Consider the following 141,249-nt stretch of genomic DNA (forward strand, 5'->3'; position numbering starts at 1 on the left):
GAGGGGCGGCACTTCAGAGGCTCCGGGACCCCATGGCACCAGTCTCCCCGGTCCCCCAGACAGACTGGGAGCATCTGGGCTCTGTCAGCGCCTCTGGCCCCTGCAGACTCCGATCTATATGACGGGAGAGAGGAGTGCATTGGATCGGGGCGAGGGAAAACATGAGCCAGATTCCTCTGCCTTGTGCAAAAGATATGTTGTGCCAGTAAGCATGTAATGTGTGTGTGGCTGTATTAAAGGGATATTTTAGGATTTTTCAAGTGAGCTTCTGCTAAAAGGTTATGAGCTGCTAAAATCCTAACTGCACTAGTTAACCACTGGTCTCTTCATTTAGTAAAAATCCATATTAGTTTGACCTGCAGGCTGAAGCGAGAGACAGCAAGACCTGAGTGGATTTCTACCATCCTGAAACAACTCCGGATTTAAAGTACACTTAGCACTTTATGCAAGCACTAGTTTATAAACCTGGAGAAAATCATCATTTTTGCATTTGGTGGCTATTTACACAGAAGCTGATGATTATTTACACAGTAAATGGAGGTAATAACAATATTATAATGTTTTTCCTTTTTACAACACTTTTAGATCAGGCAGTTACTCTGACCGATAATGACAAGAATTGGGGCAAGCAAATGCCCTAATATTGCCATATTTTTTCATATAAGCTGTTTTAAGCAACAATCAGTGTTTGTAAATGTTTCAGAATCCTGTTTCTGTGCTAGCAGCAGTGGAAAACAGGGGTTAGCCACGTTCACAGCAGGATTTACTAACACCACCTGGCAATAGTAAAAGCCGGCAGTGTTTAAGAACTGACTTAGAAATAGTGTTTAAGGATTCAGTTGAAAATATTGCATTGACCTACTTAAACAAATGATTGGAGGATATCAAATCAACATCAGTAAGATCAGAGGAAGCAAGCTCATGTTATTCCATTGCTGTTATTCCAATGTTGAACTTCACTTTTTTACTTTATTTTGGCAGTTGAAAAACTAACTCTGGAGTTTTAAGTATGGCTATCATAAGACTTTGATTGATTAATGGCTTCTATAAGCTCGCCCCTAGCTCCTGATTAAAGCGGTTCTTTCCTCTGGTCCAGCTCCAAGTGGTGCTATAAAGAACCAGTTTTGGGGTGTCCGAGTCGGAACTTGTGGTGATGGAAACACAAAGAACTAGCAAGATCACTGGTGGTGCACCGCCTTTTACCTCAGTTTTTTGTGTAACTAAGCATTGGTGACTTGGCAAATAAGCCCCTAATGCAAACGGGATGACATCTGAAACATTCAGGGTTGTCCACAACCCCAGAGCCTACTCATAAACCTGCATTTAGATAAACCCCATGATGGGTTTTTTTTTCTGATTCTAGTCATTTTAAAACAAGAAGACCACTTTCTTGTTGGCCTCTCTCAGTTTTGCTGTTAGCTTCAGCGTTTGGGTCCAGCTAATCTGGATTTACACAAGACGCAAAGACAGTTATCTACTGCAGGTAAGATATTAACCACTTATAACCTCTTAACAGTATCTTACGTGAAATATCCCTTTAAGGCCCTGATAGCAGTTCATACGATTAATTTTCTATGGTGTGAAATTGAGGTTATAGATTGGCGCCTAATACTTAAAAAGGCCTGTTTATTAATGTCCAATTAAGAATTAATTAAAAGCATGGTTCTAAATACAAAGCTGATTCTGAGCAAAAACATCAACATGCGTCTGATGGAAATCACTCCAGAGTTCCCTTATGAAAGAGAGTAATGATTTGATAACTCCAAAGCTCTGCCACATGGAAACTGATACACTCGCTCGCCAGCACTAATTAATCCATACAATAAATTTGGAATATAAATGGTGGTCCCATTTTAACAAGGTCGTTTTTGAGTTTTCACTTTTACTGGGGAGTAAAAGAAAAAAGGAGAAAAAACAACCCCTATCAATGTGTTTCGCTTATTATGATTGACGATTGATGATTAAGTCCTCCAGCTGACACACACCGCCAAAGCCGGTGAGTTGGAATTAGATGTGACACATACACAGTTCTGCGTGTTAGGTAATTCGTTGACGAGGGGCCAAATTCATTTATGGAACAGCGGTATTGGCAGGCGTGGACACTCACTGCAAAAACAACGATAATCACAGAGGTTTGGCGCGGCGTGACAAGGACTCTTCAGGGATAGGCCCTTACACGCTGCTTTGTTGGCCGTCCCTTCCTAAGATGGAGGGAAACATCCGCTGTTGGATCTTAAGATGGGAGTTGCACTGGACAGGTTTTTGTTAGGTGTGGCTAAATTCAATAAAACAGCTTGCACTGTATCTGGTATGTATAGAAATGTATAAAAAATGGATTTTGACTTCCTTTTTTTCAAAAATTGATGAAATAAAGGGTCTGATAAATGTACTGTAATGAAACATGAGGGGGACCCTGTTGCAAGTCATTTAATCTCTTTCCGCATTCTCCATTTTTTCTGCTAATGAGCCTTATTGACAATCAAACAGAAGCTGTCATCCCCCAGGATGCAACACTCCCAGCCCCTGCGTGTTTGTCATAGTGTCCTGGCAATCAGAGCTGCCTGCACGACCAGGCTGGCAGTTAGTGGTTCTCACAGCAGCGCTGCCTGAAAATGGCACACTTCCTGTAGAGCTGCAGCTGCCACCTCTGCTACTTCCATTACTTTCTATAGCATGCAGATGTTGTATCAACATTCCCTGCCAAGGGGACTGCAATAACTGTGAGATTCATGCCATGTTTCAGAGGCACGTCAATTTCTCAAGTGGCACAATTAAAGAGGGAAACACTGTAACAGGTTTTTCGCAGGCGCTGAAATCGGAAAAGGGTTTTTTCACTTTTTTTTCCAAAGGAGGGCTGTTTCATAAGGGTTCAGAAATCCACCCAATTTTTACTGCCCTCTTCCTGAGTTGAGCTTTTCTGTGAGCCTTTGTGCGGCAGACCTGTTGTGACCCACAGCGGATATGGAAATGGGGCTAAGGTTTTATGGGCCAAACGGATTGGACACACTCAAGCTCAGGGGGCATGAATATTGGATGTTATTTCTGCTCCCTTTTTATGTAATCCATTGCCAATACATTATTAATAGATGATATCATATCCAGAACTATACTGGACAAAGCACTACACAGGACTAGTATGAAAGGAGCTCTATATGCTGGAGACTGTGGCTGAAAATACAGTTCAAGTGATATTATTTTATCACTGCAGCCATGCATGCCTGTGCCAAGAAGTCCACACACTGTAATTTTTAGGCTAAGCGAAGTTCATATACAGCCCCATGCAAAAATAGTAATACTCCTGGGCTTTTTTACATTTTGTCATGTTACAACCATAAACTCCAATGTATTTTTTAATCTTATGTGATGGACCAGTACAAAGTTGTTTATAATAGAGAACTGGAAGGAAAATGATACATGCGTTTCTAATGGTTTTGTCAAATAAAAATATAAAAGGTGTTCAGATTACAGTCATTCCCATTTACTCTAACTCCCCTAAATAAAATCTTGTGCAAGCACCTGCCTTCAGATGTCACGTAATCTAGTAAACAGATTTACCTGTGTGGATTTTAAACCAGTATAAATTTATCAATTTCTGTGAAGGCCCCAGGGTCTGTTAGATAACATTTGAAAAAGTTGCAGAGAAGTTTAAAGAAGTGCTGGGTTAAAAAACATTTACCAAAGAACTGCGAATTTACCAAGACATGGGCATTTAGCAAAACTGACAGAAAACCTTTAATCAGACAAGCAGCCAAGAGGCCCAGCATAACCCTGGAGGAGCTGCAGAGATCCACAGCTCAGGTGGCAACTATTACTTGCACACTCAATAAATACCTCCTTTATGGCAAGATCGTTGAATTGTTCAAAGAAAGTTGCAAGAAGCTCCCTCTCCAGTTTGCCACAAGTCATGTTGGGGACACAGCCAACATGTGCAAGATGGTGGTCAGATAAAAATAAAATTGATTTTTTTAGAAAACAAGCAAAATGTTAAAACAAACACTGTGAAATAAAAATCTCCATGGTGAAACATAGTGCTGGCAGCATCATGCTGTAGGGATGTTTTATTCAGCAGTGACAGGGAAGCTGGTCGGAGCTGAGGGCAAGATTGATGCAGCTACATAAAGGGCGGTACTCGAAGTAAACATGTTCGAGGCCGCAAAACCCTTGAGACTGGGGTCGCAGTTCACCTTCCAGCAGAACAGTGACCATAAACAAAGAGACAGAGCTACTATGGAAAATTTTAGATCAAAATATATTCAGGTGTTGTCTAGACTAAAATCTGATTGCGAATCGGGGGCAATACAAATTTATGGTCATATATGGTCTCCATCCAATCGGACTGATCTTGAGCTAATTTTTAAAGATAAATATGTAAAACTTTCAGTCTCTGGATGTGCAAAGTTGGTAGAAACATACCTCAAATAACTTGCAGCTGTAATTGCAAAAAAAGGTGAAGTCAAAGTGGCTGAACACATATACATGTCATCCTTTCAGATTTGTATTTGTATTATCACATAAAATCCCAATAAAATACTTGGAAGTTAAGTTTCAGTGTTACCTTCTGTTACTTTACAAGATGTGCCAACGTTAAAGGGGTATTAACACGTTTGCAGGGCACTGTAGAGGAAAAATATGGTGAACACTATTTGCATCAAGGGCAAATCCTGTGTTTTTTTTATCTCGGTTTGAAATGCCCTGAAACATTAATGAAGTATCAAATGACATGTGAATACAAGTTTAATGGACGCTGAAGCACTGGGATATTTTGCTCCTGCTTCTTGACTGCAGCGAGTGAAGTGGAAATCTTTGCAAGGATCGAAAAGATTTCCACTTTTCACAAGTTTTCCTCACAAAGCGGCCTCCCGGTATACAGTAACAGGGGAGCAGTGTCTTATCTGATGTACAGAATCACAGACAGGAGGCTGCTCTAATGTAGTGCTGCTAAAAAAATGGAACAAAGAAGGGGGGTCATGTCTTATTTTGATTCAAATACTGAATTGTACAAAAAGGTCAGATTTACTTCATTTTTATGTTATGGTCTCGGCTCGTACAGTTTTTATGACTCTCTGAAGTGTTCTCCATCTCATGCATAAACTACAGGAGAGTTGCCACTTTTTATTTTTCTGCACTCAGCGGTAAAAACAAATCCCCTCTGTCAAAGAGCAAATCTTCAGAAAGTACTTCTCAGCACTACCCACCGTGTAGAGAAGATAAACCGTCGTCCACCTCTAAGTTTTATGACCTGTCTCGATATTGAGCAACATAATGCCCCTAAGCATGAATGCATACGCCTCTAAGTATACATCTTACATAGGGAGAAGATGCACAAGGTAATATATATTCTCTTTTTAAGGTCAGTTTGAATTGTTTTTTCTCATGGGAAAGCGCAGGTTGATAAAGAGCAAACAAAACCTCTTTTCTGAATGCTTGTCCTCCATGGCCTCAATGAAGGTTTCATTCCTTTATATTATCCAGCCCAATTCCCAGCATGCACGGACATTGTGGCGCTTTCAACTGGAGCTCTCCATTGACTGGCTCATTGTCCAGTCACTCTTTTGTGCGCGCTATCACCGGAGCACAATCTTTCACCTGAACAGCTCAGGAGCGCAGCCTGAATGTGGTCACATTAAAAAAACAAAGCAAAAAAAAAAACAAGTGAGTCACCCATGTAGATGCCAGGCTGCACAATTAACCCGACACTGATGAAGAAATATTTGAAACTTTAAAAACCTCCAGCGATGCTTCTTAATAACGTGGTCATTAGTCATGCTCAGGGTGCCTGCGTCACACAGAGATGTTCAATATTACAGCTTGGGCTTTTATTACTGAAACGACTTTTTCCCCGCTTTTTTTTAAAATATAACAATACGCGAGCAGATGTTTGAAGAGTGGCCCTCGGCAACACAAGGCTAGTTAAGATCGATATTGCTTTCAATATTTCTTTTCTTTGACAGATAACCAGTACTGAGGAAAGTCTTGATAAGAGTGGCAACATATGGATGCGGTAAGCCTTGCTTTCTTTTGATTGTGTGACCCCCTGACCCATGTCTCTGTTTGAGAGCAAGGCAGTCACATGGTACGGTGGGGGTCTGTCAGGCTCTAGTTATGGGGCATTATTGACCCAGGATTTATAAATATTTAATGCACACATTAAGATCATGGTGGAGGGTGGCCATTAGAGTCCTCCAATAAAAGAGGCTCTCACCATGATTGAATGGTGTGGCAGAGCTAGTGGCTGTTTGTTGGGTACAAAGAAACCTGCTGAGACTATATTTACTGTACCTCCAGCCTGCCTGGCAGGCTTCAGAGGTCTTAAAGCGCCCAGCAAAAGAGCTAACTTGCAATTTTTCATATATATTAGTTTTTTACCCTCTGATTTTAGTCTTTAAAGGAGATAGTTGGGGATTATTGAAGTGAGCTTCTGTTAAATTGTTACAAGTATTTGATTTCTAACCTGCAGTAGATAATTCTTGGCATTTTCATGTAGAATGAATCCAGATTGGTTGGTCCCAGAGGCTAAGGGGTAGTCCAAGAGTGGACTAAATTAGACTCCTACTGTCCAATGTCAAAAACATCATAGTGGTTTAGGCAAATTGCCATTTATCCTCATGTTTTTAATGGGTGGTTGTTTACAGTGAAGCTGATAATTATTTACACAGGAAACGTAGGTAGGAGGCAGTGAGCCACCAGTAAAACATGGACAGAGAACGAAACATGCAAGGCATTTTCAATCAGAGTAACTACCTGATAGAGATAAGGTAGGGTATGAATAAATAAAATAGAGTCAGTGTAAACTGTATAATATTTTTGCTTTTTAAACTATTTTGCTTACTTATGTCAGACAGTTACAGCAACACCTTATTCACAGGTGAGCAATTCATTCATTTCCCACTATGATTGTTGCTGAGGCCTGGAGGCAAAACCAAATTATTCCAAAAATATATTCGATAATAAATTTTAAATATGATTTTTATTGGCTGCTGGTAGCAGTAGTCATTGCAACAATAATAATAAAATACAAAACATAAAAATAAATTAAATAATGTTCAGGTAAATGGCTAGAGTATGTTGGCAGGTAGCTCCATTCCCTATGTGACTAATCTCCAGCTTCTCTATAAACAACCCTTCAATGCAATATTAACTGCCTAAAACAATTTAATAGACCTTTTCTTCAACAATCCTAAAATATACATTTAAGCGTTGTACAGCTTTTTGTTTTATTTCATTGATTAATATTGAGGGTTTTTAAATTTATTTTTGGTTTTTTACTTGCTTTTTACTGAAAAACAAAACAGAAGGATTTCTAATAGATCCCAACCTGTGTATCCGAAACAGATAATGCAACGTCAGGAAGATGGTGTGTGTGCCCATTGTTATCAGATGCACTGGGTTATCAGGGAAATTATTTGAAGCTTGCAGAAAATTAACATTGCTGTTTTCGGTGTATCTGTCCTTTGCACTATCAGCAGCTCCTGGAGAATCTCCTGCGCCGTAGACATCCTTGCATGCCGGCTGACATAATAAGCTGCTGATATGCTGATTGCCACTCGGGTTGCTGTCATTTAATTGTGCATTAAAGGCAGACGTGGCCTCGGACAATGGTGCCTTGATGAGAAATTGACATTTTGTGACCTGCGCTCCGCCAGCACTCAGGATGCAAGATAAGATGTTCAGTTGTTTTTAAGGAGAACCCCTGTTCTTGCCTCAAACACTTCTATCCTTCTGTTTGACCCATTTGATGACTATAGATTTCACAGAGCCCCCCTTTCAGCACTAAAACTATAAGAGGTTCAAAACGATACCAGCCCTTATAGACAAAGGATAACCTTGCTCTTTCAATGTATCGATTCTTTATTAACTAGGTGGCTTAATGCAATGAAATGAGGGATTTGAATGAGCCCCATTTGGGGTGCTTTGAATAAAAAACGCTTGCACTGTTTATAAATGACTACAATGAACCTTTGAAGCGCCACAGATGCAGGATGTGCTCATACAAAGACCAGTAGAAACAAAGTCAGAATGCTTTGTGGAAATAATATGAGGAAAGAGCAGTTTTCATCTTTTTTATAGATGTTACACTTCTTCCACAGGTTTCAAACAGTTATCTCCATGGCAATGTCTAAACACTACATCTTACAGATGAATCACAGGTTTGTCCTCAGACCCATCTTCTGTCTCATTTTGTTTGTTTGTTTCCTGATTGTCAGTTTGTCTGCCATCCAAACTGGGCTTAAAACTGAAGAAGTCCACAGTTGAGGAGCTATTGTGTTTTTTTTACTGAAAATTTTAATAAAACATCACTTAGTCATTTCTGTTTCCATTCCAAATGCTGACATTTTTAAATTTTCTTCCCTGTAAACACATGTAAGCTATGTGGCAGATTCTTAAGTGGTGAGTAAAAATGACTTCTATACATTCTACAAAACAGAAAAAATACAACCACAAATGGAGTGCTTTTTTTATCTCCAAGGTTGTCCCTCATGCACATTAGTCTCTATTGGATCTTAACAACTATCATATGGGTCACAAACAATTTATTTGACAATACAACCAACAAAGTTTTCTCCAAAATGGTCTGTATAGATAATTTAAAATCAATATAAAAATAAACAATGAAGTTTGACTTCCCTTTTAAAAAAAATGGACAGAGAGTCTTGACGGTGTAACACAAAAAATTGCGAGGATACACATGAAATATATGCACATTGCATTTCATCAAATACAAAAAAGAAAAACAAATGAAGGCAACAGTTCTTGGCTGAATTATCTGTGCTGCATCACTATATTAAGGGCATGACGATTAATACATACATAATGAAAAGCAATATACAAAATTTCAGAGATAAATACATTATTTATAGTTGATATGTTACAAAATTTCCTTCAGTGAGCGCAAGTGTGTATTTGAACAGAAATATGACAATGACCTACTATACTCCTACATTCTCAATGGATTTTAAATTTTTTTTTTACATTTTTTTGTTGATCTAAAAGAACATGAAAAAGACAGATGTATAAATATTTAGCACAAGTTTGGCAATATCACAATAGTCTACAATTTTTAACCACATATAAAACACATAAGGGAGTTGGAGCCAAAAGGAGACTGCTCCTCATCAACAAGAAACAGACTTCACAGTAGCCTAGGAATGCATCAATATACAGTGCTAGCAAAAAAGTTGAAAAAACATGGCAAAACACACTTGCTTAAAAGGAAGCTCTAGACGTGGAAGTACATCATATTCATCAACAGAGCAGTGTTTTATACACATCAGTGTGCTTGTTGACTGAGAGGATTTTTTTTTCACTTTTGAAGATGATTTCTAGCTACAATAAATTACAAAATTTAAGTTAAAATGCGGTAATGAAACATGATACAACATCACCCCACCACCCACCCCCCGCTGCAAACTGAAGAAATCCTGTTTTTCCTTCATATTTGTTGTACTTTTATGATCAGTTTTGCTAAATTAGATATTTCATATATTTTCCAGTTGAAATTCAAACTGTCTTGGCCCCTGTGTAGTTTTCTCACACATAAAAATACAAAAAGTCACATTATAAAGACGCACAACTGTTGTGAATCTATTAAAAGAGAGTTGAAACAAAAAAGAAAAACAAAATCTGGGGAAAACAAGTTTGTTGGCAAATGGGCTGTACATCAGTGTTTTTACTTTACAAACAGATGGTGAGTCCACAGAGTTTCTTCCAGTACTGAGAGTGGCTGTCCGAGGCTGAAGCTCAACTCGACAGGTATGCAAAATAAATCCTTCATCATCCTGCGTCCTCTCCAGAGGTTGATAAAATTGTGGGGTGGGGAGGGTAAAGAAAAATAAAATCCCACAGAAAAAAAAACAAAATATTGTTCTCGTTAAATCCCTTTTTTTGCAGGTTCTGAAAGTCATTGAAAAGGGAAAAAAAAAAAAATCTTTTTTCTTTGTTTTCTTTCTTCAGAATGAGCAGTTGACTATACATTACACCAGCGTTTTGCAGTGTGCTTGGGAACAAGGTTTAGGGAGAGAGGGAGTGTCCTGTGAAGTGGTAGTGTGTTGACTGGTGCTCGAGATGACAAAAGTGCATTTACATTGGAGGAACAACCAGGCCGGACATGGCTGGAGGAGGGGGGATAAAGAAAGAACAAGAGAGCAGATTAGTTGGTTTGACTACCGCAGACTTGGATTAATAAATCTCAAAAATTTATCAAAACTGAAAAATGATTGCATGCATGTGTGCAGTGTGTGTGTGCCAGTGCGTGCTTGTCTGATTCCAGCCACCTGATGATGCACAAGTGCGTGGATGTAAGCCTTTAAATGTGCCTGTTTACACATGTGCCTGCGAGTGTTTGCCGTGTCCGCCGGCCCTCGCTGCCGTACGTCCCCCTAACCTCCCTCCTGCTCTGACATTTCAGCCCTCAGCAAGCCGCTCCTGCTATGTGTGATATTTCTCCTGCCGTCAGGGTAATGGCAAACAGTGGCCCAGACTCCCAGGAGAGCAGGCTGTGGTGACGACGGAGCAACAACACAGTCACTTCCCACAATGCCACAACTCTGCTCAGTCTCCCACTTGGATTCATTTCTTTGACTTCCTTCTCTTTGCATCGTATTTTTTTGCCAAGACTCAAGTTATACCTTTGCGTCATTATCCAATAGAGATTAAGGAAAGATCAAAGGTAGCTCCCTGTTATTTCACCAAGACCATCTGCTTTGGATGTCATTAGCGACTGTACCTCACCCCGACAGTTTATATATTTAGTATTTTCACACGTTTTAACAATTAGGCAACTAGTGAAGTGCTGGGATGATATATTAGTATATTGCTCTCAGTATATTTGTAGAGTCATGGTTGAAATGCTTTTAAGTTTGCCAGCGCAGATGATGGCAAGGCATTGCTCATTAATTTCTGCACAACATGTATTAATAAGTATGAACGTGTAGCAAGATGAACTTTAATTTCCCACTTCATTAAGCCCAATGTTATTAATCTTGGGGCATGCGCTACTGCTAAGCTTGTTTTCAATGCAATCATGTTGGTCATGACACACGCACAAAACCTAATAAACATAATTACTAAAACAATTCGCTGAAGGTCTTGTCCTGCGACATCGGAGCGGATCATTTGTATGTAAGGGCAACGAGGATCTATGTATGCATAAATGTTTGCACAGACATTCAGACCTATGCTGTTCTGTTTGTGCTTGTAAGAATGTGTGTGTGTGTGTATGTATGTGTATGGGCATGCTCTCTCCAAGTGTGTGCGCCTGAATGTGAAGTGAAAGGTGTAAATTGGCCTGTCAAAATGCATATATTTGTAATGATTAATCCCTCACCAAACCGGACAGAGGCCTGAGCAGCGGTATCTGACCAGTAGTCCGTAGGGAAGGGATGAGGGGGTGAGGGGGGCTCACCTTGCAGTCCGTTGCCGTTGGCGCTGGTGCAGGAGGGGGGTGGGGAGGCCTGGGGTCGGACCACAGGGGCGAAGGCGCTCTTTTGTTTAACTGCGGAGATGACAGGGAGGGCAAGGGTAGGAGGGAGGACCAGAGTGAGAACGTGCTGTGAGTAGTGCTTGAGAGGGGGAGAGGGCAGTTAAGGTAAGACTGGGGTAGAGTTACTGCCAAGGGGGGGGACACATGATCAGTACTCACAGGCCCCTATGATCAACATTTTGTCCGGTTGAACAAATACAGGTGGCATATGGTGAAATAAACCTAATATTTCTACAATTCTAAGCCACACGTGTGTTCTCCAAAGTAGTGAAACTTAACAAGCTTTTGTAAATAAACACATATTTTCACCATCAATACTCTCACAACCAACAGAAATGCTTTGTAGAGGTGCAAATGAATGCAGGAGCTGGAATTAAATATTGGCAGCAGCTTAGTGCTACTACAGCGTGCAAGAGTGGCAAGCTACTCACTTCCGTATGGGGAGTTGGCGGAGGATCCGTTGAGGAACCCCGGGGAGCTCGGCACTCCCAGGTTCATACCGGCGTTGCCGTAGCCATTCATGCTGTTGCTGACTGTGTTGTAGCTTGACTGCTGTGGGGTGCTGCTGGAGATGTAGCCCCTGGGGGACACGCTGCTGGTGTTCCGGCTATAGCCAACTGGATAACACAAATGGAAAAAGCACAAGGACATTCATTTCTTTCTTTCTGGGCCATTGTTCTCTGATTGACAGTAAATGGCAGTGGAAATTAACTGGTGCAGTCAAAGATGTTTATTAGAGATGTTACAGAGAAACTAGGAGGTGACTGAAATCTGGAAATCTGTTTTTTAGGCTGATAACTTAAAAATCTGATGTTTCTCCAATCAGCTCTGTTACCTAAGTGCTAATAAGTGGCGCTGACTAATTCTCAGGGTAGTCTGTTACTGAGAGAAGAAAGTAAGCTATTTTTTTAGTATCAATTAGATGTTTGAGAATAATGTTGGAGGTAGCACAAAGATGAAGGAAGCTGTTTGAAAGGAATCGTTTCTATAATTTGTCAAAGCATGTCTAATGTATCATGATGGTTTTTAACAAAAACCGTCCTGTTATCTTTCTAGAGATTACATATATAACATTCAGTAAGCCTGGCTACTAGACAGATGTACTGAGAAATCTGCTGATGACAGGAATCAGATGAGTTTCAGCTTGATTGGCCATTCAGAAACTCAAAAGTCAGATCTACTTTTTTGTTTCAACGAAAAAGAAGCCCAAAGAAGTAAGAAGGTATTTACAAGAAAACTATTTTCCCAAAATTCTGACACATATCTGTGTTTTTGTCAGTCTGCAAGAAAGAACGAGATTTTTAGGAGCTACCAGGGACTCTGAATGTTAAGCAAAGTTGTGTTGTTTAATCCTTTTAAGCTTTCAGTCTCTTATGGAGCATGCTTGATTTGGAAATGTTGGGTACATTCTCTTTGGGGAATACATACAGAGATGGCAGGTTTATATTAATGCTAATCAGGCTGATAGCTAATATAAGATGCTAAAGACAGTTTAACAGGTAAACTGTATAATTTGTTTATTTTTTTATTTATTTTAATAGCTGTAAAACTCCTCTCTCTCACACAGGGCATGACATAACCTCTGCTCTAAATATCAATAATTATTGATCATTCACAGCAAGAAAGCTAGACGTAAGTATTTTGGATGCTATTCATGATCTGTATTACATTAATGATGTCTAAATTGTATATCTATATAATAGTACAAAATCATAATTGCCTAAAATCGGTTTTGGCAGGCCAAAGCCTTATAAAAGGCAGAATCAGCCACAAAATTCAAATTGGTGCATCTCTAATCTCTTTATCAGGACCTAGTTAAAGACCCATAATTAAAAAAAATAAAATAAAAGATGGCTCATGGACTCTATTAATACCCTTGTTGTATTATGCCAGTTTTTATTAGTTATTTTTATTTAAAGCCCACAAAAGGAGAACATATTTGCCATATTCTTGTAAATCCCTGGGTATTCCCCTAAGAAGCACCTGCAATCCTTCTGCAACCCGCTTTTGAGCACCTCTAAGTTATGGAGCTAACCCCCTAAATCACACACCTTGGTCATTCCCTTGTGACTCGGACACGTTGACTGCTAGTTGGCTGCTGAAGGAGTTGACTCCCATCATGCCGTGGGAGGCTGTGTTGGCGAGAGAGGGAATCTGGTTGTGGTTGCGGGGAACGCTGTATAGGGCTTCTGCGATGTCAGCTGCCCTCTTCAGAATGATCTCCTGAGAGGCAAAAAGAAGACAAAGGGTTTTTTTTATGCATAATACATGGCAGTCGAGTTAACTCGCAGCACTATATTCTTTCAGATATAGTGCTGAATATAGGCCTTAATTAAGTCATCAAAAATTCTTTATGTGTAAATCAGACATGCTGAGAGTATTTTTGAAGTACCTGATTGTTATGGGGCATTCCATACAAGGCTTCAACGAGATCAGCTGCCCTCTTCAGTAACACCTCCTGATTAGGGAAACAGGGAAAGCAAATAAATGTAACTTCCACGACAGATTTTTTTAGCCCGAGGCGTATGTCCGACCAAAAAGAAGACCCTGCTTTTGGAAAAACCTTGCAGTGTTGAATATGATTATACTGACAACAAGTTATTTCAGTCTCAACAATCCAGTGCTATGTGTTTTATTCCTTTAATTACCATGCAAGATGTTTGTTGAAGCACCCGACTCCTTATTGGAAGATAATGCCAGCATTCATTGGGCTCAAATAGTGAGAAAGTACTTCAATGAGCGTCAGAACCTTGCTTTTCTCTCCACAATCTTCAGACATTAGATCCTCCAACAATGTTTGATGAACTTGAGAACATGTTACAAAGCAGTCTAACCATCACATCAATACCGATCTTGGACAAAAACAGAAAATGGAGGAAAATATGGATGGAAAATATTGCTCATTGTCATCATTTCAAAACACCAAAAAATCAAATATATCATTTGTCGTCAAAGGTAATCCAACAAAATATAAACTAAAATTATTTGTGTTATTACTTTTTAGGGGGTATGGGGGAGTGTGTCGACAGCCTACATGAAGGTAATAGGTGTGACACACAAAGAGGTGCACAATAGGGTTAAAAAGTGCTGTGAAATTTTTACGTAAATAAGAGCCACCTAGATTTAAGATGCACCAAGGTAAATTTATACAGGACTACCATTTTGCTCCTTCCAACCGTGCAGAGCAGTGAATAATGTTCCCTATCTTAATTAAACTGGCATAGTCCTTTAAAAACAACACCTCACCCCTGATTCCGGGCTTCACGTTTGCTCCGGAGTTCAGTGCAGAGTCCCCTCTCTTCAGAACAATAAAGTGAATTAGCTCTGGGTTAATCTAGTTCTGTTGTAATGACATTAAGGAATTTTTCAATTAACCTCTTTGACTGGCTGTTGCAAAGGACTTCACAAATGACTTCCCATCCAGCAAGAGCTGGGTGCTTGTGCCTTGGGGACACGGATGCTCGGGATGTGGTCTTATCCATGTCTGCATGCTTGCCCCCGCTTGACAATGCGGATTAGCTGTGTTGCTTTGGCTCTTAACAGTGAAAATGAGTTGGCCCCAGATCCTGTCCCCCCCCCAACTACACACACACACACACACACTATTTTGGGCTTTTAGCTAGGTGGGGTTTAGCCCGTTTGTGTGTCTTTATCGGCTCTTTGAATTCAGCACTTACAATTAAATCCCTCTCCAGAAACTGGGCTGCTCTCTTTGTTTTCCATAATACAGAAGGCAGTTTACTCTGTGAAAACCCTCTCTTCCTCTTAAGGGTGCATTTAATCTGACAAAGTCAAGTTGCAGTCATGGCTGTTGTGTGTGTGTGTTTTTAAAATGCTCTCTTGTTGTCACCTGCTGTAGAGCAGAGATTTGTCGACTGTGCTGTTAGAACTCTGGTTAAAAGCAATGCAAATCTGTCACTAGAAACATCTCAGATGGTGCTTGTTTTCTTCCCACATTCACTGTGTTTTCTTTTGCAGGCCTCAGTAATTTGTCTGAAGTGTTCCATCACTTGGCAATGGCAATGTGGGATTAAGACGGCAGCTGCCGTAAATGAATGTAAACACAGCCTTCGCGCCTTCAAACAGCGGCCTCCAAGACTTGGCCTGCATCTCCGAGGCACAGCGTATGCAGTGTGTAAGCAGCGTGTGTAAGGGGGCCCCCTTTCATCCTAAGGAGCATATCTAGCCACCGTCCTTGATTTATCAAGATGAATCGCTGTAGGAGCCACTTGCAACGTATGCCATGCTCTCTTATAGAAACATATCGCTTAATCCACCCCAAGTTACCGGATGGGTGGCTCTTAGAATGGGCATTTACCTCTGAAATTGGTGTGTATGCTCAACGTTGCATGCATCTAGTTTGCATACAAATAAAGAATTATGGTTGTCGTGAAGCAGGTAGACTAAATGAGAGGACCAGCTGTCTTGATGTGTTCTCATCAGGCAGAACAGATTTCTCTCTCTCTTGCTGAGTGAGATAAAGTGGTTTTCTTTCTTTTTGTCTGCAGTTAATAATTACCAATAATCTATTCTATCATATTTCAAGATCTCCTACATGGCTCTCAATTTTAAACAACAATTAAAGCAATTAAGACTGTCGCGTTTGGAAGCCATGTTTCATTCTCTGTGAAACGTCCTCTCCCTCCTTGTCCATATGGTACTTTGTAGCAGTGACATAAGGACAGCTTGGAAAAAGGAGGAGAGAAAACGATATTGCCTCTCATCCTTAATCTGTCGTTTACCGCGTGGTGTCTTAACTAACCAAGCTGACTCGCAGGGGCTATGCTTAAGTGGCAACCTAGTCATATTGGTGGATGATGAGAAGTGCTGCACCTAATCAAGGAAGGAAGTTTGTTTTCTTCTGACGAGATGCCTTCATGCGCATCAGCTCATGCTGTGAATACGATTAGCACGGAATAGCGTTCTGAGGGCATTTCCATGTAAATCTCAAACGCTGCTCTGGCATAAGTGTAATTGGCTTTCTTGTCATGGAGACATATCTGAACACACCATGTTAAATTGAAACAATTAACGGCTTCAAATGATTTCTGCTGTTCTGTGACAAATGCGTGACTGATTTCTGCTATTGTTTGGGATTGTTCTGCATAAAAGGTCTCATGCTCCGCTAAAAACGCTCCGATGACTGATCACCTAAGATTTAAAAGCTGCTCCGTGATATTGCCGAGGCATAAAACTGAGCGGAAGAAATCCAAAATGACGCCTATAAAAAAATGAAAAAATCTAACAATAAGGAGCCTTCAAACACTAGATTAACATGGATGTTGTATTTATATTATCACAGTTAATAAAAGAGGGCCTAGGTTATGTAGCTTGGAGTGCTAATGCCATTATAAAACTGTAAGGCAATTACTCTGTTAGCTCTAGCCTGAGGTAATGAATGCATTTAGAAGCATAGGGCCATTAGATGAAGGTACTTCAAAGAGCACAGGAAGAGAGATTCATTTAAATACATGGGTAATTGCTTGACATGAACACATTTGTAATATTTTCTCCTTGTGGATTACACAAAGAATTGGAAAAGAATGGGCTTATGCTCATTTTGGGGGTGAACGAAAAGAATCCAAAGCAATCAGCTTAATAATAAAACAATATTGAGTTTCCACTTTTAATTTTATAATGAATCTAATTTGTTGCAGAGGAGAGAAATTGAGTGTGATATAATGTGATATGCAGTCTATTTGTCCATTACTGCCAGAGGGCACAAAATGGTATTATAAATTGTCTTTTTTATATTATGAATAGAAAATTGTTTTATAACAAGATCTTAAAAAGGAGGGTGAATTCCAAAGTCTCTCTTCACTTAACGCCATGCCCGCAAACCAATCTCCTTTCTCATCACTTGACTGCTCACACTTATTACTTTCATATTCACCCTGGACTTTGCATTGAATTTTTATATCTCCACTCCTCCCACAGGGTCAGGCTGTCATCTGCGATGTTGTCTTAGAATTACGAGGTAAACTTCAATCAGAGGCAGCTTCCCCCCTTTTTTTCTCTGTGTAGCAACAATATTAGCGTGCATCCCTTGCTATCCATGAGCACTCCCATATTGGCTTTCTGTCTCCTTACAATTACCACGTGTCTTACTGGTCCCAGGGAGAAGGCTGGTGGAAATCAATAGCGCAGTAATATTATCAACTGGAGGGTGAAGTCATGGGAGGGAGTGAACGGAGGAGGGGGGGTTGGATAGAGGTGGTGAGTGGGCTTGGTGTCGATTTGCCTTTCTGCTAATGCACACTGTGCTGTCCTCCAGTTTTATCTTCTTTTTATAGAGTCTCCCTGCCTCACCTGCACCCTGTAATGGCTGTTCTCTATATGCCGTCTCTACTCTCATTCCGAATGTGCGCGGGAGCCTCGGCCCGCCGCGGGCTTGTTTTATTGGGAATGTGCTTTTGACCCCGAGAGCTGACCCTCAGATGGCAAGCTTAACAATGACGAATCACTTCGTGGGATCATTTACATGCCCCCTGAACCCCATATTTGGGTCCATTAGAGAGCAAATCAAATATTTATGTTGTTTATTGGGAGTGCAGGGTTTCATCTCACTTGCTGATTGTTTCATGCAAAGGCCGGGAGACCGTGCTATATTAAGTATACGCTCACCCAGGAAACTAATCTCGGTCTCAGTATCAAAATCTGTCCCACAACCAGCCATGCTTTATATTCAAGGTTTCTCTGTAGTAAAGGCATGGTACCACTGGTAACATTGTCTCTGGTTGCAGAAAAGATGTGGACTTGGTTTATATACAGTCGTTCTCAAACGTGTACACAGCCCTGTTAAAATGCCAGGTTATTGTGATGTAAACAAAAATGTGACCATAAGAAACTTTATCCACATAAATGTGTTTATTTTGCAGAATTCAAATAAAAAACAAAGAAATCTGTTTTCAAATGAATGAAAGTGCAATAACCTGGTTGCCTAGGTGTTTACACCCTTTAACTAATACTTGATTGAAATGCCTTTTGATTTCATTTCTACTTTAGTTTTACTTGTTTGGCATCTAACATCTGAATAACTGAAAATAAAGTTCTGCTGCCCTAGTAGGATTTTTATAACACTTCAGCAATTGCATCTGCAGAGAAGTTAAGGATCTAACTGTATAAAATTATTAGATAAGAAAAGAGTACAGAAAATGCATAATGAATGTACCATAGCAAAAGGAAGACTGTGTTCAATATTTGGAACAGCAATGAAGAAGTCCAAGCACCAGCTGTCTTATGTTGTCTTCACAGTGAAACATGGTGGTGTCAGTATCATGATCTGGGATTTCTTTATTCAGTTGGAACTTGAATGTTTTTCCAAAGTGTATGGAAATATTCCAAATACTAGTCAGTTGTGATCTAAAATCCTCAGCTGTCTGCTAAAGACCTCAAGGTCAAGAGGGATTTTATCTTTCAGCATTACTCGGAGTCCAAGCAGACATCCAATTTATAAAACAATAGTTTTGTAATAGAAGGATTAAAGCCAATATCCAAAACCAAATCTGACAAAAAATCTGTGGGGTCATCTAAAGAGGGCTGTAAACATTTTCATGATATTTTAAGATGTGGCATGCTAATAGACTAACTGAAGACTAAATGTTAAAACTGAATAAAAAGATGTTTCTACCAAGTATTTGTTTGAATGTGTCCACACTTATGCATTCAGGTTAATGCAGCATTTTTAATTTTCAGATTTCCACTACAATTTCACTCCAAACCAATTTCTGTCCAGGAGATCTTTCATTTATTATGTGGAAAAAGGTTTTGAAATTATTTTTCACGGTTTCATTTTAACAGGGGGTGTACACTTTTGAGAGCCCCTGTAAAACTCAGTCATACAAGCAGAGATGGAGACGCGGATATGAAAGGTAAGTGAACTTCACCTTTTGGTCAACGTTTACACCTGAAATTAGAGTAACATTTCATGTTGAGGTGTTGCCTCCTGTCTCCACAGGGACCAGGTCTAATTGAAACACTTCATATACTGAGTCAAAGACTAGCTGTGAAGTTCCATTTCTCCAGGTTGCCTTGGTCAAACATCTATAGCTAGCACACACTGTTCTTTATTAAATTGTCTGTTGGACATTAATAATATTGTTGTGTTGCTTGCTGGGATGTAATAGATAAGGTCTTTAAAGGTTTTACAGTATTATTAAAACTCTGAGGTGGCCCCCACTTTACGGTGTGCCGAGAGGTCCTGAATTGACTAATCAGTCATATTATTACTTTTGACACATCTGGATTGTTGGTCATCAAAATGGTTACTGGCAGGGTGGCAATTAGAGAAAACACATATTCTATCAGTGGGAAACTGAGAGTGGAAGAATCAAAGAGAAGTGAGAAAATAAAGGATTCAAAAAGACTACGCAGGAGAGGCTTTATTAAACAAAGACTTGTACATCTCAGTTTTTATGCTCAGTTCTTTCTCTCACTTTGGCCTATTAATGTGTCATGCCAAACTGACATAACTTTAAACTTAAAGATAAAAAAAAAAAAAACATTTAAAAGGCCAAAGCACAATAACATGCAGTCTTTGTCTATTAGCCGCCGTAAGACGAGGGGGTTTACGGCACAGGGTTCTGTAAACAAAAGATTAAACCAAATCGAGCTGCAGAAAATGAAAGGAAAACATGAGTGGAGTAATGAGGGTGCAGGCGTCGTTTCTGACCAGATTACCATCTCCACAGACTACTGGAGAGGAAAACGCCTGATTGAGCCATTTTACCACACAGAGAGTTTACGCCTCTCTCCGCACACAGAAAACCAATACCATTACCGTGCTGGTTAGTGGATAAGCCACATATGTGGAGCAAAGCTGTTAGTGCTTATGGTTATAGTGATGGGGATGTTATTTAGTTTATTTGTCATTACATGGGTAGTTCAGGATTTTTGAAGTAATATTCCGGTAAAATAATATAAGCAGTTAATATCTAGTTTCAATTAAATAATTCTCCTGCCATCGTCATTTATATGTTATGTATAAATCCAGATTAGTTGACCCTGGATGTTGAAGCTAACGGCCAAGAATAAAGTTGACTTGTGAAGTTGACCTGTGAACTTTTGTCATGTTTTGTCATGTTTGCAGTGGACACAGAAGACATTTTTCCAGGAAATTGAGGTAAAAGGTGGCGGCCACCAATAATCTTCTTATGTAAAACGTACTGAGAATGGAATACATAGAGCTTTTCTGGTCTAAGTAACTACCTAATATAAAAGTAAAGTGGTTTAAAATGCAAAAATATTTTATAGTTAGAAGTAAACGCTATTTTATTGATTTTGTACATTGCCTTCTTTTTGTCTTACACAGTTATTCAACCTGAAACACATTCTCTGTACATGTTTCATGGAGGAAGTTTACTGGTGGTGCACCGCCTCCTACCTTCTTTCCCTGCATAAATATCTGCCATTGCAAACATGATGACAGTTTAAAGTATGTCGGCACAATATGTCAGAAATGTTTAAGCGTTGCAATACCAGTGTGCAATATCAATACTAAAACTGCACACAGCAATAAAATGATTTTACTATATAACATCCATGCTATGGATGCCAGGATACAATATATTTGGTGATGGTTTTGTTGAAAATATTCTGGAAGTGCACCAAAATATTCTGCTAATATTATTAGAAAACTGTATTGCCATGCAGCATGGTTATTCAAGAGCCGATACAGCAGCTTTAGTCAAATGATTTAAAACAACATGTTGGTGAAATAAAAATAATGTATTAAATTTTTTTACAATATCCGTGTAGGCTACTCATTCTTTTGGTTTTGTTTGTGAACCCAAAGACCAAAGACATTAACATTGAATACTTATTTCAAGTTGTTATTGTGACTTTCACCAACATGGGCTGCATGGGAATGTGCTGTTGCCTCACAGAGGGTCTTGGGTTGGAGTCCTGGATGGGGCGTTTCTGCATGGAGTTTACATGTTCTCGCAGTGCATGCGTGGGTTCTGTCCAGGCTAGTGTTGCTTACTTCCACAGTACTCTAAATTACCCTCTGATGCTATTGTGTGCCTCCATGGTTGTTTGTCCCACATGTCTCTTTTTGTGCTTCAAGTGACTGGTGACCTATCTAGACTGTACCTTGCCTTTTGCCCAATGATGGACACTAGTCCACCAACAAGCTGACAAGGACAAGCAGGTATATACAATGGATGATGGCCCCTGGCGAGCCATTTGCTTCACCCTCAACGACCAACTAATCTGAAGTTATAGCAAATGAAAACGCGATGAGAGTTATCTACTCCAGTCAGGATATTAACTATTCCTTTAAAACCTGAAGAGCTCTGTGCCATTACTGCTCTACATTTCTCTGCTTGGTACAGACAATGCACTGACCTTTGGTAACCTCTCGGGATCGCCGGGGTGTCTGGGGATGACCTTCTGCAGCCTCTGGAAGCCGTAGTCGATGGTGGGCTCGTTCAGGGCTGGAAGACAGAGAAGGAAAGATAAAACTTAGACCAATTTAAGGGCTAATTTTGCCAGGGATATGAGGAACCTAATTGAACATTTGTGAGGGTTTACAGTACAGAAATAATTTCCTGAATGCCTAATTTCAAAGAAACCTCAAGGGTGATTCAATGTTTTATGAAACATTATCAGCTCTGGTGAGGGGGATGGAAACAGGTTCCTTTTGACACGTGTGTCACCAAGTGCTATTTCATTAGCAGCCATGATGACCTACATCAGTCTAAGAATCCTTCAGAGGGACCCTCCCCCTTTTTATCTGTTTGGGAATATTGACTACATCAAACTACATAGCGGGGGTCTTTTAATCTAACAGAGCTTTAATAATCTGTGAAAGGCTGTCCACACATTGATCTAGTGTAAGTTGCTGTCATTTCACCCCTCTGCACCAACTGTACTGCAACGCCGGGCCTGTGAAATACGGCGGCAGATCCCATGGAGCCATTAATCTCTCCCACCCCTCAAATAGTAATCTGGGGCATGAGGCATATTGGGCAATGAATCAGAGGCACAAAGTAAATGAATCATAACCCAGACTTTGGTGAGAGCCGGGCGTTTTATGTCTGACAGTCCTAATGGGTAATTGAAGGTTTCCCTACAGCTCCGCCTGATTCTAAACAATCATGTGTACACTCATAGAGAGGCCAAGGGGAGGAGGGCTAGGAAGGAGGAGAGCAGTGTAAAAGGGGAAGAAATGGCTTAATAGAGAACATCACTTCTCAATGTAGATATCATTTTCGGGAGAGTAACTCCACCGAGCAAGGCGCTTCATAAATCAATGGCTTTCTATGGAGACTAATAAGAGCTGCCTGCCTCTATTCATTGTTCAGCCTGTAATTTGGCCCATCACTCATTACTCAGCATGTAATTTCAGCATTAACACCACACAGCTCGCTGAACCTGCTGAATGTATAAGCAAGTGAATTCAGCCCCAAAGACAATTACACAGAAAAACACACACACAGAGGATTATTTCTATTCTCACTGGGTCATTGTACTGACTTCTATTTATTTGAGTAACTCCATTTGTACCCAACTCTGTCCATCACCAGTACTGGGCTAACATCTTAACCTGACTCTAACCCAAAAATTATGTTCTGCATTAAGCCTGGGTTTTGGTCCATACAAAGTCTACTGGTCTTAAGAGGTTGGGGGATTTGGCAGGAAAAGGCTCCTAAACAGACAAGAAAAAACAAGTACACTCAAAGACAAGCTAAGAGTCAGGGCTGGTGACACAAAAGCTATGGACTAAGGACTCCCATTTCCTTGGGTTACCCCTACCACTACTCACGCCTTTATCTCTTTGCACTTAATTATGGTTGTGGGTAAAGTTTACCACTGCAAACAAGGACACTTATTCAAGAAGCTGATCCCACATCACTTCTTACCAATTCTTTGTATGTACACTTATGTGACCTAATATGCATATATGTGGCCTGTAAACAGTAATCAGTTCTACAGCAGACATTATTTTTATGCAATATTTCTTACGGAAAAATACTTAAAATATTATATTTAGTGTATACAGTAGTTTGTAAATAGTAGAGATTAGATTAAGTATAATAATATCTAAATACTTTTAGTACACTGATGATTAGTCCATTGTTTTCTTTGTAACAAGTTTTGTTAAACCTTGTTTTTGCTTCTGAAGAAAATGATTTCAAGGGGGACATGTTGGTATGCATCAAACTATACAATATATTTGTTGTGATGGTAAAATATTTACAATTTTAAGATAATTCTACAGTGATTCTAAACATATATTGGCGGACCACTTAAAACTAGACAAGATGGGGGTTGTTGTGCCATTAAAATATGTTAACCCGGAAAATATTTAGATTACATTTTTTACCCCTTTGCTATAAACTGTGCCTCTGCTTTTAAGGGCAATGAAGGCAGTCCACTTTACCCTCGCTATACAACACAGAATCAAGGACACTCGGCTCCTTAGAAACGCAGGGTTGATAGCTTAGATTAAGGGTTATGGCTTGAAATGAGTCTCAGGACTATAACTATGCCACCTTTTGATTTGGACACTAATTTGTTATTCATTCAAACTTGTTCTTACAATTGAACACGTGCACCAGTTGTGCTAAACACTGAATACAGTAATTGCTAGCTCGAGCATGGTCAAACAGAGCAATTATGTACTCAAGCATGGACAATGTGAGGGCTCTAATCGATAGCAAGGATCTAGCTTACAAATACAGTGGTATTGAACACAATAGTAGAGACACACCTGAATAAACCCCACGCCACAGCTACGTACACTGCTAGAAATCTGATTTGACGTGTCATCATGTGTCTCAAAACAACAATAGTCTGCTTTGGAATGTAGGGGGGAAAGGCATCTTCTCCTTAATAAAGGATTGATCTGCCATATTGATCGTACATGACAAGGCTGTAGCAAGGAATTTGCCCCCTTTTCTTTTGTTATTTCCAGTCCCCTCCTTATCTTACGCACTCTGGCAGACCCATGCATGCGTGTATGTATGCACACACAACTGTGTGAGCGCCCATGCCCTGCCTGGAAAACGCGCATGTGCTCGGTGGCCCTGCCAGACCCCGCTGCTCAGTGTGATGTAAATTGTGTATGTGTAAAAAGCACTCCATAATCAGGCCATCCATCATCAGAGGCTGTCAGTGGGCTCTCTCCGGGTGATACATCACGCTCTCCTGTCCTCTGCCTCAGCTGGGGCCTGCACAACCCGCCAGGCATGCTGGGAACTCTGCCGGACAGATGTACAGTACAGAACGAGAGTGGTGGACATTTTGACATGTCTTTCCAATGATAATGATGCCCTACTGTAAATGTCGGGCGTAAGAATTACAATGAATGTGGTTTGGAAGGCTCAGTTTGTATCAGGTTCTGGTGACAGGCCAAAAAGTATATATTAAAACTTGTCTCAGTTAGTGTCAGAACTCAGTGCAGTCCCAGTTCCAGCACATGGCATGATCTCCCCATGCCGGCATGTCGCCATCTCATCTATCATGGAGATGATCTTTGTAACAACCCCGGCGTAATGAAATTGGTGACACAGACCGCCATCTGCTATTGATTTCATGCAAATGCTTTTGACAGCTGATGGAGACTTGCATTAGTGCTAAACGGTGCTGTCAGTTGATGAGTTGACAGTTTTGTAGTCATAGCGTGTAACACTGGCGCAGACAGGCACAGACAATGTCAATAATCTTGTAAGAGCTGCTGATGATATATACTGAGCACTTATATTCAATCTGGACAATAAATGTGCAGTTGTTGCACTGCTCTGCACATTTTTTCCTCCATGCAAAGATTTCCTTTCAACCGCTGAGCTTTTACAAGAATCATTGGGACCACTCTCCTTATGTTTTCTTGCATTGACAGGCCTGTTTCCACATTTTTACCCTCTTCACCTCCAGGTCTTTCTCCAATCCTTGACACCTTGTCATGTTCTTACTTCTCACTCGTAAACTTTACACTGTTATGAAGAGGTGTGATGATCCTAAACCAAAATTTGTTTGGTCCTCCTTGACCCACCAATGATAAACAGTGAAAGCAGTAATACACCCCTCACCCATTCTTACCCCTTCTGTAAGACTTCTGAGTCGCTTCAAGGAAACAAGAAACCCTCCACACACATCCCATAAATCCTGCGCTGGGTGGGGAGTCTAGCCGAAGGGAGGCGGAGGGACACAGAGAACTATGGGAGGTATGATAGGGGAGGGTGGGAGTTGGGGTGGGGGTGGGGGGGGGGTCACTGGCACGTTCCAGTCACGCCTGCTTCCCGGCCCGCGGCCAATCAATACCACTTTCCTGTTTTAGAGGCGGGTAATTATGAGGTGGAGAGATTGTGTGACCTCTCACCCCTGCTGCATTACTCGCCTGATATTAAGATAAATTGCCTGATTTTGGGTAAACATATGCTGCAATTCAAACTGTCAGCACTGGTTTGCTCAGGGATAATTTGTATTGATCTCCTGGCTTCTTCCCCATTTTGCTTACTGACCTCATGGATAATTAGAGAAAAAGAGACACGGGGAGGTAAGGCAGGGCTTGCATTTGAATACTTTGCTGGAGAGATGAAGAGCACATGGGGAGGGGGGAGAAGGGAACATTAGACACTAATAGAATTTTCATTTTCTCTCATTTTCTGCACAAATTTAGACAGGTTGTGTGTTTTGTTCAATTATACTCCTTATATCTCTTCACCCTGTCTGGATCAGAGATGCTTCATGTTTTAATTTGCAAGATGATGGAAATTTTCCTAACAGAATGTGACAGCAAATATGTTTCAAATTTAAAAGCTGATAACTTAAAGAATTATGCCCACATGTGAGCAGAATTAGTATGATAAGTGGCAAAAGCACAGACTTACTATGGACCCTCATGAAAATTTGGAAGTGGATATTTTTTATTACTATTTTAGTATTTCTCTCCAGAGACTGAATGATCGTGTTTCAGAATATGAAGAAATGGATTGCATGACTCCGTTTGCAGCTGTGACCGTATCGTTTCCTCTTTTGAACAGCTCCGCATGCGCACAGGCGTCCATGGCAGGCCTTCAGTTGAATTCGTCTTTCCTGGAATGCACATTTCCCAATCTTATTTTGATCTGACGCCTCAATCTGCCCCCTTTCTTTCACGCCCCGTTTTCTGCAAGAGGTTTTTAAGCAGCCTCAGTCGCCGCCACCTTACTTAAAATGAAGAGTGGATCGCTTGTACATGGCATATGAGTGTGGTCCGCTGCTCAGTTCTCCATGTTCTCTGGAAATAGGACATGAGTAACCGCTCTGAGAGAACAGAGAAACATGGCCGGTGCTGGCAGCCAGAAGTGCTTACATGGCAATACAGCAATGTGTGCCCTCAATCTATATGAAAGTGGACTTAACACGTGTATTGACTTACAGTATCAGGGTATAAACGTAGGGAAATGTTTGAGCAAAGCAGTAAATTCAAGGGAAATTGTTCCTTGTTAAGTCTACGAGCCTGAATGGAAGCTTGCACAGAGTACTAGCATTCCTGCCAGCCATTACAGCTTATTACGATAACTCTATCTTTCCAGGAGATAAAAACCTAGCCTTGTTGCCATTTGCCAGCTATTACTTTCGCTAATTATACTTAACTGCTTCGAGCTTATCTCCACTCCTCCTACACCATTGAGCAGTTATTTTTTTTTTCTTTCCCCCTTAACACAAATTAGAGGTGGAGTGGGAGTTGGAAAGGAGGAGACAGATAAACAGCACAAGCAAGAAGTTCATTCAAATGTTATTGCATTTGTGACTTGTCAAACAGTCAAAATGAAGCGCTTTAGGCACCTGCAGTCTGTTAGATGAATGCAGAACTATCATCACGCAAAATGACCTCTTCCCACAAAAATTCCACAATTTACTCGGTGCCTTGTTAAAGTATTCATACCCCTTGAACATGTTCTCAGTTTGTCATGTTGCAACCAAAAACTCAAGTGTGTTTTATTACGAAATTATGTGACAGACCAACACAAAGTAGTGCATAATTGTGAAATGGAAAGAAAATAAAATTGTTTTAAAATGTTTTCAGGTTAAATACAAATCTTAAAAGTTAGATGTCCTTTTGTATTAAGCCTCCCTTCCTCTGAAATAAAATAAAATGCAATCAGTTGCCCTCAAAAGTCAACTAATCAGCCCGTCAGTGTGTAATTTAATCTTGCGCTTCTGTGAAGGCCTCAGAGGTTTGTTGGAGTACAATAGTGAACAAACAGCATCGGTAAGAGCAAGGTGCATAACAGAAAGGTCCAGGATGAAGTTGTGGATAAGTTTAAAGCAGGGTTCGGTTACAAAACAATACTCGGAGCTTTAGAAATCACACAAAGCACTGTAGACTTCTTCATCTGAAAATGGAAAGAGTTTAGTGTAGCTGCCGACCTACCAAGACATGGGAATCTATGTAAAGAGACAGGCAGCCAAGAGGCCCATAGTAACTGGAGGAGCTGCAGAGATATACAGCTCAGGTGGGAAATTATTAGTTTTAGCTATTAGCGTTTTTTGTCATAGAAACCCATGTAAGGGGACACAGCAAGCATATAGAAAAAGGTGCTCTGGTAAGAGGAGAACAGCATTAAACCTTTTGCCCTGTATGCAAAACACTGACCATGACCATTACATACAGCCAGAGCTACAATACTACATGCACTAATAAAATGTAGTTGTTCAAATCAAAGCATGTTCATGTGTTAGAATCTAACTGAGATTCAGTTGCAATAAAATACACTGACAATTTTTGGTTGTAACATGACAAAATGTGAAAAACCTTGCAAGGCACTATAGAAAGTGTGAGAAACTTCCCATGGTAACTGTAAGAAGTTAAAACTGAATGGTGTGCATAGAGGGAAGTTAAAGAAATCAGAAGTCATGCTGCTGCTCCTCAGAATAGATACGTTCCAGTCAGACGACTAGAAAACATGCATGCAGACATGGAAACCAACCTATAAATCAACCAAACCCAAACCAAGCCAAATTGAAATTTTCACAGCAAACCCACGCAAAATAAACCTCATCTGTTTTAACACTGACCATATCATCTCCATCCACTGCAGCCAGTTACCACTCAGTGATTCCATCTCCAGCAGTCTTGAGATGAACAGGAAATTAAAATTTCAAAGATCTGCAGTTAAGATAAATCAATGGAGACAGATCAATGTTCATTGAAATTTCATGAACTTTGAGCCAATACAGATGAAAAAAGCTCAACAGTTACAGTCTCCCACAGATATTGCCCCTGCAACAGATAAAATGTAATTAACACGGTTAAAAGGGAGCAATGTTACAGATTGCACATCCATAATTTCAGCTCCTTTCATATTGGCTGTGTTATTAGAAAGGGCCAGAGACACCTGTTCAGTCCTCTTAGATGACATCTAAAGCATGTGTGCCACTTCTCTGAGGACGTTGGCGGACTTTCACACATTACCGGCCTGCAGAAATCAAATGGGCTCCCTTCACAGCTGATTGCAAGCGCAAATTAATATTGTAAAATGAAGATCAATACATGGACGGGGCACGGATCGATGGTGGCTAAATTACGGGTGAATTTTCCCCCTCATTCAAGATGAGTTGTGTTTTCCTCTCAAAGTCAATACCGCGCTGCCTCCCTCATTCATTTCTCAATAAACTTGCCGATGAATTTCAATCAAAACGTGGAGGCGGAGGGGAGGGGGGTGGTTGAGGGCTCAAGTTCTTTTAAAGCCCGTTGGGTGTGGATCATGCCTGAAAATAGGGAAAGAAGGAGAGGCAGTGAAAGGAGGAGAGATCATATTCCTCTCTATGTATACTGTGGCAAAAGACTGACTTATTGAGGACTTTTCTTTACCAAACAAGCCACTAGCAGTTGGAAAAAATGGGCCCAATTAAAACTAAATCAATGCATACCATCTTTAATGGTAGAAAAAAAACAACTAATCCTTTCATTTTTTTTTTGCTTTTGAACGATAACCACTTTCAGGGAGAAGTAATGGGGACAATACCCACTTCAAACATAAGCACTTATTTCAATCAATTTCCCGAAGCTGGATTTCACAGGTCACTTGCTGATAACACGCTGTGGAATAATGCCACAGTGTGCTTCTCAAAGCCTACCTGACAAGCTGGCTGACAGTGGGGGAGTGCAAGCACGTGTCACATCAGCCCTCTAATTGGACACAAGGACCTTCCTTTGTGGAACCTTGTCGCGATGCACAAAAGCTCACGGGGCCTTCAAACCAAGCCCATCTAACTTGGCAATGTGTGTGTCTGCTCCACTCCTGTAGAGCTAGCGCTAAAGATCAGCAGTTGTAATAAGACAGGCAGGTATGGCGATGGCTGGTGGATAACACGCCTTGACACATGCTAAAACTGTTGTGCCAACTGGTTACAACCCATTTCACTGTGGCGATGACATTTATAAATGCCTGTGTCATCCTTTCTCTCTCCTGCAGTGACTTTTGTCTTAAAAACAGGCTTTTGAGAAAAGATCCAAAACCCTGCAAGGACCATATTATAAATACACAAGTGCAGTATGAAGTATTTAGTGTGTGTTTGTATGTCCTCCTCAGAAGCGGATCTGTTTACATACCTCCTTGAATGCCTTTGATTATAACATATCTTTTGGTAGGCCACACCCCGTCACTGACCAGTCAGTAGTGAATTTTCAAACCCAGCCCTGCAGGACAGGAAATGAAAAGGAAGCTCTCCATCTAATCAGCTTGTAAGTCTAGGACTTCAAAGTGACGGCAGGGCGGAGAGGATAGGCTCAATTCACCAGCTGGACAGCACAGGGTCCTATCTGATGTGGACCGATAAAGATGTCTGTGGTTGTTTATTTAATTTTTTCACGAGAGAGGAGGGTCAAGACTTGCTCTACATTTTGTTACGCCTTCCACAAGTGGAACAGGAAGTGTTTGATTTATAGCTATTTATAGCTTTGACAAAAAAGGGCTTTTTGCTAAGTTGGCTTAAAATTTTTTAAACATTTAGCTGAAGTGTACAGTCCCTTGCAAAAGTATTCTCTTTTCAGCTTTTTAAGTCTTTTTGGGGTATGTCTCTTCCACCGTTGCACCTCTAGAGACCTAATTTTTTTATCATTCTTTACAAAATAGCTCAGGTAGATTAGTTGGAGAGAATGTATGAAAAAAAAAAAAAAACATTAGCTTAGATGTGTACTTTGACTGGGCCATTCTACAAATATATATACTGTGATCTAAACCTTTTCATTGTGGCTTTGATTATATGTTTAGGGTTGTTTTCCTGATGAAGGGTGAACCCCCGCCCTGGTACCGAGTGTTGCAGCCTCTAACAGGTTTTCTTACAGGATTGCCCTGTGTTTAGCTCCATAGATCTTCCATTTAACTCTGACCAGCTTTCCTGTCTCTGCTGAAGAAAAACGTCCCCACAACACCATCATGTTTTACTGAGGGGGAGTGCCACTTTTTTTTTGGTCTTATCTGATTTAAGCACCTTTCTCCACATGATGGCTCTGGCTTGTGGGAAACTTTAAACAGGATGTCTTATGGGTATTTTTTCCAACAATTCATTTTATTTTCACTGCTTTCCATAAGGGCCAAGTTTGTGGAGCACTCAACTAATATTTGTCCTAATATTTATCCCACCTAAGCAGTTGATTTTTGCTGCTCCTCCAGAGATACCATGGGCCTCTTGGCAGCCATGAAGATTAAATGTCTACTTGCCCAGCCTGTGAGGTTAGGTGGAAGGCCAGGTCTTGGAACTCTTTCTATGTTCAGATGATGATATTATAACCTAACCGTGATTTAAACCTTTCCAGATTTTTTTTAATTGTAAAATATTCTAAATACAATGCATCTTTTTTCCCACCTCACCATTTTATTCTATTTTATGTTGGTCCATCACATAAAAACCCAATAAAATTCAATGAAGTTTTTAGTTGTTATGTGACAAAATGGGAAAAAAGTTGAAGAGGTATGAATACTTTGGCAAGACATGTTGTCTGTAGAGAGATCCCACTTCTGCACTATCAACCTCTTCCTTTCTGTTCCCTTACAGGGTTGACATTTCTTGATCTCCACCAGTATTGAGTGAAGCACACATGACCCCTTTGTCCTTATGTTGATGAATGACTGCCTCATACCCATTTTGTCAGATTTTGGTGCAGTGGAGTCGATAGCATCACCTTGGCGAGGAAACTTCGTGATCCATCAGCCCTCAAGGCTGTCTGGCCACCACTAAAGCCTGGCAAGAGCAACTCTCTGTATGGGGGGCATCTGCTTCATCCAAAATCCTTCACCCAGTGTGCTGCAGTGTTGTGAGGTCGAACGAATGGCTTTTATTACTGCCGCTTTACAATGGGAGGAGGAAAAAAAAAACCACTTGACTTGTACTAATAGCCGAGAAGCCATGTTGGTCACCAAAGGTCTGAAGACGAAGCACCCTGTCAGTGCCCAGCTTGGGAAATTAGCAAATAATGTTCCCTTCCCCCTGACAAATATGTGACAGCTCGCCTTCGCCAATCATTCTCTCCTAACGTTATGATGCATGTCCTGGATCCCCACTGGAGGATACAGGCGAAGTTTACTGACCCTCAATTTACCCATGACAAATGGGGTCCCGGTAAATGTGCGTTTTCTGGGGCGCGGAAGGGGTTCATTTTAAGCAATCCTGGTTATGTGGATGTCACTGATTAGGATAAATAGCAGCTGAGTGTGTTAGGACTGCTCGCAGAACCATATTACCACGGGCCTGCATCGCTGCCCCTGGAGGGGAGTTCTTCATGGAAAGTTGGCCAAGATAAAAAAAAAAAAAAGCTCTGATGCAATTAGGAGTTTAAATTGTAAGAATTGAACAGTCAAATCTTTATTTATGATTCATTCCTTTACACAGCTCCATAAGCATGCAGTAAAAAGGTTAGGAGGAAACAAATGAGGTTTAAAATAGGGACTTTATATTTAAGATATTTGATTAAACCCATTTGCTGTTGTTTTTGGTGCCTAATAAAGTGTAATGTAAAATAAAATATCGACTCAGGTGCAGCCATGACTTTCTCCTTTTGATTTTCCACAACCTTGCTGACAGCTAGTTCTACCACTCCTGTCCTGACCAATGGATAACCAATACATGGATTAGACAGAGGACAAGCATGTAAGCTCCAAGGGACAAGGCTCTTTTAGAAGGCCGCAAAACAAACAAAAATAGCTTCCTGCTCCTTTAAAAAAGTGTCAATTAAAGAACATGAATAGGCTCCTTGAAGCAGTCAACTACAGTTTAGTTAAGTTTTATATGGTCTGTCTGTTTGTCTCATTAGTGTTTTAAACATTCAATAGCCTATGCCGACAGGATTATTTGACATACACTACAGGATACTCTCTTTCTGAGAATGGATTGTGAGTTTTGGAGCCGATCCAGGGTGATAACCTGACTGAGGACGTGTCCCTCTGCTGTTCCAATTGACTGCAGTCTCCTCTGGGTTGACTCTTGGTAATTTGTGATAATTTCTTAAATTGACCGAGTTAAATCTCCACAATTAGGGCAGTGGGGAAAGAGGAGTCTACATGAAGGAACAAGTACTCAGGTTACATTCTGAGTTTGAAAGCTTTGATAACTAGACCTTTGAAATGCACATTTTGCTCTACGGTGACGTTTTGTTCCCATTTGACAGCACTGTGTCACTGCATGCCCTTTTCCACTCGTGTGACTACAGTCTATTTCTGTGTGTAGGCCATTTGTTCAAGTGCCGTGAAAGAAAAAGAAAAACTGTGGTTTTAAAAAGAGCTGTTTCATTTTTAAAGACACAATCCACTCTCCCCGCACTCAATTCACTTTTTAATTTCAGAGAGAGGTAGCTAACATCCTTTTTACCTTGCAGTTACTGTACATATGGAATCAGCGACACCTAATTCTGGCATTGTGCTGCCTTTTACGGTTTTTACCCTGTTATGCTTCACCCCCATCGCACAATCACGATGAGCTGTGGAGGGAGCAGGGAGGCAAAGGAGACGGACTTGTCTGTTGGTTACTTTCTCTTTTAATTCACCACACTAATCAATTGGACCACCGTTGCCTCCAGGGGTAATTGTATCTTTATACTAACTGGAAGTGAGAAGGAGCCGGGGAAGACGGAGTGGAAGAATGGGGGGAGAAAAATCAACAAAGATAGAGAGAAGGGGACGCGTTTCCCCAGTAAAACCTGATGGTAATCATCCCAATCCGCTTAGCCTCTGTGACTAATGGGGTCTGTTCTTAAGGGACCTGGCACTTTCACTAGGGTGCTATAGAAGCCATTAATGTCTTAACTTATACACCTTCTCAGGGCTGTTTAGTAACACACACACATAGACTCATTTGCACTCACACTTTCTTCCCTACTTTCATTCACTTTCAGAAACACACATACACGTACACAACCATACTACACTCCTGTTTCATTATCCCGGTGCCTTGTTGGCCTCTGCTCCGCTCCTGCTAGGGAGGTTAAACGTAGGAGAGGTGGGCCAGACTGCACGGTTGGAAGAAAAGGGGACCAACGGCTGTTTCTTGGGGGGGGGGGAGTGGTATTTTTGGGGAGTCAGTGAGAGCAAGGGGGACTTGATGAGAAACAGCTGCTCCGGGATGGAAGGTCTGGATTGGGATATTTTTGGGGGGGTGGGGGGTCTCAGCTTTGGCCTTGCTATGCTCAAGGCCAGAGCTATTCTTTAGGGTCAGAAGTACTGAAAGGGAGGGGGCATTTCATTTTGCCCACCAGAGTTGGAACAGACAGAGGCTTCCAGGTCAGACAGGCTCTGACCCTCACAACCTCTGTCTACTCACCAGTGATGACAGATAAGACCACCACTTCCTTCTGTTAGCCAAGATAATCAGATCTTTTACTCGTAGTGTGACACACACGCTCCCTCTTTCTCTCACCATCTCCTCTCACACTTTCTCCTACAAATTCATGCTGATCATACACGAGAATAACTTCAGACACTCTCATTTACTTAACCTGGTTATAGGCTTTCTTATTTATTCATAAAAAATGAAATCACATTTGACTTATAAATTCAACAAAATAAGCTAAAACACTATCTATTATACTAAGTGGCAGATTTAAATGACTGGGAGAAGGATTTATCTTGATGGCTTTGCTTTGATTTGGGATGATACCTAACATACTTAATATTCACCGAACCAGATCACTTGCACAGAGAAAATTGACTGTTGACTACTTGATGATTTTTGATTTTGAGAAGAGTCAAAGTTAGCTATTTCCAATATCAGTGAGGTGTTTAAAGGTGAATTAAGAGGAAACAACAAGATCTAAGAAGCTATTTAATAGAAAACTATATTTTGTTTGATATGCTGACAAACATCTCCGATTACATTGAGCTTAGAGAGAGAGAGACAAAGACAGAGACTTTCAGCAGATAACATGAAGGCTGAAAATAGTACAGCAAAGTTGCTCTGTTCATTCATTTATCCATGAGCTTTCAAACGTCTATCATGAAACTTATGGTTAGCAACATGCCTTTGAAAAAATACATGGAGACTGTTTCTTTGAGCTTGCTAATGTAAGCTATTAAAGACAGTTTAAAATGACAACTATAGTAATTATTTTATCATTGATTTAAAATATTTGTAGGACCCGCTGTATATTGACTGCTCTCTCGAACACATGGTAAGACGTTTAAATTTGCTCTTCATTTTAATATCAACAATTCATGGCTGGAGAGCAAAAAAATATCTTGAATGTTGCTCTTCTCATATAATAATTCTTAAATAGAAATCCAAATCCGCCAAAATAATTTTCGGTCTTTAAAAAACCCGGATATAAGAATTTGGCCACAAAAACATGTTAGGTTCAGCTCTTTATGAGTGGCTTAGATAGATAGTTGAAGGCTCCACCCAAATGACAGAGTGGGGGTAAAGTAGTATAAAAAACTGTGAAAAGACAAAGAAAGACAGGAAAAGAAGGTTCTGACTCACCAGTGTAGACAAATCTCCCAGGGGCACCTTTGCAGAACTGCTTGGACTTGTAGGACAGCGTGACTTCCACAACGCCGGGGATGTGCCGAGGGGGCGTCTGAACACGGATGGCGTGAGGAGTGATCAGCTAGTTTACAAGGGGAAAAAAAAGAAATCATGAGTTACCAGCAAAAAACAAACAAACAAAAAGAAAGAGAGCATATTTTCAGGGCAGCAACAAAGACATATTTTGCACTGAGGTTTTGTTAAAAATGTATAGTGTCTTCACCTAAGTAGACCTTATCCATCTTAAATCAACTCCACCCTTATAGCTGTTTGTGCAAACACTATTTGATGAACCTTTACCTTCCCTTACTTTTTTTTTCTTTTTACCTGTTCTTTTCTCAATAGGTGCACCACCCGCTACCCCTTGTAAATGTTCATCAGTTTCTCTATAAATAACTATTTAATGCAAACATGATGACTGTTTATATAAGTTTGGTCTTGCCCCTCTTAGACTAGCCATTAGTTTCAGCCTCTGAATCTGGATTTATTCCTAAATAAAGACACCAAGAGATCTGCTCTTAGCATTTCAACAGGTCTCCAGTTGACCACCAGTCTCAATGACATTACCTGTCTAAATAAAAGTAAATAAAATTATTTTTGCAGAACCTCAATTCAAAATAAAGTATCTCTTTAAGAAATTCTCTATAAGGAAATGTTATATTATACCTCACTCCATACAAGCATAGTGCCGAACACGACTTGTAGACCATCGAAAAAGTTGTCACCGATGATGATGACGGTGGCTCCTCCAGTGGTCCATCCCTCACTGGGGCTGATAGCCTTGATGCACGGGGTGGCTGCTTATCCAAGACAAAGAGAAGAGCAAATTCAGCACCCAGGCTTTGACACTAGAGCACATGTCTCTTTTCGCTCAGACACGATACTGAATCACCTCTACGTTTAGCCCTGAGTGTCTCTCCCACAAAGACATATCATGGAAATTACCCCCCAGAAAAAAAAAAAATGATGGATTTGTCCTTTAAGGCATGAGAATCAAAATCATTTATCAGCCCGGTGGAGTGGTGTAGTTAAGCAGACCCTTCAAATGGTCCACTTCACAAAGGCTAAACGTCAGGCTCACCAGGAAAATGATTTGATGGAGCAAATTATGTGTCAGGGCAAATGTAGCTATCAGAATTGATTAAGCATTCACCGGCATGTACAGTAAAATTTTAAAGCTGAACACATCTTAAATGAGTCAAGAAGTGGAAATGACAAGCTAAAGCTTTGCTCCTTCATGTTATTATATTACCTTTGTTCTACAATACAGTGAAGCCGCACTCCGAGTATCGTTTCAGGTTTCATAACGTAAAATGCGCTCATGAATTATTCAGAATGAGATTTTTTTTTTGCTTTCTTTTTGTGATCGATTCGATCCATTTCATATTGTTTATTACAATGCTTTTCATCTGGCATGACTTCTGCTGTGCGGCTCCACCATTCATCAACAGTGGGAGTTGTTATTATAATCTAATTTGAGTGATCTTATGCCTCACTTTCACTGTCACTTGATGCATTACCTTAATATGGCGTTCGGCAAAACACCGTGTTTACAACAGAAATAGCATGACAGCTTGCCATAAAATAGCAATATCAAATTTAATCTATTTTCATCAATATCTTATAATACGGCATGAAATGTGCATGTTTTTCCTGCTCCTCAAAATGCGTGCAACTATTCCTGCAAGTTCTTTCTCATTTTTTTTTTCTTTTTCCCCTCCCTCTGCAAGCTTAGTTCTAAACCTCCTTTATCCTTTCCATCCAGTAAGTAAATCACAGCCACCCATTGTTGTATGGATCACCTCAGACAAGACATCTCTCTTTTGTTTGCCTTGCTGTTGGGTCTGTTCAGGTCATGTTTGTTCTCTCTCGCTGCCCATAAAGTGCACACACACACATTGGTACTACAGGGAATCTGACTTTAACAGGCGCTGTTGACTTCATGCTAATCACCTCGTACAGATTTTCATTTGTGAGGCCTGGAGGAGTGACATTTGCTTTCCTTAATTGGGAAGCGGAGCGTCTGAAAGAGGACCAACCCTCCGTGGGCATGCTGGGCCCCCTCTAAGGGCCTGACCTTCATCAGTGCGGACGATTACAGCAAATAATTCACCCTTCAAAATTACTGTAAACAAATTGACTTTGGGGATGAGAGAGAACGATGGGAGGGAAGGAGGTGGCAGGAAATAGGAGGGGGCAAGAAGAGTGCCTGATGGTGATGGTGACGGCGACGGTGCGGGCAGCTGCTGCCTGAAACCTATGATGGGTTACACTAAGTCACGTGCACCCATGGGCACGAGCATAGACACACACCACCTCAGAAATCCCAGCAATCACAACCCCCTGCTCCCTCGTAGAAGGACCCATGGAGAGGCAGCAACTGAGGCCCTAAGCCGTCCACCCTGCTGCCTGAAAATTTGCATATGTCTCAATGCACAGACAGAGCGGGGAGCATGTGCTGAATGGGGACCGTGGCGAAGTGGATTACACAGTCAGCACAGGCGATCTGATGACAGACACGCACAATGCCCCAAATACACCCCCCCACCCAGCAGATGATAGACATCAGTCGAAGTGGACGGCAGAGGATGCAATGAGCCAGCCTGCTGCATCACTCCGTCTTTACAAACTTTGGACTCAAAAGCAGAAAATTCAAGGCACAGTCGTCTACTTAATTATGCTCCAAATAATTTTCTGTTTTAAAATGACCACATGCTGCAACTTTGTAACCTGTTTTCATCTTTTTCTTTCTCAGTTTAACGTTAGCCACGGAGGACGTCAAAACTGGTACAAGATCTGACTGCAGGAGCTTTTGGCTCTGGTATTGTGACACTCAAACAGGTCTGATGTGGCCCTGTGAAGCCGCCCTTTGTTCTGCCTGCTGAAATGTGTTGTAATTGTGCTGTGGGATGTCCAGATGGTCGGTTGATAGTGCAGCTGATGGGATTATACCTTTTACCTCTCCCTGGGCCATCTGTTCCCTTTGACTCTCTTCTGTCTCTCTTTCTCGCTGTCTCACCCTCGGCCTCTCCTTCTCTTATTCCTTTTCCTCCTATCCCCTTTTTCCCTCCTTCTTTTTTCTTCCTTTTAGGCCCAGCAGTCTGGATTCACTTGTCTTTATTGCATAAACCCTAACAGCATTACAGCCACTTGGCATGCAAATGAGGCAGGCGCTGCAGGCTCTATGGTGAGTCTCCCATATTGTCTGGGGCTCTATAATGGTAGAACTGAGCTGAGGAACGTGCGTGCATGAGTGTATGTCTGTGTTTGTGTGTGTATGAGTGTGTGGGTGAGTGAGTGAGAGCGTTTCTGTATTTGTCGTGTGTGTGTGTGTGTGTGTGTGGTGGTGGGGGGGGGGTGCTGTGGGTAAAAGACTCAGCTATTTGTGAGCATGTTTATGCACCTTTGTGCCTGAATCCATACATGTCTGAGTGACAGCCGGCCTCAAAGCACATTCATGTCTGAATGCATAATATGCTTGTTGTGTGACAGTGCACACAAGTGAACAAAAATGTCACATGGTGCGACTCAGTCTGTCATCCGCGGGCCGTCCCCTCTCTGCGCCAATAGGGGGCAGCACTTCTTGAGCCTGTGCTGCAGATGGAAAGGATGCCTCCCTGCTTCAGCCAGTCTGACAGCCACAAAGGCTGAAAGCCTCTCACCCTGTGAACTCCAGAGGAAGAATGTGTTGCTAATTTAAAGCACACCGTCTGTCTGTTTGCCTCCAAGTTGTCAGAGCAGCTATGGAGGACAAGGTTGGAGTTACATTTTATAAAACCGCCTCTCCTTTTTTTCCTCCTGTGCCACATCTCAGTTTGTTAAAGGTGACTCAAACAAAGTGAGCCATCGCTGTTGATGCATGATAAATTAGTTTGTTGTAGAGCTGAGCCTGGGAGGAAAAAAAAAACAGATCTCAACTTCTAAAGAAGAGGGAAGGTGTATTAAAGTTATTAGACAAAGACATGTTCAACTGGGCGGTTGACAATTGCTTCTTTTCTCGCTTTACAGGGCGTCACTCTGCTGCTTTGAAGAGTGCGGTGAAGAGGAGAATAAAAGGATGGGTTGGGGTAACCTGTAAAGAACCCACACACACATACACACACACAACACACAGAGGGTCTCATGGGAGCGGGGGAACACGGAGGCAAGGGCTCAACCTCTTTAATTGCTCTCCTCATTAAGAAACTGGTTGCTAGGCGATCCACACCTATCGTGTCATAAACGTGAAACACACAAACAGAACGTCAGCGAACATAATGACTTTGGTGCTCCGGGCAGGACTTTAATTATTTGATTTTGTTCTCCAGTAGAGGAGTCATTAATAAAGACAAAAACAAATAGATTAGCTTTTTCCTCCACTAGGACTAGAGAGCACCCAGATATATTAATTGTCTGCTATGTTAATTCACTTTTTTTTTTTTTTTTTTATTCATAGTTGTTGTATTAAACATTACATTTGCTTTTGGTCACAGAACCATTAATGCCCATTAATGTGTAGAGAAGCTTGTTCTAGTCGTTGGCATATATAAAATGTTCTCCTAGCCATAATTGGCCCTTGAAATTTAAATCTAAGCAATTACACAAATGTTTAAGTCAGCTTTCTCTTTTCTTTTTAACATTATTTCAGCTGTACGTTTGCTTCTATCTGCAAGCAAAGGCCAGGCAGGTCGAAAGTTATGCTTAGTGCATTTTACTTTTTGGATTTCCCATGGTTTGGTGGTCCTTCTTTTCTCTCTTTTTGGCTGAGAAGGCAATCAGTCTATCATATGGAATCAGTTGGAAGAAAAACAGTAAGTTCTGTTTTTCTCATAGGCCACCCCACCCCTCCATGCACCCACCCACCCACCCACCCACCTACCCACCCACACACACACACACAGTATCAACTGACCCCCCACTTCTGTCTTTCTGTCTTTCTCCGTTCTCCCCCTGTTTCAGCTCTCTCTCAGCTAAATCTGCAGAACCCCAATGGCAGGAAACTGACCTCACAGCCAAATTCTTCAGCAATTTGATCATGTTTCACATAGGCTTTTAGGACAAATGTAGGTACATTACAAGACTGGAAGTAGCATAATATTTTTGAATAAGATGTGGTTTGCTGTACATGAGAATAAACACTCTGCATAATGCACAGTATTCCTAGTCAATGCATAACACAAGTTGGGATGGAAGCAAGAAGCAACTCAAAAAGTACCAAAAAAAATGAGACGATGGAGGAACTATTGATTCTAAGGAAGGTGTGTGATCTGAAAACTGGAAAAAGAAAAAAAACTAACAGGAAAAAAGGAGCGTAGCAAATTATAAGATGTAAAAATGTGCCTACCATTTTCCAGATAAGGAGGCGTACCTTCTGAAGGGTCAAGTCTGCGAGCCCTTCGCCCATGCTTGGAATTGTTGTGTACAAACATGTTGTCAGAAACGGCCAGGACATGGCCGTCCACGTTGACGGTCGTCGATACGACAACCTGCGAAAGGAGTGAAAGAGAGATGTGACATAGCAAGATACAAGCTACAAATTCAGACTATATATTGCAAACAGTTGTAGCTTGGAACAAGACTACACATGGTACCTTGAACCTTTTCCCATTGTGTCACATTACAGCCATAAACCTTTATGTTTTTTAATGTGATTATATTTGATAGACCACTACAAAAATGTTCATAATTGTGAAGAGAAAGGAAAATAGATTGGAGATAGATGGGCCTAATTATAGAGCAATCCTGTTGGAGGTTGCAAAACATTCAAGACTAGGGTGGAGCTGCACCTTCCAGAAGGAAAACTAAAACTGAGAAAAACTGATGGGATGAAAATTCTAGTTTTAAAAAGTGAGAATCTGATAAAAACACACATGACAAGACTTAATTATGACAAGACGACATAATTACCAATCTTAATACAAACACATGTCGAACCTTTCAGATATGTGTTTATAAAACAAAAACATGCATCACTCTTCTTCCACTTAATAATTTTTGACTTGTGTTGGACTATTACAAGAAAAGTCAATAAATTTAATTTAAGTTCATAGTTGTATTGTGACAAAATGTGAAAAAAGTTCAGGGCAGTGTAAGATATAACTAAGAAATGAATGAGTATTAAACAAAATGAACTACTTTCTATCGAGGAGCATACCTTTGTAACTACTGTCGAACCTTCGGAAGCGATTGTCATCTTTGAAACTATCGCATTACAATTATTTTGCTTCTTCTCCATTTCTGCTTGTTGTCTTGCTTTTGTGCAATTGACTATTTGATCGCTGGAATACCATTTCCATTTATCCACACCACCAACTGTCATCATGACTAAAACTCAAAATTATTGATCAGCTTCCCACCAACCCTGAACACGGAAGGCCTTTCCTTTTAAAATATTACTGGAGTCATTAACAGCCAGGCCGTACACCTCCCCATCACTCAGCAAACATTTTACCAGGATCATTTTCCAAACCACACTCCATATTTTATAAAGCTTATTTTTGTTGTTGTTTTTTGGCTACCGCACTCCAAACAAGCGAGCCAGGCTGTGAATGGCCAAAGTGTTTTCTGAGCCGGAAACAGAGAGCCCCTCTCAGGTTTGCTTCGCCGGTAAGTGACCTCGGCGTGGTGCTGGAATTTAGGGGGGGTACTTTTTTTTGGGGAAGGTGGGGGTTTAAAGGGGTGGAGGGAGAAGGGGAAGTGAAAGAGCTCCATTCTTGTGAGCAGGTTCAGAGCTGGGCCAAGCTGAGGATGATGGATTGGGCCCTTTCTGGCCTCCAGCTGGTTTTGGGGGGTAATAAGTAGAGTCGAAGGCATGTAAAATACACAACTTTGGCTGGAGAAATACCTATGCAGGAACATTTGGGAAATCCATTAGGGGGTTATGGCATCCTAGCTGTTATGATCATCATCATGGATGATGAAAAAGTATCCTTTTGTTTCAGAACCTTAAAAAATTGAAAGTTGGTGCTTTCATTTCTTTCCTGACACTAGAAAGTGAGGGGTGAAAACCCATGGTGGCTGTCATGCATCAGTCCACATTCACCCTGGGGGAAGATTTGAGGAGGCAGGGGAGGTCTGATGCTGGTGACATCAGGAGGGGACTCCCTGTCTTGTCTGTTTCATGTCTGGGCTTCTTCCTGGAGGATGCTGGCTCATGTGTCTATCACTGAACAGTGCTGCCAGTGATGGACGTTCTCCTGTAGTTTGTAGTTGCCCTGATAGGACAAATCACACTAACTTTTGCTGTCTCACCTTGACCTTGTGGGCTGTTCGTGTTGAAAATGTCTCGCTAGGATGGATGAATGGTTGGATAAATGGATCAGGAGAAGGTCAATCACTGTTAGTCTTTACTTCTCTGACAGATCGAAGTGAGAGGGTAAAAGAAATACTAAAATCACTCTGAGTTCATGTGTTTTTTCAGTAGTTTCTTCTGCTGGCTGTACTTAGAATTGCATGATTCGCATTAAGCATATGCACATGTGGCTTAGAATGGAAGACGGACACAAAGAAAGCAAAGACATGCGCTGCGTTTATGTCCATGCATCCATATGTGTTCGTGTCCGCGCATATGAGTGTGCGAGAAGGTATGCATTTCCTCTGCCAGACAGATCCTGGGTTAACACTGTTGTTACATGTGGTCGGATCGTCCTCCCCTGTGCGCCGGGGCTCAGAAAGCTGTCAGGAACACAATTGATGGCACTCTTAAATCCTGTATCCTTATTTGTGTCAGATGGTATTCCCTAATAAATATTCTGTCCAGGGCATGAACGACACAAAATTCCTGTCTCTTTCTTTTTCTTTTTTTGCCTCCTTCAGTGTCAGTGATAATGTTGAGAATGTGTTCATATGTGAATCTGTGTCAGGGTGAGTTAGTGCAGAGTAGCAGCTATAGCTGCACATTTCTACACCTGTGCGTGTGTGACTGTGTGTGTCTGAAAAAGGAAGACAGACAGTGAAAGACAGTGACAGAAATAGAGCGTATGTGTGAAATAGGTTTCAGTCACCTGGAATCTGCGCATGTCTCGTGGATTCCCTGCATTTTTCAGACAGTTCTGATTGCACTTGAGAAAGAACTTTAGGAAGAATCTGAAAAAGAGCAACAGAGAAAAGGAAAAACTATTAGTTATGTTTTCAAAGTTGAAATGTATGAAAGAAAAAGTGACGGAATAACAAAATTAAACTTTCTTAACACTCCTGGTTGCATTCATTTACTCATTCATTCATTCATCTTAGGATTTTTATTGTCATTTCATTGTTCTAACCCAGGAGCTTCAGCCTCTTTGTGATCTCACCTCAGTTCACAGGTCTTCCCCAACACCCATCTGCCACTAACATACACTAGTCACTTGATATTCCACCCACCTCTTTAATCCCAGGACACCCCCTGTGCAATTAAAGTTCTCCTGTTCAATAGGGAAGCAAATGAGGCCCACCTGTGACCAGGTCTTGTTTGAAGAGCATCAGGGATAAAGGACCTAACAAGGTGAGAGCGCGCCACAAAACTTATAGTCCTGTCAGGCAATTAGGCGGACACTCCTGGGACCGCAGAATGCCACACACACAGGCACACACACATAATGCATACACACACCCATGTACTTGTGGGTGGGTGAGGCAATTATGCCACAAATTACAACCTGGCTAATCGTCTCAACAAATGTCACATCTGAGTGAGATCTGGGCTTGGTTTAGTTCCCATAAGCTGCCCTCTTCTCTCACTGGATTTATTGATAAGGCGGCAAATTTAGAGTTGTTTATATCAAGATGTGGTCTCCCCGACGCAAAATAGTTAAAGAGGGAAAGTTTACAAGGAAGCAAAACCTCTGAGAGAAATTATCTCAGCTGTAACCCATTGTGTAAGATCCATACACACAGAATAAACAATGAAATCGACCACAGATCCTGACTGATTGTGCCTTTGGTTTCTCCAATTAGAAATACAGCACAGTCGTATTTATTTTTCATCACATTGTACTGTTATTACTATATACAATGCCATTGTTGCCTTTGTAAAAGTGACTTGGCTTTAGAATCACTGTGTCTTACTGGATTACCATAGATTGCACCATAGATTGCATGGCCATTTCATTCAGCTAAATTCAGTGGCTTGTGTGGCCTACGAGGACGCTTTCACAACACTTAAGACTTTTCGTTCGCCCAGTGGGATTCCAGCCAGGCCATAAATCAGTCTAAAATGACCCTTCTAACCCTGGCCACATTAACACATGCACTGGTCATTTAGAAGCGTTCTTCGATAGACTCCTATATTTTTGCACTCCACCGTGGACCCAGGAGGGAGAGCAGAGGTGAAAAAATATTTTCCCTCCACATCTGAGGAGGTTTGGCTTCAACATCAATAAAATATGTTTTAAACCATGCCAGAATGCTGATTGCCTGTCGGTGTGTGGCAAGGCCGTAAAAAAATAAAAATCCTAACTTGTCATTAGTGCGTTTCACTTGATTGTGTTCTCTGTGTTTTTCGGGTTGCATCTGTTGGCTGATCATCAAAATGACCATTATGTACTCTAATTCCCTGACCCTGTTTTTATTTCCCAGAAGAGTCATAATGTAGAGCAGCAGACATCTGCGGAAAGCAGACCTGAAATACGACTTTTATTTGTCTGTCGCCTCTCATACAGCATGCACGTATTCGTATGTGTGTGTGTGTTTTTTTGTTTTGCACTGGGGTGTTTGCGTGAGGATGTGCATGCACATGCATCACCTATTGAGAGACAATTTATGTCAGTCAGAGACAGAATATATTTTCCAGGCATTCACTTCTTGAAAGAAACACATCACTTTCAGAGTTGGTCTTGTCTCTTTCTTGGATATTTCAATGCCTTTTCCTGCAGTTCCTGCAAAACCAAAAGTTGGAGTGTCCACACAGTCATAAAGCAGCTCCTTTATGTTTAATCTTATAAAGGCAATTAAGTACAATTTCTTCACTAAAAAAAGGCTTTGTTTTCACCGTCCACACTGCTATAGCATTCATTACATTTGAGTTGGTTAGGATTCTCCATGAGTACTCAGCAAATTGGTCCTTGGTGAAAAGGAGAGCAATTAAGACAAGGCCCCTCTCTCTCCTGTACTTCTTAAATATCTACAGAAGTTTGTGCTGGTGTTTTGGCACGCACGGAGACAAAAGGAGGTTGTTTAATTGTTTTTTAATGGGATATCAAGTCGTCGCTGCCATTAGATGTTGGCAATGGAGGGCAAAGGGGGATAGAGGGAAAGAATGAACTGCAATTAGGTTTGATTAAAGCTATCCTTCTCAATAATCAGCTGTTCTGACAGGACAGGGGGACCCTGGTGGCCGCCGAGATGGAGGAAGGTGTTGAGTGATATTAAGGCCAATGAAGGGGATATTAACATGGCTAATTAAAGCTCTTCCAAAGCCGGGAGAGGAGGCTCTCAGTGGACTGCACTGGATGAAATAATCGGCCAAAGCAGCTATCAGTTGGAGGAGGGAGAAAACAGGAGTGTGGGAAGGGGTGGGGTGCAGTCCATGCGAGGGAAGGGGGAAGTGGGGGGTGGGGGGGTAAAGGGAGGGATAGTGGGAGGTGTAAAGGAAAACTATGAAGTGTGAAGAAAGACAAAGAGGAAGACATCGACAGGCATATAGAGAAAGACTTCCAGGCCAGCTACAGAATTTCTTTTTGACATCAAGCCTCTCATTCTGTACGCCCGAACTCTGCCAGTATAACTAAGACCTGACACGGGCTTTTATCTCCGACAGCTAGTCATACAGGTCCACAAATCAACGTTAAAACAATCCCGCTCATGCCTTGGTCTAAGGCAATTAATACGGTTCTCCTGTAGTACCTCCATGCTTGCCCACTGCCGAAGCTACTAATCATGCCATAATGATTTCTCTCCCTCTGGTCAAAGGGGAAATAGATTGTCTCTTTAGTAATGCAGCAGGCTCTGCGCCTTCCACTCCCTGGCTTCACAGACCCAGTAATTGAGGAGAAAAAGGCCGACTTTGGCACTTTGACTGATTTGAGGGCTGCTAGACCCTCTTATCTTTACTCTGATCATTTTAGGCTGACACTCAAAGGAAGACCCATCGCCCTAATTCGAGCTCACCCTCTCCCATCATCAAACAGAGGGTAGAATAAGGAAAAAAGGGAGAGAGAAGAGGGGAAAAAACAAACACAAGAGGTGAAGAAGCCTTTCTCTTATTTAAATGGCCAACTTAATTGCTAGGTTGATGTCACTCATGCATAAATGTCCAACCTTTTGATTTGAGTGAGGAGGGCAAATAAGGATAATGTTGTATTATTAAGAAGGTTCTATCGATCTTGGAGGTTTGCTGTCTTCTCATTTTCATTCTTTTTTTTCAGGGTATGTGCCAGGTATTAAAAAGTCTTAGATTTATTCATCTTCATTTTAGGCCTTAAAAGTCTGAAACATGACTAGATTTTTTATACTAGCTCATACATTGCAGGTAGTTATGTCCTATGTTCATTGCTTCTTCTAGTAATTTATTGTTTTGTTAATTTTTTTTTTTTTTTTAGAAATGCCCTGATTTGTTTAAAATGTCATTACTATTGTTATTGTTTCTTTTTTTTATTTTCCACTTGAGCCCTGCACCTAACCAATTAAGTATTTCAGTTTTACCTCCAAATGATCACAAAAACATTATCGACAAAGCCATCGCTAATGAAACTATTTTGCCATGTGTGACTCCCCCTATGACTTCTGAGATTAAAAATCAAGATGTAGGAATTCACTTTCAAACTGAAATACTCTGGATAACTATGTGCATATAATCTGTAAATATTTTCCCTAACAATGTCCAGCCTTTTCAATAATGTTCACTAAGAGAGAACAGTAAAAAAGACAATGCACTGGTTGCTGCAGCTTTCTATGTGTCTGTTTAATGTGACACTTTTTTTCTGTTTCTTTATTAAAATTAAGTGATATTTCTTAAATATGTGATATTTCCCTATTGAATTTCTGAAAAAAATATATAAGCCATATGTTTAGACACTTTAAGTGCAGAACATAAAACTTATAAAAATATTAATAACAATTCTAAATTTATATTTATTTTTGTCTAAATTCTCAAAATTATTCTATTACTTTTCAATGATTTCTTAAATTATTTACTGGAAAGGAAATTTTTTCCATCGATAGTACACCTTGTTCTTATTGTTCAAAAGAGCTTCTCTGTATTTATTCAGGCCGTTACACAATACAGTGACAGATGGCCACAGTATCCGTAAGAGGCAGGTATTGACAACTCTAAGCTCCTGATTGGTGCCCCGGCACTAATGACTAGCATGCAGTGTCCACAGCCGGCAGCCATGACAGTGAGGTCATCCGTTGCGGGGTGGTGAGTATCGATCACCACCCAGCTCCAGCCCATCAGGCCCCAGCTGCCTCCCAGACTCAATGGGCCCCTGTTACAAGAGCCCTGTAAGAAACGGCTTCCAACACCAGACTACAATCTGCTGACACCAGATCTCTACGCTGAGATAGTAGTACACGGGTCAATAGCATATCGGATTTCCAAAACGCCAGGGTCTTAATGTCAAGCCTCCTGCCTTTCCTACCTACTGCTCTGGTTATTAGGCACTTCACTGAACTGCATTCAGATCCCTGTTGTGACAAGAAGGGGCAGGTAAAGCGAGAAATAGAGACACTTACAGATCTTAATCTTCCCCGAACCCTTATTTATGCAGCTGAGCAGGCCCAGATATACATGCCAGTTAAGTCCTTGGGAGACCGCACTGATCGAACTCGACCCTTTCTGTCATATTTTTGGTTTTCTGCTGTCCTCTCTCGTCAAACGGAGCTGTTTTTTCTCGCGTTAGCCGAAGTAAACCACAGCACATTAACAATATTTGCTCTACCCCTGTACAAGTGCCGAGGGACCAGACCAACAGATCCTATCACTTCTTTATCAGGGAACAAGTGCCTCACTATCCAACCTTATTGGGTTTGGGAGATTAACCCCTTCCACCCACTAGTGCTGTCCACCTCCTCAGAGAGTAGCAAGGCAGATGTTGCTGTGATTATTATTGTTCGACATCAAATACCCTCAACTACACTTCTCTGAGAATTTATTAGGTATATCCAAGGCCCTTTCTGGGTTTTTTATTTCTTTATTTTTTCAGCTGCTATTGTCGGTTCATTCCGTTTCATATTTCATATTTCTGTTGCTCATATGTGTGTTGCGAGGGTGTCACAAATAATTTATGTGCTTCCTCTGCAACGTAAGATGTAGCTCTGTCCCTCCATTCATCCCTCTTTACCCTCTCCACCACTCCTCACCCCTTCCTCTCTAATGGGCAGAGTGGCATTGACATTATTTCACTTGAGGATCCCTCACTCTGTCAATCCCTCTTCATTTAGTCCATGGCTACAGGACTCATTATGGTATCTCTTCCTCCTTCACTCACCCTCACACTCTCACTCATTCTCCTCACCTCCTGTCTCCCTTGCTCTCCACCTATCTCTCCCCCTCTCTCTCTTTCTCTACACTGTTACTTTCTTACTTAAGAGAATCGCCCGTCTTCACAAATGGTTTCACGTCAAGCCTACTCCCTGCTATAGCCCCCACTGATTCCCTCTGGGCTTTGGCACAGGTTTACTGTAACAGATTAGACGAAGACTTGGAGCTCTTGCTAACTATCCATCACTTGCTAACAGTGGACTAAGGCTGTGTGCTTTATGCAGCTTTTAGCTCCAGCCCCGCCACACATTGCATATTTAGCCCCGAGCTTTCTCTGCCTTTCCCATCCCATTCACATCGAGACACCACTGAGGCTGTGTGCTGTTGCACGCTGTTCTTTGTTTTACTCTGAATATGGCATTACTCTACTCTGACTTTGAACACAATATAATAAGACACAGGATATAAATAATTCTGCGTTACTTTGTGTTGCCTGGTGCTGTGGTAAAAACAAATCTGATGCTAAATGCTGCTATAGAGCAAACATCGTCTGCATTGAAAGTGGAATCCGTCAGTACAGCCGAATTGTTGCCTCCCCCTGAAGAAACGTGGGGTTTATTACAGATTAGGTATGGGGAAGCACGAGATTTTCAGGGTATAACATTAAGCAAAACAACAAGGTTTTATGGTAACTACACAAAAAATTTAAAAGTAATGCAGTAAAGTAGCATAAGTATAATGAGCTATCATAAGCTGGTTAATAAGTGGAACTATGTGCTCCAGTAGCCAACTTGTGGTCAGCTGCTTAGCCAACATGCTACTTGTAGTTTCCCAAATTTAGCTTTATAGCAATCTTTCAGTTTCCAGAACAATGGCATATTTCCAGACGGTCAAATGTGTTGTTGATGCATGCAATGGAAAAGTGAGGTAGCCTCGTTTAATCCATCTGACTGGCAGTGTGCAGTAACTGGTTAACGAGGGGGAAAGCTAGATAAGTCGGTGTTTCATTCAGGTGGACAACATTTTGGCCAGTCCAGCACTTTCTCTGGCATCTCATTATAGGGGACTTCAAACAATTCCTCTAGGGTTATTCTTCTGCTGTCATTCCTGAAGTGAAGCAGTGTTATTTTTTTAGTGGCGACTTCTACTGCTGGGGTAGAGAACTGCAGTGAGTGGGACAAAAATAAACCATGAAAGACTATTGGGACACCACCAGTTCAGTTAAATTTATTTTACACTGATCATGAATATAAGCTAGTATTCCTTGGGAAACAACTTAATTTATAGCAAGTGGTTTGAATACAGTGCTGACCAGTGTGCAATTCTTGTGTAATGTTTTGATTTGCCATAAGGTGTTCTGCAATTGTTTTTTCATTGTTTTGGTCACTTTTATAAAATTCTTACCCCTTATATTACCTGGCTTTTAAATAATTGTTCTCATTGATTTGCAAATTATAATTTTATTGCTTCATCCTATTTACTGTATCCTATCACATCAAATTGAATTGTATGGTATTTATTTGATGAAAACATACTGAATCAGACTGAATTGTGGTGGAGTGGTAGGCTGAATTGGATTAAATAGGTATTTGCTGCTCATGTTCCTCCTATGTAGCAGTTTGTTGGCAGTGTATCAAGATCCATGTTATTTCATCTACAAGCAGATACGCTCAACCCTTGTAGGAACAGTACGTTGACGGTTTTGAAACCATAACTTAGCAAAACCAAGGTATACTTTGTAACTGGTAACAGACCTGTGCCTATTACCAGTATTGACTATGGCAGTCTAAACCGTTTAGATCGATAGGTTTCTGCCGTTACAGAAGCAATCATGCACATCAATGACACAGCTTCCAGGAATATTTGCTCACCAGCAGGACACCATAGTGGTATCTGCTTGTTATTTTTTTGTGCATAAGAAAACATATGCAGCTTTGATTACTGGTCAGTGCTGGAGCTTGAGGCCTTGAGGAAATACCAGTCAGCACCTCCCAGCACAAGTGAGATGGAAGATAAGCATATGTTGGAGTGGCTGGGTGAATAGTTGTATTTAGGGTGTTGAACATGGTGTTCTGGCGGGCCCTGGAGTTGGTTCACAATGAGAGCCATACAGCACAGGCGCTCTCCTGTGGCACCCCTCAGAGTGATCAGACCCAGGCGAGGTGCAGAACAACACGGGTGTACAGCGAAGGTTAGCAGGGAGGCTGTGACCGCTTACTGTACAGACAGTCTTGGTAGACTCAGCATGCCATCAGGGGCTGATTTACATGTGTGTGTGTGCTACTTTTAGGTCAACTAGTCAATGGTTTTGCAGTCTGTCCACGCATGCTTGTATTTATGTGAGTATATCTCTACATCATATTATTACTAATGTATAATACATGCATCTAAAGTGGCTGTCAGAGCTGATCAGTCATCATGAAGCAGTCACTGTGACATTGCCACCACTTTGACGCATTCTCAGAAGACTTATAAAAAAGAGAGGTGAAAAAAACAGGGGACTGTCATGTAGGTAGGGGGGATAGAGACAGAAAGACGGGGAGTGGGTCGGTGCTTAAAGCTAACAGGTAACCTTTCTCTGCACCTAGGACAAAGGCAGAGGAAAAAAAAGAAAATGTCAAATTAAGAGAGGCCAGGCAGAGAGACGTGGCTGCCATATTTGTGTGAAAGCCCAGTGCTGTTGGCAGCAGAGATGGCTGCTTTCTGATTCATCTGGGGCCGTATGGCAAAGCTTTGTCAGTCTGTGCGAGGTATAAATAATTCAGGGTGAGAGATGGCAATTACAGGGCCCTGCACAACCAAAATGAATATTTTATAAGGACTAAAACTGCCCTGGAATGAATCACACACATGGAGTCCCACACATACATGAGTGTAAGTGAATGTGTGCACACATACACACATGCAACCAAACACACACAAAGGTAGGTCTATGAACTCTTAGCACGGCTGTTGTATTGTTGACAATATGACTATTAGGTTAGCCTTTGCATTCGTAGGTTAATCATTTTTAATATTCTTGTAAACATATATGATTTCTGTTTCTCTATTGTTTTATTAGTTGGCTTTATTAAAAATAAGCCAACTCGAAATATTAGTTTTTTTTTCAACCCTTTAGGAGAATGTTAGGCATTGATCAGATCTAAATAAAAGTAAAAAAGTATGAAAATGTAAAGATAGAAAAAAATCTGATTCAGAGTTCGTACTTTCTGACCCTGTAAATATGGTCTTTGTGTGTGAGCAAAGGGAAAGAGGGAGCGTGGAGAGTGCGTGCGTGTGTGTGTGTGTGGGGGGGGGGGGGAATGCTAATGGGAAAAGATTAAACTCAAAAGCCGCCTGGAGCATTTACCTCTAAAAGGTTTTGTCTGTCAGGTTTCCTGCAAAACTCTGTCTTTATAATTCTCAGACAAAAAATAACATTGTTCCTCAGTCCTGAGGAGCGCAGTGGCTTGGTTGAATGGCCATTGTGTGGGCCTAGCTAATGATACCTTAGCTTTTGTGAGAGGGAGGCCAGGTAGGTCTGTGACATCAACAGTGCACAAGTGCTTCTCTGTCCGGATGTTTAGAGAAGGATTTCGCCCCGTGGTGGGAAAAGAGTATGGAGAATAAACAGGTCTTGTTTTTGTGCCGTCGTTCTAAACCCCACGTTATGAGGAAAAATGTCTTTAAAAATGTAATTTATTGAAAATCATAACTATTACCTAAGAGTGTGTGATATCCATTTAAAAACAGATACATACACTGTATAAAGTTATACAAAACAATTGTTTTACTTCACATTCGAAGGTTTACATACATTTCCACAGTATTTGGTAGAATTTCTTTTAAACTGCACTCACAGTAGTTTGTTGCAATGTATGCCCATTCCTCCTGACAGAACTGGTATAATTGAGTCCGGTTAGTAGGTCACATTGGTTGCACTCTTTTAAGCTCTGCCCAAAATATTTCTATAGGATTAAGATCAAGGCTTTTGGATGGCCTCTTCAAAATATTGACTTTGCTGTCCTTAAGCCGCTTTCTATCTAATATGGTGGTATGCTTAGATCATTTCTGAAAACCATTTGTGCTCAAGTTTTAACCTTCTGACTGATGTCTTCAAATGTTGCTTCAATGTCTTCACATATTGTTTTTTCCTCATAATGTCATCTATTTTACAAAGTGCACCAGTCTCTCCTGCAGCAAAACGCCCCCACAGCATGATGCTGCCATCCCGTTTCTTGAAAATTAGGATGGTGTTCTCAGACTTGCAAGCTTAACCTTTTTTCTCCAACTGTAACAATGGTCATAATCCAGAAATTAAGGTCTTTGTCCCTGAGTGCATTTACAAGCTGTAATTTGTCATTTTCATTAGGCTTTAGAAGTAGTGAATTGTTCTTCTCTTGGTGATTTGAGCAATATGTTTGAGAATTCCCAATGAGAACTTTAACATACCCAGAATATAATTTATTCCTTCTTTCATTCCTGACAGGACTTAATATAGAAGTTTTGGTCTGAAAAACTGTGCTTGATTTTCCCTAAGGACAAATTATTAAGCAACCAAAGTACCAACCAAGTACCACCATACCAAAAATCAACAGATTTAATACATGAGCACACTTGATTAGACCGAGCAAGGTCCAGTTTCCATTAGAAATCGGAAATAACTTTAGTTTTTATTTAAAAATGTAAGCAGAATGTCTTTGATTTAGGAAAATACTGTTTATAGTGTTTTTAATGGTAAATATATTCTACATTAGATAACACAACATTTTTACTGAATTAAAAGGGTTGTTATAAGACAGTTAACTAATATTTATTCTAACCACTTAAAAAGGTTGGTACTTCATTAAGAACCAGTTTTTGAAAGATATTTTGTTGCTATGTCTAAATCGGTTTTGAAATGAAGCTTTTTTTTTGTATTTGGGCTCAACAAAAATTATTATTATTGGAAAAATGGCAAAAAACATTATCATTTTTTTCTCAGTATCAAACATGCCTACAGAACATTTTTCTAATCATAAATATAATATGTGAGTGTCTGTTTCTGGAAGAACTACCGCAGCAGTGAATGATGTAATTCCAGCAATGTCTGTTTTCCCTCCCCAGTTCTTTCTTTATGTCAGTGGCTGTGTGGACGTTTTGTCAGTCCAAAGGGAAGATGGCAACCCTCTGAGGGAGGAGAGACCCCAAGCATGAAGACACACAGAACGCATGTGTTGGAAAAAGTGACAGCGAGGCAAATGCTAAGAGATTGCTGCTTCCTTACCAAACCGCACACTGTTAGTGATACAGCTCGTTGTTATGAAGGCAGCTGACAAACCCCTAGCATGGCATGTCTCGCCCCGCTTGTGAATTTTCAAAGAGTGTGATTTGCAAATAACATGAGTCTCTGGGCATAGACTGGGCATGTAAGTACAGTGGGAGAAAAAAAAGCTCCCTCTGTTCTGCTGGGGGAAACCATTACTTGTCAGTTCAGTTCTTTGTCAGGAACCTGACAGATAAATAGACAGTGTTTTGCTCCTCAGTCCTCCTGCCTTATGTACACAAAGGCACGTGTCTGCTTCCACATGCAGGTTGACTAGCTTTAGGCGGAGGAATTTGTTGAAAGACACCCTGCCGCTTCTCAGGGCAATGACTGAAAATATTGTGGGCCACTTCAGACAAGCCTCAAACAACAAACAATGGGGGATGATGTGTAACCAGATAAAACACAGATCGGATAGCTGGGTCTGAGCACCACTACAGGGCTTATTTTTCATGCAAATTACTACTAATGAGCTTCCTGAAATCTGACTAATTATATCAAAGTGATTTCTTTAATTAGTTTGTAATAAGTCCTCGCATAAACATCATAGTAAACAGATTAAGCTATATAGAAATATCAATTTGTCACACTTATATAAGATACCGTGCAGTTGGGGCTAATCTAGCTTTTCCAAATGCCAGAGCAAACATTTATCAAAGAATTAAACACGCACTTAGAGAATAGTTGGTAACATTAAAGAGGCACATCTTTTGCATATTTGTCACTGTTTCTCCACAATAGTAGAGGGAAGAAGCCTCTAAACAATGAACCTAATAGTGGGTGTAATGACTTCACATATGTGACTGGTAGGGAATTTAATAATTCAATACGCTAATAAAAAAATCAGTAATTAAAAGTCATGAAATATTTTAACTATCTAGCTCAAGCAGAGCTGGTCTTATTTTAATCAGCCATCAGAGATTACTCTTGTGAGTGACTGGAAATACTGCCCGTCAAATCCAAATACCTATGTGTAAAATAACAGATGACTTCAGAAAAGATAAGAAATTGAATTTATCTACCACTTTGCACCTCTTCTTAATCCAACAACATTCCTCAAAATTCCCCAAAGACTAAAGAAAAAAAAAAATCTCTAATATAGTACCAGTCACAGGAGGACTGCAAAGACTACCGATCTTTTCTGATACCTTCAATCTGCACTGAGATGGATTAAACATTCAATTTGTTACTTGCCAGACCACCACCTTGGCTCACCACTTACCATACAAATGGAAAACACGCTAGTAATCTATTAGCCTGCCTGGCCTGACACTGTATTATGTTGTATTTGTATTATATTTACTTCGGGGAAATTACGATTCAAGTCATATTTATCTTTGTGTGGAAATGTGTGTCTAAATGGAAATCACCTATAGTGCGAGGGTGGATGCAGAGCAATACTAATGTGATCCATGAACCGTGCGATTTAGTCACCCTCTATGGATGCACTATGGGCTGATTCTACATATCAAACATGCTCTCCCCCTGTTAAAGCCCATACCCAGAGCCCCCGATGCTGTTTGATAATTATTACGCTTACATTGCAGCACAAGACCTTGCCTGTGGAGCTGCAAGAACCAGCCCCCTTCCCCATAAACACACACACTCACACATGCAGACACACATACTCTTTTTGTCATATACAGTAGTAAACAGCTTCCCAGTAAGCTGTTTGCACTTCACTGCCCGCTTTAGGAAATAAAAACAAAGCGCAAATTGGGGGTTTTGCGTCTCGGTGAATAAATAAGGTTGTTTTACTCACAGAATCCATTACCTTTTAAAACATGTGCCTAATGCGTGGAGTCTTTTCATTCCACAAACAAAGCCCAAATTAGGAATTAAATACTTTCGTATTTAGATAACGGCATTAGCTCCCTGACATCAATGTACAAAAAGTTGGACGCCATCCATATCATTCCCGCGCCTCTATTGTTACGTTAAATTGCAATATTAATCCCACGCTCAAACCGAGGTGCCGCTGCTTTTTATGCAGTACACTTGAATTATGCTATTGAAGTAATTGATAGTGATTCAGTCATTGAGGGTACTAATCCCATGATTCAGTTCATCTCTCTCAGTGCCATTTACCTCCAGATGTTTAGAGTTTGGGGTAATCAATAAAGAGGGAATAAAGATTGGCATTCACAATACTCCCCTTGACAAGCTCCAGCCGAATGTTTGTCAAGCAAATTAAACACACTTAGACTTTTCACCTGCGCCTACAACGACACCACATATGGCCGTGAAGTTAAAAATAAGAAACTGTGCATACATTACCATGCATAATGCACAACTCCCTCCATTTAATATGCAAATTTTGTAAAATATTACTGAATACCTTCTGTTCAGAATGAATAAATTTGAATTGCAATTAGAATAATCTTGTATAATTAATGAAAACTGTCAATTTTGGTTCCGAAGTAATTTGATTAGCATGTTGATAGGACACTTATCAAGTTCAGTAAACTGTTAGATTAAGAAGATGAAAAAAAGAGAGATTCTAAGGATATTTTTCTCAACGGCTCTGACATTTTCCCTTGGCATTGTAAACAAAGACAGTAGCTGGCAAACTTCCTGATTCATGGGGTGGGGGGGTGGGTGCAAAAGAGGGAGGGTGCAACAGAGGAAGAGAAATAGAGACGAGGACAGAGATAGAGAGCCTCTTGAGATAATCTGCGAATCTCAGTCCACAGATGAAAAGAAGTCTATCGTCGAGGCTCCTGAGCGAGCCACTCATCTCCGCCCTCTGCTCTCCAGCTAAGCCCGAGTTTATGGGATTTATCTTGTGAACCATTTGTAGTTTTCACATCACATGATGAGTTAAAAACAGCACACAGCTTCTCCTAATGTTTCCAGGCTATGAATATGGAGTTTTCAGCTCGAACCCGCAGACAGCTAATCCCAGACTGCAATTCTTCTGAGACCAGCTATCTATTAGCGATCAACAAATTGATGTACGCCATTGTTGCATTGTATAAAACAGAACCATCTGTACTGTCTACAGATGAACAGAGCTAGTGACCTCCTTTTCCCCTCTCTTTCTCTGCTCATTAGCTATCCTGAACCTCTTTCTCTCCCTGCCTTTAGTTTTCAAACCCCCAAATGAGACCTAAATTGCTTGCAATACAGGTTAGCTCGAGGAAGGAGGAGAAGGGGGGCTAACATCTGTCGCGCTAGGTACCCGCATGCAGCTCGGGGTATCTCCTGCGAGGAACTTTGGGGATGTTTAATTCATAAACGCTGTCATCCATGTAAACCTCCTGATTTCATAATGACTAACTCTTGGTGGTTTAATTAATTTAATAATGCCTTTCAGAAGCCATAAATGAAAGGGTCTCTGAAGTGGCGCATTAATTAGCCGACGCCGATGCTACCCCTGTCAGACTGGTGGCTGTCAAAAAGCGGGGCAGAATGGAGGATGGGCATGGCTGACGTCTCGAGGTTCAAAGGTCATGCCAATCACGCTCCTCACCGTGCTTAATGAGTCATAATTTGTGTCTCGCACACACGTGTGTCTGGGGTCAACCTGTGGTCATGTCTGTAATTCTAGACCACATGAAAATAACTGGCAGTGCAACAAGGTAGTTACATCTTCAATAATAAGCAGCGGTATGGCCACATTATGTTCCAGCTTGCATTTACATGGTAACCCCCTTCTCTGAAGCAGGACTCCATCACAGCTCTGCCTTTATTTACTTCATGCAAGGCTGTGATTCTCTTTTGCAGTTCAGGGATAGTTGAGATGTTTTTGAAGTAAGGTTCTATGAAGTTCTTATGAGTAACACCTGTAGTGGAAAGATATCACAGTGGGTTTGTAGAAAAGTGAAGAAAATCCTTAGGGCGGTGGAAGGCTAAGTCCCCCTGTTTTATCTGCTTTTAGCAATTTATAAAGAATCTAACTGAAAATGTTTATATCTGTGGTATACAATGCAATATTGTGGACTATAATTCAACAAGACAGTTTCTTCAGATCTGCTGTAATACTGACCACTACAGGAGATCCTTCCTGCCACAGCCATCACCATCTACTACGACGTCTACGAATCTTAGTGTTTTCCAAAACATTTCATTTCCTTAAAATGTGCAGCTTTGGCAGGTGAACTTTCTCAAATAGACTGTTCAGTTTGTAGCTGTCCTCTCAGCCGTATTTGTGCTTCTACGCTAAGGTTATGTTAGGGGAGGCTGCCGGCTGTGTCAATCCACCCAATTAGCTAATTGGGAATGTCGGGATAACTTCTAAACAACTACGAGACCTGGAAGAGCAAAGGACCATACGTTCTCCAATGCCATTGCACAAGTGACAGCATTTTACACAATCGCAAAATTTATTCCACACTTGGCGGAGTTAGAGCATGCTGATGACTCTCAGCTGATTAGCTGGAATGACACAGCAATCATAGCCAACCAACGTAACCTTAAGGGGGTAATGCAGAAGTTGTCCAGTTGAAAAACTTCAAAATGCTTAATATGCTAAAGTTATGTCGGTTAAAGCTGCTGGCTGTATCAATCCGCCTGATCTGCTGTGATCAGTCTGCTGCTTGTCTATCAAGAGTTGAGGAGATTTCTGGCTGTTACTTGTGCAACAGCATCGAAGATGGTACATCACTGTGTATGTCGAGGTCAAGTGCTTGGTTGGAAATTATCCTAGTGGAATTACAATCAGTTGACCAGCTGATGAGATGGATCGATCCAGCCGGAGACCTCTAGCAGTGTAACTTTAGTTTAGTAAGATGGAAGTTGTTTGACTAAGAAAAAGGCGACAAACTTAACAGTTTGTGTGAAAGCATAGACCTTTAATAATTGCCAATATAGCATTGTATCCCGCAGATAATAATATGTTCAGCTAGAGTCATTATAAATTGTTAAAATCTGCTAAACCAGGGAGACTAGCTGTTAGCCTTCCACCTCTTTGAGGATCTCTTCTTTTGCTACAAACCCCATGGCAATGAGACATCTTTCTACTACAAGGAAAATTATACTCATAATAACTTCACAGAACATCACTTGAAATAAATCTAAACTATCCCTTTAATTGCAACATTATGGCTTACTTGACAAGAGGTTGCAAAAAAGAACAAAACCAACTTCATTAAAAAAAATCCCAGCAACTCAACGCATGAACACACAAAATCATCACAGAACCAACTAGATTATATTCCAAACTAACTCCATGCATCTCATAAGGAGGTTGTTTTCCTTCTTCATATTTCATAAATATGAACCAGGGCGGTTTGTGTCTGTGCCTGTCCATTTATTACCATAAAAATCAGCTGACTGAAGTATCTCACTATCTGTGGAGGCAATTAACTGTTTTGAGAGAATGCGTAATACGGGACTTTGTAATGGTATCATTTGGAGTCAAGGCACAGATGCGCCGTGCAGAGCCATACTGTAATTAGAGAGAAACGCTGTACAGGTTTTCCACTAATTAGCAAATTATGCTGAAAATAGCATCAAGCTAATTAACAGTTATTATGGCATTTTTGAAAGTATGACTTTAATTAGCAAAGTCCTGACGCAGGCAATTTCTAACTCGTCTCCGAGAAGATGAGGAAGGAAAGCTTAAAAAAAAAAAAAACATGGGACATGATCAAGAAGATACCCAGATTATTATGATGCTGTCAAAAACTAAAGGAAGAGGAGAAAAAAGACAGGAGGGGAAAAGAAAGACTGAGTGAGTGAAGGGCTAAAGGGGGGGTGGTAAAGCTTTTGTGTGTTGTGTCTGAATCTCCATCCAAATGAGGGGACATGTGTGCTGTGCCACGTTGCCAAGAGGAGCCCTGAGCCGTGTGCCCAGTGTCAGGTGGCAGCGGCTCACCCCTCAGCTACCAGGCGAAGACGAGAGTGAGCTCAGCTGGTGCCCGCAGCCACTCACTTATTCTACTCCGCTGCACATTAAAGGAGCCCTCGAGTGGAGCCAAGCAACGCCAGCCAGCCAACCTGACAACACCGCTCCACCTCCTCTTCATTTCCAACAGCTCCTCTTAGCACTTCCTCGGACCCACCTTGAAGGTAATGATGGCGAGTTTGTAAACTTGAAGAATTCTTTGCCCGCTGAATGCATCGTTGAATTATTTCTGCCATTTATTAATTCACAGTTGTTAATACACCGGATGAGTCGAGATTTAGGAGACGCTTCGTGGAAAAATGTGTTGGTGAAAGCACCTGTGCAGGATCTTTTGAAGGGAGGAAGTGTCACCAGTGGAAGTGGGGAAACGAGCAAAAGAGGAGTGGAAGAGATGGAGGGAGAGAGGAGAGAAGGAGAGGGGTGGACTGAAGGGTCTTTGAAGGCCCAGTGTGTGAGAGAGAACAGAAGTGTGCCTAGCCCCAGGCAGCCTACGGCTCAGGCCCATTAGCTAGACTGACCTTGCCCGTGCCTTTGTCTTTGTGCTCTCCTCCCGCTGCTTCCCCTTCTCAAGCATTCCCTTTTTGTTGTCTCCGAGCGAGATTGGGATAGGGGCCATATCTCTCAGCTTTCTAAACCTCCCAACCCTCCCCCGTATGGTATCAGCTGTCCCCCCTACCGCCCCAACAACACGTACACCCCCTCTCCCTCTCTATGCCTAGCCTGAAGCTTGTGCCCCCCAGAGGGCTTGGTACAGTGACATGCCTAGCCGGTGGCCACCTCTGCCCTGATGAGAACTTGGCTGAAGCGGTCAGCATCCTGAAGGCCCCCAGAGGAAAACGCCACACATCGGATCAGCAGGCCCTAAATCGTAGCACTGCCGGCCTTGCATACATGCACCCATTCTGGGCAGCCTGCCTCTTTATTGCCTGCCTCTCATTTGAGAGGATGGAGACTGGCTGCCAAGTTTTGACACCGCCACATATGGCCTCCTCCATCAATCGGACTAATCAAGCATCAAGGGGAGGCAGGACCGACTTAATTGCCAGCCAGATATAGCTGCTCTCACTTGACGTGCAACCTGAAATAGAAACAGGTCTAAGGAGACATGACAGAAGATAAATGAATGTGGCCATCGTTCTAATAATTGTATGAAAATGCCTTTCTTTACACTTCAAGTCTTAATCTACGTTTTGCAAAAGTAACAGCTAATGCAACAAAAGTGGTTATTTCAACAGTACTATTGCAAATATTGCTTTAATATAGCATCATCCCCTCATTAAAAGCTGGATGGTGTTCACATTTGTAATGTTTGATACCTCCGGTTAGAGAAGTGTACAGTAAGTTGTAAGGGACTTTTTTCTTTCCCATGCAGGCTGCAGTGCTCGGCACCTTTAGACTCCTTGAGGCATTTCTTTCTGCTACTGCCTCCCTCTCTCAACTTCCTGTTTCCCCAAACCCCCCACTGAGGCAGCAGCCGCAGAATAACTTAGCACATGGAATGAGGAGGCGAGATCAACAGCGGCGATCCATTCATCTCCAGTTTCTCCTGTCACTCTCTCTTTCCGTTTGTAAACACTGAGGGTATGTGGTCAGAATGGCCTTTTGTCCACTGTGTTTTTCTGCATCCCTCTTTTATTCACTTCAAAGGTAACAAGTGACAGATGTCTGTCTTCTCCGTGGTCTTAAACGCCAAGGCACCACGATAGCATCTGGGCTGAATGTCAAACTGTGAGTCTACCCTGAGAACGCACTGTGCTTATGCCAAGCTCATTGTTATTAATGTCAGGGACACTGCCTACAGAAGTATTTAAGATACTCCCTGTAGTTCACAGCAGGGTGCGCACAGAGGAGGGGGGCAACTATGTAGACAAAGAATATTAGAAAAGATATTAGAATAGAGAAATTACAACAAAAGGGCAAAGTAAATGGATGAGTAGCATTAATTAGGTCCTTATCAAGATTTCCTGATGGGCCCAAAGATTGACTCTGCATAAATCAATTTAGCCACAGGAGTCAATTAGAAATAAAAACAAAAAAGAACAAAACAAAAAAAACATATAATTTGTTAAATTCAAAAAGGGAAATTTGTATATAGTTTCATTACCGAGTGATATATTTCAGGTGTTTATTTCATTTAATTTAGGCGAATATGGTTCACAGATGATTCCTATTTCCTAGAAAATTATAATATTACACAAGACCAACAAAAAAAAATTTTTCAACATAAATGTTATGTTAGGGCCTAGACAATAATTGGGAAGAAATAGGGTTTGCCACAAAAGGTTATTGCTAAATGAGCTGGCTGTTCACAGAGTGCTGTATCCATGCATATTAATGGAAGAGTGGGTGGAAGGAAAAAGTGTAGAAGAAAAATGTGCACAGGCAACAGGGTTATCCCAACTGTCAGAAGATAGTGAAGAACAGCCCATTCGGGGAGGTTCATAACATGTAGACTAGGGATGGACTCAGTGCTTAGAACCCTACCACACACAGAAATATTCAGGGCTGACACATTCCTTGTCCAAAGCTACTTCAAATGTCGTATCTGAGCTGAGGAGAAATAAACCCTGTTGCTCAGAAAGTAAATGTTCTATTTAATTTGAAAATCAATTTTCCACAGTCTAGAGGAAACTAGGAGAGGTGCAGAATCCAAGTTGCTTGAGATTCAGGGTTACATTTCCATTCCAGTCAGTGATGATTTGGGGAGCCATGTCAAGTCCTGATCTTGGTCTTCTGTGTTTTATCAAATGCAGTCATCTCTCAGGAAATGTTAGAGCTTCATGCATCCCTCTGCTGACAAGTTTTATGGAGATGTTGATTTCATTTTTTTCACAGGGCGAGGCCCCTGCCCACGCTGTCACAATACCAATGACTGGTTAAATGACTATGGTATCAGTGTGCTTGATTGGCCAGCAAACTGGCCTGGCCTGAACCCTACAGAGAATCTATGGAGAACTGTGAAGAGGAAGATGAAGGACACTGGACCCAAAAATATAAGGAGGTATAAACGCAACTTGGGTTTCCTTAGAATCTTAGCAGAGCCACAGGCTGATCACCCCCATGTCACGCCACAAAAGGAGCTCTTACCAAATATTGAGTGCATGTAGTGTAGAGAAAATAGACATACTTTACAGGACATCAAGTACAAGATTAAGCTAAATAAACACTTGAAATACTGTACATTATGTGTGTAATGAATCTACATAATATATTAGTTTAATGTTTTAAAAAATAAATTACTAAAATGATTTAACTTTAAGTTATATGGGTATTTATTGCGATGCACCTCTATCTATAACATTAAGCAGAAGTAAGGATTGATTAAACAGTTCCTTGGAATTGCAAAAACTAAAACAAGTGGCAAAGGTGGCAGCGTTCTGAGCTTGTAATCACAGCACGATGCTGTGTTTACCCAACTCCCTCTTCTCGATTGCCGCCTGCTTTTGGTATTTACATGTTTAATTGAGAAGTGTGCTGCCGGTTTCTTCCTCCCATCTGCCGAGTCCCCTTTTCTTATCAAGCTCATTCCTCAAACTGACAGCTCTTCCTTTCTGTGTATCTCTTTTTCACTCCCGTGCCACTTCCCTACTAACTCCTCTCTTGTCCTTCCTCTTTCCTCTCTTCATTCTGTGAAATGGCTAGATATGAGTAACGACAACTCCTTTTTTTCCTCAAATCAAACCAATAAGCGCCATCATGCAAATGCAAACTTCCACGTCAAGAACATCACATCACATAGCTCTCTGTTGTGTGGTCCAGTTTTTTTTCCCCTTCCCAACCGCACATCTAAATCACACGGCTGTCAGATGCAACATGTGTGTCATTGTATCCCCATCAGCGTGTTTCATTGTATACACTACCACCTCTGAAGGGCTGCCTCTTATCAGTGGAGTGTCAGAAAGCCTCCTGCACCACCACCTCCTCCCTGCTGCCTCTCTAAATGCTTTTCTATTAAGAGCAGTGTTGTGTCCCTCTGATAGCAGCAGCTTTGCCACTTCATCATTCATAATCCCAATGGGCATCAATGGAGTCTATAGTCTCGCCACACCAAAGGCGTTGTCATTCAGCGCAAATGAAAACAACCGAAATGAGAGCGGGAGTCTGAGGGATCGGTTAAAAGAGATGAGGAAATTAGCAAATAGGCCAAAACACTTGAATCATGAATAGTCTAATCCATAGCAAAGCACTGGTGGTACCTCATGTGTTTGCAGTGGGCTTTTATTCCTCAAAAATGACATAAAACATCATTATAGAAGTACAAAACTGTGCTACTGACTTTTGAAAAAGTATTTGTAGTATTTTGTCATATAACAACAATAAGCTTCAATGTATAGACCAGCATGAAGTGGTGTATAATTGTGGCACAAATAAGTGTGGCATGCATTTGTATTAAACCCCCACTAAATTCTTACCACAGTTGTCCAATTAGGTCTGGACTTGACTGGGCCATTATAACACATCAACATGGTTTGATCTAAACCATTTCACTTTAGCTCTGGCTGTATGTTCAGGGACATTGCCCTGCTTCTCAAGACTTTAGCAGCCTCTAGCGTGTTTTCTTCCCAGGTCGACTTGTATTTAGTTCCATCCACCATCACATCAACTCGATTCCCTGTCTCGGCTGAAAGTAAAATATTCCCACTCTTCTGTGAAGGCCAGATTTGTGGAATACACAAAAAAATAATTGTCCTGTGGACAGATGCCCTCACCTGAGCTATGGATCTCTGCAGCTCCCCCAGAGTTACCATAGGTTGCTTATCTAAATAAAGGCCTATACATACTGAGCAAAATCAGAGAAATCCATTCTTTTGCTGAAGGTGGTAAAAATAAGAATAAAGTTTTTGCTTGCCAGGACATTTCATACTTCATAAGAAGATGTGCAGAACTCATTGGTCATTCACACTGCAGCAGCTGTCATTGTAGTAACCACACCACTTCACAATTTTGACCAATCACACAATATTCGTCGGATGCCACACAGGAAAGATGTATGTTTGTGTAAATAAGAAGCTGCAAGAACAGAATAACAGAATCATTCTAATAATTAGGTGCTTTCTGAAGGGGTTGTGCAGGATTCGGTTCAATGGTACCGGAGTGTAAGGGGAATCAATACATATGCACAACACACATTTTTTTTTTTTTTTATTTGTAAAACTTTTTCATTCCAAACTTTTCCTTCCACCTTGTGATTATGAAATAATTGTAACATAGCAATCAAAAAACACTGATATTTGTGGTTTGTAATGTCACAAAAAAGGAAAAAAGTATATTAATCTTTTTGAAAGGCACTGTATGTGCCGTCTTTTAAAGGCGGTTCTATTTTAGATAAATGCACCACATGACTGAGAAAAACAATAAATACCCGGAGGCTGTGAAGTGATCTGTAAATCAAGGTGTGAGAGCCAAACAAGGAAACTACGAGCAAAAAGATTCACTAATCTACGTTACAGTGATGGAATAGGCCAACTTTTACCGTCTAGAAAAGTCCAAACTGATGTTCCCGCCCTTCCCAGCATGTATAAGTCCCGCTGGGGGCCTGGATGTGATCAGCAGCATCCCCACCACGTCTCCTCATTATTGAGTAAATAGGTTTGGGCATGTCCTCAGTAAACAAAGCCAAGACTGACAGTTAAGGGAGTGAGGGGAGTGGGAGGCAGCCTCGTTCCCAATTAGAGTCGCCTCAGGCAAAACTTTAAAGAGGAGATCAATCCTACAGATCGCTAAACTGATCCTGTCACAGGCTGGGGATATTTAAACCGCGGTGCTGAGGAGAGCGGCGCAGGGCAGTTCTCAGTACAGTTTGACTGTGTGTGCTAATGACTTGGGGGTAGGCACTCTCACCAGGACACACACCCCACAGCGAAGCGGCTATGATTGACGGGTGAAATCGGACCTCAGCTGCAGTTCTCGGCACAACGGGGGCCAGATGGGGGAAATAGTGATTTGCGTTTTTTAGTATGCAGCCTCTGCACTTACGGATATTCCCTAATTGTCTCCCATAGTTACCTGTGAGGCCGTTTCCCATCACAGATGCAGAGTACATTTCAAATTAACCCAGGATGTTTTGATTTTTCTCTTCCTCACCCAACACCTTTGAAGCAGACTTATTAAAATGTGCCAGCGGGTCTCATTCCTGTCCATCCACTTAAGTTAAAAAAAGTTAGACAAAAATAAAAGCACCAGCATTAGGCGAACGAAGCCGGTGAAATGGAGATGACACTTGGGCTTAACATGACATCCAAGTAAAGCTGCAGATACTGGATCTTTGACTTGTGAGAAGCTGGCATACTCCAACTCCCAGGCACACATTGGTAATGTGTAATGAGCTACCAAGCTCTCTGCAACTGCAGAGGAACTGAACATTTAAATGAGAGAGTGATGCATAATGTATATCACTGAAATTTCTGGGCAGGAATTAATCATGATCATAAAAGCCAAAGACAAAACAAGGCACTCAACTCTTTCTAAATAGTTGTGATCTAATGCAAAACAAATTCATTTTTCATGCCGTTAAAGATAAAGAAAATCTTAAAAGGTTTGGTTGTGCTTGTTTGCTTCTCGTATTGAGAGTCATTCACTTTCAACTTTATTTGCGGATTATTGCAAATCCCCGGTACAAATCATATCATGAAATCATGTAGCTGGGACATTGGATGTGTTCTGCTAATGCTCAAAGAAGATCCCCTGAGGGAGCTTTTGAGAGAAGGAGAAGAAAGAGAAAGGAAGTAAAGAAATGGATAGAGTGTGAGGGAAAGGCGAGAGAGAGGTGAAGAGCGGGTTACAGGATGGGGAAAGAGGGAGAAGAGAGCGGAAAAAGAAAGGCGGAGAGGAGAGGAGGGGAGGGCGGCGGCAGTCAAGCTGCACTTTATCCTGACAGATCTCCTTTACACACTAATTTCCTTGTTAAAGAAGAGAAAATGGCACTCAATCCGGAGAAATCCTTTTCTCCCGGAGCAGGCCTGTCAGCTGAGGGATGAGTGGATACAAGCAGAGCTTTTCCTCCTCAGGCGAGCTCCCCCTGGCACACAGCGGCAAGGCTACCGCTCATAGCTCAACTCTCTATCTATAGCCATAATTAATATACCATCAGAATATAATGAACCATACCATGATACATGAATTTTAGCGGCTGCTGTCAGCGGCAGTCATTTAGCCGCTTGTTGGAAATCACGTGAAGTGAATTGATTTTCTGATCTTGTCATTTCCGACACAAATATTAGGCAAATCATGTGCAAGCATTTCATGCTCAGCTGCTGTTTCTAAACATTCCCCATGACAAAACATTAAGCTTTCCTTGCATTTACAGTTACAGTGCGTTACACAAGTATTTATACCTCTCGAACATTTTTTACATTTTGTCCTGTTACAATCATAAGATTTTTTCGAAGTGCTGCATAATGGAAAAGTGAAGAGAAAATGCTACATGATATTTTACTAATAAAAATCTGAGAAGTGAGGTGTGCATATGTATTGCCAATTTTGATTTTCAGAATAGCTCAAGCTCAGTCACACAGGATAGAGAATGTCTCTGAACACCAATGATCAAGTATTGCCACAGAATCTCAGTCAGGTGGAGGTCTGGACTTTGACTGGGCTAATAGGTGAATATACTTTGGTCTTTGATCTCTTATGCAGGGCTAAAATGCCTTCCTCCTGGATTGTCCTGTTTTTAGCTCTATCAGCCAGATTCTCCACAAGTTTCCCCACACATAATGCAGCCACCACCTTTGTTTCACAGTGGGAATGATGTGCTTAGGGTGTTGGCTTTCTGCCACATATAGCATTTTTCATGTAGGCTGAAAAGTTTAATTTTGGTCCCATCTGACAACAACACTTTTTTTCACGTGTTTGCTGTGTTCCCACATATAATGTAGCAAACAGCAGAGTTGCAGTTGTGCCATATTTTATGAGTTGTTGAAAGTTTTGGACACTTCCATAACCTAAGTCTGCTTTAAATGTCTTCTGTGTTCTTTGGTCTTCATGATGTTGGTTGTTCACTAAAGCTCTCTAACACATTTCTAATGCCTTCACAGTAGAGCTGTGTTTACGCTGTGATTACATTAAATAGAAGTGGGATTTTATTTTGGGATATTTGACTAAAAGGGGCTCAATAAAAAAATAAAGGTCACACTTTTAAGATTATTATATTTTTTTATTTTTCTTCTACATCAGAAATATGTGTAACTTATCCAACAAAATATAGTGTTAGTGTTATAATTTTGTAGTTGTTATGTGAGACAAGCCATGAATACTTTTTAAAGCACTGTAGCAGCAAAGATAATAAAACCCCAACCTTTCTCAAACACATATTTATCACCGAATATGTAATTCACCAACGTGTATTAGTTTGGATTTGAAAAAGGCAGCGAAAAAGAAAAGCCTCTTTTTATTTTAAGCTAGGAGTGTTAGATGTTCGGTCTGGATGTTCTCATCTCCCAAGATTACCATTCGCGAGGTGTGTGTCAAGACTACTTTTGAGAAATCTCAGCAACAATTCAGATGCAATCGATAGGGAGTGACAGTTTATTCTAAGGCTTAGCACGGGCCAAGAAAAGAACGACCAGAGCATCAAGTTTAGAGGAATGAATTTGGTTTGTATTTGATTTTTCCATTAAATTTATCACCGCTTTAACTCTTTCCTTTTCCCTTTCTCCTTCTTGCGCCTTCCTTTTCACTTTCAACCTCCTTTCCCTCCTCACTCACATCAACAACAAGGCTGTAAACGGCTGTCCATTTCTCATCTGTGATTCCCATGTCTTCATTTTCGTCCTTTTCTGATTGCTTCACACCCTATACCTCTGATGCTTTTAGTGCTTATCTGTGACCTTGTGAGATGATGATAGGGGGAAATTATAAAATAAATTTTCAGTGGCAGACTTAGGCTGCCCTTTATAACACTTCATCATATCTGCTGCAGATGGAAAATAGTTGAGAAACATTTTCTTACAAAACCACCTAATGCTGGTTTGGCACAGAATCATATGGTAAATCTATTACCACTTTGTCAAGAGAAACCACTTGAGGTTTCCCACACTGTAGCAGCAAGCAAAGTGGGAAATTGTAACCCTGAAAGTGCTGTCTGACTTCTCCTATTAAAGTGTTTTCAAAAGCTTCACCCATTCTTGGATTTAAGGGTCATTGGGAAAGCCAATCAGAGGGGACAGGCCAGTCAAAGGGTCAGTCAGAAAGCCAACGGCGTGAACAGGAAAGGAACCAGCTGATGAAATTCATCCATACTTCTCACTTATGATGACATGATTGATTTTCCCTCAGAGTGCTCAAATGTAGGATTGTCTTCCTACCCCCATCTCCTCCTCCATCCCCGCCTCAATCTGCCCACCCACCCGCCAGCACCAGCAGCTAATGGATAAAGCCTCTGTCTGTCTCGGGCACCGGCGGAGGGGTTGACGAGTGGAAGAACAACTGCAGCGAATGAAGGGTGAAATCTGAGAGTGCAATTTTCCATCTGTCAATCTCCCTTCAAGAGAACAAGTTGACCACCAATCAGGGGGAGTCAATTCGGGGGGCCAGTGCTTGACGAGTGCGTTCTGAGTGACAGCGTCGTGTCACTACATTAACACAGCAATGAAAGACATAAAAAAGGGAATTTTTTTCAAACAGGTCCTGTTATTTGATTTCTGGGTGTCATTTGTAGGAATACTGTACTGCTTTAACAAATGAACAAACTGACAGGTTAATGCATAACAAAACACTCTATAATTCATGCTTCTGGATTTCAGAGAATCCTATCATCCACTATATGTGCTTCAAAATACAACCAATTAAACTTTGCTCAATTATTAAAGGTAGAAAGTACGGTAGAAACATGCCTTAAAAACTCCTGCTAGCAGTCAATTATGATAAAACTTTAATGAGGCTGGATAGAGAGCCATAAAAACTGATAGCCCTTCTGTCATGAATTATATATCCATATCGATTTTGTTTCTTTGCTATAAGAATTGCAGGTAATCGTATGTTACCACATGTAAAGTGCACTTCCACAGCGAGGATAAATATTAACTATCAAATATATATGAGGTGTGTGTGCATTTATGACCAAGCTCATGCAGAAAATGAAGACCAGAGATGTCAAGGCAAAGGGCCATTGGGAATGGATGGAGGGTGCCATTTCTGACAGTAAGAGAGACCCTTAGTGCAGCTGCCTTGATATGTTACCTAGTTAGCGTCACAGAGAGAGGAATAAATAGTTCTTTATTATTTGTGGTTGCCATCATGTCTCTCCTAATAGACAGGCTATACTGAGTTTAAACCACATTATCCTCTGCGAGACCATCACAATTACTCTTGAGAGCTAGGTCTGATGTGTGGATCAGGCAGGTCGCCCATGTCTTAATGAACACAAACAATGTGAAATGGAGGAGGAAACAGTGGGGGGAAAGATAATAGCGAGGGTGGGCTTGTTTTAATAGAGACAGCGCTAAGTTGTTTGCTATGATCTATGTGAAGTCTGAGAATGTTGAAACCCCCAATGTTAGTTTGTTCTTATGCTTGTTTTTTTTTTTTTCTTTTCCAGGATCCTAATAACCAATCAATCCACAAGCTTTTCTCTATAATGTCCTCTTCAGTGTTTGTCATGCACACTCCTCTTTTTTTTTTTACTTCTCAGGATGCTTGTGGAGGTTAGAGGGCACCAAACTGGATCACTATGACGCCCGGCGTGAGTGTTATCCCCTACACAAATGGCTCAGAGCTGGATTAATTGATAAACTGCCGCTTCACTTCATTAGTCAGACAGACCGGGCTTAACGAACGAACACAGCGAGATTGTCACTCTGAATATGTTAATCAAGACCAGCCATTATGAGGGGGCTCTTCCTTCAACCTTCTCGTCTCCAGCCCTGCAAAACTACCAAAAAAAACGCTTGTACTCTTTTTGTCAAGCAAGGCGACAATAGTAAGAAATAAAAGGAGACAGACAGACTCAAGAGTGGTCCCGGTGTTATTGAATATAAATATATAATAACTGTGTAAAAAATGCATCATTTGGCCTTTTCACAAAGGCAGTTGTAATATTGCGCTAGGTGAGTACTGTACTTGACGTACACACTAGAGGTGAGGGTGTCAGGGGAGAGCTCGCAGGAGAGAGAGAGAGACACAGAGAGAGAGATGGGTTGGTTTTATTGTTGCCCAGCCCTTCCGCTTAAGTGCACATGGCTGGGAGGAAACCGGGACCTCCAGCTCTGACCTCTGCGCATGTATATTTAATAGGCCATCAGTTGGCCAGGGCAGCGCTCTGATCAGGATTCAGAGAGGGGCTTTGAACACCCCTGTGTATTCCTGAGCGTGCAGCCTCAAGCTGCTCTCCCCAGCTGTGTCAATCCGACAGCACTGTTACAGGCACCCAGACAAGGCGCCGGGCACTCCACTGCTACCGCCTAATGACTACAAAAAAAAAAGAAGCAAAACAAACATAAAAACAATAACATTTGGCATATGGAGCTCTGCTACCATCTAATGAGTGGGTTTAACAACTGAAATACAACACTGGCTGATGTATCGTGGGGCTTCTTGGATGAGTTTGGATTACATCAGCTATGCTATACAATGCCATGTTCACTTTAATAATAACAAAAAGGCAATCTCACGGTGACTGCTCTGCACGCGCAGGTAACGATCCCGGGCAACAAGACGGCAAACAGAGAAGTGCCACTCGTGTGTCTTCTCCTTTTAACAAGGTATCACTACTCTTTGAATCAAATGGGCTCGACGCGTGCACGTGCATGTAAGAACGCGCGTGTGTGTGTGAGGGCAGCTTAACGAGGGTGGTTCATTTGACAGGCAATTAGTTTGCGGAGCAGCTATTGACAGCCCCTGCGCTTGTGTTTGTTCAACAGCTCTGGGTGAGTTCCACGCTCCCTGGGCTACGTGACAAAGCACCTCCGACAGGGAGCTCCTGATCTCCACTGAGGCTCGGAGGCTCGTGCTGTAAGGAGGAGTGGGGGGGGGGGGGGGGATGTGACAGCCCTAGCAGAGAGAAGAGAGGAGAAAAAGAAAAAAAAGGGGGAAGAGATACAACACCCACAAGGGTCTATTAGGGGGGTTGTTGCAAGTTAATGTAGCTACAACGCACTTTTTCAGTGTTGTATTTTGAAAAGGGCCCAAACAATGATGTTGTCATTTGTTGTTTGATTGCGGGGATAGCAGAGGGTAATCTTTGGAGACACACAGGCACATAAAATGCAGAGAGGGTGGGTGGGGGTTGGTGCTGGAGGGAGATAGAGGAGAGGAAAAATATAACAAGATCCAAACACTCTTTTATCCTCGAAAATCCCATATTCTAATGCAGGGGCCCATCCCTCTTTTAGTTGCAACCGTTTTGTTTGTAAAGCCCAAGCTTCCAATCAATATCATTATTTTCACAGAGGATCGAAGTGCCTTTACTGAGTTAATGGGGGATTGAGGTGGTAAACGTTTACCCTCTCACTGTCAGCAGAGCACTGGTCCATAGTGGGCCCAGATGACAGCGGTGGCCCCCACTGTGGACACACTGTGTGGAGATGTCCTGTGGGTAGACAGGCTGCATGGACTGTCAACCGCCTGCCATGCCCTAGATGGCCGAACATATCATCCACTTGAGTTAGAGCAGCAGGATGGGCTCTGACTTCTGCTAAAGCCAACAGAAACAAAACAAGCAGAGCTGGCAGCTTCAGTATTGCAGTGTTTTAGTTCCTTGGTTCAAGAAAAACTTTAAATTATACTTTGTGTTTCTGAATGTACCTATTTTGACAATATTTTTCTGTGCAATGCAGATATAGTTATTGTGATATGCAGAAGTATATGTTTGACATTTTCTTTTTACATTTTGTTACAATACAATTTATCTTTTGGTGATATTTGTGTTTTCAAGTAGCAGATAATTGCGAAGTAGAAAGAAATTGATACAATTTCTCTCCACTAAAGCTTTTCTTCCAGGGTTGCCCTGGATTTATCTCCAACCATCTTCACATTGACTCTGACCAGCTTCCCTGTTCATGCTGAGCAGAGATATCCCTAGAGCATGATACTGCCACCACCATGATATATGATATGCAACACAGATGTCAACAGATTCTCCATCCTGAGCTCTAAATCTCTGCAGTTCCTCCGAAGTAACCATGGAGCCAGTTAGCTGCTTGGCAGTTGTGCCATATTATTTCCATTTTTGGACAATAGATTAAGCAGTGCTCCCTGACATTATTGATTTATAATCTGTGTTTAAGTTTTCCATCCAAACTTTGTCTCTGGCCTGTCTGGTGTGTTCCTTGGTTTTCACAATGCTGTTTGGTCACTATTCTGCTCTAAAAAAACCTCTGAGACCTTAGGTCAACTTTATTTACCAATTAGGTGACTTCTGAGGCCAACTGGTTCTACTGGATTTTATGTAGAGATATTAAAGAGGCTGAATGCAAATGCTCACCAAACTTTTCAGATTTTTATTTGTAAAATTACATCGAACTTTGTGATTTTAATGTGACCAAATGTGGAAAAGTTGAAGAGGGACTGATACTTTTTCAAGCCATTGTAAGTGCAATGTTAAATAACATTATGCATTAGCACATCTTTGACTATGGATCAGCTGCTGTGTCCAATTTTCGAGAAATGGAGACTAATCTGCAGCTGGCAACAGCCTAGCAAATTCTCTCGTATAGCAGCATATGCTAAATAGCTCTTCAAGTGCGCAGATGCATTGCTGTAAAATACTTCTCGTGTCTGCGTATCTGCATCTCCCAGATGGGCCTCAAGCTGTGCCAAACTGCATCTCATCAACTGCTATGAACTATGGCATCACGTGACCGCTGTAGATATGTGGGGTCCTATTCTGTCTCGCCTTGGCACAGCGCGGTCATGCGATGCATCATCACAGAGCTGCCACTCTGTCAGGATGGAAGTGGGTGGGGAAAAAAAAGAGCGAGAGAAAGTGGGATTTTTTTTGCTTTTTTCCTAAGGTGGAGAAAGTTCCGTTCAATAGATAGCAGAGATGAGTGAGGTGATTGTTTTTTCACAACTTAAGTTGATTTGTGTTTTCAATGAGGGTGTGACAGGGTAGTAAGAGATTTCATGGGACACTGCCACATGATTCATTGAGTTTTCGGTTTCCGCCCTGTTTTAATCTCAGACAGGACCCGAGCCAAAAAATCTCAGAGGATTCCGGATAGTTCTCTTCTCCTCCATTCAACAGAATGGAATTTGGGTCTGCAAGTGCCTCACGTCATTCGAGGCGTCCTTCACAGTTTCAGGGGCCCTAATTTAAACCACATGTAGGCTAGCGTCCGGTTACGGACCTCTGTAGGAAAAAAAAAATTGGACACATTCTCATTGGCTGCTTTAGGACGGGAAATGGGGTGTCTTGATGGAAAAAAGATAACAAACACATCTAAGTAGGAGTCACAACATTGCCAAAGCACACACACAGTCACATGCATAAATATACATACACATGTGCATACACGAGGACATGTGCAAATATACACGGACATCCACAAATATACACACAAACTGTGAAACAAACGCTTATGGGCCAGCAAAAGCTGTTTGCTTGACATGATGGAAGAATGAGCAGCAGGCTCTGGAATATTGCTCCTATTCTTCATTGACAAGCATATATATATTTTTCCGCTGTTCCCAACTGACTTTGCAGCGCTGAACTCCATTTATGAATTATCTGACATATTTCCTGCTATTTTTTTGACAGGAGTACTCAGAGGAAATTTCAAGGCACCTTTCTCCTGACAAGTAGAAATATCAATATTTGAATAAATTGCAGATTTGGATCTCTTCACATGGATGCTCTCCAGAAAGATGTGTGTGTGCATGTGTGTGAGTGAGTGAAGGGAATGGGAAGGGGTTTGTTTCATTCTGTTACCACGGTCTTATCCCCCTGAGCCCGCAGGCAGAAATCTGTATGCAGCATTTCATTAGGAAAGAGCTCAACTGAGTGACATGTGAAGCACACCTCACCGTCGACCTGATGAAGTTTACTTCTCTCAGACGACAAAAAGCCACTTTGTAGACTAGCCCTTTTTTCCACAGAGGGAAGAGAGAAAGAAGGGGGGGGTGATGGCAGAGCACCAATAAAAGAATCATGAATGTTGTTTCACGGAATGACAGGCCTATCTGTACACAAATATTTCTCTTAGAGAAAAATGTACGCTGCAGAGCTTTTTTCCTTCACCTTTTAAAGCAGATTTGACTTGATTGAACTGACAGTGTTGGAAATATGATCACCTAAATTCTAAGCCATGTAGAAAACAGCTGACAAGAGGCACAAAAAGGGGAGAACAGAAACAGATTGTTCTTATCTTACAGAAGTGGCAAGTTTTCATGTGAGGAGGGGCAGCATTTTGCCCACTGAACTAAATAATTTACAAACAAATATACCATTGTCCTACCACCTTGATAAATACACAATTTGTGCATTGGAGGTCAATGTCAAGCATCCATAACACTCAGCGCTGTCGTCTTAAAGCTGCCAGTGTTACGTATGAGAGACTTTGGCCTATCTGTCTCACTCTGTTTAGCTGTAGTAGCTGCCATGCTGTCTGCATGTTGCTGCTGCTGCTGATAGATCATTCTCCTCGAGCCGACCCCATCCTCTCCACACCCCGTTGTTGTTTCAGCAAGCCTGAGAAATGAATCAGCCATGTGAGGGTGCTCAGGTACCGAGAGGGCTGCGACCCCGTGACCCCCAGAGACGACCTTCCTGACCAGAACATCATACTTTCTCCCTCTACGATGGAAAACAAAAACAAATCTTATCTTTCACCTCAGCGGCTCAGTGGCAAGAAAAAAGGAAAAGCCCACTATCAAGGTGGAGCTTTGACAATCATCTGTCCACATGACCTGTGATTTCTCCGACAGGGTCTGCTTGACACTTGCGGCAGAGAGGTGAGCGCGAGCAGGTTGTCCATCTTTCGCCTCGCCTGCCCTTATCTCCTCTCCTCCTCTCCTGTCCCTTTGCCGTGTGTGCACAACTTAATAAGCAAGCAAGGGGTAGATTCCCATTATGGAAACCCTGGAAAATGGCCCGGACATTACCCCACCCCCCCCCCCCCCCCGATATCTGGGATCTCCATCTGGAGAGCACAGCACTCTCACTGCCCCCCCTTGTCCAATCTTAGTGTGTGTTCTGTTGAGCCCACGATGCGGAGATGGCTTTCACTCTCCACTGGTTACAATGAGATTGGCCCACCGGGTTGACTCTATTCGAATCGACAACCCATTTCAATAACGTAACAAAACACAAAACAGTGGTCATGCTGAATAAAACATTTGAGTAGATGGAATTTTAATAGGTGAAAATTTGGAAGAGTTTGCTCATTTTTGCTAAAACACATATTTATCAAGACACAATGCAAAACATTGTCTCACCAAGTGTTTTATGTCCTGTCCACATCAGATACTTTGAAATAGTTTGAGATTCTCTTCTGCATGTGTACCTCCTGTCCACACGCAAAATGAACTTTTGGTGAGTAAACTGAGATTTTAAAAAAACATTTTCAAAGTGGAAATTTATAAGAGCTCTGATACAACTGTTTGGGGTGTGTCTATGCAGACTGGAGATCCAGACATTGTTAAAAACCATGGCATAGAGATTTACTTAGTATGAGTGGAACAGTTTTTTATGCATTATTCCTCCTCTACCTCGCTTTGTTCTGTCTCTGTTTACAATGAACTTCAATTGTAAAATAAGAGACAAAGAATAAACAATGTCAAAGAAAACAGGAGTTGCAGCTGTTTTAGGAGAATCTTTAGCCTGGCACCGTTTTAGCCATGCTCTGGATCTTCTTTTAACATTGTATGTAGGTAATGTTCATGTCATCACCACCTGCTGAAGCAACATAGGTAGTGGAGCCATTTTAATTGAAATTCCAAGTGTAGATTTCAATTTGTTTAAAAATGAAGGATGGTGCATCAATGTGGACTGGAACTCTGGAGAGCATTAAAAACCATAATGTTGAGGCATCCTTTGCACATGCTCACTGCTACTATCTGTCATAAAAACTACAGGATAATGAAGCTGTTTTTCTAAAACTGTTTGCACTCAATTTTAACTGCAAGCTATAAGTGTAGGAGAAAACAAGTGTAGTTGTTTTGGGAGAGTCTTTAGTCTTGTGCTGCTTTAGCCACATTTAGGATCTCAGAAGTTGCTAGAAGTTGTTAAATGGTAAAATCACTTAATTTTCATAATTGTGCGTATAATTATTATTGATGCTGTTGGAAAGAGAAAAAACATAATGAAAGAGACACAAAGAAACAACCTAAATATGTTGAAAACTATAGTAATTTTCTTCTGTCGATTGTTTTAATGTCGCGACTGCAGCCCTTCTCCTTTATCTGATTTATGGGACAAGCAAAAGTCACCTAAAAGGGACAGTTTGATGGACTGTCTCTTTAGAGGATTAGCCAGAGGCGGATTCATGCATGTGTAGTTTATTTACAGGTTAGAAGGGTAAACATCCCCTGCTCTGACTGCAGCTGGGAGAAACTGCTGCTCGCTGAGAAAAGTACAAACGATCCAAGCCGTAATCTACAAGTCTCCAAGAACACCAAAGATGTTGCTAGATTTGTCAATATTCGCTTTTTTGAAAAAGAGATGTTGGAGGTCTCTAAATACTTGCTAAATACAGCAACAGAGTCACTGAGCGATCTTTTAAAATTTTGATGTCATTGCTGTTGAGATTATTGCCACCTGCTGGTGTGGAGTAAGTATTAAATCAGTTTGATTGGAATCCCAGAGACTATGTAGACAGAGCTTCTTTCAAAAACAAAAATACCCACATAAGAAAATTTCCGAAGTTGTGTAGCTGGGGTGTTAATAATTGAGTGCAATTTAGTCAGTTCCCCAATAACCTGAACTGTATGGCAGTATAAGTACTCCCAGGGCAGGTGGGGCTGCTTCATAACTAGAGTATGTGATTAACAGACTAATAAAGTTTACACTGAGGTCAGCAAGGCAATAATCCCTAGCTTTATTAGTAAAAACAAAGCTCACAGCTTACTCAGTGCACCTCATCACATCTGAGTGCCTTTTGCACGTGCATAAGGTCCGAACATAATATGGTGTGACCCAAACCATGCAATGGGAAGAGAAAATAAATATGCTAAGAGTGGACCAGGCCAGGCCTCTGCAGACCTATGTCATCACTCCCTCTGGCCTTGGCTGCACTCCCCACCCGAGCGAAGGGCTCAGTGATTACGGAGGCTCAGCTTCCCTCTAAGAAAGCAAACCGGAGCTGCAGTCCAAACAAGGCCAAGCCAGCAGCGAGGGAGCACAGCTACACCAGGCAGCTCGGGTTTAGCGTCGCCTCCGACCTGGCTGGCCCCCGGGCTTGCATTAGTCCCCCCCAGCCCTGCCTCTCTAGGACAAACAAACAAGCGCCACTTACACAGTCAGGGACGACCGTTGAGGCAGGGAGAACCACCAGCGCTGTGTAGAGGGGAACTTGACCCAATTGGATTTGCTTTATCACCCCATATAATGACTCCCAGACCAGCTTGTTACAGTTGTTGAAAAAAAAAAAAGCTGAAAGATTACAAAATAAATTCTGCTTGCCTGCCATTCTAACTTTTGCCCAAAATGGGCAGCTCCCCCAAAACAGATGGGGAGGCATCTCAAATATGTTCTCTGCCTCTGGGGACATGTGGTTTTCCCCATCATTATATAACTGTAAACTCCTGGATGTCAGAGATTGGGGATAATAACTTTCAGATGTTGGCAGCCTGAGCCAATGCTGGGACCTGCTGGATGGGAACAGTTATTTGGCAGGAGAGAGGAAGTCCGAAAGATTAGGACTAAGATGTGACAAGGAGGAAAGTGGATCTGGCCGGAGCTCACTGGGTCGTCTTGGCCTGTTTCAGCATGTTCAGCATTGTACTGGGCCCTAATCGTGAACGTGTGGGAGGTTTGGACCTAGCTTGTGTGTGTGTGTGTGTGTGTGTTCCTGTCTTGGCATCACAGTGAAAACCATTTTCCCGATTTCACCATCAAATTGAGGACCGTTTGTACCAAAGTGAGGACATTTTGCTGGTCCTCCCGACCTATTTTGCTAACGGTTAGGTTTAGGACTAAGATGTGAATTGACTTTAGGTTAAGGTTAGGGTTAGGCATGCACTGGTAATGGTTAGGTTTAGAGTTATTGTCAGGGTTAGGGCATAGAAAGGGTTGAAAATGACTGAAAATCAATGGAAGTCAATGGGAGTCAACACATGGTCCTCACTACATATAGCAAAACAAGAGTGTGTGTGTGTGTGTGTGTGTGTGTGTGTGTGTGTGTGTGTGTGTGTGTGTGTGTGTGTGTGTGTGTGTGTGTGTGTGTGAGTGGGTGGGGTGGGGTGGAAAATGAGAAATGAATTAATATCAAAACCACAGGAAATCATGTCATTATGTTAACATGCCGAAATCAAGCTAAAGTGATCCACCAATTTTAGCATTCCATTTGAGCTCTCTAACAGATTTGATGTGACAGTTTTAGCGCTTGCAGACTGCAGTGCAGATGTGCCGCTAATTCAGAAACAGACACACCTCTTTCAGTATACGGGTCCTTATAGAAATATCATCCTGTAAAACCATTTTTACTGGTGTGTCTTACATCACAGCAGGGGATCATTGCAGGGGTTGCAGGCTTACCAGAGTGGTTAAGGTTTGGTCACATAAACTCTTGCTTCTCAAAAGAAATAAAACAGATCCTCATGTTTTTTATATATAAATTCCAGCTGGACAGTGCAGGTCCTGTTTTTCTTCTTTTTGCATTTTTCCCCCCTCTCTTTTGCTTTAAAGTATCGATCGCAGTGCTGAACAAGCAGAGGAGTGTTTTTTATTGTAAATCAATACTGATCGATCCACAGCCTGGGTGTTGAATATGGATCAATATCACACCAGGCTGTGGAGGAGATCTGATTTCAATTGGCGAGAGAAGCCCGCAGCAGGTTTCCATCAAGCGGTAATTCAAGACATGGGAACATAAGTCAGATGGATTGATATAGACTAGCCAGGACCTTTCTTGCCACTGAACCAGCACAAGGAAATTTCTGTCATATATCATTAACGCACTTGGGGCAGGCTGTAAAAAGAAAGACGGGGCTGGGGTACCTTGGTGACCCTCAGTAAGTAGCGTTGGTCACACATTGAATAAACACTCCATTATTAGTTTTTGGTTTTCATTAAAAAAGTGCAGAATAGAATGAGTAAAAAGCTCAACTATTGCCGTTTGGTCATGTTCTGGAACTGATTATGCAGAGGTCAACTTGAGATTCATACTGTAAGCTGTTATTAGTTTACTGAACAAATGTCCTGGAGAACAAAAAAAAAAAAACTGCCAATTGCTGAAATATTTCTTCTACACTTAACATATGGGCCGATCTTTATTAAAGCTGCATGTTTGTTTGATTTTAACAGAGCAACAAGATATGTTACATGATTTAACTGCGCACATGTGGTGCTTAAGTACACTGAGCATGTTAAAAAAAAGTTGGTCACCTGGTTCATTCATCACTTGTTTGTGATGCTTGAAGAGAGGGCCGCCGTTCCAAACGACAGCATTGTAAAACAATAAAAACAGAGCTATAGTTAGAAATAACTTGTCACTTTTAATAAATGACACTGGTTCAGGGCTCTTTCTCTGGGGCCTTCTCCTCCGATACATCCAAGGCACCCCTGGGGGCCAACGGAGCAGCCAGCAGACCAGCTCGTTTCCCCAAAGGTAACTGATGACCCTATCCCCGAATCCCCCACCATTACCACCACCCCCATTTTTGTCCTGTGACCTCACACCAGCGGGAGCAGGACCATGTCCGATGAAATCTTCAGACTGCTTCCCATCCTAATCTCGCCCGTGTCACACTACAAATTGCTACATTCAGAAAATGGAAATAGATTGAGGTGAAGAAAGAGGGAGGGACTAGCAGTGGTGGGAAATAAAAAAAGGAAGAAAGGGGGATGGAGGGGTCCAAAGGAAGGGAAGAGTGTGCATCGACAAGCAATCCCCTAAGAAAAATACTGGAGGAACGAACGACTCGGGAGATCCCAACATGGAATCACATCTCAGCGAACATATTGATCTGATTTACAAAACCTTCGCTCTAATGCGAAACAAATGGCGTGGGCGTGAACTGGTACTTAACCATAAAACCCCAGCATTACTCCGTCCCCCGATGAAATACCACATATATCCCTCGCCGGGGCCTAATGTGCTGTTTTATGGCCAGATATGACTGAGGTTGACCCAACAGTTTGTTTGACAATTAGGGGAAACCTAATAAGGGATGAATGAGAAGGGAGAACACGCCAAGAGAAAGAAAATGGACACTTTTGCTGAAGGAAAAACATAAGTTTTAGTTACCTAAATTGGTTCACAGAATCAGGAGCAATTTAACTAAATTACTGCATAAAAAAACAAAACACTTTCAAAACCACAATAAAGCTGGATTGGAAAAGGGTGCTGCTAAATACTTGTTTTGTTTATCTCAAGATTTTCACCAGGAATTTTGGAAAAATGTTAGAATATTCATTACATTGTTATTATTATAACAGTAAAAGTGATGAGTATTGTAAACTTCATCAGTATTTTTGAGGTTCAGTCTGTCACTGCATACAGTCACAGAAAAACAAATACTGCTACTACTACTAACAATAAAATGCATCCATCTACACTACACCAGCACCAGGCCAGTTACATTAAGTAGCGCAATATTGCAATATTGCAATATTGCTCTAATTAAATCTGCAGTGGAAAAAATTTTTGAAACGGCAAACGTCAGGGGCACATTTAAAAGGTTTTGTAAGGAATGTTCGGATAAGGGGAGCCCTTACATTGTTGGGGTGGCACACCAAAAATGCAAACCTAAGACAAAATTTAAGAAATAGAAAAATCTGATTATTTGATAAGTTACAACATGTTTTTTCACACCCACAAATTTTAGTGTTCATTACTTTACGATAATGCAACTCTCCTTAATTTCAACGTAAATCTGTGACCGTGGTATCATTTGAGTGACAGATATTCAATAAGGGAGACTAGATAGATAAAATTCCTTTCCTCTCTTCATGCATGAAAAAAATTGTTTTTACAAGGTAGCCAGTACACCTAAACTGTTAGTTTGAAGGGTTTACAAGCATTTTTAATTGGAGTTTATTGTAATCCAAATATTTTTTCATACTGTTTATTTTCTTTTCTATACCAATAAACAATCCCTGTTTGGTTTTGTTTTTTCCAGTGACTGATTTTTGGGGGGATTTAAATTGCAAAAACAGTACAGAAATGAGACTGAAAACTTTTAACAATGTATATAAAACATATACCAAAATACCAAATAATCTCTTTTAAAAAATGTTTCACTCCTCAGGATGTATGGTGTGTGTGTGCGGCTGTGTATGTGTGTGTGTAAGGTGTGTGTGGTGCGTGTATGTATGCGTGTGTGAGTGTGTGTACACAAGGTCCAGTGTTGCTTTTGGCCCAGCATTCATCTCATCACCCCAACTCTGGCCTTGTTTCTGTCAGCACTGAACCAGGGGAGTAAAAGAGTGGTGGAGGAGAAGGAAAGGAAGAGAAGGAAAGAGGGGAAGGGGGGGGGGGAGTGTTGGTGGAGGAGGAGGGGTTGTCTCCATGGACAGATGGACTGCTCTTTCTCAACACATGTGGAACCATGTTTCGTCTTTCACTGCCGTCAAGCTGGAGCCGAATCCGTCGCTCTGTTGGCCCGCGCCACTCTTTCGTATTGCACACCTCTCTTTAGCACAGCACACACACTCACTCACTCACACACAAAGAGCACACAAACATCTCCGTCTTTCTCTCTGCACACATGTTAAAGTCATCACCCCTGCTCAGTGCTAGTAAAACACAACACCCCCGGCTTCTCTGCTGTTGTCAAGTCTTGCCATTAGCTGATGCCACTGGGGAATCCTACCCCAGTGAGGTGGGCGTCCCGCGGGAGCATCTACCACCACGTTACATTCAGCCGCCACTCATGTGAACCCAAACATGTGAGCATAATTTGGAAAATATCATTTATACTGTGCGTCGTCGTACGTGTCTTGACATTTACAAACTGCGATAAAAACCGACACGAGGGGAGGAGGGAATAGGGGGAACAGGGCGAGAATAATTTGAGGTAATGTTTTGCTTAGTGAACAAGTATTACCCAATCCTGGATGGTTGGGAGCGCTGGGAAGGAAGGTTCTGGCTCTTGAGGAGCTGCACAGAGGGTCTGGGTTTCATTTTTCGGCAAGTGCAAGCCAAAGGAGAGCTGCCAAAGTACAGCTTTTGCTCTCAACACTTCCTGCTCTTCCTGCTTTAGACCCCGGGAGGAGACAGGCTTCATTCAAACACCACGTCGGCTTAAAGCAGGGGTGGCCAGCTTGTGCTCCCATTTCTCAACCCACATCTGTCTGAGGAATGATGCCAAACACGTCCATAAATACAACATCGACTTGAATGTGTTATTAAGTCACGAGTAATTAGGTGTTCGCAGGTGTTTGCATGCGTGTAGAAATATAATAAGAGGGCACTTCCTATACATGTTAACAGCTTTAATGGCTAAACCATAAAGGAAACACTGCACCTTAAGTACCACAACTTAAAGGTGCAATGCAAAAAAATAAAAAAGATAAAAAAATAAAATAAAGACCCTCCGCATCATTTTCATTAAGGATGCTTGGAGCACCATGCTATATTATCACTACCTACTGACTGCCATCTTAATTGCCCCTGTGCAGACGCAGTGAAAACATGTCATTTAGGTACTTCATAAACACACTTCTTTTTTGCAGGTTATCAAGGCAGCTGCACAGTCAAAACACACCCCCTTTTTTCCCCCCCAATGCTGATGTGCAATTAAAATGGTTTTAGAAATCCTCTTTGACAGTCCGGGGCTTAGCCAAAAATGTAAATGACATTAAAGGAGACAATGAATTTAATTTTGTTTAATGTCCCCTTTCGCTGATTCTCATTTACATCGCATTTCCACATAAAGGGCTGACCTTATAAATACTGGCATTTGTTCAGCTTTCGGAGGTAATCACGGCTCTGCAAAAACCAGATGGGAGCGCGCAAATTTTCTCGATTTGTTTCTTAGGAGGCCGCTTGTGAGACGTTTTGAGGCTTGCGGTCCCTTTTGTTTCTGGTAAACAACTTGACAACAAGTCAAGTGCTCTCTGGGAAATGACCTCGTAGGTGTTCCCGCAAATGAACGATAACGCAAAGTCGTTTAGAAAATACAGGCTGGCTAATGAGGGACATAACAGAAAGCTAAGCAAAATTTACATTAGGCCAAAATTTAATTGCATTAACACACAAACAGGTGCAGTGAGGCCCTTTTATAAATGAGCTAAATGAATAAAAGCCTCCCACTGCACAGCCATGTGTGCTGACCATAAAAAGGAGGCAAGGGGGAAAAAATAAGGGGAAAAAAACAAGTCAATGTCATGAATTATTCAGTGGCTGGGCTGCACTCCAAAGGTCAATGCTCTTTGACCTTTGTGACAGGAAGTGAAATGGAGTGCTGTGACCACTGGAAAAAATGAAGCTGACATGTTTAGCTCTCTTCCAAAAACTGTTTGCGAATAGCAACAAAAATTGAGACAGGATGTCCGACCTCACAAACATACAATAAAACCAGAATTCACACACTGACACCACATTTTGTCTCTGTCTGATTTCTGCCTAAAAAAAAAAAAGACTCAATCTTCCCACACTAAAAGTGACCTTTGAACTCCGACAGTCAGAATGAGTCATTTTCCCTCGTCTTTCAACAACATGTGCCACCTTATTACAAAATCCATGCGTGAGCCTGGCCAGTGTATCTAATCTTTCACACAGACAAAGTCAATATGCAGAAGAGTGAAGGCAGATTCCAAACCAGAAGGGTCATCGTAAATTAAGTTATGTTTGGGATTTAGGCTGGGTGCACTGTAAATGTAGGGGGGGACATCTAATCAGATATTGGGTACCTCATCACTATAACTCTCAAGATTTAAATTACAGACTAAATAAACCTTCTCCCCCAGTTACTTTAAAGCACCATTAACTTATAAAAGAGACATCTGCAGCTCTGCTGGATTTATGGAAACTGGAAAAGGATCCAGCCGTAGCAACATCGCAACAATTAGTCTCTAGATTAATAAAATTCTCGCACCAACTGGCTTTGAAATTTTGCATTTTTCACATTTTATGTCTGAAAGGACAAACATTCATATTACTGACAACAGTTTTTTTTTTGTTTAAAAGGAAAATATACTTCAAACTTAAGTCATGGTATATATACAGTAAGAACAGGCTGGCATCAAGGTATGTCAAGGTTTTAAAAAGTTGTGTTTTTTTAATGGCGAAATCCATTCATCCTACCATTCCTACAGTTTAAGAGCCTTTTAATGAGATGCCACAGAATGTGCTGGAGCGACCAGAGTTTTCTCTGGTAATGTCCCTCCTCCACCTGTTACTGCACATTACTGGTCAGCTGAGCCAAAGAATGGCTGTTACACTTTTCTCTTGCTTACAAGAAAGACAAATTCGGCTGTTTGGAATTATTTCTAGTCACCAAAAAGAAGGACAGTCAAGACGTGGAAACTAAAAAAGCGCTACCTATCAATTTCTTATGGTAACGCAGTGTCATAGGGCTGTTTTCTGGAGGCTCGCTAAATGAGCAATTAGCCCCACTAATTACCCAGATAATATTAGCTTTTTGTACTGATATTAGCAACAACATTATAATATTAAGCACAATGAGCACTTATTAAATTACTAAATTACTTCTTAATTTATCAGGTTTTAATTTTACATTTTTTGCCTACCGTGTATATGCAAAAGCATCAAACTCAAAATAACAATAAACAAATGCTAAAGAAACATTATAATGACTGTAATAACCACTATGTTGTTATTTTAGCATTAGTATGTCTAATTGTTGCTTAAAGTGATCAGATGTTGTTTTATATGCTGTGTGGTACTTGTACACACCGTGAGAACCTCATGCGGGGCCATGCCCAACATGAAGCCACAAGAATTAATCAAAAATAGGACTTTTCTTCATCCAAAAACAAATATGAATAATGCAAAGCCATCAAGTGTAATTGCTGAAATATTTAAAGCCCAAGTATAGCTGAAACTTTGTGACAGCTGTTGAGCCAATATCTAACCAACATTTCTTTTTTCCGTTTTTTTAAGAGAATCCTTCCTCCTTAGAAATCTGAGTGAAAATCTGTATCAAAACTCCAAGAGAAAATAGGGTAAACAGATGTCTGGCTTGACCGCAGGAAAATAGGACACATTTGGAATGATAAGTTTCCCAAACTCCGTTGGATATGCCAGATCCATGGGAACGCCAGTTAATGTCTTGCTAGATGCCAGCTAGCTGTGTGCGCTTTCCCCCCTCGTACCATCTGGGAAAATGTTACAGAGAGTGAAAGCCATCAATGATTCACTCCAAATCTGTTTCTTAAGGTTCAGCCATGCTACTGTTTCTCAACAAAATGTGGCAGTGCTCGCTGTTTTGTTTTTTTTGTTTTCTTTTTCCTCTCATGCTGTTATTCTAGACAGATGAGACATGCTTGATTCAACAATCAAACCTCTCCTCTAGGTTTATGTCAGTCAGCTATGTTCTACTCAATTGGAAATAATCAGTTTCTGCCAGCAGCGACCGCAGCACAGGTGCCTCTAATGATGTGCATGAGAAAATGACAGATGTAACAGAAATGGCTGTAAAACAAGGGGGCTTTAACTAAAAGCTTAACCATATGCACGGCATGAAGAGTCAAGTAACTGCACTAAATAATCGTACAGTAAGAAAGCCTGCTCGGCGCTCAGGTCATGTCCGTAACTCTTGCTAAACTCTGCAAACTTTCACAAGCGCCCCTCTCTCCACGAGCTTTCCCCCCTCAGTCACTGGGAACCTGCGTGGGTCTGTTAGGGTGAGCTGACGGGCTCATAGTTACGACATGGAGACAATGGGAGGGTCTAATGAGGAACATATGCTTTTGTGTTTCAACAGAGCTGCTCATTGTGCAAGGAAAGGGATACTCTGCTCCTATTCAGACTCGTCACAATGAAAATCCGAGCCCTCCGTGAGCCAGTTGGGCTTACAATATCCATCCGCTTCTTTTTTTTTACCCCCCCCTTTTTTCCCACCCCTTCTTCTTGACTTTAATTCTACATGCTTTCATTTCACTTATTGTACTTAAGTTACACGCTTTGTCCAGGCAGAATGAGGGACAATGGCGTGCGAAACTTTAAACAGTAGCAACAACACAAAGCAAACATGAAAGGACCGGAAATCCGACAAAAAGTGTATATTTGCCATTTAGTCCAATCTTTGATAAATGCACCTGACTAATAAATGTCGCTTTTTTCCACTGGGCTTGTCCTAAAGAATATATATGTATATTTGGCATAGGACGGTATGAGATTCTGACTATATGATTAAATTGAGTAAAAGGCTCCCAAAATTAACACAAAGAATTTAAACAAAAATAAAATAATCAAATCTCTTCTTTTTTTTTTTTAACTGCTAACCCACATTTCTTTCTACTACTGCTAAGATATTTATTGTTATACAATATGTACCATTCTAGGTATAATAGTGTTATGTATAACTTTCACTGACTGTCTACTTTTTTTACAACCGGAGATATTTTTCATGTAGCTGTTTTTCTTGTAAGCAAGAGAAACATGTCATAGTGTCATTTCAGCCAGCTGACCAGAAGTGTGCAGCAATAAGCGTGGGGTTAGGCAGCAATGTGTAACTCAATGCCCCATGCAGCTGAAAAATGCACCTTCTCTTACATCTCATCAAAATGACTTGCAGCAACAGCATGGGAACATTTTTGCAGTTGTGAAACTTAGGTACATTTAAGTCCAGAAATATTTGTACCCCTGGAATATTCTTTATGTCACAGAATGTAAATAAAAACAGAGAGACAAAAAAAATGTTTAAACCTAAATCTGCCATTCTGCCAGTCATTTCATACAATATATATTACAGCTCTCGAAAATATGAAGGGACCCCTGCCAATTGTGCTGAAATCATCTCTGCATGACAGCCATTCCAGTTTATTCAACACTGGAAGCACACATTATTGTAGAGGTACTGAAACTTGTGGAGCCCCTGCCAAGACGTTTAAAAGCTGTGACTGAAAATCAGATTATTCCACCAAATACTGATTCTTAAATGGTTTCTAAATTAAGAGATCATGAACATGAATATGAACGTTTTCTTTGCCTTTTTTAAAGTCTGAAAGCTGCATCTTTTGTGTTATTTTACCCATTGGTCACTTTCTGCGACTAAATACTCATAATGACAACATCTTTATGTGGAATTTTGGAGGAATGTTGATAGAAGTTTATAGAATTAAAACAAATGTTCAGACTACTCAAGTTCATACCTATAAACAGTAAGAGCATAAAATCTTTGAATTTTACAGAGTTCTCCTAATTTTTTCCCGAGCTGTATATAAATATGACAGTCAACCACAGCAGTCGTATAAACAACATGCATGCATGCCTGCAGAGAGCGCGTCTGTTACTGCATTTGTGTCCCCATCAGAGTGTGTGTTGACGGGAATGTGTGTCTGTGTGAGTATGGGGTTCAGACAGCAGTAGCCCTGGTAATCCATCCAGGCTCCCAGGGCAGCCGGCTCCTACTTCCTGATGCATGAGAAGCCGCTGGAGTGGAGTGGCAGCAACAACTGCTCAGCCCTATTTGATTACTAATAAGAGAGTTGTCCCCTCTGTCAGATACCAGGCATTCTCCGCTAAGCAAACAGTGATTCCGGCTAGTCAAACATTAGCATTGCTGCCTCCCTCACTACGTGGTGAGAGTTACATTGAGATCCGACGCCATGGCTGCATCCCCATGCATCACCTCTATATCCAGCCACACACACATACAAACACACATATGCTCAGCCTAAACAAACCCCTCGCTGACCAGGACCTATTGCTCCGGCATGTGAAAGAAATGTCAGTGCCTGTAGAGAGGAGCTTTTATTCTCCCTCTTTAGCGCTGAGGGTAATATAAATGTCTTAGGTGCAACTTCGCTTCAGGTGGAGCACAAACCAGCAGCCATAAAATGTTTATCCCCCTTAAAATAAAAACTTTAGTGGCAGCCCAGCTCGCAGCTGACCCAAGTGGAGGAAGTATAGTCAATTAAAAGCAATTATTATTATTGAAGGCGTCACTGTCAAAAATAAAGATACGATAGCATGCTAGATAAGAGTGAGCTAATTAGACATGTTCCCAGTGTGATCATCAGGTGGCTTGACCACCTGTGATCCAACAGACCCTATCCAGGTGGTGGCCGCCCCCTCGGTGGTGCACAGGTTACCTGGGAAGGACGCCCCCCAGCCGCTCACACAGACTCACTCGCAGTTCCCACACTGTGGTGCTGGAAGATGCAAATCAGCCCAACTGGGCCAGACTGGTACACCAGGAGGAAGCTCGAGCGCCCAGTCACTCATCCGTTGGGTCAGTGTGACATTCACTCACTTATTACCTGTTCACACACACACACCCCTACACACACACATGCAGTGTCCTGCAAACAGCCTACCTGTCAATGATGACTGGGTCTGACGGGGTCTCGTTCCTGTTTCCACAGCTTTTCTTATCACAGCATCGGCTGCAGACACAGGGAAAATGATGTTTTTAACAAAAAATAATTTGCTAAATATCAGAACATTTAATCACTAAGTACATCAGAGTGGTAAGACATTGCCTTGAGATTTCCTTCAGTCAATCTACCCCAATCCCATTGATACTGATGGCTGATAAAAATAGTGAAAACAACATGTTGTGTTGTTTGGCTTAGCGATGGAAGAGAGGGGAGTGGGGACTGGGCCAGGAGGCAGGGGAGTCACTTTTCACAGCTTCAGCTTTTGTTTACCTCTAATTGCCAAGCTGCTATTTCTGAGGGAGATGCAAGGTGCCACCCTCAACCAATATTTCTACATGGCATTTATCAATTATGGCCCTCAAAAGCACTAATCTATCTTCCAGCACATGCTCCAGCCCTCTGCTCTCTGTAAAAAACCTATAGCTCTAGCTGCTGCCTATCACTGCTTGAGTTCAGAATCAGGAAGTGCATAAAAAAAACACCAACAACAAACAAATGTATCATCCCGGCTTCCGTTTGAGATGAAAACATAGAAGCATATGTGAATGGGATTGATTTATACCATATGCTGCAAGGAGAAAAACAAAGATTCTGTCAGTCAACCACACACTATCTGAGTGTCCCTTGTTTACAAGAGGCAATATTAAAGGTGTGTTTTATAGCTGAGATGTATTAAAGGAAAAAAATGTAATTCAAAACAAGCATGGAAAAAAGATAGAATTAGGTAATATATCAAAACACCATTCTTATATATATATTGTAATGGGTTCTAGTACTTATTTTATGCAGCAGCAAAATGCACTTCCTCTTGATAAAAAAAAAAATACCCCTACAGCACGAGCATATTCAGTGTGTCACAAATAAGTGATGGATGCATGTATAAATTGAGCGTGAGTGATGAGTTTATGCATGAAAAAGGACAAATCATTCTCAGCTCTCATGCTGTTCCTGCTCCCCAACCAGCAAACTTGAACAATGCACCGGGTGCAACAAAGAGAGGTTAACCGACAGTATCCAAATTCAGTGTTCACAGAGCTCACGCTGAGCCTTAACAATAACAACAAAAGGAGTTTTTTCCTTTTAGTATCAGTGACACCGATGAATAGGCGGGTGCAACGTGAGTTGTTGAGATTTACGTGGTTTAAATGACACTAAAAGGCTCGCTGATCAGTGTTGACAGGTGGGATCAAGCGAGAAATGACTCTGTACTAAAATGAAAAAAAAAAAGAAGAAAGAATGCACTGCATGCTGCATTTATGCATAACAGAACATTAACAGTGGCATGCAGCTCCTAAAGAAATCACATTAAATAAAAATAAGAAATTGGATCTTGTGTGGTTATGTCAATTTCCATTCAATAAAAAAGACAGTCAGTTCATTTTCACTGTCATATTTGTATCAAAGTATAATCACATCATATCAAAGTTGGAAATGACAGCAGCTTTCTCATTCTCTGTCTATCCCTCTCTCTCTCTCTCTCAGTGTGTGTGTGGCTGCTGAAGGACCACAGAACAATTTAGGCTGCTGCATCACATCAAAAGTGTCAAAATTTATTGGAGGGGAAAAGAATAACATTTTGTCTGGTTCTGCAAAACGGACAGCATATCAAAAAAATATATATTTTAATAATAAAAAATACACATAATGCTTACCTGCACATGATTTCATGAGTGAGAAGAACTCTGCACATTTCTGGATTCTTGTCCTGACCCTCATAAACTATGGCCTTTTTAAAGCAAAATAAGACAGATATAAATTATATTAATTTATTTGATGAAACAAATATTTTTTTTACTTCTCCTAAAAAACAAAAACAAAAAAAACAATGCAAAGACAAGACTCAGTATATTAAATTGGACAGGAAATGTGGTTCCCATGTGCTCGCAATTATTTATCTTCAAAACATCTATTAAAAATTTAAAAAGAATCAAATTATCACCAATATAAATAGCAGAAACCACATTTTAATTATTATAATGATATGTTTAGAAATAAACCAAAATGATGCTCTTGATAAATATAGAAATAACCTAATAATAAACTGTATATTTTTTTATTAATCTCAGTAATATCCTGTGGCTCGCACAGACACAGAGAGATTTTTCACGAGGAGAGATCCAATAGAAGTGTCATCAATATGCTTATAATCTGGGGATATTTGGGGGAAAGTGTTAATGGGCAATCTGTTGTTTATTTTGAGCCGCTAACAATGATCTTTCTGTGGATAAAAAGCGGTGTCTGGCGGTACGGTTGAGTAATTTTTGAGCATTGGCTGAAACAGATGGCGTGGAGCTATCAGTTCTGCCGCTCTTCTCTCCCTCCCTCGATCCCCTCCCTCCCTCTCCTTTCCTTCCTTCTTCCATTTCTAAGGATAGATTCCTTTTTTTTTTTTTTTTTTTTTTACTCTCTTGTACAGGACTATGGCACAATGTGAAAATGTGAGCAAAAAAAAAAAAAAGAAAAACTGAGAAAAGCCGACGTTAATAAAAAAAAAATGATGCAACAAATAAAAATAAGAGTGATAATTTTATTGCTGATTTACGCTGTGCTGCCATTAATAAATTCAATCATCGTCTGGCACGCTTCAGGCCAGCAGGATAAAACGAGTTTGGAAAAAGAGTGACACATCTGAACCAGGTCGCATCACTCACACTATAAAAGATATCTTGTTTGACCTGCATGTTTCTTTTTCTTCTTTTCCTTTTTACCTGCTTGTAACTGGCGATTATCTATATTGGTTTGATTTATGTCGCTATTTGCAGCTGCAGTAACAGAAATCCATAAATTGCTTGTTCTGCGTCATTGACTCGGATCATTCGCGCAGGAATGTTGTCCAAGCTTCACGGCTCTATCTAACCCCCCCCCCCTCCCCTCCCCCTCCTCCCCCGGTTAATAACAAAACATGAAGAAAATGAAAGGCTAAATAATATGCATGTGAATGCGGCTTTTACAAACATATAATTTAATATAATTTATTTCTTCATTGTAATCGAGTTCGCTTTGGATTTAAAATCGGCATCGTGCGTTTAGGCTTTAAGCTCCTTTGGCAAAAGAAAAAAAAAACCTTTATATTTATGTAAAACACTATTTCAAAACTCGTTTAGAGCGTCACCTCTGACTTTTTGTGAGAAAAGTCGAATCAGATCATATAGAACAGAGGTGGTGCGTAAATATTTAATGCTTGGACAAACTGAGCCTACAAAGAAGCCAAAAAAAAAAAAAAAAAACTCCAGGGTGACATTGACTTTTTAGGAGTCTGGCAACAATAAAGGGTCAAACGTAAACAGTCAAAATTGAAGCTGTCTCTTCTGATTACGCAGGTAATTTGATTTTATTTTGGGCCATAAGTGCAGCTTTGTTTCTCCCCTGTCTTTAGGGGTGACGATTGGCACGGCACGTTTACGTTCAGCGCTGCGCGTAAAAGAAACAAAGTGTGAGAAAAAGCTTACCTGCTTCGTCATGGAATCGATTAACCGTATGTAAAGATCCTGTTCTGTTCTGACGCCTGGGGAGGAATAAAGAGGAGCACTTTAAAAGTGTTTTAGGAATTTTGGCTTGCAAATAAAATAAGAAGTAAACATGCAACGATCAATTAAAAATATATATGTTATATTATCATTATTGTTAATATTGCTGTTGTTAGTTTTACTCACCGTTGCTGTACAATAACTGTAGTTTGTAATGTATTCCATTGTTAGTTTTTTCACTGGTTGGTTCCTGCAGAAGACAACAGTTTGGGAAAATATGGATCAGCAAAACAGTTTTCCATAACCACCGTGTGTTTTTATTAAGTATAAAAATAAAAATGTGTACATTTTTATTCTAAGTAGGAAAAACTGATTTAGTAGTTAAAACTACTCTTTGTCATAAGGGAATTGAGTTTTAAATAAAAATAAAAAAATCAATATTACTTGTGACTTCCCTGTTAGTAACCCATTGTCATTTCAAACAACATCATTTCGAAACGTGCAGATTATTTGCAGAGATGCATTTTTTTTTCCTAAAAATAATAATAATAATACAAATTTTAATTAATACAATGCTTACTTTTTCCTTCTCCACAAAGTCCACAAAAGCTGTTCTTTCGATCTCCACGGGCTGACCCTGTCTGTCATACAGCGCCAGGACGAAATGGAAAAAATTGGATTTTCTGAGGTTGGAAGGGGGCTGCTTTTCATAATGTGCCCGTGCCAAGCCGACACCGCTGCGGGGAGAAAACAAGACACCATCTCGGTTAAGCACCGGACACCGGGGATATACCACTAGATGATGGAGAAGCTGATGGGGGGGGGAAAACATTGAGGATGCAGAAGCAGGCTTGAGTATAAACGGGGGAGATTTCTTGATTTGTCACAATAATGGCTAATCTGATGTAATGAAAGAAGCGAAAAGCCGAAGGGGGGGCATTTTATTGGGAGACCGTAATTGATACAGAGTATTCAGGGGATTGAGGGGTCGATATGATGAGGAGCTGAATGCGTGCGGGGAAAAAAAATCAGATGCATTTTTTGGCATGCGTACCTTTGGGCGGCTGTGTTTGCATCCACCACCCCAGCTGTGTGCATCCAGGAGCGGACCGAGTTTAGTCCACCCAGCGGTTCCTCCTTCATCGTCGTCCCACCCCGCGGTATAGTTTCCTGAATCCCAAACATTGAGGACAATTTGCGTGGAAAGAAGAAGGGGGAAAAAAAAAAAAGAGAGAAGAGCCTCCTGTGAAATTAGGGGAAATAAACGTCCAAGCGTGTTATCCTTCAGGGTTTTATCTTCGCGGGATAAGACTTGCGAGGGAAAAACCCGGTCCACAGGTCTTTCCTCCCTCTTCAGTCCGTCCGATGTGAGCAATTCTCAAAGTGCTGTACTTAGTTAGAGCGGTATCCACACACTGGAAAAGTGAATTGTTCAATAGACACGATTTTTTTTGTGTTGCTATTGTTCCTCTGTTTTTCTTTTTTTCTTTCTTTCTTTCTTGTCTTTTTTTGTGCTATTCAGAGAAAAATCGATGGCAGTTGTTTGTGTTTGTGGGTGATGCTGCTGCTCTCAAAGTGCCCACATCCCTGAAGCGCCGCATCCAAAACCTTCAGGACTTCTCGTTGAATAAAAAAAAAAAGCAAGCCCCACTCCTGGAAAAAGGTGCTGCTGCTGGTGCTGCTGCTGCTGCTGCTTCTCCGCAAGACAAACACACGAAGGCAAAGGCTGATCACCAATGGAGGTGTTCCTTGTACACAGGAGAGGTGGATAAGGGGCCCTTTCGCGTCGTGCAGGATGGATGGGAACATGCAAAACTAAGCCCTCTTTCCCCGAGGACTGAAATCTTTCCCGGGAGCCAAAACTCTAAACCCACGGGAGAGGCGCTGTCAGAACGTGACGCCGAAAGGGGCGGGCTTTTGACCATATACGGAGCGCTGACGGTTCCTGTCAGGCAGCGGCGCTCCACTCCGCGGGTGCAGCCCATTTAGTGCAGCAGCATGAGAACACTCACTCGCTCCACTTTTTTCCTTCTTGCTTAGGCCCCTATATGTGGTGAGTTTGACTTTTTTAATGATACGGACAATTCAAGCGGGGTGTAGTCATCAAACATAATAAGGAGAAAAAAATGTAATAATAGTAATAATAATAAAAATGCATATTAATATCTCGGACCTGAGAATTCATGTTTCTTTTCTTAGATGGCCTAATGGTCGCAAGTTTGCTTTATTTTCTGTTTATTAACAGTGAGACATTTTGCTGTATTTCTTCGACTAATTTTTGTTTGCTTTTTTTTTTTTACATATTAAGTTGATTAAGTTTTTTGGCGTACTTAAATTCTGGAAGTGTCTCAGGCCAAAAGTAATATTTCAAAAATGGCACAACACGTTTATTCCTATAATATACATATCTATATTTTTTCAGGTTATATAAAATGTTTTGAAAGTTAGAAAATGCAATTCATAGATTTTTACATTGATAATTCAGGTTTCATTTCCAATAATCACCCTTGAATATAAATCTATTACATTGCATTCATTTTTAATTGAGAAATTACAGTAATATGAAGTTGTTTTTGTTGCATAAAATAGTTTCACAATTTCACTGCGCTATGAATAAGCTAAGAAAAAACAGACAATAATTCTTTTGTCGCTGTAAATCAGTGAAGTTTTGATCCCAATTATTGAAGATGGAGATTTATTTATTTGTTTTTATTCTTTTTTACTTTGTTAGCTGCACTGAAATAATCACGGAGAGTATTAAGACCAACTTTCAGGAGACCCCCACGCTCCGTGGCTTCCCTCCCCTCCGTCTTATTTCATGCACGTCCCGTAAAATCAGTAATAATCAGAAACATCTTAATCATTTTTAAAGAGGCCAACTGCCTTACATGTCCGACTCTGTCCGAGAGGGACAAGCAAGCAATTCGGTTCATTAGTGGTGAAAAGGGGTGGGGAGGAGGGGTGAAAGGGGGTGAAGGGGAGGGTGCGAGGAAGAGAGATGTGTGCTATATCCTGAGCAATCTATCTAGCTGGTGCTGAGGGTTAATAGCTGCTGCCAAAGATAAGTGAATTATAAGCTGTTGCTTTCACCTCTGCAAAATCTATTGCAAAATTGCTCAGTCACAAAACAAAGGTTTTCTTTAAACTTTTTAAATTTATAATTAATTCTACTGTCAGTTTTGCAAAAACTAAAAATGTCTTTGACACCTCAGATGGGACTCTTTACTCGTATTTTTCTCTTAAAGGAGACGCATATTGCAATTTTTTTTTGTCTGTTGTGCAGATTGCCTTTCTTTTTCCTTCTTTCTTTCTTTTTTTTTTTTTTTTGTTGCAGTTTTTAAGTCGCTTATTAGAACTTAACCCCTGATTACACGCATCGAGGCGATTTAAATCTGATTATCAAATTAGGGAGACTTTTGAGACAAATCCTCTTAGATCTGATACTGTTGACTGGAGAGGGAAAATGGATCTCCACACCCGTCACGTAGGTAACGATGCTGTCCTGAAAGGGAGTTTTAAACCGTATTTGACAACAAATGCAGCTGTCCCCCCGCTATTTCAGAAGATATTAAAGGAGGGTGGTGGGGGGAAAATGAATGCAAATCTGTGTGCAGGAGCCATCTGGACGCGGAGAGAGGGAGTCAGCTGCTGCTTGCTGCTGCTGCATTCGCGGTGCCTGAATCCGTCTCAGCTCATTCTGTGGGATCATCTGCGTGGTGGGCTTTACACCGTGGAAAATGCGCTCTCCATCATTAGATGAAATAGTATAGCATCAGAAATAATAATAAAAAATATATGTAAAAGGAAAGCTAATCCCCCCGTTTGGTTTAATGCTGACATGCATGAAAACTTGTGTGGATTCAAGGGGATCCTTCTCATTATTAGAAAAAAAAAAAAAAGCCTTTCCTCAGCAGCACGCTGGAGGTAAGTGGTGGGTGACAAGTGCAAACTATATTTGATCTCCTGCATCTTGGCCCGTGTTGAAGCCAGGCTGCGCTCTCTCTTAAATGACCGGCTGATCTTCACTCTTCTATTCAGTGACCACAATGAATGAGCCCCCAAAGATTTGAGCCAGAAGACTGAAATCAACCCAAACTCCCCCAATAATGATAATAACAGTACCAATAATAATACAAAAAAGATGTAGAGGGTGACTTCGGAAGACCTTCAGTCTCGAAGGGTTACGTGCATCCTCGGTATTGAGGGGTGACGTCTTTCTTTGTGTGTGTGTCTCTCTGCGTGTGTGAATTTACGGGGCGAGGCCCTCATGATCTTCTTAAATTTGCATGTAAATGGCGACATCAGCCTCTACGCGTGCCAGGGGCCAGCGGGCCTCCCAGATGTCAAGGCAAAGTCAATCAGCCGGCCGCTGCCCAGCTGTCCATCGATGCACTTTATTGGGACAACACTTTCATTATGCTCACCTGCATTGTTTCCTAATGGATTGATTGGCGATAGAAGGAGGAAGGAGACAGACAAAGTAAAAAGGGGGTGGGGGGTCTTATTAGCACCCATCGAGCTAGATCGCACATTGCTTTATCTCAGAGGTTGTTTTAAGCAAGTCTCTCTTTTTTTTTTTTTTTTCTTCCCCGATTTATCATTAATCAAATCCGCCTACAGTAAACGTATCACTCCAAAGTCATTGTGGGAAAAAAAAAAAAAATATGTGAGCACACTTATTGTTTGTAGCAACGCAATCTAAATGCTTTCATCGTTTTATTACAATAAAAAAGCGAGTGCTCTAAAAAATGTTGTCATATTTATTTGCATTAAATTATCGCGCAAGAATGAATATTGCTTAAACACGAGTAATTTTATTTTTTATTACAATTATAAAAGGTTCATAAGCAGTTTTTTTTTCTGCTACTTTATATGGCAAAATAAAGATAAGGCCTAATCATCAATAATGATTTTATTTAAAATAATAATGATAATAATAAAATGCTTTTATTCTGCATTGCAATGACAACCCTAATTTTGCAAACTTTCTTAACTCCAGGCCTGATTTGTGGACCTCCGAAAATTCGATGTATCTTATTCAAACATCGCATTAAAACACAAGCCCCGCACGTTATTTTTAATTATAGCGGTAAAACACGTCACGGGCAAGAGTGGCGAGATCAATCACGGGATCGGGCGAGCGGGCGGGTTGCACACCCAGCCCATGTCAAGTTGTTGGCGCTGATGGACGGACAGCGCCCCTCGTTGGTTACACTTGAGATCATCGTGTCGATTTTTGAGGAAGCTGTGCTCTTTTTAAGTGACAGGGTATAGCGGAATCTCTTATATTTATGTCGATTTAAAGAATAATACGAATGATCATCATAAGAAACAAAAATAATTTAAAAAAAAGTTTGAGACATGGTTATAAACATTTTCCTATAATGGTGTGCAAACTGATTTAAAATAAATTACTATGGAGTAGTATAAACAACTGATTAACGTAAAGTAACATCAGTTATTATTACTATTATAATTAAACGTTTACCTTTTGTCTTAAATAAGTGCGAGCAGGTTTTCCGACTCAGTGCCGGTGTGACCTCACATTTCGTCACTGACTTCTGTCAGAGTGCTCATGTTAATTGTGTGCAGCGGTGAGTTCTGTCAAGGGCATTGCCCGTGCGCACAATTTGCATTTTCATTCTGCTGTGGAAATGATGAGAGAGAGTTTCTGCGCGGTTTAGAGCCTCGCGGCGCAGTCTGTGGGCGAATTACATTTAAAGAAGGCGAGAGAAATTAAATAAGAAACCGAGACCACTTCAGGGCTATTAACATCTAAAATATCCCCTGGAAATTTGGACCAAAATACACATGACCAAATACCCAGGGTATACCATTCGCTTTCGCAGAGCGGCCCCGTACGTCTTGATTGTGTCCATCACTGTTTTGTTGGCCTATCTAAAATTCCTTATTTAAAAAAAAAGTTATCATGTTTATGAAAGGGAGGCAAATTTCATTTTTCAGCCTTCAATCGGAACACATTAAGTTATAATGCGGGTGCTTGGCTAGCCAAGCAGACTGAAAACAGGTGCAAAAATATGACTTTGAAAAAGTCATTTAAAAAATGTTCATCAGTCAGTTTGAAATAGGCACCAGTTGCCCTGAAATGTGGAGAAAATTCAGTTTTAACCTTGCCCCCACTTCTTATTCCTGCAGCCCTGGCACTCAAGAGAACTTGAATTCACCTGCTGACCCCTGTGATGGAGGCGCTGCCAACTTATTGGCATCCCCCCCTGTATGCAGGAATCCAATAATTCTCAAGTTCCTCTCCATTAAAATGTATATTTTCAACATGTTGCATCAGTACCTCTAATCCATCTCTACAGGGAATATCATCATTTGATGGCGATGGGAAGCAATGCAGCTGCACAGTTCCCCACCACCCTGAAGGTGATTTTTTTTTTAATTCAAGTCAAAGATCATTATTAATATTGAACTGTGTTGCTATTAACAGAAATGTTAATTATGATGTCAAGAAGGAGGAAGTCAAGGTGAAAGCTGCACGGCAATAGCTAAAAATAATCCACACCAGCCCAGAGTGCAGTGTGATCCTTGCAGAGGAGTGTTACTGGCAAGGGACCTTTTTGCTGCAACAAAGATGTGAAGAAAAAAAAAGAGGAAGTAAATGAATTAGAGAACAAGCCAGATTTTGTCATTCTTTCAGCCACGCACGTACTGTCCCTATTTTCAACCTCTTCCCCTCTTCTGGAAGAGCTTGCAAATTGTATAATGCTGCTCTTTGTTTCCACCGAGAAGAGCAACATGAATAGCTGTCCTGAGTGTGCACACACACACACACACATAAAAAAAAAAAACACTGACAAACTGATCATCTTAAAAAAAAGCAACGCCCTGGTGCTCACTTGGCCTACTTTCCACGGCAGCGCTGGGACGTGGGAAGAGCAATAGAATTCAGGGGAGGATGTTCTTGCAGTCTGGGAAGCATTCAGTATAGCAAGTGTGATGCACATAAACATAGCCCTTGCATTGTCAACCTTAGACCGCATTTGCCCCAGATAACTAGTCCCTATGTGCTAGACTATTCTGTTTGACTTTGCAATTGAAATCCTGAGAAGATTATGCAAAAGCTAAAAAGAGGCAAACTCAAGGGTGGGATTTCAATTGTCAATTCCTGTTGGATTTTATAGCATTATGACATATAGTACACCATCTGTTACACTTCCTGTGAGTATAGGTCTACATCTGCACAAGCGGAGTCCTATTGATGCGAACATCAGTATAATTAAAACCTGCCTGGGAAAGGACAGCAATATCCAATCTAATATTTCCCTCTTAAACTCCCTTTTAACACAGATGTAAGGCTAAGCAAACAGGTCTCTGGATAACACAAATTAAAAAAGGTGCCGGAAAGTAACCACTCCTAACTTCAGCTAAACAGACTTCTTGGAGCGCCAGATAATCTGAGGCTTCTATGTACACCGCCTAACCAAATGTCGACATCTGTGAGGGTGTGCATAAAGAAAAGCTCCTCTGAGAAACCGGTGGGGAGGGGGGGGATAATAATCTTAGTTCCCCTCACCTTCAGCTTGCCCATAGGGGGTTTGAAAAGGGAGATGAAGGAATCCTATGTAAACATGCCAAGTCAAATTTTCACTTGAAATGTGACATGAAGGCAAAGGGCAACCTTGGCGCATCATTAATGTGCTTCCACACATGCGTGCTCACTGCCCCTGGATGTAAACAATTGATGTAGTCAAATACGGTTTGAGCACTGACTCACAGTGCAAAAACTGTAGCATATTGGAGCAGGGGTGCCTCCAGAAAGTTTGCAAAAGGGGTGGCTGAAAGGGGGCCCTATTGATAATCTTGGGGTGGTGCACCAAAGCTGAAAGCCAGAACAGAATTTCAGGAGTTTTAGCATGGCATTTAGATTATTTTATATATTTGTAAAAAACATTCAAAACAATCTTACAATTACATTTAGTGCAATCAATGAACCCTTTAAAGTTTAATACAACAAATAAAAGTCAGAAATACTATACTTTGGAAGTGTAACTGTTTATTGGATGCAAACTATTTACAGTAGATACAAATGTCACTTTTTCATCAAAACATCTTTCTTCAAGTAAATATAAGTTATAGATGCATTACAGTTTACACAGACAGACAGACAGACAGACAGATCATCCTTTAAAAAAATTGTAATCTTGGACTATTGAATAAAACTGGCACTTGACACCTGTAGAAGCCTTAATTGAATCCTTCATCAGGGAGCGTATGGTGAGAACAAGGTGTTTGAGGAGAGCATCAACTATATTAAAGAAGAAGAGGCCTCAGAAATATGTGTATTAAAAATTATACGTTTTGGGATTACAAAAGAATGACTCAGGAGTAAAATACAGTGTGCAAAACGAACAAACAAGCAAAAACAGTTAAACAGCAAGTGATCAAACTAATTATTTCAAAGCCAGTGTATCATACTTAACCGTAGCAAAAAGCCTGTTTGTAGAGATTTTTCCAAAGTTTTTTTTTTTTTTTTATATTCATATTGCAGATTATTGTTGTCATGCAAAAGAGTACAAAGAATGATCCAATTTAAAAGGGTGGTCATCCCCCCCAGGCACCCCACCTTGGGACACCACAGTGTTTAGTACACATACGTGATGATAAAGACAAAAAATGAGGAACTCGCACACAAATCAGAAGATCTGTGTTTGCAGCGGCTCAGACAAAATGAGTTTTACTCTCTCTCCCTTGAAACATGCAAAGTTTGAGCATCTGTTCCATCATGTAGTCTTTGTTGGGAAATTAAATATTGAACTGATCTAGTGTACCATGAATGTTTCAGTCACATAAGTGATTAGACAAACTGGGGGAGGGGACTAGACGTTACAGCACTTCACAGGGAACTTCGATATACTGTATTTGTTGGCTTTTGCCTTCATGTGTTTTATCCACCAGATTGTGTTGTTGTTAGAGAGAGTGGTTAGTGGTGGTGTGTCACTTATGCCTCACATAAGAAGTTGTAATTCAGCACGCAATCACATTTATATGCATGTCACTTATGTGCACAAAAACAAGCAAGAAAATGGGAGTTATTGTTTAGTCCAGCTGATTTAGTGCAAATAAATATAATTGGGAAAAACTAAAGTGGAGCTTTGGATTTATGGTTAAATTACAAACTTGGAGGCATCTGTTTTTATGGTTTTGTGTTATTGTGCATAAAGAGAACTTATTTAAATTGGTTTTCTCATTCCATCTTGGAGTAAAACACATCTCTATTCTTATTTCCTCATCCATTCCTCCAAATCAACAACTGTCTCCAAGGAGAGCACCCCCCCCCATCTTCCCTCCTAATGATGTTTTGTTTTTTGACATAACGTTGGATTGGATTAAAATAAGCAAAGGGTAACATGTGAGCAGAAGAAGGAAACAGTATCATCACAGAGATCATAAAATGGTGTCATGAGTAGTCTTTTGTCCAGGACCATAGGAGAGTTCTGTTGCTAAAGGGAAGGACAAAAGCAGAAGGCGCCACGGGTATAAGGTTCCCCTGAGCAACAATACTGAAAGTTTCAACTTGCAGCACATGGGTGTAACTTTAACTGAAATACTGTGGATCAAAGACTCACAAACAAAGTGGGTGGAAATGGTGGAGGAGTGCTCAAGTGAAGGACATGTTCACCAGAGAGAAAGCATGGGCGACAATTTTTATCAAACGTAGACCAGGCAGTCGAGGCTAATTACTAAGAGTGTGTTTGTGAACTCGTAGGGCGCCGTGATTCATTCGACGCACAAAGTACCCTGGGCCGGATTTTGGCGGGGCCTTACACACGCAGCAGTCCTTCGTAACAACATTTTAGGGCTACCAAAATGTATGCATTTTTATTTTAAATAAATGGAAATAGAAACAGTAAGTTTCCCAGGAAAACATCTAAAATCAGGTTAAGTTTTTTTTTTAATTTGTTGAATTTCTGTGTAGATACTCAACACTGTTTGAAGATGATGATGTCATTGCCACAACTCTAATCAAACTCCTGACCCATCAAACAGCAAGAGCTTCTTTAATATAGGTGCAAGTAAAACTAACAATATTTTTTGGGGGAAAAAAAAAACATTATTTAAATGCAGACAAGCTCTAAAGACCTTAAACTTTATGTGTACCTAAATATTATTCTGTTGTAATTTGCATGCATAAAAGAAACTAGCCCAGGGGTCCACATCCTCCTAAACCCAGACCTGATTCTGATGATGAAGTGTAAAAGTTTACAAAATTTGTAAATTGTTGGATTTTAGTGTAGCTAGCCAACATGCAAGTTATACGCAAACAATATGGGTCCCAAGCACATAAGCTTCAAGCCCATGATGCACAGTACATGGATTCCCCTTCATTTTTTGACTATTACAATAATTGCGTTTCATCCCCATGTAAGGACTTGGCATAGTTACTATAGCATTTCGGGTCCCATTTTGTTTAAAAAACAGTCAGTCAGTCAGTCATTTTCTACCGCTTCTTCCATTGTGGGTCGCAGGGAAGCTGGTGCCTATCTCCAGCAGTCTATGGGCGAGAGGCAGGGTTCACCCTGGACAGGTTGCCAGTCCATCGCAGGGCAACACACAAACAACCATGCACACACTCATTCATACACCTATGGGCAATTTAGAGTGACCAATTAACCTAACAGGCATGTCTTTGGATTGTGGGAGGAAGCCGGAGTACCCGGTGAGAACCCACACATGCATGTTTAAAAAACACATTTCTTAAAATGATGCTTGTTTTGGGAACTTTTTAAAGATGACAAATACAAAAATGGTTTTAGAAAAACTTTATTTTCATTTGGAAAGATTCTCATAACCTTTATTTTTATGTGCACCTCACAGTTTATTGTACTATCCATGGTATGAAACAGTTGTGTGGAGCACCAAAAGTGGCTCTAGAGTTGAAGAGTAAAATGACTTCCAACAAAACAAGATTGTCACTTATTAAACCACAAGAAAAGTAATGCTAGCATCCAGAATGTTCTGTAAAATGATCAAACCTTGCTCTAGATATATGCTGTAATCACATGTCATGGTCAGGTTTTGTATTTGTTTTTGCTTTTGTTTTTTGTTGTAAATCTTTATTTAATTCAGAGAATAATCTACCCTCCTGAAAACAAGCTTTTATGCACACATCTTTTTGGTTACATCACCTAAGGCATAGGGCAACTGATCAGTGTTTTTTTAGTATGTCCATTTGGATTTTTCTTACTTTATCCTGGGATATTTTTTATCAGATCCCACCTTTAAAGGGGTTTCCCTGTATTCTGTATGGTATTCTGAGTGAAAACACATCGAATCTGGCACCATTAAAAGACATGGAAGGGATTTGTGATGACAGCCATGGTAGGACCGGAGTGAACAGGTTTCATCATAAAGGATCATCTGCCATCACTTCAAGCCAAGTTGCTTTTTTGTTTGTTTAAAAAAAAACTTATAGTCTTTTCAAGCATTCAATTAGGATTATTTTCCCAACTGATCAGCTGCGTTCTGATACCTTTTTGTGATGTCATCAACCAAATTGAACACAAAGCTGGATTAGCTGTTTTTCCTTCAGTGTGGTTTTTGTATTTTGTGAAACCTGGCAGTAGAAATCTGTATTGTATTTTTTTTTTTGTAAGCATGCATTTTGTTAGTGAAAAAAATATACACCACAGGACAACATCTTTAAATCATATTTAACTGTAGAGTCGTATACTTGTCACATTCAATAGCAAAGCTCACACTGTAGATGTTTTGTTTTTTAGGATCCATTACCCACTCATGTCTTTGCCTGCCATCTTTTAGAGAGATGGAGAATTATTCAGTTCTGCTTTGTTTTGTTTTTTTCAAATAAAAACAGCCTTGAAAATTTGTGAGGCTTAAGGCAATTCATTAGGTTCGATCAGTACAAGGCGGATGTGTAACCTTTACACTGCACTGGAACCTGCTCGTACAAGTGTTATGAAAGGTCCCCGTGGCACTCTGCTCCTCTGACATGGATTCGAAGACTTGCCACTTTATTAGCTGCTAAGCCCCACTACTTGTTCTATATAGTGGAGGCCTACGTTATGAGCTGGGATCTCATTGTCTGGCGTTATTAAGACGACGAGTCAGCAGCGCCTCTCTCTCTCTTTCTCTCTCTTTGCCCCCCTCGAGAGAAAAAGCACGACTGTTTGAAGGGAAGCTACAAGTGCAATTTAACCCATCTTATTTACAATATGATCTGTTTCGAGGACATCATTGCTGCAAGGATTCATAACAGATACACCCCCTGCAATGTAATTCTCCTCTGTTTTCATTGATTTGTGAGAGTGTGCTTTGTTTGATGCGCAGCTGAGCCCAGAAAACGAAGTATATGTGTCAAGAGTCCAGCCGGAAACTTTGATGCTCCAGATCATCCAGCTTTGTATGTCTTTATATATTTAACCCAGGCTACTGAAATTTGAACAGTGGTTTTACAATTAAAGGTCGTAATTATTCATTATTTAAAATGGAAGAAAAACTTTTATATTTTGGAAAAACTGTTTGTGGCAGTGACTTAAACACAGGTTCATCATCCAGAATAAAAATGGGCTTCAATAATAAGTGCCATAGTGCCATCTAGTGGACACATTTGCACACTGAAGAATGACAGTCCCTGTGCACATAAAGTGAGCTGCACAGCACATCCTGCAATGGAAACATGAAGGCATAAATAAAAAGAAATAAACAAAGAGATAATAATCTGCGTACTTTTTACTGAATACAGGTGAGCATCAGGGTGGGGCATAACCAAATTAAATGACCACACATTTGGGGGGAATAAACAAAGATTTGCCCTCTGAGCCAGGTCTCTTACAGCCCTTAGCTTGCGGTGAGCTGCAAGGACAATCTCCGTTCAGAAAATTAAGCAGTGTCGAAGGCTGCGCATGCAAATTACACTCTGCCATCTAAATTACAAAGACATACACAGACCTCAAGTCATCAGGCCTCACACTTCACTCGTCTGGCCTCCTGGCTGTTGGGTTGCCAGAAGACGCTGTAGAAGCAACAGAATCAAAATAATAAGGAAAGAAAAGAGAAAAAAACACATGAGCCAAAAACTGGAGTCTTGAATAATTGATTGTGTTTGTTTTTACTGTGTGTGTGTGTGTGTGTGTGTGTGTGTGTGTGTGTGTGTGTGTGTGTGTGTGTGTGTGTGTGTGTGTGTGTGTGTGTGTGTGTGTGAGTAAAGACTGAAGGCCTGGACAGAGCTTTATGCCCCTGAGCAGGGCAGACACATCCACTGGCCAATGGTTTGTGTTAAAGAGCGTCTGATAGGCCGAGTGTGGGGGAGGAGTGTGTTTGTGTTGTGCTTTAATGCCTCTGTGCGGCCACTCGCACCAAATTGCACGAGGACAGTGGCTGCATCGTTTTTTTGTTTTTTTTCCAAAATAAAGTTGGCTCATGTTATGCCTTTTTTGTCTGCTCAACAACACAATAAGGTAAAGATTTCCAAGATAGCAAACACTCTCTGTTTTAAACAGCCCAGAAATAGGTGTGTTGTAAGATGTTAAAAAGTCAATACACCTTCATTTTGTCTGTGCTGGTAATGAGCCATATTTTCTGGGGAAAATGGCTGTTTCTCCGGAGGCACCGTGTCTACTGAATGTGGCCCTGATCCTGGATAAAACAGAAGGCTCACCAATCAATCTCTCCAGGTTGCCCACAGCCAGAGAAAGCAGCTGCACCACATGTTTGCCTTGCGCGATAGCGACAAGTTAACATACGGGCAGCACAGTAACCATCCACAAGCAGCCTCTAGCTGTCTTATAATGAATTCCCACAGGGATGGGGAACTATCAGAGTCAGTGGTGTTACTGGAGGCTCGGAATAAAGTCAACACCTCTCCTTATACCTGATGAAGCAACGGCAGCAAACGCTCACACACAGTCAATGCTAAAAGTGTAAACTTGTAAAGAAATATTGAAAAATCATATAAACACGATTGAGTTATGCAGTTACAGTAAAATTGCAAATTAGGATCCAGTGAAACATTTCACATAGAAACAATTTCTTATGAGTTTAATACTGCTAATTCTGACATTGCAACACATTTCAGAAACTAAATGGAAAGGCATTTTCTTTTTTAAAGTTTAAAGTTAATGACATAATGTAAATTTAACTTCTCTTTGAAAAACTTCTAGAATTCAAAAGTGTAAATTTAGTATCCTCTATTATAATGTTTTCATATATGTAGTAGCAAAAGCAATAACTTTGAAAATCAACTTTGTGCCTCATTTAGCAAATAAAATGTTGGTACACTGCTTTATTTAGCCCAGGGTGAAATCTATAGAGAAACAAATTAAAGGACATCAAGCATGATTTAGAGGTTCTTAAACATATCCTGTTGAGACATCCAAATAGTTTTTGTTTATTGGTTTGGAGTTCATTGGTTTCAGATTAAGTGTTATGTATTAACCCATTGACACAAAAGCATATACAGTGCTTTGGAAAAGTCTTTGTACCTGTGAACTTTTTCCACGTTGCGTGACATTACAACCACAAACCTTGGTGTGTTTTGTTAGGACTTAAGGTAATACACCAACACAGAGTGTGTAACGTGGGACGAAAAGGATACAGGAATCTCAAAATTATAAAATTCTCTAAGGTGTGGCTTGCAGCTTTCACTGCAGCAGATTTTTATTGTATGCCTCTTCCAGCTTTTCAGATCTAGATCTTCATTGCAAAAGAGCTCAAGCTCAGTCCTTTTTTATGGAAAGCATCTATACAGCAGTTTTCAAAACTATGGATTCTCAACTACATTCAAGTCTGAATGTTTAGTCTGCCATTGTAGCACACTAATACACTTTGATCTAATTTATTATATTGCAGCTCCTGCTGTATGTCTATGGTATTTTGTGGCCTCTATCAGGTTTCCTTCCAGGATTTCCCTGTATTTAGCTCCATCCATCTTCTCATCAACTGTAACAGCTTCCCTTTCACTGTTGAAGAAAACCATCCTCACAGCATGATGCTGACAAAAACCATGTTTAAATATGGTATTTTCAGGTATGGCATTTTTGTCCTGTCATCGTTTTTTTAAGGCCGATTTGACCCACATGCAGAGAACACTCAAACAGAGAAACTTTTAAAGAATTTATTGACAATTTGTGAAATGTACAAAGAGCGAAGTTTCCAGGAAGGCCGTCTGACTGGAAGGGAAAACAACAAGGTGAGTTCAGATCAAGATACAGACTTGCTAATTCTGTGGTTAGGCTTACTATTCGGGTGGGGCAATCCGCCAGGGGGGAGATGGTTGCGAGTCTGGAACAGTGAGGTAGTGCTGATTCCGTTGAGGCTTCTTGATGATCCAGGAGGAACCGTAGGAGGGTGGACAGGGTTCGCTTAACCAGACAGAGAGGTATCCAGGGCGGCCCGCTGCATGGAATGAATCCAGAATCCAGACTGTGATCAGAGGTTTTCTTGAGATCTTCAACAAGGAGCAAGGCTGAGGTGCCTAAGACAAGGTAAACAGACTGTTCGTAAAAATCCTCATAAAACAATCACAAGATTCAAGGTATATAGCCAGGAAAGTACTACCACGAAGGGCAAAAACACTCAGGCACAGAAGTGCAGGGGAGCCGCCCTCATATAGTCCTCTGAACTGATGAGTCAATGAAGAACACCTGTCACACCTTCGGTCCTCCAGCTCCGCGGCCCCTAGAGGTGGAAAAAGAAAGCACAGCAGGCACGGAGACAACCGGACATCTGCATCGTCTTCCACATGTTTGCTTAATCTGTGGCGCTAAATTGGGGCCATAAAGTTTGTTCAAACAAAAAAAATTTAAACCTGAAAAATAAAAGTTTGTTCAGAAGAAAAACATTTGAACCTGAAAAATAATTTTTAACCTCCCCCCAAAAAATTTGAAAACTGGAAAAAAAAGTTTTGCAACTGAAAAAAAACCAGATGTGAAACTGGAAAAAATAATTTCAAAACTACTTTTCAGATTCAGGTTTTCTTTTTCGAACTTGCAATTTTTTTTTTCGGCTTCAAACTTTTGGCCCTGTTTTGGCGTGGGGGGCGGGGCCTCAGATCATGGGGGTGCGGAATCATGACTGACAGCTCAACACAGCTGCTGAACAACATATTACCAGCTGTTGCATTCAGGGACCGTGGGAACTGGAATTATCTGTAATACATCATCAATATTCTATATATATGTGATTGGTTTTGAAAGATAACATGCTTCACCGATAGAAGCAGCTTACATGAATATGCATCTCAGAGGAGAAAATATGATCTTGACAGATTTGCACAGCATTTTAAGTCCGTGTTGGAGATTTCCCATGCTTTCAATATAAAGCAAAATAACCGCCAGACTAAGCAGCGGTATGAAACCAGATGCAAAACGAGCCGGTATTTTCCGGATATCCTTGCATAATTAAGCCTGGACTTGTTTTCACATGGACTGGACTCGGGTTTCGGTTTCTGGTACATTTTTGAGTAAAACGTGTTTGGTCTCCATTTAGTGAAGTGACTCACAGCCAGGATCAAACTGGCATACGGGGCAACTGGGGAAATCCCCGGTGGACCGTTGGCTTAGGCATTTCTTATTTTGTGAATGTTTAGTTTTTAATAACCGCTATTCACAGACCCAGGGCGCTGGACCGGTGATTCAGTTCGTGAGCCGGTGGTTCACTTCAGCCCGTGAACCACCAGCCCACCGCCCTGCACAGACGCAGGGCGAGCGTGACATCAAGTACGCAAGAGGCAACAGTTTCTGGGGCGCTGATATTTTTCTGGACCATTGTGCCCCAAACATTGCCATATCAACCTGTTAGGGATAACCTTTATTTATATGACTCATAGCTGTTTTTCCCACTTATACCATAATGATATTAAGCATAAATTCTAATGTTTCCTTTATGTTAGAAAAGAATGCTCATCGACACACATTACAAAGATAAATGGCCCAAGGTTTGTCATGAATGACCTGTGGCTGGGGCACTGGGTTTGATGGTGGAGCAGGCTGTAACTGGTTTGATTAGAATGCAGCAGCACACTTAGATGAAGGATGGACACCAGCTACTACACAACCTACCAGATAGACACCACAATGGTGACACATAGTCTACTGATAAACACTGAGGGAGGGAACATCCATTGCATTGGAGTGCCAGATATAAAGCTACATGTGACCTTCTATCGAGGCTCTTCCTCATCCTTTCACAGATGCTACAGTCTGAGACGAGCCTCAGCACTGATCTCTGTAATCATTCCTCTGCCTAATTTAGATTAAAAGAGCTGAAAGTTAGAAACTGTTTGAGAGTCGTTCATTTAAGAGTCAGTGTTAGATAGAGTCTGATCGCTTCTGGGGACCAAGGACCGGAGTTAACTCCGAGAGGTCTGACCGCCAACAGGGTGCGGTAGCTCAGACAAACCTCTCCTCTGCTCCAGTCAGGCAGATCAGCTCTGCTGCACACTGGCGAACAGCTGATCTGTAACACATGAACATACTGCCGCTTAGTCTGGCGGTTCTTTTGCTTTATGTTGAGAGCATGGGAAATCTCCAAAACGAACTTATAATGCTGTGCATATCTGTCAAGATCATATTTTCTCCTCTGAGATGCGCGTCGTGTATTCACATAAGCTGCTTCTATTGGTGAAGCATGTTATCTTTCAAAACCAATCACATATATATAGAATATTGATGATGTATTACAGATAATTCCAGTTCCCACGGTCCCTGAATGCAACAGCTGGGAATATGTTGTTCAGCAGCTGTGTTGAGCTGTCAGTCATGATTCCGCACCCCCGTGATCTGAGGCCCCGCCCCCCACGTCAAAACAGGGCCAAAAGTTTGAAGCCAAAAAAAAAATGCAAGTTCGAAAAAAAAACCTGAATCTGAAAAGTAGTTTTGAAATTATTTTTTCCAGTTTCACAGCAGTTTTTTTTTTTCAGTTGCAAAACTTTTTTTCCAGTTTTCAAATTTTTGGGGGGGAGGTTGTCCACGTACAGATGGGAGGTGGACCATCTGTTGGACTGGTGCAGCCAGAACAACCTTGAGCTCAACACTCTAAAGACAGTGGAGATGGTTGTGGACTTCAGGCAGAACCCAGCCCCACCTGCCCCCATCACCCTCTGTGACTCCACAATTGACACTGTGGAATCTTTCCGCTTCCTGGGAACCATCATCTCCCAGGATCTCAAGTGGGAGCCAAACATCAGCTCCCTCATCAAGAAAGCCCAGCAGAGGATGTTCTTCCTGCGGCAGCTGAAGAAATTCAACCTGCCAAAGACTATGATGGTGCACTTCTACACAGCCATCATTGAGTCCATCCTCACCTCCTCCATCACCATCTGGTACGCCGCTGCTACAGCCAAGGATAAGGGCAGGCTGCAGCGTGTCATTCGGTCTGCTGAGAAGGTGATTGGCTGCAGTCTACTGTCGCTCCAGGAACTGTACACCTCCAGGACCCTGAAGCGGGCAGGGAAGATTCTGGCTGATCCCTCCCACCCCAGTCACAGACTCTTTGAAACTCTCCCCTCTGGCAGGAGGCTGCGGTCCATCCGGACCAAAACCTCACGCCACAAGAACAGTTTTTTCCCATCTGCCACCAGCCTGGTTAACAAAGCCCAGAAACCACCTTGACATTCTCCCTTTCCCCCACACCCCCCCCTGTTTTTGCTGACAGGACACCTGTAACCTGTAACTCTATGCGTTACATTAACGCTCAGCTTGGACTCCTGCTTTACTTGCACTGCCATACTTGCACAATGATCACCTGCACTGTTGTATTGCTCTTGCATCTTATACTGCTCTACATTTACTCTCACTCACTTAAAACTGTGCACATATATTTATATTATATTGTAGATATGTTTATACTGTTTAATTTGTACTGTATTGCACTGACTACGCCAAAACAAATTCCTTGTATGGCCAAAAACGTACTTGGCAATAAAGCTTTTCTGATTCTGATTCTGATTCTGAAAATAATTTTTCAGGTTCAAATGTTTTTCTTTTGAACAAACTTTTATTTTTTAGGTTTACATTTTTTTTGTTTGAACAAACTTTATGGCCCCAATTTAGCTCCATATTCATCCCCAACATGGCTTCTAACTACACATTGTTTGGCTTTCTTTTAACAATGGCTTTGTTCGTTCCCCTCTTCTGTAAAGACCAGATATGTCAGCAGATCCTCTCATCTGAGGTTTTGGGAGCTGCAGCTCCTCCAGAGTTACCATGGGCCCCTTGACTGCTTCTCTCATAGTGTTCTCCCTGCCTGCTCCAGTGTAGATGGACAGCTATGTCTAGGTGTTTTTGCAGTAGCCCCACACTTTCCATTTTTATTATGATAGATAAAACAATGCTCAGTATTATGTTCAAAACCTGGGATATGTTTTTTAACCTAACCCTGTTTTGAAATTCTCCTTACCTTTATTACTGACCTCCTGTGTTCCTGTGTCTTCATGATGTTGTTCTTTCACTAATGTTCTCTAACAAAGAACCTATAGTCAAAATAAATAATACAAAGATGGACTCTATTTACTGATTTTGACTTCTGAAGGCAGGTGGTTGAAACAGATTTTATTTAAGGGTATCAGAATCAAGGATGTTTGATTACAAATACACAAAACCCATCTGAAAACCATGTATATTAATTTTCCACATTACAATAATGCACTACCTTTGTGTTGGTCTGTCACATAAAATTAAAACATTGAATTTTGTAGTAATAAAGTCACAAAATGTAGAAAGTTAAAGGTACATGCATACCTTTGCAATACACTGTGTAGCCTAAGCTTATTTGTAAGCAAAGTAATTAATAATTGATCACAATACCGTCAAAAAATGAACAAAAGGTGGCAAGCATTAAGGACACTAGGCAAGGAATTCCACATGTTGACCTTTCCTACAGAGAAGGTTGTTTATTCAAGAGAAGTTCTATTTTTTTGTTAATTTTGATTTTCAAGACAGGAAAAGATTAAAATAATTGGGCCTGACTCCGCACAGATACTTTTTCAGCAGGTTCCTGCTCTGCAGAACATAAAAACAAAAACATGCATTGCCATCACATCAGCCAACACAGGACAACACGGTCACACGGATACAGTACACGCATGGAAATTGGTCCTACCGTTCCCATTGGATGCTCCATGAGTTACTGAAACAGTATGCCCAACCACAAGGTCACCAAGCTCCCGAGGAGCCCGACCATGTAAGCATTTAAATATAAGCTTAAGAATCCAGACTTCCTAAACTTTTTAGAGTTCATCAAATTTAGTTTCTACTCAATATGACAGAGATGCAATCTGATGGGCTTCCTGTCCAACATCTTAAGAGCTTAATCACTGGATAGACTTCGCCGTAGACTTGAGGGTTGTAAATGGTGCTTGTGACCAAGAGGTTTCACAGTAATTTTAATTGGATATAACCACTGAATGCAAGAAAGTATTTTGTGACATTAAATAGGAACCAGTGTCTGATCAGTCAGAATGTATGCATATTTGCTTTTGCAAGTTTGCTCACCATCTTGTCAAATCTTGAATTAAACCAAAATACCAAAAATATTTTCTTTCTAAGACTTGCAATACCAATTAATCTTAGGGTAATAATCATTACTGTCAATAAAACATAAAAATACAATAGATTTTTCTACAGTCTACAAAATGTATGAATTTACAAACTATTTTGCTATAGACCCCAAATATCAAGGCTGTTACATCTCAACAGATATCCTGAACAGCTACATATAAACTTTGATCACCATCCGCCTTGAAACCTCCATCACTTCATAGAGACATTTGTTCTGCTGCTCATTTTCAAATCAGTCCAATGTATACTAGAAAGAGTGGGTCGAGAACTGAGCCTTGGGGTACACCTCCAGTCATTTTTTTAAACTTCCCACATCTACAAGAACAAAACGTGATCAGTGCAAAAGGTTAAGTAAAAGTAGAGATGTGGCATAATTATCTGTTTTTAAAATGTCTAACACAAAATTTCAAGTTATTATTCATTTGCCAGTTTTCCTCTTTCTCCTCTCTCACTGTTTTTTTGTGTGTATGTTGATGTGTGAGTGTGTGTTTGTGTGTGAGTTTGCCTAACCTCCAGGCCTCTGCTCGGCGTCTTCCCACGGGACACGCTGTGTGATTGATGAGAAAGATGCGTATAGCTCGGGAGATACTGGAGACAGGATTTCTGGTGAAGTTTGGTCCAGGTCTTTTAGGCTACACTCCTATCCATTGTCTTGACACCTCCAGGAGAATCTGCAGTTAAAGAAAACATATAACAAAAGAAGTCACAGGTAACATCTGTGTGTAAGGCAAGTTGTTCATGGATCATAGCTACCAACTCAAAATAACTGTGAAATAGTGCATTTCCAAGTCACAGGGATATTTTGTAACAAGGAGCGAAATGTATAAAGAAGAGGACCTAACTTAAAGCTTAAAAAAACATTTTAGAATGTACTTAAATAGTGTGGTTTTATCAGTTTGTGCACTCAAAGGAACAACTGTGCTTACTTTACTTTATCCACTCAAATGTGGCCCAGATATCAAGCATTCCCACGCTCCATAAGCTTTTTCCGACCTCATATTTTCTGGAATGTGACTTTTTTATAGCGCAGTCAATCCCAATGGGCAATTATTTTATTCCCAATTCATGACAGCACTCATTGTTGTACAGAAAGCACTTTACACAGCATTATAAGTATGAAACAGTATAAAGTATACATCTATTTCTCAGTGTTTTGTTTGCACCACATTGATTGAGCATGCTAAATAAGTTTTTGTTTGTTTTAGGAAAAATACACTAGTTTGTGGGAAAACAAATTTGCAGCTGAAATGGTGTGCTGCCTTGTAAGTCTCTCAAAGAAAAACCAAAATATCACATATCACATTAATCCTACACATCTTCTCCTTTTGCTCATTTTTATGTTTTATTTTGGGGTGAATTTGAAATGGAATGAACCTAAAACATTCTATGAGAAGAGGAAAGTATTGTAGGTTTCTTTCTTTTGTTTCCATACTAAACATCTCTGTTTCATAACACATTTGATAAAAACATTTCTATGATTGACTATTGAAAAACAGTAAATGTATTGCGTTTTTTCATCAATGCCAAATTCATTCATCGGAAAAATTAGGACAGCCAAATAAATATTCAGTTCTTTATTAAGAAATATAAACAATATAATCTAATTTTTTCATCTCCAGAAAAGACAGTGAATAAATTACAGTTGAACACAGAATTAACAAACCATAAGCAAAATGTGTTTTCCAGCTTAGGAAAAAGTTAGGACACCCTACCTCCTGTTAGCTAGTTTTTGGCTGAAATATCTTCAGTGAGATGCTTATTGCAGCTATCTACCAGTCTCTGACATCAATCTGAGAAAAGTTTCTTGCCTGTTCAGCCTATTTCACGTCACCCTATAGCATCTCAATGGGATCAAGATCCAGCTGTTCACTCAATGTCGGTTCAAGACTTTCTATTTCTTTATTCTCAGATATGCCCACTAACATGTCGGGTCACTGTCATGGTGCAGGGTCCAGTTCTGCTTCAGCTGATGTTTTTTTACAGATGGTCTCATATTTCACTCAAGAACCCTTGGAAACGCAGTAGAATTCATGGTGGATTCAAAGCACCTCCAAACCATTATCCTTTCACCTCCAAGCTTCAAAGTTGGTAAAATGTTATTTTCCTGGAATGTTTTATTTGATTATGCCAAACATATTCTCGGCTCTGGTGTACCGTTTCAATACATTTTAGACTCCTCTGCCCAAAGATCATTATTCCAGAAGTCCTTGTCTTTATGTGTTTTCCCTGGGAAACATCTAACTGGCTTTAATGGGTTTTTTTTTTAGAGAGCAAAGGTTTCCTCCTTGCACACCTCCCCTGGGAGTTAAGCTTGATCAGTCTCTTTCTAACTGTGTAGGCATGCACTTTTACACGGTAGCAAGATTGTCCTGTAGGTCATGTGATGACATTTGAGGGTTTTTGGAGACTTCTTTTAGCATCTTGTGGTCTGACTATGGGGTGAACTTGCTTGGACAGCCAGACCTGGTTATGTTGGCAGTTATTTTCAATGTCCTCCACTTTTAGACTATTTTCCAGATAACAGAATGACTGATTTTAAATCCTTTTCAGACTTCCTTACCCTTACCAGAATGATAATATGCTACATTCCTCTTTCTGAAGGCCTCAGACAGCTCCTCTGTTCTTTTGTTTTTATTCTTTATTTAAAGACAGTATATTACTTAAATTTGTTCAGTATTTCTAAAATGATATTAATTTTCCAAATATGTTAAAAAACAAGTTGTGCTAATCTTCATTTGGGTACATGAAGTGGATGTGACAGCAGAAATTTCAGATGATCTAGGTATAATTAAACAGCTTGGTTAAATTCGAGGGAAAGTCATGATAAAATCCTGCTATTTGTACCCATTAGAAATATCTGTACAGCACCCTCCCCATTTATTGATACACTTGGTGTATCAATAAATGGAGAAGACATCAAATTCATTTTTTACTTTTATTGCAGTAAAGCATACTTTCCCATTAATGAAAACAAAATCAAATCTTTAGTTTGCGTTTATTCAGGGCATAATAAATGAAATGTTAATGAAATGTTTTTTGTCACTTCACAAGGTCAGTGTATGCCAAGAATAGATTTCAATATTCCTCTATGAACCATCTCTCCAGATCAGTTGATCTTAAACTTTTTCCAAATACCACCTCAGTAAATACAAAGTTTTCCAAAAACCCACCATAGGTACTGGTATTTTCGAACAGTAATACGACAGCTTTTAGACGTTTTTTTCCAGTTTGTTGATTTGTGCAAGATGAAATGTGAAAGTCTCATACATCTAACCCATTGTTAGCACAGAACTGGTTGGAAGATGTTGTTTCGGCTTCCATTCTTAATGACAATGGAGAAAAAATTTACTCTGAAATTAGAAAAATTAACAGAAAAGTACTCTTACCAACCCAAAATTTTAAATTCCGTATGGCTTTTAACTTATGGACATTTCTATCTCATAAGATCTTTTCACATAGTATTATATAACTTCCCTCATGAATAGGATGCTGCTTGAAAGTACAAAATATAAAGAACTTCATTATTATTATTAGCTTTGATTGCCAATAACAGTCACTTAAAACTGTCACATTGTAACATTATCTTTGATGTCATTGTCAGATCCAAAATCTGACAGCTGTGGAAAATCCAGCATGAGTACCCACAAGCACGTATTTCCTTGTTTACTGATGTCCTATAGCACAAATGTGCATACTGCATATGTACTTTGTAAATGACCAACACCAAAATTTATTTTAAGTACCACTAAGAGCATTCCAGTACTCTTAGTACCACCCCCCGCTCCATTAATGTATTTAAATCAAAAGCTTTTTTGGGGTTTTTTTTCAAATTTTTTGTGGCACCTCTACATCACAGTATATGGACCGGAAATGGGCAAAGAGAGAAAGGGGAAAGACATGCAGCAAAGGTCCCAGGGTCTGGAACTGAACCCTGGACGCCTGAACCGAAGACCCACAGCCTCCCCACATTGTCCACCTCCACACTACGCGCCATGCCCAAAAAGTTAGATTTTTCAGTTTTTTAAATATTTTTTCTGATTCTAGAACAACATTTTTATTTACTTTTAAAGCTTTTTGCACTTCTGTACAATGGTCGCCACAAATTGTACGGCGCTGTATATGAAAGTTCTGTGCTTTCCTCCCATGAGGAATTCTCTTTCTGTTCAGTGTTCCTCTAGTGGACAAAAAAACACAAGGACTTTTTCCTTCACTAGTAATCAACCAAAAATTATTAAAGTAAGGGAAAGACAAATAAGACAGAACAGGGGAAGAACACATGGTGAGGTCCAAATTGCCAAAATCAGTCCTGCAATCCTGCAGTTAGTCATTATTTAATTACAAACCACGTTTGTCATTCAACAATCTATTTCATATTTAATGTATTTATTTCCACTTTTAATCATCACATTCAGAAATATTAACTTAATTACTTATTTGTTGAATCATGACACTTTTGGCCCTCCATTCCATCATTTCACCACTAGATGTCACTAATTAACCATCAAATAGAACCAAAGGTACCCTGCTCTGTCACGTTTTTAAAAGACATTTCACTTGAAAAATTGCAGTTTTAACATGTCCCAAATACACTTATTAGAACGTATATGTTTTAAAACGTTTGTTTCTACCTTTCTTACCTTTTGCAATTAAAATTTAATGTAGGAAATATGCTGCCAGTTGAACGAAACATGTTTTGTAAAATTCGACATTTATCTTGATGTATTTTACTTTAAATTTAAGAATTATTCTCATAGCTGTTCTCTGAAGATAATATTTGACTTAATCACCAAAGAAAGCAAGACATGCCTTTGAAACATCGAAGTCACTGAACGTTTTAAAGACCTTATTCAGTAAAATAAAGTTGGATAGATGGAAGGAAGGAATTATAGGTGTTAGAAAGTGATGCACAGGAGGATGGATGGAGCCAGGATGTGGCATGTGTGCATGACGTCGTTTCTCCATGTACTGTGCGCCATTTTGGAAGAAAAAAAAAAATCACGGATAATTTCCGTGGTCTTGACAGGTCTGGACCCGAGTCTTCTCACTGATCGTGGATGCTATCCGTCTCCCCGAGCGAGCGAGCCGCGTTGGGTTGATCGGGTGTCGGAAGCTGCGTGCAACAAAAGCTGCTAAATGAAGCAATGGCGGGTAAGCTACGTTTGAAGGGAGGAAAAAGGATCCACATCTCTCTCGGTGTGGCCTGAATCTGAACCAACGTTAGCTCTGGCGAGCTAAGTTGTCAAACTGTGTCCCTGTCAGGTCATCTCATCACCAGTTGAAAATCTAAAAGAAAAGGACAGTCAAACCCAACCTAACGCCGTCATTCTTTCCCCAGGAGTTGCAGGAGGAAATGATTTCCAGTGGTGTTTCTCCCAAGTGAAAGGAGCGATAGATGAAGATGTGGCGGAAGGTATGTTGCTAGCGTTAGCTCGGCAGCTAAGCTAAAATTGCTACTCAGGTGCCGTAAAGGATGTCGCTCTGTGGGCTTTAAAGGAAATTCTCGACACATAACCACAGATGCAAGCCTGGTTTATGATGAAAGAGCGATCTCCTGTTTGATGTGAGCGTGGTTGTGGGAACGCCCTTACCTTGTGGATTGCTGTTTTCGCTAACTAGCTGTAAGCTAGGTGGGAGCTAAATGTCAGTGTGCTGCTGGCGTGACATCATGGCTTGTTTTCATTCATACATGAACAGTCGCTGTGCGTATTTAGCTGCCAGTGTCCCTGAATTATGGCCTGTCCTTCCCGTTTTTCAGTACTTTGCTCGAATATGCACAGCATCTACCTGAAATGTACTTCCTCCTCGTCATTAAAAGAACGTTTCGGGGTATTCATTAGCAGAGAGACAACAATGTTACTCCCTGAGAGATGAGTTGTTTTCTCGTCATCTCTGTTTACATATTTAGTCATTCAGGGAAGAAATCTGAATTGCTTAAACAAATCGCTTTGTATAGATAGTGAACCATTTTTTAAAGTAAAAAGCGTCCAGTTCTCTTTTGTTTTTCTCAATGATGCTGAAGTTGGCTTTTGATCCAGCTGCAGGTTAAAGGGCTATTTCACCGCTTTTATTGTTATCTGGACTACAGTAGGTCAAGCTCTGGTTCACAAACCAGAGCTTGGTATCAGAACTGTTGTATGCCATAAGACTTGTATGTCAAAACAAGGTATTTTATCCGAAATGGTAATAAGTGTCATGTGCGCGGGTTAAAAAGTACCATTTCAGTGTTTTTTAAAAGCTGACATTCTGTGGAGGTTTATGTTCCTCAATTTATATCGAAAGTTGTGAAAGGTTGTCGCCCAAAGTAAAACACAAACTAGCAGTCACCATAAATATTAGTTAATTGGCTTGTAATAAACCTGTGATTCAACCCAAAGGTCACACCGGTTGGTGTACAGCGTGTTGTTTTCACCAACTAAAAACAGCTGCAGGGAATATCCTGCTTTAAAACAAAAAGATACATTCATTTTCAAATAAAACATGTTGTCAAATCCTGAAATTAAGAAACAACTTCTGATTTTTTGTTGGAATCTGGACATTGCCCGGTCTAATTTGCATGTGTTGATGTATCACATCAGTCAGTTTGGAGATGCTTGGAAAATGTCACAAACAGACTATTTGGTTGATTTGCAAATTCTACGTGCATTGAGCTAAATTATAGTTGGACCAAACTCTCTCAAATAAGCCCAATGTCAAGTCATAAACATGAATATAAAAAAAATAATGCTATTTTCTGTATGTTTTCGTGTGACAAGCTGCATTAGCAAATAAAAGGCAGTTTTTATAGGACAGTGCATCCACTGGCATACTGACCAGTTAATAAACTGGAGCAGCAGCCGCAGACTCATAGATCCTAATAAAGTTTCTGATTAAAAATACATATTTTGTAAAACCCAAAAAATATACTTTTTATTTCTTTCTTTTTTTAAGTATTATGTTGCTAATTTTGGGTCAACCTTGGGTATTGTATGAAATGAAAAGCCATTGGGATTAAACTTTTCTAAATTTAAACAAAAGTTTCACAGACCGTAATCTGTGTGTCAAAGAATCTGTATTTAGATCAAAATGATCCTGTCCAGATTAAACAGGGTTAAAATTAAGAGATTTTGAGGTGGAAGTGATCTGGGACAACCCTGGTGCCAAAAACTCTGTAAAATAGTGACTCGCTGAATTCCTGGGTGCAAACCTGAAGCTAACTATGTTGTCATAATTTCTCTTTTGGTCTTTGCAAGGACATTTCCAAATAATTCACCTTGAGGTTTTAGATCTGTAAAGTTGAACTCTAACTTACCCAAACTCCTCCTTAGCGTATTCGCTGTATTCCTTAGTCCACTCAGAATTACGCTGTTGGTATTGCTGCTGTTATGCATTTAAAGTGATGTCTAGAGATGCACGGATCAAGTTTTTCCTGACCAAAACCAACTTCAGGTTTTCTTTTGAGTTCTGACTTGACAGTTAGATATGTTTTTTCCCCCTTAGGGATTATTTCGCTTTTAAAAGTGGAAAAATATGCTGCAGGTTTTTTAAAAGACGTAGCAGTTTTGAAATCTGACAAAACAAATCAAGGAAGATTATTACATCAAAGTAAATGTTCCTTTTAGTTTTGTGATTTGTTTTTTACTTTTTTTTAAAATTAAAATAAAAAAAGTGAAAATTGGCTGATTCCGGTTTTATAGACATGTTCAGGTTTAATGGTCAAAATGTTCAGATACACTGTGTACTTTTAAAGGTGCTGGAAAAATCTTGTAGTGATGTTAGGTGCTCTTAACAAGAAGACCGCGTTTTATCGTCAGATCAGCATGCGGTGAAATGTGTTTCTGTGTTCCCATCAGTACCGTTCTTCCTCCCCTGAACGATAATGTCCAAATGCTCTGCCAGGCCGATATCCAGTGGGCCGCAGAACAATTTGATTCCTCATGATGGCATTTGAAGCAACAGCATTCTGATTCGTTTAAAGCGAATAACAGCTGGTTTCTGGAATTTTCTGGAAATCTTAAAAGTATTTAATCATCATAAAAATATGGAGATTAGTCTCTGTAAAACTGGGTGAAGCATGAGCCATGCGATGTAATGTGTGTTTATTTTGTTTTCAGCTGACATAATCTCAACGGTTGAGTTCAACTATTCTGGAGATTTACTTGCAACTGGAGACAAAGGAGGACGAGTGGTGATTTTTCAACATGAACAAGAGGTAAGATTTATTCATTCAGTACAGAGAACCCCCCCCCCCACACACACACACTGTTGCATTGAAATTATTTGAACCTGGTGACTCATGGTTTTCTTTTTCTCCTCAGTCTAAGAATCGTCCTCACCTGCGTGGGGAATACAACGTCTATAGCACTTTTCAGAGTCATGAGCCAGAATTCGACTATTTGAAAAGTTTAGAAATTGAGGAAAAAATTAATAAAATAAGATGGCTACCCCAACAAAATGCTGCTCACTTTCTACTTTCAACAAATGGTAAGAGCTTTAGGACCTGTTCTTTTGCACTCATATGATTTTTAAAGCTAACAGCGTTTTTAACTTTTGCCAGATAAAACTATCAAATTGTGGAAAATAAGTGAAAGAGATAAAAGGGCAGATGGTTACAACCTAAAAGATGAAGACGGGCGACTCAGAGATCCCTTTAGAATCACCTCTTTACGGGTAAGTGAAGCCGCAGTTCAAACCTGCCTCGTTTATGCCTGGGACGAGTTCTAAAGCTTTTAAAATTGATAACAGGGGCTTGTTCTGTGTTTCTCAGGTACCAGTTCTGATGCCAATGGATCTCATGGTAGAAGCAAGCCCACGGAGGATCTTTGCAAATGCGCACACCTATCACATTAATTCCATTTCTGTAAATAGTGACCATGAAACTTACCTCTCTGCAGATGACCTAAGAATAAATCTATGGCACTTGGAAATCACAGACAGAAGTTTTAGTATCCTTTTTCTTCAAAAAGCAGATATCGAACACATGCGTTGTAGTTTGGAGTCTGTATCCTACTTAAAAGGCAGCCAGTTCCTTTAACAGTGTACTCCCAGATATTGTAGACATCAAGCCCGCCAATATGGAGGAACTGACAGAAGTAATCACAGCTGCTGAGTGCCATCCACACCAATGCAATGTATTTGTGTACAGCAGTAGCAAAGGCACCATCCGCCTGTGTGACATGCGAGCAGCGGCACTCTGCGATAGGCACTCTAAGTGTAAGTGTCTCCACTGTTGTCCCTTAGGGTTCAGTAAACTCGTTTTCCCTACAGTATAGCATTATATATGGACGTTTTATTACATTGGTTTTATTACATGTCTTTTTTGTAAACATAACTGGTTTTCTTGTTCGTGTGTGGTGTCTTTAGTCTTTGAGGAACCCGAGGATCCAAGCAGCCGATCCTTTTTCTCGGAGATCATCTCCTCCATCTCAGACGTGAAGTTCAGTCACAGCGGACGCTACATGATGACACGTGACTACCTCTCCGTCAAGGTTTGGGATCTCAACATGGAGAACAGACCAGTGGAGACATATCAGGTGCATAGATCTACTTCTTTAGGGTTTAAAACAACAGTTTCAAGTTCATCGCTCTGACACCATTGGGGTCTTTTAGAAAATGTGTATTTATTGTTAATTCACTGTGGCTATCATAACTTGTATCAATCATTTCGGCAGTATTGAGTAAATAACTGCAGTGAAACTTCTATTTTTTTGTGTATTTTGATCTTTTGTTGTAAAGTTTTGAAAGAACTGTAAAATCTATTTGATGCAAGCTCCATGTGACAGTCAATACTGTACAAATGATAAAAAATAATCAGAATGATAATAAGGTAGAAAACTGCCAGCACTATAATGTTTTGCCATCAGGACGAAAACACATCAGCTTTGGGCTTTAAAGCCCGCTGGGAATTTGGAATAATAGGAATAATTAAAAAATGTTGAAGTCATCAAACATTTATTTCACTAAAGCTGGGTACTATGTGGCCAATACGCTAACAAGCTACTGATGGTATGTAAGCCCACGCAAGCTAACACTGTCTGCTATGCTAAAAGCAGTTTATATGCTATCATTAGCTAAAATGAGCATGTTAGCTCAGTGGTTCCCAACCCTGCTCCTCGAGGCCCCCACAGTCCTGCATTTTTTAGGCGTTTCCCTACTTCGGCACACCTGATTTCAAATGATGGCTGATTAACACGCTATTGCTGTACTGCAATCATCTGAATCAGGTGTGTTAAAGCAGATAAATGTCTAAAACATGCAGGACAGGGGGCCCTGAGGACCAGGGTTGGCAACCACTTTGTTAGCCTACACTAATGGTTTCTTTCACAGTAGTTATATGCCATCTTGAGCTAAATTATATTAAATTGAAGGCTAACTAATTCTATCTACTATGCAAAGATGCTATAGTTTGCTAATATTAGTTAACATGTAAACACTGTCATGTTGGCTTTTATACATTCTGGACTAGAGTACTAGGGATGCTCTAGTTTAGTCCTCGGGGGCTGTTATCCTGCAACGTTTGGATGCATCCCTTCTCCAACACACGTAATCAAATGGCTGAATTACTTCATCAGCTCTGCAGAGGCCTGGTAACAAGTCATTCATCTGATTTGGGTGTGTTCAGGAAGGGACGCAGCTAAAAGTTGCAGAATAGTAGCACTCGCGGACTGGACTTGAGCACCCCTGGTCTGCTAAAGCAATGGACTGCTCTCCATCCATTGCTTTAGCAGACTACAGTAATTGGTTAAAAGGAACTTGGGCTGTATGTTTCTAATGCCATGTTTTTTTTTTTTTGCCACTACATTAACATTTTAGAAATATTCATATTGTTTAAGTCAAATATTGAACATTCTGGTTAATTGAAATGTTTTGTTTCAGGTCCATGAATACCTTCGCAGTAAACTCTGCTCCTTGTATGAAAATGACTGCATCTTTGACAAGTTTGAGTGCTGCTGGAATGGCAGTGACAGGTAAATGTCCTCCCTGCTGCAGTGGCTACAGCTCCCACGCTGCTGCTTTAGATCTTTCACCATGCTCGATCCACGAGTCGTTTTGTTTCTCCATTTGCTTTATGGCCAGCCCGTGCAGATAATCAATTTTTTAATTTCTCCATCAGTGCCATCATGACCGGTTCCTACAACAACTTCTTCCGAATGTTCGACCGCAACACTAGGCGGGACATCACACTGGAGGCGTCCCGGGAGAGCAGCAAACCACGGGCCACGCTCAAACCCCGTAAAGTGTCCACCGGTGGCAAGAGGAAGAAGGACGAGATCAGCGTGGACAGCCTGGATTTCAACAAGAAGATCCTCCACACTGCCTGGCACCCCAAAGATAACGTGATAGCTGTGGCAGCCACCAACAACTTGTACATTTTCCAGGACAAAATCAACTAAAAAAATAAAAATATTTGGGGCTCCAGAGGATAGGGCTTTTACCATACCTGTGTAGTTAAGCCTACTACTTGTCTATCTGTATAAGAAGAAACAGCCTTGTTGTCCTCCTGGTGAAGAAATTGAAAGCACGTGTCTACTTTTTTTTGCCACAGGAGGTTGATCTATAGGCCTGGTTTATTTTTGAGTCTGAGCTTAGGTTGTTTTTTGCCTTTGGCACCAGGGCAATCAGCACGCCCGAACCACCCCACCCCCCTCCCCCCGACCCAGAAAGTCCAATTTGGGTCTAATTGATGGAATGGCACTCCCTAGAGGTCAAACTCTTGAACGTTGGTATTTGTGTTGACATTTTAAGCCTTCATTTCACAATTTAACGACAGAACTCTTGGAAGTCCTTAAAATGACGTCTTGTCAAGGTTGTATTCATCTTTCAGAGATTTTTGGGCCCTGTGAAGCACGGGTGAATGGCCAACAGGCCTAACTGTAACATTCCCCCATTGGTCTCGTATTCAGGCCAAACTACTGCTGGAAAAGGCCCATCAATATGGAAAGTGGACGTGTTTCATTTCCTCCTTTCCCCTTTTCTCTTCTTTTACCCCAGTCTAGCAACATAAGTTCACTGACTGTATCTACTCAAATACACCTTGTCATTGACATAATAAAATAAATAAAAACTACAGATGTGTTTTTAAATTTAGAAGTAAGGTATTAAAACATGTTTATTGCTTTGCATGTTTTTATGTTGTAGAGAGGTGGAGAAATGTCCAGTCACGCCACTGTCTTTTGAGCAGATCTCAAGAAAACTTGTCAAGGAAGTACTATTTGAGGCAATCAGTTTGGAAACTACTGTAAGAAAATGTCTGCGTGAAGAGGTCAAAGTCCGACTTTTTGATGACGTTTTAGGGTGCTGAGAGGAAACTGAATGGCACATAAGAGTCCAGGACAAAGGGAATCTGCAGCCTTAATACCTACTTCAACCAGTGACAGCTACAAGTTGCGTCCCCGAGCGTTATGCGAACCTCATGTGCATTATTTGTAAATCCTATTTTATAGAGTTATGTCCTCATACACTGCTGCTACACGTGGCCGTTTATGAAAACACATAAAGGTGGAAAGTTGCACATCATACTTACAGTTTATGTGATGGAGTGCCTCCAAACCTTGTTATAAGTAGGAAACAAAGAAAGTCCTCATACATGTGCCCTTTTTTTCATTTGATTAGGGATGCCACCAAGATCTGAACCACATATTGCAAATGCGGATCTTCGTAGTTGTGAATGCAGACATGAACGTTGACTACACAAAACGTATACTGATGACGTTAAAAACACATAATGCATCGTCTTTGTCCATTGATTCCTAACATGGTGGCAATGTATTCACTTGTTTATTATTTTGACCAAAGTTCAATAAAATTTTAATTGTGTTCATCTGCATGTTTTTCTTACCTTTTTGTCATGTATGGTGCTGTCCAGAATTGGTTTGGAAGTCAGTAAGACCAATCAATGTATCACACTTGTACACATTATGGGGGTTCAAAAGCATTGCAACTCCCTAGCTTTTAAAATTTAAATGTATCCTTAAATTTAAATAAAACATATAAATATAACCCCTCCTTGAACCGCAACCTTAACGTGGTGGAGGGGTTTGAGTGCTCGAATGATCCTAGAGGCTACGTTGTCTAGGGCTTAAATGTACCTGGTAGGGTCTCCCATGGCAAACAGGCTCTAGGTGATGGGTCAGACAAAGAGCGGTTCAAGAATCCTTCATGAGGACTAGTACATCGAGACACGTGACATCGCCCGGTACGGCTGGCCGGGGTCCCACCCTGGAGCCAGGCCTGGGGTCGGGACTCACCGGAGAGCACCTGGTGTCTGGGTTGCTCCCCATTATTCTGCTGGGGGACTTAAACACCCACGTGGGAAACGACAGTGACACCTGGAGAGGCGTGATCGGAAGGAATGGTCTCCCCGATCTGAATCCGAGTGGTGTTTTGTTATTAGACTTCTGTGCTAGTCACGGATTGTCCATAATGAACGCCATGTTCAAACATAAGGGTGTCCATCAGTGCACTTGGGACCAGGACACCCTAGGCAGGAGGTCAATGATCGACTTTGTTGTCGTGTCATCAGATCTTCAGCCGCATGCTTTGAACACTCGGGTGAAGAGAGGGGCTTAGCTGTCCACTGATCACCACCTGGTGGTGAGTTGGATCCGCTGGAGGAGGAGAAAGCCAGACAAACTTGGCAGGCCCAAGCGCATAGTGAGGGTCTGCTGGGAACGTCTGGCAGAGCCCTCGGCCAGGGATGTATTCAACTCCCACCTCCGGGAGAGCTTTGACCAGATTCCGGGGGATGTTGGAGACATAGAGTGCGAGTGGACCATGTTCTCCGCATCTATTGTCGATGCTGCCGCCCGTAGCTGCAGCCGTAAGGTCTGCGATGCCTGTCGTGGCGGCAATCCCAGAACCCGGTGTTGGACACCGGCAGTAAGGGATGCTGTCAAGCTGAAGGAGACCTATCGGCTGTGGTTGGCTTGTGGGACTCCTGAGGTGGCTGACGGGTACCGTGAGGCCAAACGTGCCGTGGCCCGAGGTGTGGCAGAGGCAAAAACTCGGGCCTGGGAGGAGTTCAGTGAGGCTATGGAGAAGGACTACCGGTTGGCCTCGAAGCGATTCTGGCAAACCGTCCGGTGCCTCAGGAGGGGCAAGCAGTGTTTCGCCAACACTGTTTATAGTTGGGGTGGGAGGCTGCAGACCTCGACTGAGGACATTATCGGGCGGTGGAAGGAGTACTTCGAGGATCTCCTCAATCCTGCCATCACGCATTCCGTGGTGGAAACAGAGGCTGGGGACTCGGGGTTGGAATCTTTCATCACCCAGGCTGAAGTCACCGAGGTGGTTAAAAAGCTCCGCGGTGGCAAGGCTTCGGGGGTGGATGAGATCCGCCCTGAGTACCTCAAGTCTCTGGATGTTGTGGGGCTGTCATGGTTGACATGCCTTTTCAACATTGCGTGGTGGTCGGGGAAAGTGCCTCTGGACTGGCAGACTGGGGTGGTAGCCCCCCTTCATAAGAAGGGTGACCGGAGGGTGTGTTCCAACTACAGGGGGATCACACTCCTCAGCCTCCCTGATAAGGCCTACGCCAGGGTATTGGAGAGGAGAGTCAGGCCGATAGTCAAACCTCGGCTTCAGGAGGAGCAGTGTGGTTTTCGTCCCGGCCATGGAGCACTGGACCAGCTCTATACCCTCTACAGGGTGCTCGAGGGTTCATGGGAGTTTGCCCAACCGGTTCACATGTGTTTTGTGGACCTGAAGCATTCGACTGTGTCCCCCGTGATGCCCTGTGGGGGGTGCTCCAGGAGTATGGAATCGGGGGCCCTTTATTAGGGGCCATCCGGTCCCTGTACAAGTTTGGTACGCATTGCCGGCACTAAGTTGGACCTGTTACCGGTCCATGTTGGACTCCGGCAAGGCTGTTCTCTGTCACCAGTCCTGTTGGACAGGATTTCTAGATGCAGCCAAGGGACGGAGGGGGTCGGGTTTGGGGACCAGTGGATTTCGTCACTTCTTTTTGCAGATGACGTGGTCCTGCTGGCCCCCTCTAGCCAGGACCTACAGCATGCACTGTGGCGGTTCACAGCCGAGTGTGAAGCGGCTGGGATGAAGATCAGCTCCTCCAAGTCCGAGGCCATGGTACTTGACCGGAAAAGGGTGGCTTGTCCTCTTCAGGTTGGAGGCCAGTTCCTGCCTCAAGTGGAGGAGTTTAAGTATCTCGGGGTCTTGTTCACGAGTGAGGGGAGAATGGAGCGGGAGATCGACAGACGGATCGGTGCGGCTGCCGCAGTAATGCGGGGGCTGTGCCGGTCCGTTGTGGTGAAGAGAGCTGAGCCGAAAAGCGGAGCTCTCGATTTACCGGTCGGTCTACGTTCCTACCCTCACCTATGGCCATGAACTTTGGGTCATGACTGAAAGAACGAGATCCCGGATACAAGCGGCTAAAATGAGCTTCCTCTGTAGGGTGGCCGGGCACTCCCTTAGAGATAGGGTGAGAAGCTCGGCCATCCGGGAGGGGCTTGGAGTAGAGCCGCTGCTCCTCCACATCGAGTGGAGCCAGTTGAGGTGGCTCAGGCATCTATACTGGATGCCTCCTGGACGCCTTCCTCGGGAGGTGTTCCAGGCACGTCCCACCGGGAGGAGGCCACGCTGGAGGGACTATGTCTCTCGGCTGGAATGGGAACGCCTTGGGCTCCACCCGGAGGAGCTGGAGGAGGTGTCTGGAGAGAGGGACGTCTGGGCGTCTCTGCTGAGTCTGCTGCCCCCGCAACACGGTCCCGGATAAGCGGAAGATGATGACAATATTAAATATAAGAAATAAGCTATTTTACTTCCAAAAAACATGTAATTATCAGTAAATATTTCAAGGTTCTGAGCTGCAACACTATTATCTTTCAGCATGTTGCCTATCGGAGACAGTGGTAAGGGCTACCACTGCTCTAATCAGTATGTGACAAGAGTGTTGTATCCAAGTACTGTGTTAATGGAAAGTTAAGTTGAAGGAAAAATGTGATAAAACCATAACTGCAGCCTTGAAATAATTGTGAAGCAAGCCCATTCAGGAATTTGAAGATTCACCATTCAGCCACCACACACAGACATCTGCAACATGGTCTAATACTGTGGCATTCTTTGTGTAAACCTAATCCTGAACCAGAGATGTCCTCAGAAGCATCTTACCCAGGCTAAGGAGAAAAAGGGCTGGACTGTAAAGAGTTCCAAGGCCGGTTACCAGATAAAACCGCACTTCATTTAGAAATCAAGGTCCTTGAGACTGAATGAAGGGTGAAGAGCAATCAGTGGGGAGGGCTACCACAGCAAAGTTTATTTGCTGTGCAGGTTAACCAATCAAATGTTAGGATCTATTAGATGAGTTACAGTGACATTTTAAATTATTTCACAGTGCACTGAAGAACAGGATCCACCAAATATTGATTGTTGGTTTTAACATGATATATATTTTATATATTTGATTTTTGGCAACTATGAAAACATTTACCTATCTATTAAATGTGTTTCCAGTTTGATTAAAATTTTAACATATCTCATTATTACATTGTGTAATTTCTGACTTTCAACGCTAACTAATGTCTGATTGTTTACTATTTCTTAAATAATTATTGTTACATGGCTGATATAAAAAACAAAGCAAATTCAGCACATCATAAATCAAATCTGATTTTAATTCAATCCAAAAAAGTAATTTACATTATATATATATATATATATATATATATATATATATATATATTATAATACGTTTTGGTTCCCTAACATGCAGATTTAAGGAGCGGTGAGCAGCAAAGCAATCATCTCCGTTAACAAGGAATACAGCATGGAGCGGCAGATTAGTTGCTGTTGCATTCAACAACACAGCAATGAGAGATCCTCAGCTCTTCATGCTGGTGTGGGCCAATAGGTCAGAATCACAGGTCACATGGCAACATCTCCCTTAATCTTCACAAGGTCCCATTTTAAGGCATGTCGAACTGGTTGTAATGCGGTGTCCCAAAACGTACCGGCACCTCGCTCAGTAGGTGTTACGGGAAGTTAGGCGCTTCCCAATAAATATCCTGAAAACAGAACAAAAACCAGAATGAGATAGTGCCAACATGTCTTCACTGTCACTAAACATAAAGGTTTTTAAAATAACATTGTTACAACAATAGGAGTATTATTTTATTAGTATTATTTATTATAGACAAAAACTACAGGTGCACCTAAAAAAATATTTGAAACGTTTATCCACTGTGAAAAGTCAAGTCAAAACTTAGTGAAACTGATATAGATTCATTAAGCACAATGTAACATATTTTAGGCCTTTATTTCTGTTCGTCTTGATGATTATGGCTTACAGCCATGTAAGGTGCATTATATGCGCTGTGCTTCTGCACCATTTCCTTCCACTCAACTTCCTAATAAAATGGTTAGAAACAGCATAACCAACTCCTTTAGCAATGACTTTTTATGATTTACCCTCCTTGTTGAGTGTGTCAGTATTTGTCTGCTGGACAACCGTCAAGCCGACAGTTTTCCCCATGATTGTGTAGGCCATAAGATAAAAAGCTACCAAAAGTTATTGTCTTTCCAACCAACTAAACAAAAATTAGCAGTTGAAATATATCACTCTGTGTCCAATGAATCTATATGATATATGAGCTAACCTTTTTGAATTAAGTTAAATTCATTAACTTAATAATATTCAAATGTATTGAGATGCACTTGTATGCTGTGTTAAAAAAAAAAAAAAAGTGCTCTTAGTTTTTGAGACTCCACAACATTCCCAGCGGCAGAATATAAATCCTGTTCCTCACCCCAAGCCAACAGCAAGAATGTGAGAAATGATTAACGAGGGAAGGAATATCTTCAGAAAGTCAGCTGAGAGAATGCCGCCCTTCTTCATGACACTGGTGTTCCTTATGCTGAGCGAGGTCGAGCGCTTGGGGTACTTCAGCAGGAACTCCCTGCAGAGCAGCACATTAATATTTCATTCTTCTGCATAGATTAAAGATCAGCGATTTGCAGTTTAATGTCATGCTAACGCCTGTTCTCACACAAATACCACCCTGAAGTCAACAAATCACAAATATAACAGTCAAATTCAGGTTAGAGCCCTGACGGTTTGTAATTCAAATTAAACTAGAACAATAACCTTAAGTAAAATGCTATTTTTAAACAGAAAAACAACTATTATTCTTGCTGCTGCTAATACATTTATTAGAGTTATAGCAATGTTTTTATTATGACATCTGTTTATCGTTTTTGTTCAGTCACTTTCTCTGGAATCTCATTAAAGCGGTTTCAAATGGTAGGAACGGAGTGGCAGAAAAACTAAGTGTCTTTGAAACATTTAAAACTTCTGTATATCTTGACGACAGCAATGGGGCTCCATGTCTAGACCCCACCATGCATCAACATTTGTGTTCAAAAAGGAGCTCCTTACTTTGGTGGACTGTTCTCAGGCCGACTAGACCAGTCCCATATCCAGTCAGCATTTTTATTAATCAGATTCTCTACTTCACGTCTCCTTTCTTGGAAGTCTTCATCTGACTGAAGAACAAACCCACACACACACACACACACACATTAGGATAACCAGGAGCTGTCAGAACAGACATAGCTGTCAATGATGTAAAACACTACATGAGCAATAGACGACTGTCAGGGTGAGCCATGGATATGAAGAACCAGACTAGAATTAGTGATATTAAGGCTGATTCAGTTGCATAAACTAAGCCTGAATGCACAAATAAAGACCTCCCAATGCAGGAATGCTGCACGTATTAAGACATATTTTCTATGCTCTGCTAGGACATGTCAAAAAGACTGTCTTGCAAATGTATAAAATATCCTATTATACTGCTTGAACATTTTCACAAACATCAATGTTTTCTTGATAGACCAACACAAAGTAGTTTGTGAAGGGTAATAATTGTTTTCCGAAGTTTTCCCAAAGAAAAATCTAAAAAATGTGGCATGTTTCTTTGCATTCAGCCCCCTTAACTCTGATACTCCTACATAAAATTGACTGCAACGATACCCCTAATAAGTAAATAGAACCTAACTGTGTATAATTTAATCACACAGATGTTCTGTGAAGGCCTCAAAGGTTTGCTAGCGAACATCAGGGAACAAAAAGCACAATGACGAGCTAAAGACAGGGTAGGCCTGGAGGTTAGAGGCTTCAAAAGATTTGAAACCGGGGCAGATGGCTCAGATGCTATCCATCCAATCTGAATGAGCTTGAGCTATTTTATAAACATTAACGGGCAACATTTCTAGGCTGTGGATGTGCAAAGCTAATAGTGACACACAGCTGTAACTACAAGTCCACAAAGTATTGTTTCAGTTAAAGGTTAAAAAAGTTCATGGGACATGAATACATTTGCCAGGCACCAAAAACTGCCCAAACTGTAAAGCAGCACATTCTAATACATCTAAGTGGTTCCAACATATTCTACCTGAGAGCTGTTTCCCTCTGAGCCTCTCCACAGAAGAAGGGGAGTCTGTGATCTGAGTGGGCTGTTGTGGAGAAGAACATGTATAACAGAGATTTGAACACACCTACAACAACAGCTTCTTGGATAACAAGTATTACACAACCAGTCTTGAAAGAAAAGCGGTGACTGTTCTTCCTTTTTTTATTATTCTGCACACAAACCTGTTGCACTGGGAGCTTCCTTTGGAGCTGCTCCTGCCTGACTCGTGTTGTGCTTCAAGGAGCATTTTCTCCACGTCCCCCTCCTGGCTGGACGTGGGGATTTGTTCCTGGCTTCCTCGATGACTGGCACCTTGGGAGCCAGACCCGCTGAAATGCAGCTCTACCCAGGAACCTTAGAATAAACAGTGTATACCCACGAATGTTCGTTGTCAGCCATTATTAAAGGCATGTATTGGTCAGAGCTGCCATTAAGGGTTAAGGGGCACAACAGAATAAACAGCCAGACGCGATGATACTATGCAGGGGGGGGGGGCATCGTTAAATTTAGCGACAACAAAGCGTGTCTAATCTTTTATGTCTCGTTTAACTTTAAACACTTTACCTTGCAAACTCTCGTCAGATGAAGTGTCCTTTTGAAGCGACATTTGCGCTGTTGTGTAGCGAATGTTAATCGAAACACAATTTTAAAGGCCTTGAATGTAGGTGAAATGGTGGCGAAATGTCACCCACCCAGCTAGATCCTCAACTAGCACAATAACAGTGACGCAATATTTTGTTTATCCGAACTGGGGTTGGCTCCAAAAAGGAGGGCACGTATAACACTCACGCCCAGTTCCAGGATGACATTAGAGACAGTGCGCATGCGCCTGCTCATATCTTGTGATCCTTTCTCAGTCAAGTTTAAAGCATTACTGATTCATTTTGAAGTTTGGTAAATTGTTACTGTCGCAATATAAAAAACACTTCAGCTCATGTCAGGTCTTTTTTTAGTGCAGGTTTTTCTGAATTGTTGCAGTTCCACTCAGTCGTCTGCAGATGGCAGCCATGACTCATCACCGTCATGTGCTTCCTAGTAGTAGCTGCACTGGCACTGTCCAAGGTGTGTTACTACATGCACAATATTGCCAAACGGGTTGGTCACCCCACCAAATCAATGCATTCCAGTGTTACAATCACTTCCATGGAGCAGATGTATAAGGTTTGGTGTGGAGAAACTTGACTGGCCTGCACAGGGTCCTGACCTCAACCTTCTTCAACAGCTTTGGGATAAATTAGAGCGGAGGCTGCGATTCTGGTTGTCTCATCTAACTATGAACACACTACTAAACCTTGTGGAAGTTCTTTACAGAATAGTTAAAGTTGCTATTTCTGGCAACAGTGGGGGTTCAACAATTTGGACCTTATAGTTTAGGGATAGGATGTCTTTAAAGTTCATGTACATGTAAACGTAGACAGACAAATACAATTAGAAATTAGGTGTATGTCTCCACTAACACAGTGGAAACAGTGGGCCAAGTGATAAGTAAATATTATAATATCAATAATATACAGGTCACGTAATACATAATCATGGGAACAAAAGTGTAAAAGTTCAATTAACTGTTACAGCAAAGACGTTTTCTCTCAAAGAAAGAGACAAAATAGTCACAAACTACAATAGCCTTTTTTGATTACAAGGTTGATTTTGATTACAAGCTTTTGCATAGGTTTTCCTCTTTCAGTTATTTTTAAATTATCACAGGTAATTTTTTTTCATGTTTGTTAGAGAACTCGTTTTAGCTATAGTGGCAATCAGATATTTACATACACTTTAGAAGAAACTATTGTTTTCATGTTTTCGGCAGTTAGGATTACCAAAATTGTTTCTTGCTGCAACATGATTGAATGAGAGACAGACATTTTTTTTAATACTTGCATTACTATGATTACTATGCCATTAAACAATTTACAAAAGCCCAAATGATGATGTTGTGGCTTTGTCAGCGTCCAGTAGGTTAATTCACAACATATGAGTCAATAGAAGGAGATATGTTTATGTATTTTTATATATTGGTAAAGTGACTGTTTTTTATTATTTAGATAGTTATTTTGTGCTGTTTTGTTGCGCTTTTTTTCTTACAGTGACAAATTCTGATTCTCAATAACTGCTTCCTTGTGTGACATCATGTGGGTATCAACAGCTATCAGCCAAGATATCAGAAAAAGAATTATGGATCATCCTTGTGTACAATTTTCAGACTCCTGAGGGTGCCACATTCTGCTGTTCAAACCGTTATAGGTTTAAAAACTATGGGAATGTTCAGCCATCATATCCTTGTAGAAGGAATCAGGCTCTGTGTTCCAGAGATGAACGTGTTTTGGTGCAAAATATGTGTATCTAGCCCAGAACAAAGGCAAAAGATTTTGTGAAGTTGGTGTCTGATTTTGGTAAAAGAGTGTCAATATCCATGATTAAATAAGTCCTTGGGCTGAATGGCCACTCAGGACGGAAGAAGACATTACAGCAGAAACAATACAAAAAGCCAGATTACAGTTTGCAAATGCACTCAGGGGAAAATACCTTATTTTTTTGGAGACACACCTTGTGGTCTGATGAAACTAAAATTGAAGAGTTTGGCCCATATTAATTGCATCCCCTTAAACTGACATGTCAGGCAAGGAGAGTTTCAAGCAGACAGGTAGCCAAGAAGAACAAAGAAACTCTGGACAAGCTGCAGAGATTTACAGCACAGATGGTAAAACCTGGACATGCAAGAGTGGTATGAAGACAGCCATTGTTGAAAGAAACCCCATTTGTAGTTTGGCACAAGCCATGCAAGGGACACAGCAGACGATGTCAAGCAAAATTAGAACTATTTTAGCCACATGCAAAAACCTATGTGGTGGAAAACACACCATTCCTGCTGTGAAATATGTAGATGGTAGCATCATGTTGTGGGGATGCTGCAACTATCAGCAGGGACAGACAAGCTTATTAAGGTTTATGAGAAGATAGACAGTGAAATCCAGGGTAGTCCTGAAATAAATTTTGCTAGAGACAGAAAACGCTTGAGATTGGGGAGGAGGTAAACTTTCCAACCAGACAGCAACCCTTAAATATACAAACAGAGATACAATGGTACAACAGTCCAATCTGACTGAGATTTTTTGTTTGTATGCAAATAAGACTGTTTCTCGGTGCGCAGAGCTGGTTGAAACATATTCCAAAAGTCTGTAGAAGCAGGTGATGTTTAGTGAAAGGTAGTTTTACAAAGTGCTGACTTAGAACATGTACGCCAACAGGCATCATTTTCCTGACACTTTACAATTATTTGCTGCTTTGTATTGTTCTAACCAAGGCAGGCACTTTAACTTTTGATGTTCCTGTGACTGACCTATTAATCAAAGTGTCGAGACACAATTAAAATAAAACCTCTGTCATACCTTTATAAAAGAACTGCACAAGTGTATGCTGTAATGTGAAAAGGTAAAACACATTCATTGTTAATTACTTCATCAGGTGAGTCCAATTTTGAATCTGGCAAATGTAATTATTTTAGCTCCCATGGAGATAAGCGTGACTGATTATCCGTAAAAAAAATATGTAATTATTTTTACAATAGAGAGAGCTTCTTATTATTCTGGGATGTGTTTTTTGAACCACCAAGGAATCAATTTAAATGGAGGAGGAAGAATCTTTTAAATCACATGTTAAAAATGGCCTAAAATAAAACATTATTATTATAAAACATTAAGTTATTTTGAAAAAAACAAATGTAGTGATTTATTTTGAATAAGATGACTTCCAAAAATGGAAGACACAATTCCTCAGGGAAACAAACTATTAAAATAAGAAATAAATTGCAGTAGTTGAGGACAGTCACTTCTTGTTTTCCATTAGTTTGACTTAGACAGTACCAATCCAAAATGTTACTATTTCTTGAAGAAGAAAATTTGATATGAATTTTAATTTTCCTTTGGATGTTTTCAGCACAATGTACCTGTAAGATTTAGACAGTTGTGTAATGCAAAGTTTGTTAATGCAAATTATTTGAAACATAGCTACCTTACACTGTTTTGAGATCAGATGTCATGTGAGATTTTGATGACAGTATGGAAATATTGTAATTAAAAGGAAAAAGCTTTAAATATACCCACCATATTAACTGAAATAATTCCATTGCCATATTTTCACAGGTTAAAGTGGAACCTGGACATTTAAGTCAAAGCAACAACAACAAACAGAATCATTGAAATCAAGACCTTATTCAGATGAATACTTGAAATAATATTGTATCAAAAAGTTTGGACCACACTTCAAAATGTTGCCTTCACTCTTTGCAATGTTTTTATTTTATGTGCAAATAGAGCATTAAATATTACTTCCACCTGATTTGCAGGTTGCAGTTATGATGCTTCTTTACATCACTTAATAAAATATCTTCAGATATTATTCAATATTTGTGCTGGATGGGTTTACTTTGTTCTCTGAAAGCCTTTTAAGAAGAGATAAAACCAAGTCGACATCTTTACTGAAGCTGTCAAACCGTGTTAAAACGTCTCCGTATACAGCTAGCTCTTTGTGTGTCTAGGTGCACTGTAGATGACAACCCATAGAGTGGATAAGTGTTTTCTACAACAGTTGACCGGTGCGGAAAGCTGAAGTTCAATGAAAGTAAAGAAAAATTGATATTTATTTTGTCTACATATGTGGGATGTTGGCATTGCCCAAGGGCATGTACTATATGGGGGATTCGGTGTGCAAAACAGCAGGAGGAAAACGGAGTGCAAATGAAAGGATCAACAGCACATGTAGGAAACGATGGCTAATGAATCAATACATTTGCCTAAGTTAAATATCGTTATGAGTATTTTATCTTCTGTCATGGTTTTAAACCCATTGAATCATTTTCACAATTTGTTCACTTAATTTAATAAAGCAAAATTGGCCAGCAAGACATGAAGTTCAGTGTGAAAACCATGGCATAAATAGAATGCAGCTTTCCTAAATCACATGATTGTGTTTTTGCCTTTCTTTTTCTGTTCTTCCAGGTTTGGCTGTATTTCAAGATGTATATCTTATGTTTGATCATACTCAGTTGTCTCTACTTTTTACAAGAATGCCAACATTGCAGATATCAAATCTAATTTCAAGAAGTTGAAGTTGTGAATTTTGCTGCGGGGAAAGGTAATCTTACCTTCACATCCGCCACCATGTAGATCATTACCTTTCTGAATTCTTGCTTCTCCTAGCTAGAAGTCTAGAAATTTGTTCCTATACCTCGCAGCATTATAGTAAAATATATTTGCAGCTACCCAAACACTAATTTGGTATCTCCTAAATGTAAAATAGATGGCTCCCTGCGCTTATACCGTTTTATTGGATTTAATTAACCACCAAGAGCACTCAGCTGGCATAATTTTCTCAACTACTCCTGTATACGCTTTGCTATTTAACCTTTTTAAATCAGCTTTTTACTCCTAAACTTAAAGTCTTGTTTCTCTTTTGCAGAACTCTCCCGCAAGCTTCAAAAAATATTAGGATAGAGTTTTGTTCATTATTTTATTTATAAAACATAAAGAGGGGATTATGTGGTTTAAAACGTTTATTTAAGCATGTAGCCTCTGTGGCCTTTTTAATTTTTGCCAGACTTTTCTAAATAAGGCTTAATTTTAGGCAAAAGACAAGAAGAAATTGTTGTAACCTACTAAACTAAAACAAGATAGAAAACCTTTAAATTATCATATTACAGGCTTGTTAAAATGCTGATACTTTAGATTTCTTTTTCTAAATTCCAAGCCATCCATGTATTCTGGCTCTTTTTATTCCCAGCGAGGTCTTCTTTTCCCTGAGGTTTTCTTCTGGAGATCAAGAGTGGCCTCCAGTCAAAGCAGACAAGAAACATTTGGTTGTAAAGTCCTTGAAGATTTAATCAGATTCAGAAAAACCTCACTGATCCCTGCAGGGAACCTCTTTTGTAAGGGCTGCTCAAGATTGTGAAAATGTTAAAATTATGCAAAAGTGCAAGAAATACATGAAAGCACTGGAGTACACTGTCTCCATTGGGCCTGTTATAGGTTATTGTCAATGAGAAGATGACCGTAGGCAAAATAGGATTTCATTGGGAATCCACAGAGGCAGAAGTCCATGATGAATGGAAAATGTAGTAAATATTAAACATATAATAATTTTTTGGAATAGCCAAAGCCTTATTTTATAAGTCATACTGTGATGTCTGTTAATTCTAAAAAGAAATTCTATTTTGCATAGGTGCTCTACAATAAGCACAATTAAAAACGGGGTTAATTGTTAATTTTATTGGCAACAGTAACACCCTGGGAATAAATAAAAAAAAACTGTATAAAAGATGATAGGATCTTACTGCTGTATGCATCCCTCATAGTCCAACGATATTATGTTGTCTCTTTATCATGGATGAGATATATTATACCCCAGTGTGTCTGGTGCATTCTGATCAATAAATAATAAATGACCTACTATTAAATTAAAAACACTCTATTCATCTCCTGCTCTTATTTAAACTTGTTAGGGCCTTTGCATGACTCTTGTTTATCCTGTAAAATCTGATATCACTCTCACATTAATCACTTATTTGAGAATGTGGTACACAGAAAGCTAATGGGTTATTTCTTTTTTAAATATTTTTTCTTGCAGCACTAGATGCCTCTATTTTTCTCAACTGTAGGTAGACAGGAAGAAGGGCAAAGAGAGGGGGAGACATTTGGCAAAGGTCGCTGGGTTCAGGACTTGAACCCAGGACAGCCGCATCAAGGACTATAGCCTCTGCACATGGTCGCGCGCTTCTGTTAAAAAGCAATATTAACAACCACACGAGCTAGTAATTAATGTAATCAAGGATTTTTTTTGTTACTATTAACCAAACTGAGATATATTTAGTGCTGAATTAATTAGGCAATAGAAACACCAGCAAAATCTAAAGAACACATATGCCAATGCTAATTCTGCTCTGCTAACTCCAGCTGCAAGTCAAAGGGGAGGTTTTATAAAAAATAAAATGAACATTTAAAATATTATTTAAGCTGGTTAAAAATCTAATTTTTATCAAACGTTTACCATTATAAGAAGTATAAAGAGGTTATGGTCTAATTTTGGTTTATTATATGCAATATGAGAGGGGAACCTTTGGGAGGGAAAAAAGTGAGAACCAAGGTTTGGAACCAGAAACATAAGCCTACCATTTGCAATGTTTGTTTATTTTATGAGCTGGTTTTCTTTCCATACTGAGATTCCCTCACCTCCATCTCTCTTACAACTGAAGGAATAACTAATTCCTCCAGCTGTTGGTTTGGGGGAATTCCTCTAAATTTCTTTGTGTTTTCCCTGTTTAAATGCTCTTAAACAAAGTTGATAAGGTGACTGAGCACACATTCAAGGTGTGGAGAAAAGAACAAAAACAACAAATTTTGTAAAACCTCTCATAAAAAAAAAAAAACAAGTAAATGTAATAAAGGATTTAATTCAAACAACTTTTAGTGCAAAGTCAACAGGGGCATCAGCCCTGACTTTGGCTTGCTTGGGTAAGGCTTTTTGCTGGGCTCTCTGGTTCTGCCTTCTGTAACCGAGTTGGAACCCCAACTCAGCTCTTGGTAGCATGCACTTCTGGGGGAGGAGTCATCACAAGGTGCGGGTCAACCAATCAGAGGTGGGGTTCAGGAAACACATGGGCAATTTCCCATAACACATGAGAAATTGATTTTTATTATTGACTCTGGTCCCCGTTCTGGAGACTATAGAGAGACGGAAAATGTGGACAACCGGTTATTGTAGAAAAAAATTACTATGTCATGACTAAAGCTGTTTTCACATTTAAGGTTGCAAACATGTAATCACTCCATACAAATAGAACTTCGAGCTCTAATTATTTTATATTGACATTGGGATTAATAATGATAAATGCCTATGTTTTCTGAAATAGTAAATTAAGATTTATTCATACAAGAGAACTTTGACATATATTGACACACATTCAGACATAAGAGCTTTCAATGAATAGATCTCAAACGTGTTGAAATGATTTCTGAAGACATTCGAAGAAAAATATTTCCTGTAGGTGAAAGACCAAATTGATGTGTTTATAAACACTACTTTCAACATACAGAGAGCAACAATCCTGTTTAGCTAAATTAACCCAAGCCTGCATCTGACCATATTTGACTCATTGGGTTACCAAAATAACCCAAACTGGGCTGTTTTTAAAAAAGAAAGACATATTGAGTGGAAAAGAAGTATGAAAGGGGTTGGACTAACCAGCAAATTGCATGAAAGCTGTGGGAACTCCAACTGGGAGTATATGTAAAAAGATAGTTTTACAAGTTGA

The 141,249-nt window shown here is 40.8% G+C and overlaps 3 protein-coding genes and 1 long non-coding RNA gene across 5 annotated transcripts; 1 reads left to right on the forward strand and 3 right to left on the reverse strand.

Annotated features, from left to right (window-relative positions):
* Positions 1–8,046: 8,046 nt before the first annotated feature.
* On the reverse strand, positions 8,047–95,121 carry LOC124858999 (transcription factor COE3). 2 transcript variants are annotated; one of them, XM_047351393.1, is made up of 16 exons: positions 94,059–95,121; positions 93,585–93,741; positions 93,191–93,254; positions 92,987–93,042; positions 91,190–91,263; positions 89,475–89,543; positions 43,408–43,489; positions 40,773–40,890; positions 36,092–36,225; positions 35,381–35,507; positions 21,827–21,915; positions 13,872–13,937; positions 13,531–13,702; positions 11,911–12,096; positions 11,402–11,491; positions 8,047–10,109 (listed from the first exon to the last, which is right to left on the reverse strand). In XM_047351393.1, the coding sequence occupies exons 1-16, from the start codon at positions 94,187–94,189 to the stop codon at positions 10,078–10,080; spliced, it is 1,647 nt and encodes a 548-aa protein (XP_047207349.1). In that variant the 5' UTR covers positions 94,190–95,121; the 3' UTR covers positions 8,047–10,077. The 2 variants fall into 2 exon arrangements, with proteins under 2 accessions (XP_047207349.1, XP_047207348.1); XM_047351392.1 differs by having other exon boundaries at positions 11,324–11,491.
* Positions 95,122–108,091: 12,970 nt separating this feature from the next.
* LOC124859448 lies at positions 108,092–121,631 on the reverse strand. The gene is made up of 6 exons (XR_007036103.1): positions 119,136–121,631; positions 114,058–114,218; positions 112,388–112,460; positions 108,548–108,667; positions 108,229–108,464; positions 108,092–108,159 (listed from the first exon to the last, which is right to left on the reverse strand). It is a non-coding gene; the product is annotated as an uncharacterized LOC124859448 (long non-coding RNA).
* Positions 118,483–126,343, forward strand: LOC124859447 (serine/threonine-protein phosphatase 2A 55 kDa regulatory subunit B delta isoform). Its single transcript, XM_047352235.1, has 10 exons — positions 118,483–118,695; positions 118,883–118,957; positions 121,638–121,735; positions 121,842–122,007; positions 122,081–122,193; positions 122,291–122,468; positions 122,572–122,736; positions 122,887–123,056; positions 124,399–124,490; positions 124,637–126,343. Exons 1-10 carry the CDS (start codon positions 118,689–118,691, stop codon positions 124,914–124,916), a joined length of 1,344 nt encoding a protein of 447 aa, XP_047208191.1. The 5' UTR covers positions 118,483–118,688; the 3' UTR covers positions 124,917–126,343.
* A 3,790-nt stretch (positions 126,344–130,133) lies between these two features.
* On the reverse strand, positions 130,134–133,695 carry LOC124858748 (BCL2/adenovirus E1B 19 kDa protein-interacting protein 3-like). The gene is made up of 6 exons (XM_047350943.1): positions 133,512–133,695; positions 133,130–133,301; positions 132,930–132,990; positions 131,912–132,018; positions 131,283–131,432; positions 130,134–130,541 (listed from the first exon to the last, which is right to left on the reverse strand). The coding sequence occupies exons 1-6, from the start codon at positions 133,552–133,554 to the stop codon at positions 130,499–130,501; spliced, it is 576 nt and encodes a 191-aa protein (XP_047206899.1). The 5' UTR covers positions 133,555–133,695; the 3' UTR covers positions 130,134–130,498.
* Between the last annotated feature and the right edge of the window lie 7,554 nt (positions 133,696–141,249).

The sequence above is a fragment of the Girardinichthys multiradiatus genome, chromosome 22 (assembly GCF_021462225.1).
Source record: "Girardinichthys multiradiatus isolate DD_20200921_A chromosome 22, DD_fGirMul_XY1, whole genome shotgun sequence".
NCBI lineage: Eukaryota > Metazoa > Chordata > Actinopteri > Cyprinodontiformes > Goodeidae > Girardinichthys > Girardinichthys multiradiatus.

Excerpts from the sequence above, each read along its gene's own strand:
- LOC124858999 (XM_047351392.1), bottom strand. The coding sequence starts at position 94,189 with ATGTTTGGGATTCAGGAAACTATACCGCGGGGTGGGACGACGATGAAG. Across the intron at positions 40,891-43,407 it reads GAGACATGCGCAGATTCCAG|GTTGTCGTATCGACGACCGT; the intron begins GTGACTGAAACC and ends CTCCTTTCGCAG. Across the intron at positions 21,916-35,380 it reads TGGGAGATTTGTCTACACTG|CCCTGAACGAGCCCACCATC; the intron begins GTGAGTCAGAAC and ends TCTGTCTTCCAG.
- LOC124859447 (XM_047352235.1), top strand. Across the intron at positions 121,736-121,841 it reads TTTTTCAACATGAACAAGAG|TCTAAGAATCGTCCTCACCT; the intron begins GTAAGATTTATT and ends TTTTCTCCTCAG. Across the intron at positions 122,737-122,886 it reads CTGCGATAGGCACTCTAAGT|TCTTTGAGGAACCCGAGGAT; the intron begins GTAAGTGTCTCC and ends TGGTGTCTTTAG.
- LOC124858748 (XM_047350943.1), bottom strand. The coding sequence starts at position 133,554 with ATGTCGCTTCAAAAGGACACTTCATCTGACGAGAGTTTGCAAG. Across the intron at positions 132,991-133,129 it reads GGAAGCTCCCAGTGCAACAG|CCCACTCAGATCACAGACTC; the intron begins GTTTGTGTGCAG and ends TCTCCACAACAG. Across the intron at positions 132,019-132,929 it reads CAGAGGGAAACAGCTCTCAG|TCAGATGAAGACTTCCAAGA; the intron begins GTAGAATATGTT and ends TTTGTTCTTCAG.